Source organism: Cydia fagiglandana, chromosome 9, assembly GCF_963556715.1.
Source record: "Cydia fagiglandana chromosome 9, ilCydFagi1.1, whole genome shotgun sequence".
NCBI classification, from domain to species: domain Eukaryota; kingdom Metazoa; phylum Arthropoda; class Insecta; order Lepidoptera; family Tortricidae; genus Cydia; species Cydia fagiglandana.
In genome coordinates, this window is record NC_085940.1 from 11607829 (window position 1) to 11752007 (window position 144179).

A 144179-nucleotide genomic window follows, 5' to 3' on the forward strand; every position below is an offset into this window, starting at 1 on the left:
AATGTAAGTTACGTAGCAGCTCCGGTTGAAGAATCTTCGTGGTCAACACTTCATGATTTGGTTTATTTAACGGCGCGAATCGGGAAATGAATTCACTAGATATGAAATAGTAAAGATATATTATGTGACGCACGGGTACCTCATGGCGCCGTAAGTATCACAAATTATTCACGTAACATTCGACGCGGTTTAAATCTAATAGACATATTTTTAAGAACTCGAATAGCCAGTAGTTTGGCCCGAACTGTGAATTGATAAAATCAAGTCGATCACAGAATTATACAGAGTATATTTATTTAATTGATTTGCGATTTATAATATTTTGCGAATTAAAGTGGAGGGCCTTTCGGATTAGACCAATAATGAAGACATAGGTATGATATGGCGGTATACTTTAAAAAAATCAGCGATTTTAAGTTTTTCACACAAAACTTGTTTTTGCTCTATTTAATTTGTTTTACAAGCTGGAGCTATATAAACTAATGCCAGACATAGATACCTCATATCATTGTATGTGCAATGTTTAATAACAACCCAACATGTATTAGGAAGTATTGAAATGAGGAGAAATTCGGCCGAGCTTGCTGTGGACTACGGTCAACCTAGTGACGTATCGGAGCTCAAAAGAGTGGCAGTGAAGAACGTAATGGCGGTTACCGTTAAGAATTATGACGATGATATTATCATGTCAGCGGTACGAGTATATATTTACAGGTAAATGCTAGTTCGGTATTGCGTTCAAAATTACATACTGTATATTGTAGTTGTATAGTGAGCTTACCCGAATAACAACATTCTGGCAACGATCTTTATTATGGTGGATACAGGATGAATAGTAAGATAGGTACCTCTACCTTACTACTTTTATGAGGGTTTTACGATTTCGAAGATAAACTGAAGATGTCACGTATGCGAAGGTACGTTATGACAGGTTTGTATATTAAACCTTTCACAGGATATCAAAGCAACAAAATGAAATAACCACCTCTTTGTGACATTTGCGGTAACAATGTCTAAATTGTCTAATCTCCTCAACTCTGTTGCGGTAACAGTACCTAACCTTGTGTATTGTGTAACCTATTTTGAATCCGAACGGTATCTTTATAATAACCTTTAAGTCACAATAAATTAAGTTAAAATTCAAATGTGTATAATGTAATGTGTAGCGAGATGAAAAACCGTAGTAGGTAAATCCTCTCTTGTATGTACGAGTACGTACAGTCGACGTCAAAAATATGTTTACGCTTTTGCACCTTACTCCTTTGCAATAAGGCAAAAAGTGTAAACATATCTTTGACGTCGACTAGACTAGCAGCAGTGCAGTGTTCGCGAGGTTGTGTTAGTGTTTTATTTGACTTAATATTTAACTTCAAAATATATTATTTAATATATATTTACCTACTGCCGTATTCGAACTTCAAGATATTCACAAGAGACGACACGTACTAGATAGTTATAGTTTAGATATCAACTAGTTCTCTTTTGCAGCACAATTTGGGCAACCAATGTCACTTTTACGTTAGATAGAGTAATATATCTATTAGATGTGAATTGGATCTCTAAGTCATAATCCTGTGGAAATCGTTCAAGAGTATCTCTAGAATTGCGCAAATGTCAAATTTGACAGGTTATATCTTAAATATATCGTTATCGTATCTTGGTGATGTCTAAAATATATCTAATAGATGTCTATTTCAAAATCCGAATCGAGCCCCTACAATAATTTTGTCATCAATAGCTGTGATCTAAATGAGTCGCTTAACTTCAAACTCGGGTAAATCCATCTGTCAGAGTATGCGATTTTGGTATTAAGAAAAGGTAATAGGGTAGATATTTGCTTAGATGGTCGAATGGATTTACCCAAGTTTGAAGTTAAGCGACACAAATATTTTAAAATACCTATGGAAGTATCTCACGGAAGTTTAATTTCGAATTTTGTCATCTTGTAATTATAATTTACAAAGAAACCACCATATGCTCAATAATGTTGATCAAAGCGTATCAGCGTTGTTAATTAATTTGTAAAGAACCTGAACGCAACAACTTCAACTTATTGCATTTTTCCCTGGAACATCAGTCGGAACTTTAACATAATTAAAGAGAAATAACAAAATACTTTTGCAGGCATTTTTATATTAAATCGATACCTACTCCATTTTTCTACATAGGAAGATACGACTAAAACGGCGTAACCTACATGATTTTGTTCGGAAAGTTACGTCCTTTTATCAATGTAGCCTGAGTTCGTTGCAGTCTACAAAACTTACTCCTCCATCACTTAAAACTTGCATTTTCATTTACCCTGTCATGGCCATCATTTTATGCCGCGTTGTTTTAAGAGTGCACTTTATTTTGTGCCGTTTAAGGTTGCTTTTGAAATGATTCAAATTGAGAAGAAATGAGGTTGTGGAAGTTAGTGGGTCACGTGTACCTTCATTTGTTTCTTCGCAGTTACCGTACATGAAGTTGGGGAAACCGTTTATCTTGGTTTTCAAAACTTCAACACGCGCATAGGTATTTATGGGAATAGAACGATGTCTTTCGAAACATCTACTTGAATTTCGATCGCTGTATCTGAGCAAATCATGGGTAATAAGTGAGATTTTGGGATGAAGATCTGTTATGGGGTTTAATTTGACAACCCGTTATAATTTAGATTGCTGTAGTCCGTGTATCTTTCACCCACGGAGAGTGGAGAGTTACGACCGGTCTAAAATATAGGAGCACGAGCCAGTACGAAACAAAAGAAATGATCCAGATAAGCAAAGACCTAATTTTCCGAGAGCTTAAAATAAAAATACTTTAACCCCGAGCTTGAGAGTTTTAAAAATGCAGGCTGCGTAAAAATTATGAGAGTGGTAGTTGAAATATTTCATTTTTACCATTGTGTTGGTTTTTATTAGCGTAACCTGAGGTGCACGTGTCAGGGTGTTCTTTTATTGGTTCACAATAATAATTGTCATCTAAAAATTTAAAAATAATGAATTTGCACAACATTTTAAGACATATTGATTACATCTTAAAGTATGTCGTCTATGAAGCAGTGTTAATGTAGATTGCTCCGTGTTACAACGTCACGCTGTCGTATGGAGATTAAGCATAAAATTTAATATTTATAAAACAGCGGCGATTGGATAGGACTCGTTCATTAGCTAATGGTTCCGAGGAACACATCGCGACAGCCAAATGGCGGTTACACCCACGTAGTGCTAGAGCCGCGGGTTTTTAGTGCCAAGAAAAATATTCTGCCCTCCTAAGCGCTACTTGCACTATCCCACTAACCCGGGGTTATGCGGTTAAATCATTAACTCAGTGTCAAATTGTACTGGTAACCATGGTAACTCCAAGTTTGACCGGTTAACCCCGGGTTAGTGAAATGGTGCAAATGGGCCCAAGCCGAATAGCGCTATCTCAAAAACAAGTGATTTTGAAAATGGAATTCTCAGTTATAGAAACTAAAGTATAAATTAAAGTATGAATTTTCTTTTGAAATAGCGGTTTTTGTCTTAGCAGGGCAGTATATGTGAAAGCCAAATAAAACTTAGTCAATAATAATTTAACTTTTAATCTGTTTCGTTGCAACGCGTTCGCACCTGCGTATTAGTCCCGAACATAAAAAAACTAAATTAATGCAAATATTAATTCAATAAAATCCATTAGGTACCTATCTAGTAATAAAATTAGAACGTATGGAAAATAAAAATTAATGCATATGTATTATTTAGTTTATTTCGGTCTATACTTAAGGTCACCTTTTGTAAAATCCTACGACACCTAACATAGAACTGCCCCATGTAATTGTGCCTGTCTTGACATAGTAGGACCGCACATACAGGGTGATTCAGGAGACGTGAGCAGGACTAACACTGCGCATTTCGTAAATTATAAGCAACTGTTTTGTATCAGTATTAGTGAGGTTAACGTTAATTTTCTAGTCGTGCTGAAAAAAAAAAAAAAAAAATTTACGACATGCATGGTCACCCTACAATTAGAATACTATACTACCGATATTCTGTGTCAAATTGAATGTCATCGGTCTGGTTACTTTTGAAAACTCGTAACTCACTCAAGTTTGACAGTTTATTTTCTTCGTAATCATAATGCTGTCATTACGGTTAAAGAGTTTTATGTTTATTAATTAGGCCTTGTAGGGTGACCATGATTGTAGAGAATTAAATTTGCCCTCGCCAAAAAGTAAAAAAATAGGAAAAAGTGTGGTTGTTTCACCTAAATACGACGGTAATCGATCAATTATCAGTTACTGAGTGTGCAGGATTAGTCCTGCTCACGTCTCATGAATCACCCTGTATATTTAATTGACAATAGAATTAAATTTAAATTGGAGTCAAGAGGTTAATCACGTATGTAATAAATTAATATCGATTTGTATAAATTGTCTACACTAAAACACAAGATACCCTGCCGGTGTACACTTGTTGATAAGTTTGTACAATTATGGTAGAACATATACGTTCATATCTAGACCTATATATATAAGATACGTTCATATCTACTAATACACCTATGTAAGTGAGATTGTTAAAAACGATTGAACCTACTCTTAAAAACAAATATTATAATTTATTCAAATATTTCAAGGTCTCGCCGGTTGCGACAAAGTTGATTTATTCAGTTATTGTAACCCATATAGTACAGTCATACAGTAAAATTCCTAAACTAACAAAAAAACCTGGACACTAAAACATACGTAACTTAAATGATCTCCTAACATACATTATGTCAAACTAATGTAATAAATAGAAGATAAAATTTAAACAAATTAAGAGTTGCGCTTGTAATATTTCCTTGTTTTTAGGGTTCCGTACCCAAAGGGTAAAACGGGACCCTATTAATAAGACTTCGCTGTCCGTCCGTCCGTCCGTCCGTCTGTCACCAGGCTGTATCTCACGAACCGTGATAGCTAGACAGTTGAAATTTTCACAGATGATGTATTTCTGTTGCCGCTATAACAACAAATACTAAAAACCGAATAAAATAAAGATTTAAATGGGGCTCCCATACAACAAACGTGATTTTTGACCAAAGTTAAGCAACGTCGGGAGTGGTCAGTACTTGGATGGGTGACCGTTTTTTTTTGCTTTTTTTTCATTTTTTTTTTCATTATGGTACGGAACCCTTCGTGCGCGAGTCCGACTCGCACTTGCCCGGTTTTTTTTAATTGTTTTTTTAAACATTCGATGTGATCTAACAAATAAATACGGTGTTTCTGCTGACACGAATGCGGTGTTTCCCTGAAGTAAATAAAATATTATTTTCTCAAACATGCAATGAAATATTGATGTTATGTTCCTTATAATAGGCTGCGAAGTATGACGTTTCAGGTGCGGCTAGGACAAAAGGTATTTAATGGAATTTCATACAAATCTTGCAGGCCTAGGCCGGCAAAGTCCTCTTTTTTAATTTTCATTTCACGGATATTTGTGACACAGCATCGTGGCATTCATCCATAAAAAAAAAAAACTAGAGGCAGTATTGGCTTTATGGTTCGTAATGACACTGCCACTACGCCTATAAAAAAAAACAAAAAACAATGTTTGCTATAATTTGCAGTTTTATTTGTATAAAATCAACATGAACTTAATAAATAATACCTACATTATTAACCAAATTTTATAATTTTAAATTTAACTACACAAATAAAAACATTTAAAATATTTCATCTAAACGTTAGCGGTAAAAAGGTCTACTCAAACACGCGTAGTTATTTTTTTTTTAATTGTTATGGAGGTAAAGTTGAAAATTTTTCATTCTGTTTTATTGGATTTATGGTGCGTTGCGTTGTTGATTTTTTTACTTTAATATGAGTTCCGACGAAATAATGAAATTAATATTAATTGTAATATCAACATGAAAGACTATGTAAACTTATGTGACGAAAACGACAGTCAGACGGATACAAGGCGAAAAAATCAAAGATACATGAAAATATACGGGTAGTAAAAATACACGACTCGTGTAAAACATACGCATGATAATGATACAGGTACGTGTTGGTTATATTTTGGGTGTAGTTTACTTTTAGTTTTTTCTATAAATAAAACTTGGGTTTCGTGGATTTTTTATTTTATTTATTTCATTGCATGTTTAAGAAAAGCACTATACATACCTCGGCGGGAAATGGGGTTGCCCGCGCTCAGACCTATCCGGCCTCGCTTCGCTCGGCCGTCTATATGTCTTCGGCCGGCAACCCCTTTCGTCCCGGCCTCTGTAGTAATGTACTATTGTTATAATTTTGTTTCTATACGTATATTGTCAACTCATTTGTCATCATCACATCACACCAAGTGCGACGGAAACTGGCCAAAACATTGCCTACGAGTAAGTACTTAGATTTTTACTAGTAGTTATTTAAAAAATAATGTACCTATTTAATTTCATAAATATTAAATTAGCAGAAAGCCTGCTCTTTCGATTTAAAGTTTACACTTAGCGAATTACAATTTTCACTTGTATCCAAGAGAATTAGTTTCTAATTTGTCATTTAAAATTTCAAAGGCTCTTGGACTAATTGGCAAAGCTTTAACCCGTCCCACAGAGACTAAGTAAAGTCTAGACTGCTGGTAGGAGTGGTTTAACAAAGTTGAAGCACGCAAGCTTTTAAGGAGTGTTTTCACTTTAAAGTATAAAATAATTCCGAATTAATGATGTACACACGTGTCAAAGGTACAAGTACCCTAGCAACAATAACTAACATAATTTAAGCATGTTATTTGTAATAGGTGTATTACGTTTCAATCGAGTGTTAAATGTGTATATTAGACTATGTGTGGGCATCTACGAGTGTTTATAAAAAACATTGTCAATAAGGTACATACTTGTAATAACTCCGCATCTCGAAACATTCCTACGGCTCGATTCTGAAAATGTATTAGATCTCTACTAGACCTCAGCAAGTTACGATATGGATAATTTATTTTGTAAGATATACATATATGTCAAATTTGACGTTTCCGCGATTCTGGAGGTCCTCTTGAACGATTTCGACAAGATAGATATGTCAAATTTGACGTTTCTGCGATTCTGAAGGTCCGTTTGAACGATTTCGACAAGTTATGACTTAGATATCCAAGTCACATCTAGTCGATATCTAATGTAAATCTAGTTGATCTCTATATCGTTTCTAGATCTTGTGATTATCTCGTTTCCCGAATACGCGTGCTAATTATTTTCTTAATACATACATACTAAGAATGATCACTGGCAATAATAACGAAAGGGGCTGCTAGTAGCTGACCTTCCATTCCAGAGGGAAATTCAGGTCACTAGACCTTTTGGGATTAAGTACGGTCTTGTTTTTCTACATCAAATAGCTATTAGATAATAATTATTAAATAATATTTTGTAGGTACATAGTTTCGACTTCATTGGTACGTGGCTGGGTCCAAACCCACAACTTTCCAAGTCGCGCTCAGCTCATATAATAAGATTAGTATTGTGTTAGAAGTTTGTCATTAAAAAGTTAAAATACACCTTTGTAAAACCAGAAAAGAAAAGACATGATGGTCATTGCTCACACCATGATAATAACCGTTCAAGTAATTATCTTCGTCAACAGCCCAATTATTTGCAAACACGATAGAAACAGCGATCTTCGCTTCATTTGTATTTATTTTACGACTTATTTGTTTGAGACTTTTACGTTTTTGTTATCCAGCCAAAACTAGATTTCTTGACGCTGAGTAATATAAGCCGTCTATAATACAAATTTATTTGACAACTTGTGTTGATATTATTCGGGATTATTCAAAAATATAAGACGATTTTTTCGTGGATGACGTGGATAAGTAAGTTGGTAAATAAGCAATATTTATCAGTGACATGTTATTATTGTAAGGAGAGGAGGGAAAATGCGTGTGGTTATTCTTTGCGTTTTTGTAATTTAGATTTCAAACACAGTACAATAGATACAAATGGGTCTTTGTATTGGATTTGCGTATTTTATTACTTACCTACAGCAGGTGTAAAAACAATACCTATGTTTTACTTTACTACAAAAATACAGTAGGATATACAGGGTGCTTCCTGTAACAGGAGCAATAAATTAAACTAAAGGCTGTACTCATCAAACTGACCAACATTTGTTCAGCAACTTTTAAAAATTATGAATCCTTTAGACTTTCTCTTTTTCATACACAATAAATATTGCCTTCAATGTACGCTGACATCAGTGTGTTTGACGTTACTTGTCACGCTTTTAACATAACAAAATTTGCAATACATTGCGTCTTAGAATAAACTTTAAAGTGTAATAAAAATCAAACCATGATTTATTTTCAAAAGTTGCTGAACAAAGGTTGGTCAGTTTGAGAAGTACAGCCTACAGTTTAATTTATTGCTCCTGTTACAGAAAACACAGTGTATAACTTCCTTTTTGGGAGTCTATTAAAAAGGGCAATGACCAAAGTCGTGACCTAATGGACGGGTGTTAAATATTAAGAGAGGGTTGTAAAGCACGAGGAACTTTTAAACGCATCGTTAACCCTTTTAAGACGCAGTTAAGTCAGGTTACGGCGGGAATAACTCTACACATTGTCTTCGTATTTTATTACCGCAATAAATATTTAAATTTCGGTTATGGAACACTTCGCCTGTTAAGATGAAGTTTTTTTTCTGGATATAAAAAGTGTTTGTTTATTTTTCGAGTTATTAAACAACAACGTTAGGACTTTAAAGGCATGGGGGCAATAATCGTATCATAAAAATTGCTATATATATACCTCAGATCAGATTCTACTCAACAGTTTCGATATATTATATTAAGCAGGAATTATATTTTTAAAACACGATATTTCGTACATAAGTTTCGAAGATTATACACGATATTATCCGCTATGAGACATTATCAGATCTTACCTTTTCAGAACATTAACATTACAGTTCAAAGATAAAAAACAATATGACAAACATTACCAGAATTTCCTTTCTGTTCCCTAAAAAGGCATTTACACCGTAGGCAGTTTCATGTATTACGCTTTTCTAACCTTACGTGTAAGTGTTTGTCAGGTAGACATGGCGCCATCCCTAATACCTGGTGGTCCTTTACACACATGTATTGTTAAAATATTGACGCGCCAACCACAGCTGGTTTACTTAGGATGAGTAGTTTCTACGTCAGGCCATTTTCGTGAATGCTCATTTGCAAACATGACCTACAAGGCATTATGCTGCTATTTGGAAACGTATAACACTTACAATGACCAACGGCCTGAGGTGAGGAGACGACACAACAAACTAAAATAGATTTTCAATTAGGTCTTCTTCCTCGCGTTATCCTGGCATTATGCCACGGCCTATGGGAGCCTGGGGTCCGCTTAGCAACTAATCCCAAGAATTGACGTAGGCACTAGTGTTTACGAAAGCGACTGTCATAGATATTGCAACCCAGAGGGTAATAGGCCCTATTGGGATTAGTCCCGTTTCCTCACGATGTTTTCAAATTAATATCAAATGATATTTCGTATAGTTACAAGTTCCGAAAAACTCATTGGTAGGAGCCGGGGTTTGAACTCTTCCTCAGACCAAATTTTCAATTAGGTATAGGTAATTTATATCAGGATAATTGCCAAATATTAACTCATATTTATAGACTAACTATCCATCCGTCCCCGTACCGCCTATAAATGTGAGTTAATATGTGTTCAAAACGCCAAAGCTTTAAATATTATAATTGCCAAATGTTTTCAAAGTTACAAGCTCATAATGAAAGTCTTAGAATATTTTTAGTTTCACTACTACCACACAAATACTAATAAATTGCTTTTAACCCTTTAACCCCCAGAGTCTGATATATAAGACATTACATATCCAGCTCATTTCGCCACAGTCTGATAAATAAGACAAAGATCTGATTTGGTTTTTACAGCCCATTTATAACTCCCGTAACTATGCCAACCTTACTTTGCGTGGTACAATTACTGCCGGTGGCGACACGAGCACGCTCGCTCAAAAATTCCTGGCGGTTAAAAGGTTAAAAAAGGGGGTTTTAAAATGTAGAGCTAGACTTAGGAACATGATAATAATAAATAAATGAATATTATAGGGACATTCTTGCACAAATTGACTAAGTCCCACGGTAAGTTCAAGAAGGCTTGTGTTGTGGGTAGGTACTCAGACAACGATATAAATATCGTTGTCTGAGTACCTACCCACAACACAAGCTGTTGTATTATATATAATACGAGTACAAATACTTAAATACATAGAAAACATCCATGACTTGGGAACAAATATCTGTGCTCATCACACAAATAAATGCCCTTAGCGGGATTCGAACCCGGGACCATCGGCTTCGCAGGCGGGGTCAATGACCCGCTAGGCCAGACCGGTCGTCAATGATGAATGATATCTGATATTTTTTTAAATATTGGTATAGTAGGGGTGTGTGTGTATATTGTCTTTTCAAGTTAAGTAGTCACACATATCGTCAAAATGATTCCAGTTTGTTTACAATTTGGCATGCCTTTCCCTGAGCCGATCCTATTATCCGGTCCAAGAAGGTGTGAATAATCAAACAATAATGAAATTACGGCGACGTTCTTTACAGGGGCATTAACGGTGTGCCTGAAAATCAGCGTCACGTTGTGTGTCCTAGGATACACAACGTGACAAGAAGCTGAGTGAGGACCTTTTGGCACAAATATTTATGCGATCGTATTATATAGTTTTGTGTTATTAGTGGTTATTATTTGTGCTAATAAACATTTCTTATTCTTATTCTTATTCTTATTCTTAAATATAAACACAACAAACTCGGATCTCTCTGGGGTCATGTAATTAAAACACGACCATACATCAATTGAATAAAGTCTATTCTGAGTTAACACGAAACTGTGATACGATTTGTGAAAAATTATTTTAGTGTGTGATCTCGGTACCTTTTACCTACACAAGTCTTCTGTAAAATGCCAAGGAAAAGAATATAATGGTCTTTAAGTAAGTAATACTTACGAGTTTTCTCTCGTATTTTGTTTTCACTTTCCGCATGATTGGTGTAATTCTAAATAAATGAAGCAGAAATTGACGAGTATATGAAAAGAAAAGTAAATTTCAATAGCGATGGAAATTTAACATAAGGTGACGTGCTCAAATGGAGCTCAATGCCTTTTATTTGTACAGTCGCCATCAGATATATCGGAGCGGCCAAAGTGTTCACAATATCTGAACATGCACTCTAACGCCTTGACAATAGAGGCGTGCTCAGATATTTGTGAGTACCTTGGCCGCTCCGATATATCTGATGGCGACTGTACTGTTACCGTTTTACTTACGTACTGTTTGGCGCCTAGTTCAGTTTGACATTTGTCACCTGACTGACAAGTTAAGGTACCATTCGAATTCAGACTGCACCAGCGTTAGGCTAACATTCCATTTCTGACCGCAGCTACACTACTAGTAGGAACGCGTCGGTGTTATTGTCAATTTCCATAGTAAATGGTAGTGCTGCTGTCATTGGAAATGGATTGTGACCTTTATAATAGCTACAGTATTGCGGCGCTATATTGCTGCTGACTGCATTACGGGTTTTTTTTTTGATAAGTTGTAGTGATTTATAAGAGTTCGTGATTTAGAAGAGTTAGTCATTTAGAAGAGAGAGAGAGAAGAGAGAGAGCATTTAAAAAAATATGTGGAATTAGTTTTTCTCTTAACTCTTATAATAATCATTTTAAAATCAAACGAAGGGATAGTCACATAAAAACAGCTATGGTCAATCAATATACATTAAATTGTGACATCATACTTTTTATAATGTTAGTATCCAGAGTGAAAAACGCGGACTACGTTTGTATGGAGATGCGGTCATCTCCTTTCCTCTTAACAAGTTTTGAGTTCCACTGCTTACTGCGAACAACGGATCGTCCCGTCCCCGACGTAGCTTGTAGGGATTCCTGGGAATAATTTACCAAGATACTATATGAAAGAAGCCTTAGAGAAAACTGCGATTAGTACAACAACTTACATTTCTGAGAATTACGTTTTTATTCGTAAGCATCATATAGTTACTTGTAGACGATACTTAAGGGGCCCACTGATTACCAGTCCGCCGGACGATATCAGCCTGTCAGTTGACCGCAAAAGGCCACACACTAACAGTTTTCTGTCAGTTTTCGGCCTGACGACTTACACGAACTGATCGTGTGTGGCCGCCTGACGATTCCAGTCAGCGCCGACAGATATCCGCCGGACAGTCCGTGGCCTCGAGTCCAGTCAAACACACATCATGAGGTAGCCGGCCGGCGATCGACACACGTTACAGAATTAGTAAATTCTATTTTATTCCTAATACTTAAGAGTTCATAGTCCCTAATAAGCAATATAAGCATACGACTTTTTGTCTTCGAACATCACGGATCCAATACTTAATTCTTTGAGGCTGATATTTGCTTGTAATTTCATACACAATTTACGGCCAGTAGACCTTATTAATCTTAAATACGGTAGGGCTTCTGTCAAATTGAAATAAAATTATTCCGAATGTGCAAACTACGTCACCAGATGTCAGTATAAAATTTATACAATTTTAAGGCCTGAATACAACAATGCGAAGGTTACATGTATCTAGTTTGTCAAGACTTTTCTTTATTTATCATGTTGTTACCTCGCAACTTTTGTTTACTGTCAGTCAAAAATAAATGTCGTAAAGAGAATTATAACATAAACCTTATTTTTTCTCTATTAATTTTAAATGTGACATATTGTATTTGCGTGGCTTATATATTCGAAAATACAGACATGATTATTGATTGCTGAAAGTGTAACCGAGTAAAAAAGGAGCATGTAGTCAATGATTCAAATAAGTAAATTAGCCTCCCAATATTACCTACAACACTGGTTAAAATTTTAATAGTTCTCAAGACAACGGCGGGAGGCACACCATCGTTGGCGTTCACGGCAGCTAGCAATGAAAAGACTAGCTATGAAAAATACCTTTATAAGTAAATCGAAAATATAATATCACAATTTTAATTATTTTTCACGACTGACATTCTGCAAAAATTGTGCGATTTGATTCCGCTATAAAGACACGAGGTAGGAACATTAGCGCAAGTATGGAGGTACCTGCTTAGACAAGAGATAAGATCTATGCCTGAAATTCTTCAGCTACAAGTTGGATCCGAATTATGACAACATTAATTCATTCCGTTTTTACTTAAGAGAATATCTGGAGCAAACTGTATTCGGAGTTACAGAGCGTGGCGAGGCGATATTACCTACCCGAAATTCTCCTACTATGTGACAATTATTACAAAAAAAGGATATGAAGTCAAAAGCTGCAAACGGTGAATTCAACCTACTTTTAATTACACCGGCTCTTATTTAGGTGCTATCTTTGTAAATCAAATTGAAAGAAATAAAAATACTTTTACTGTTATGTATTTGTTTTATTCATTCTACTCTTTATAAACTTTTCTACATACTATTAGGTCTACTTGGGCGGTTTACGGGTGATTTTTTTGTTTGATACCTTGTAATAAAAGATTTTTATAATTTACAAGAAATCAAACAAAAAAATTACGTAAATCACCAGATATAGTAATCCACTTCGTCACCTTTTTCTGGTAGTATTTCGTTTCTGTAACGGTCTGACGCCCCCTACGCAGAGTTTCGCGTAATATTCCCTATTGATAACCTCCGTCCGGCCTTTTCAGATTTGAAAGTCAGTTAGGTAATAAAAGCTTGTAAAATAGTTTCTGGTTGGGCCAGTAGTTGACTGGTAAAGAATTATAACTTAAAACATTAAGTCCACCTTTTGTACCTTTAACTTGTTTTGTGCAATAAAGTTTAAAATAATAAAATAAATAAATATATAAAGTATATCCTATCTTACTAGTAGAAATAATAATAAATAGGACCAAACAGTGGAACTATTTGAAACTGTTACAATTATAGAGTAGGTATCTACTTTATGCAATCTGTTTAATTACGGAGGCAAACATAAAAAAACCGGGCAAGTGCGAGTCGGACTCGCGCACGAAGGGTTCCATACCATAATGCAAAAAAAAACGGAAAAAAATGCAAAAAGAAAACGATCACCCATCCATGTACTGACCACGCCCGACGTTGCTTAACTTTGGTCAAAATTCACGTTTGCTGTATGGGAGCCCCACTTAAATCTTTATTTTATTCTGTTTTTAGTATTTGTTGTTATAGCGGCAACAGAAATACATCATCTGTGTAAATTTCAACTGTCTAACTATCACGGTTCGTGAGATACAGCCTGGTAACAGACGGACGGACGGACGGACGGACGGAATAGGGTCCCGTTTTACCCTTTGGGTACGGAACCCTAAAAAAACATCAAAATCAAATTTCATGTAACTAATATAATGACAAAAAAAGTTTCATTATTTCAATTATAGAGGACCTTTGGTTCCAAAGGACCAGAACCAGAGCTTTGGTTGTAACTATTGAGGTTTTCCATTTATCCAAGTAACCAATTAAACAGGTTTCACTGTAGTAGTCAAAAATGTTTAAATTTTTTGCCTTATTACAACGGAATAAGGTCCACAAGTGTAAACATTATCTTTGACGTCGACTGTCCATTTTGCTGAAAAAATTAAACTAGTTGAAAAACGTGAAACTGAAGGCCGTCGACTGACAGCAGATGACGGCCGACAGGCCACCGGCCGGCTATCTGATAATGTGTGTGTAAATTGGCCTGCAGGCCACGGACTGTCCGGCAGATATCTGTCGACGCTGACCGGAATCGACGAGCCGTATTTTGAATAGCCGTCAGTCCAAAATCTGAAATAGAACTGTTAATGTGTGGCCTTTTACGGCCAACTGACAGGCTGATATCGTCCGGCGAACTGTCAATTTGTAGGGACCTGTCAAAATTATATCAGACTATTGCCGGCGGGCGGCCGTACGGTGGGAAAGTGACGACTCGTCTGTAGTCGCAGAGGTGGCAGCAGACCATTGCCGGCCGGCAATAATCGCTTATGTTTGTGAACGTTATTGGTCTAGGACGGCAGGCCGCCCGATAAGGCCAGAGACTGCAGGTGGACTGGTAATCAGTGGGCCCCTTTACTGATTGTACCTATACCTTAATCTATACAAATGTTTGGACAATAATACAATTTAGGAACCTAATCAGAATACGAGCGATCGAAATTTGGAATCTATTGGTGTCATAGACTAGGAATCCTCTAGACCGAGTTTAGAGCAATTATTTCATGCAACCGATGATGCCAAAAATGCGGGGGTGCGCGGGACGAGGTGAGCGAAGTCCCTTGCCGTGATTGGTCCGTTCAAAGACACAGACGTCACACAAAGACACTTTCGACTCGAAGATGGAGTAAAATTAAGTACTGTATGCGTGGCAGAGGGGGTAGCGCGACTATGCTAAGTCTGGAGGATGTTTTGTCTGTGATTGGTATTGACCACTCGATTTCAATTCTATTAGTAGCATTTAAATGCCTAGTAGTGGATATATTATTTAATGAAATACACGAAATCGAGCGGTCGAAATTCAAAAATCGGCCCCCAGACCGCTTAACATGACTTGCATTGTGGTGCGCGACTTTAAGAACGAAGAAGTTGACATGAGTAACGCGTGACGCAAGTCATGCAAAAAAATCAGGAAAGATCTATACAGCGTACCTATATGTTAGTAACTCACAAAACATAGGTACAACTCTGTACGTAATTTCTTGATGTAAAGATAATGTAATACACGTGTGTTCCTTGTCAGAGTCAACCTTATTAAATTAACTTAGTCATTATAATCAACCAAAATTATCACTAATTAACACTGTGATGTACTACTACAATAACGACATAATTAATTAACCGTCGTTAGCCTCTACTATACAACACTGTTTTAGGTGAGTATCCCTTAATAATGTATTTTGGTGTAACGACTTTTAAAAATAAACGTTAAAATAAACTTAAGTATTTCGCTTAAGACACTACGACCTACCTGATTTAGCACAACTTTCTTTATGGCCAGTTTAATTTTATTGTTGATACAAGTGAGTGGTTATAGCAAGTGTTACAGCGATCTAAAAGTTTTAATCTTCTGTCAAAAGATGGCAGTAAATGTAGGTACTGTGGCTACATGATTTACCATGACAGTAACTCTCTAAGCTCTCTATTCTCTTAGATAATACTAATAATAACGATCTTATCGTTTTGTCTTGATCAGTCTCAGATCATCCGGGTATACATTTAACGTCGTTGTCCACAGAGCTCCCGGCAAAGGCCGGAGGGAGATCGTTCCCGCGATTACGAACGGATCAAAGAAGGCCTTAAGCCGTTGATACATGTGATCCACCGTGTTACACACGATTTATTTCAATCATTGCTACATTTTTGAAAGTTAAATCTGGTTCGGGTTTGTAGATTCTTTGGGACATAAATTGGATTAGGTACTTATAATTTGTGGAGGGTTTTGCGTTGTCGATCTTGTTGGATGTTTGACAAAACTGCTCTATTGTTTTGGGAAATCGAATGATATTTGCAATGTATTTACAAAATATATGTACTCGTAAACATAGCCGTGGAGTGTTTGAAAAACTAATTAATTTTTTATGATCAGTGATCGTACATTTTTCATCATTTTTGGTGCAGCGGAGTGCTGTTAACGGAATTGATATAAATAATTTCAACCCTAATGATTAATTAGCGTTAATTAAGTTAATATTAACCTTAATTTACTATTTCAGTTAAAATTATCTATACCTAATTCCGTTAACACCACTCTGCTGCACCAAAAATGCTGGAAAATGTACGATCACTGTTTATGATAAATAATATAGAATCAACTTAGGTACAGTGTTAAAGTAAGTAAAAAGAAGAAGGAATGATATCTACCTAACAGACATATTACCATACCGTTGTTTTTCAATTTATCTATTCCAATCTAATTCTAATACCATTTACATATTTTTAAAATGCTAAGGGATGGATTGAAAAAGAAATCGAACTATAAATTGTTTTTGTTTTGTAACGATATTAGTAAATTGTGGTTAGCTAATATCCCGATAAAGTTTTCCTCGCGATGTGTCGTACAAATAAACACAAAACTACGCAATTATCATACATTATTTAATTACATGGTAACAAATAGCCCCCAGTTTAGCAACATAAAATGAGATAGTGCCTATAAATAACGCTGGGACGTGGAAGCAATATATCATTAGTTTTACATCGCCCGGACGCTTTGTTTTGGTAAATTTTAACACCATATATGGAGGTTTGTACGAATGGTACGAGTACCCATGCAGACAATTATGCTAAATGAGCTAGTATCTGAATATGTTGATGAGTAAGCTAAACTAAAATATTTTATGCGTAGGCCCCATCTACGCTTTTACCCTGTTTTAGGTACCTATACCAAGATATCTACGCTAAAGTCAAGTGGATCACTAAGGTTATTATGTATTTAGGAACCTGCCTAAACACTAAAGTATTTTATTTCAGACGAAAACGTCTTAATACGATCTTTCACTAGTTTATACCTTGAGTGTTCATCGTTCAAGATTGACAAATTAATTTATTTTTTATTACCTATGTATTCTACTAAACTACACAACTTAGTTTCCATGTTTAATTCCAATTCCAACCCAGGAGATTTTATAAGACATTTTCGTCTAACTTTGTAATCTGGGTGGTATTTCTGCTCGGGTTATTTTAATGCTGATCCGTAATTGACTTTGGAAACCTAGTTTGAATACGTCAAACTGTTTAATGAGTTTTCGAATATCACTTACGGTTATTATGCCTGACGTGATATAAGAAATAGTGGAACCTCGAAAACGCAAACCTCGCTGAGGCGAAATCCTTGTTAACACCAAAATGCTATTCCCTTCCCTTCAGAGCCCAAAACCAGTAACGCGACGTTACAACGTAGTTAATAACAATACTTAAAGAAACTTTATTGAATGTAAGTTGAGTACCATAAGGTACTAGGATAGGTAGGATATTGATTATTCCACCATTACCGGAATATGGTTTTCATTCACAACGAATAAAGAAAAAATGGCGGGGGTAGGTTTGGAAAAAAAATCACATCATTTGTCCCGTATCCCGCCCACCATGATTGATGCTATGGCGGGGAAAACATCAAGTTTTTTCCGTCGTCAGGTAATTCCGTGAAGTTTCCCGGATCAGGTCAACTGAAAATGTGATACCTTCCCCTTGGATGGGCATTCAAATCATCGTTTTACGCAGATGTCAAGTCTGTTTTACCCGTGAAGAATTTTTACTTGTGGAGTGTTAGAATGAATTAAAGGGAATGTTCCATTAGGTACCTACTCCCATGTTAATTTACTCAGGATTTTAAGGTAAATAGGTAAATAAAGATAAGATTATCTTTATCTTTATAGATAATTTGTACAACTTTTTGCTAAGTACCAAGTTTCCAGGTATCAGGTCACCTGAAATGGGCTAAATCTAATGGACAATTATGTTGGTGGTTAAGTAACCGTTAGAGTGCGTGAACCTTTATTATAAATGTAGATACGGGATCAAATAAGTAAATGAGGCTTTATAACCTTAATTTTGGCGGGTATGTTTACGGATAGTTTTACTTAACTTCAATACATACTTACTTAGCATTATTATTGAAAGTATAATGTTTTAACTATTATACTATGCACAAATTTTGTAGATGTCAGCTATTTTTTTTAGGTTAAGGTGTTCCTACATATTATTTTGCCACAACTATAATTGGAAGCAGGCGTGGGCTGTATGATCCTCTCAATTTATAACTGTGAGCTGTCCGTTTTAAGGAAAAGAGAAAGTTTCGATCCTGTATTAAATAATTTGTTATTTATGTTAACGAAAGCTTACATTTTAAGAACAGCGACCCTTGAAAGCAATTTAAATTATTAAACCGGGCCAAACAAAGTTTTGGATTATCTTCGCTTAGGTACGTATTAATTTTTAAAGGTTTTTATTTCTACACAGTTGGTACCCTTGGTTTGGTGGTATTTGCGTAAATAATTTACCTAAGACAAAATCCTAATTATATAGAAATAATACTTATCTACCTTTGTTTACGTACATACATAAATACAACATGTAAGAGCACATGAAAGGCGTTTATTACATTTTTTTTACAAACCTACCAAACAAACAAAACCCGGCCCTTGAAAGCAATCTACCCGCGGAGGCACATCTGACTAAAAAATAATAACTTGATAAATATTAATTTATCCATATTTCTGATTATACGATAAGTTATAAATTATTTATTTATTTATTAACATTTCTATATTATAATAAATACAGTAACAATTAAAAATAAATATGTTTTTAAAACGATTTCTTAGATAATTTGTTTAATTGCTATTTCTGAGATTAGGTTATTCATAATATGAAAATAAATGTAAAATAAGAAAAACACTTACAAAACAATAAAAATACATATATAAAAATACATGATAAAAAACCTAACCTAGGGTGCCGCCAGCAGCGGGGCAAGGCCCAAATTACCGGTGGTGAGGGCTGTAGAGAGAGGAACCGGCGGACTATCCGCACCGTGTCCGAGATCACCGCATTCTGTATCTGACCTTTGATCCAACCACCTACCATTTCTAGAGTTTCTCAAGATGTATGTCGAGACTCTTCGTTATTAGACCGTTCACTGAAACGACTTTCGGGACAATGATCGTCTAATCAACATCCCACATGGCGGTTATCGCGTGAGCCAAGTCTAGTACTTACTGGACTTGTCCTTCTCGGCTTTCACGAGATTCTCATCATGGGGGATGGTGATGTCAACGAGCACGGCCCGACGTTGCGATCGATCTATTATCACAATGTCAGGCTTATTGGCTACAATAGTCCTGTCAGTGATGAAAGATCGATCCCAATAGAGCATGGCACGACCATTCTCGAGAACCAGGCGCACAGGTAAGTACTTGTAGTACGGTACTTCGCGGTCCACAAGGACGTATAGAAGAGCAAGTTTCTGGTGAATAATCCTGGCTGCGAGATTATGTTTGTGCAAGTACTCGCCGTTAGTAAGGATATGCCTGAGTGACCCTCCGAGACGGCGGCATGCCCGACAAATGTACCCCGTGGACCGTACCGTCCTACAGGATATATTTCCGATTGTTGTTAAACGTATTGATTTATAACGTATTAATAGTAGGCAGCTTGAACAATTATTTCAACATTAATATTATTTCAATACAGAGTAAGTAGTTAGGTACTATCAGCATCAAATAGATAGACCGCTAAAGTGGCCAAATATATCATAACTCATCTTTGTTACCATAGAAATAAGGATGTGCTCCGCTATATTTGGCCACTCTGGCCGTCACTATATATTTGATGTTGATTGTAGCAAAAAATATTGATGTATAATGATTTAAAATAATTAAGATACCTATTGTCGACCATCTATTTCCATCAATTTGAAGACTTTGATCGAAACAGTCCCGTGTGTTTTGCGGCACGTGTTGAAATCGGATCGCTTCAATAATGCCAATTTCTTAACGACTGCACTGAACTTATGTATGTATGTATGTATGTCACTTTATTGCACATAAACAGGTTTACATAAAATGGACAAAAACAAAACAAAAATAAAAATGTTATGTACAAAGGCGAACTTATCCCTAAAAGGGATCTCTTCCAGCTAACCTTTGAGAAAATGCGAAAGGATCAGATACTAACAGGTGAAAGACAATTTAATATGGACAAATAGCACTATGAGAATTTTGGATACACATAAAGGACGACGAGAGCAAATAAGCACTTAAAGAAAATAAAAAAAAACAGTACTAGGTACATATTAATAAATAGTATAAATACGCATAAACTATAAACATACCTATACATATATATACTTAGACATATACTTACATAAAATACACATATACATATATGTATACATAAACATATAACCTATATATAAATATATATATATATACATACATATAAACTTATCTACTCAGGATCCAGTTGAATCAGAACACGGGCAATTATTCAATTAGTGAATGTTTTCGTGTGAACAGCTTACTCGACGGACGAGAGATTACGTAAGAGGTAGAGTCTATTCTGAAATAGAAGAGTATGTATTAGGTCTCATACATTGCACGACTCTTCTCTTTCCGTACAGACTCTACGTGGGATGTGGGGTAAGACTGGTAAGAGAAACATATTTATTTTGCTCGGGGCAAGAGAAATGGTATGAGAAAGTCCTTCTACGTAAGTATTTAAAGCTACTTTTATTTATGCCTCATATTTATTTTGAGTATTAACATTTAATTTTAGTCACAAACTTGGATCATTCATTGGGTAAAAATTATAAGCAAGTAACTACCGGATTCAACGCAAGCTCCAATGTAAACTTATAAAGTTACTGGACTATTATGGGTCGCTACCATAGCTGCAATTAATTTCGTGGTTTGGGGAGTAGTGCGGTTACGTCACTTTCGTTCACCATACAAAGGCACACAAATTCGAATATTTGGGTAGAAGCAGTGGGGAGACACGCCTGACTTCGATCGAACTCGGCTCCGTTCGGCTCAGCATTGCTCCGAGCAATTATTAGGGTTGGCACCACTTGACTTCCTTTTGCGTGCACGACCACAGATAAGATAATCACTTGAATTTTGACAACCGTAAATAGCCAAAAGAGATAGTGCCATATATTAGAAAGGGATAGCATGATTCGACCCTGATCCGCTGTCAAACTTCGGGTTTGTAGGAAGTGTCCTTTCTGTATGGTAGTACTATTATTTCTTCTGTGGTAGAAGCCACAAAGTGAATTGGCAACATTAATATCATTATCCTAGAAACTGTAGTTGTTATTGATCTCGAGCCGAACTAGAGTGTAAGTTCGCGAAAGAAAGCTCGCCCAAGTTCATGTAACCAATACGATTCGGTACACTTAAAGTTTAAATCCCTCTAAAGCTCGTATCCCCATGTCGATCATTAATGTTGAATCAAGAACAACGAAGTAAACTACCGAATTCACTACATATGTATATTAGGGAACAAACATGACCTTACTTGAGTTCCTTTAATCAATGCGCATAAATAACAGTAACTATGTTATGATATTAAATTAACATGAAACTGCTATAAAAGGACCTACTCGACTGACTGACATATGAATAAGTACGAAACTATGACTACGAGCTCGAAATAGACGAACTTGTTATATATTATAAGCATACTTGATCCACCTTTTGTTTTTAGGTCAGTGCCTACGTTGGGGTGTATTTAGAAAAGAGATGTGACTATTTTGATGTCGACTGCCGAACTCAATGCTTTTTGTTGATGACACAAAAAGCATTGATTGATTGATTGTTGATTTATACACATATTTATAGATATATTTAGTTCATGGGTTATTTGTCTTTTTATAATATTGTTATTTTTTGTATATTTAACTATGTCTATATATTGTCTATATATTTGTAAACTTTGTCTATATATTGCTTTTTGAAGAAAAAAGTTATAAACGATTCGCGAGATGAACAGCTGTGATATTTTTTAATCAGTCAAAGCAAAATGTCTTTAGCGACGCCCTTTGTAATATTTTGGAATCAAGATTGAAATTAAAGACGCGGTTTGTCAAAGTTGACTCTGATGTAAAACTTTTATGTAAAATAATTTTTTAAAATACAATTAGATTAATTTGTGTCCTGATGAGGTGTCTTCTTTTGACGACACCTTAAAGGATACAGCAGAAACCATTTTAAATGTGTCCCTTTCTGATGACCAGTGGACCCAAGCTTCTCTGCCTGTACGTCATGGTGGCCTGGGTTTACGGCGCGCAGGGGACGTAGGCCTGCCAGCCTTTCTAGCGTCAGCGCATGGGGTCATTGACCTTGTCTCTAAAATGTTACATTCCCATGGAGACAGGGCTACAATTCCCTTTGTTAGCGATGCGCTGGCAATATGGTCAGCTCGTTACCCAACTGCGACTGTGCCTGAGGCTCCGCAAGTGCAGAGAGCCTGGGATGATACGGGTGCCAGAAACACACTTGCCCGTCTCTTGAGTGCTGCTACGGGTGTGGATTTGGCAAGACTCCGGTCGGTGTCAAAGGTAGAAGCGGGAGCGTGGTTACAGGCTTTGCCTTCCCCTCATCTGGGAACACTTCTCGACAGTGACTCAATGCGTGTGGCTGTAGCTCTCCGCCTGGGCTGCGATGTTTGTATACCTCACAAATGCATCTGCGGCTCCACGGTGGAAGCTAATGGCCATCACGCTTTGAGTTGCTGTCGCTGTTCAGGGAGATTTCCCAGACACCACGCGCTTAACGACATCGTCCGGAGGGCCCTAATATCCGCGAACATACCGTGTGTTCTGGAACCACCTGGCCTCTGTCGCACCGATGACAAACGGCCGGTCTGTTTGTGGAGGGTTTTGCGTTGTCGATCTTGTTGGATGTTTGGCAAAACTGCTCTAACTATTCTTTTGGGAAATCGAATGATACTTGCAATATGTTTACAAAATATATGTACTCGTAAACATAGCCGTGGAGTGTTTGAAAAACTATACTTAATTTTTTATGATCAGTGATCGTACATTTTCCAGCATTTTTGGTGCAGCGGAGTGCTGTTAACGGAATTGGTACTTATAAATAATTTCAACCCTAATGATTAATTAGAGTTAATTAAGTTAATATTAACCTTAATTTACCATTTCAGTTAAAATTATCTATACCTAATTCCGTTAACACCACTCTGCTGCACCAAAAATGCTGGAAAATGTACGATCACTGTTTATGATAAATAATATAGAATCAACTTAGGTACAGTGTTAAAGTAAGTAAAAAAAAGAAGGAATGATATCTACCTAACAGACATATTACTATACCGTTGTTTTTCAATTTATCTGTTCCAATCTAATTCTAATACCATTTACATATTTTTAAAATGCTAAGCGATGGATTGAAAAAGAAATCGAATTATAAATTGTTTTTGTTTTGTAACGATATTAGTAAATTGTGGTTAGCTAATATCCCGATAAAGTTTTCCTCGCGATGTGTCGGACAAATAAACACAAAACTGCGCAATTATCATACATTATTTAATTACATGGTAACAAATAGCCCCCAGTTTAGCAACATAAAATGAGATAGTGCCTATAAATAACGCTGGGACGTGGAAGCAACATATCATTAGTTTTACATCGCCCGGACGCTTTGTTTTGGTAAATTTTAACACCATATATGGAGGTTTGTATGAATGGTACGAGTACCTATGCAGACAATTATGCTAAATGAGCTAGTATCTGAATATGTTGATGAGTAAGCTAAACTAAAATATTTTATGCGTAGGCCCCATCTACGCTTTTACCCTGTTTTAGGTACCTATACCAAGATATCTACGCTAAAGTCAAGAGGATCACTAAGGTTATTATGTATTTAGGAACCTGCCTAAACACTAAAGTATTTTATTTCAGACGAAAACGTCTTAATACGATCTTTCACTAGTTTATACCTTGAGTGTTCATCGTTCAAGATTGACAAATTAATTTATTTTTTATTACCTATGTATTCTACTAAACTACACAACTTAGTTCCCATGTTTAATTCCAATTCCAACCCAGGAGATTTTATAAGACATTTTCGTCTAACTTTGTAATCTGGGTGGTATTTCTGCTCGGGTTATTTTAATGCCGATCCGTAATTGACGTTGGAAACCTAGTTTGAATACGTCAAACTGTTTAATGAGTTTTCGAATATCACTTACGGTTATTATGCCTGACGTGATATAAGAAATAGTGGAACCTCGAAAACGCAAACCTCGCTGAGGCGAAATCCTTGTTAACACCAAAATGCTATTCCCTTCCCTTCAGAGCCCAAAACCAGTAACGCGACGTTACAACGTAGTTAATAACAATACTTAAAGAAACTTTATTGAATGTAAGTTGAGTACCATAAGGTACTAGGATAGGTAGGATATTGATTATTCCACCATTACCGGAATATGGTTTTCATTCACAACGAATAAAGAAAAAATGGCGGGGGTAGGTTTGGAAAAAAAATCACATCATTTGTCCCGTATCCCGCCCACCATGATTGATGCTATGGCGGGGAAAACATCAAGTTTTTTCCGTCGTCAGGTAATTCCGTGAAGTTTCCCGGATCAGGTCAACTGAAAATGTGATACCTTCCCCTTGGATGGGCATTCAAATCATCGTTTTACGCAGATGTCAAGTCTGTTTTACCCGTGAAGAATTTTCACTTGTGGAGTGTTTCAATGAATTAAAGGGAATGTTCCATTAGGCACCTACTCCCATGTTAATTTACTCAGGATTTTTAGGTAAATAAAGAAATAGATAATTTATACGACTTTTTGCTAGGTTTCCAGGTATCAGGTTACCTGAAATGGGCTAAATCTAATGGACAATTAAGTTGGTGGTTAAGTAACCGTTAGAGTGCGTGAACCTTTATTATAAATGTAGATACGGGATCAAATAAGTAAATGAGGCTTTATAACCTTAATTTTGGCAGGTATGTTTACGGATAGTTTTACTTAACTTCAATAATACTTAATTAGCATTATTATTGAAAGTATAATGTTTTAACTATTATACTATGCACAAATTTTGTAGATGTCAGCTATTTTTTTTAGGTTAAGGTGTTCCTACATATTATTTTGCCACAACTATAATTGGAAGCAGGCGTGGGCTGTATGATCCTCTCAATTTATAACTGTGAGCTGTCCGTTTTAAGGAAAAGAGAAAGTTTCGATCCTGTTGTGGCGGCTCCTCTAGCTGTCACTGCCAACGCCGTGCCACAATATTCTAACAGATGGCGTTAGGAAGCTAAGAACGCACAAACTACTAAGAAGATACTACGTCTAGAAGGCAATTAGTATGTAAGACCTACATCGCGCTGACTGAGTTATAATGTCAGTTTCCATATATATAACTTCCGACCAACTCTCAGTGGACTTCGGTCCCCAGGCATAACACCCGCCTGGAGAGAGTACTCTCTATTGCCTCTCTACCTTCTTCAGTGCAATTTGTAAATTAATGTAAATAATTATTGTAAATATACTTGTACATACTTGTACATATTAACTACACTGTATTAAATAATTTGTTATTTATGTTAACGAAAGCTTACATTTTAAGAACAGCGACCCTTGAAAGCAATTTAAATTATTAAACCGGGCCAAACAAAGTTTTGGATTATCTTCGCTTAGGTACGTATTATTTTTTAAAGGTTTTTCTTTTCTACACAGTTGGTACCCTTGGTTTGGTGGTATTTGCGTAAATAATTTACCTAAGACAAAATCCTAATTACATATATAGAAATAATACTTATCTACCTTTGTTTACGTACATACATAAATACAACATGTAAGAGCACATGAAAGGCGTTTATTACATTTTTTTTTACAAACCTACCAAACAAACAAAACCCGGCCCTTGAAAGCAATCTACCCGCGGAGGCACATCTGACGAAAAAATAATAACTTGATAAATATTAATTTATTCATATTTCTGATTATACGATAAGTTATAAATTATTTATTTATTTATTTATTAACATTTCTATAACATAATAAATACAGTAACAATTAAAAATAAATATGTTTTTAAAACGATTTCTTAGATAATTTGTTTAATTGCTATTTCTGAGATTAGGTTATTCATAATATGAAAATAAATGTAAAATAAGATAAACACTTACAAAAAAATAAAAATACATGATAAAAAACCTAACCTAGGGTGCCGCCAGCAGCGGGGCAAGGCCCAAATTATCGGTGGTGAGGGCTGTAGAGAGAGGAACCGGCGGAATATCCGCACCGTGTCCGAGATCACCGCATTCTGTATCTGACCTTTGATCCAACCACCTAGCATTTCTAGAGTTTCTCAAGATGTATGTCGAGACTCTTCGCTATTAGACCGTTCACTGAAATGACTTTCGGGACAATGATCGTCTAATCAACATCCCACATGGCGGTTATCTCGTGAGCCAAGTCTAGTACTTACTGGACTTGTCCTTCTCGGCTTTCACGAGATTCTCATCATGGGGGATGGTGATGTCAACGAGCACGGCCCGACGTTGCGATCGATCTATTATCACAATGTCAGGCTTATTGGCTACAATAGTCCTGTCAGTGATGAAAGATCGATCCCAATAGAGCATGGCACGACCATTCTCGAGAACAGGCGCACAGGTAAGTACTTGTCGTACGGTACTTTGCGGTCCACAAGGACGTATAGAAGAGCAAGTTTCTGGTGAATAATCCTGGCTGCGAGATTATGTTTGTGCAAGTACTCGCCGTTAGTAAGGATATGCCTGAGTGACCCTCCGAGACGGCGGCATGCCCGACAAATGTACCCCGTGGACCGTACCGTCCTACAGGATATATTTCCGATTGTTGTTAAACGTATTGATTTATAACGTATTAATAGTAGGCAGCTTGAACAATTATTTCAACATTAATATTATTTCAATACAGAGTAAGTAGTTAGGTACTGTCAGCATCAAATAGATAGACCGCTAAAGTGGCCAAATATATCATAACTCATCTTTGTTACCATAGAAATAAGGATGTGCTCCGCTATATTTGGCCACTCTGGCCGTCACTATATATTTGATGTTGATTGTAGCAAAAAATATTGATGTATAATGATTTAAAATAATTAAGATACCTATTGTCGACCATCCATTTCCATCAATTTGAAGACTTTGATCGAAACAGTCCCGTGTGTTTTGCGGCACGTGTTGAAATCGGATCGCTTCAATAATGCCAATTTCTTAACGACTGCACTGAACTTATCTACTCAGGATCCAATTGAATCAGAACACGGGCAATTATTCAATTAGTGAATGTTTTCGTGTGAACAGCTTACTCGACGGACGAGAGATTACGTAAGACTCGTAAGAGTTAGAGTCTGTTCGGTAACAGAAGAGTATGTATTAGGTCCCATACATTCCACGACTCTTCTCTTTCCGTACAGACTCTACGTGGGGTGTGGGGTAAGACTGGTAAGAGAAACATAATTTATTTTGCTCGGGGCAAGAGAAATGGTATGAGAAAGTCCTTCTACGTAAGTATTTAAAGTTACTTTTATTTATGCCTCATATTTATTTTGAGTATTAACATTTAATTTTAGTCACAAACTTGGATCATTCATTGGGTAAAAATTATAAAGAAGTAACTACCGGATTCAACGCAAGCTCCAATGTAAACTTATAAAGTTACTGGACTATTAGGGGCCGCTACCATAGCTGCAATTAATTTCGTGGTTTCGGGAGTAGTGCGGTTACGTCACTTTCGTCCGCCACAAAGGCATACGAATTCAAATATTTGGGTAGAGGCCACGAAGTGAATTGGCAACATTAATATCATTATCCTAGAAACTGTAGTTGTTATTGATCTGGAGGCAACGAGCCGAACTAGAGTGTAAGTTCGCGAAAGAAAGCTCGCCCATGTTCGTGTAACCAATACGATTCGGTACACTTAAAGTTTAAATCCCTCTAAAGCTCGTATCCCCATGTCGATCATTAATGTTGAATCAAGAACAACGAAGTCTACCGAATCCACTACATATGTATATTAGGGAACAAACATGACCTTACTTGCGTTCCTTTAATCAATGCGCATAAATAACAGTAACTATGTTATGATATTAAATTAACATGAAACTGCTATAAAAGGACCAACTCGGCTGACTGACATATGAATAAGTACGAAACTATGACTACGAGCTCGAAATAGACGAACTTGTTATATATTATAAGCATACTTGATCCACCTTTTGTTTTTAGGTCAGTGCCTACGTTGGGGTGTATTTAGAAAAGAGATGTGACTATTTTGATGTCGACTGCCGAACTCAATGCTTTTTGTTGATGACACTATATTTATACATATATTTATAGATATATTTAGTTCATGGGTTATTTATCTTTTTATAATATTGTTATTCCTTGTATATTTAACTATATAATAAACTTTGTCTATATATTGCTTTTTGAAGAAAAAAGTTATAAACTATTCGCGAGATGAACAGCTGTGATATTTTTTAATCAGTCAAAGCAAAATGTCTTTAGCGAGGCCCTTTGTAATATTTTGGAATCAAGATTGAAATTAAAGACGCGGTTTGTCAAAGTTGATTCTGATGTAAAACTTTTATGTAAAATATTTTTTTTAAATACAATTAGATAACTAACAATATTGATTTTTAACGCATTTTTAGACATATTTGATGAAATCTCAATCACAAGGGCTCTTACTCAAACCGATTGATTGCATTGCAATGTTTAGTTTCAAGAAACTAATAGTTTTAAAAAACTACAGCAGTCAATTAGATCAATAAATTATAAAATTACGTATTTAAAGAAGAAAGTTTCATGTACAAAGCTTGTGTGCAAACTAGTTACAAATTTTTAATATTGGAGCTATGTTCGCGATTTTTTTCTATCGAGAGAAAGTTGTTTAATTAGGCTTCGAATCAATTAAGTTACTAGAGAAAGACCTTAAGATTACTTTCCATTTTTTGCAACCGTATTATGATCTAAAAAGCGCTAAAATGTTTCAATAACTCTGCTATCTGACCCCACTGCACCTTAAACAAATGAACACTGCTGCGCTGTATTTCCCTATACGCTTCTACTACCTACTTACAGTTAGGTATACCGTCTCTACAAAACAGGCGACGCCTTGTATGTCACGGTAAAAACTCCATTATTTAGTATAATTTAACATGACATTAATGTCAGTCCGTCCCCATTAATGATCATAAACTATAGTATACCTGGATCGTACACCGACATGCAATAGGGGATGGCGCCGCGCCGTCACGATACCAAATAATTTGTTCTTACACCCTCAGCACCGAAGTATAAAATGTATTTTTATGCTTGGAAATTGGAAAGTTGCCGTGTTCGGTCGTAAAAAGCAAACGTTTGGTTACATTGTAACGTTCGGTTGCGATAAAAGCTCCCTGACAGCGTTTAATCATACGGTTTCAAACTAACTTTCAAGGTAACTTTATAACACATTGTTGAATAAGCTGGTAAATAATGACAAGTTATTCTACCTGTCGAGTTCATTCCGTGCACTAGTCGAGCTTTTTCCTTGGCTTAGTAAGGAAAATGTTTGGATGCGTTAAAAACATTTCAAACTGACTACGGTATTTTTCTTGAATCCAAGTCTTTCAAAGTCAGGGAATAATGACGTAACATATGTATACTGTGTATGTCGAACACGCCATAAAAAAATTTATTGACACTTTTAAGGTAAGGTACTTTGTAAGTCTTTTTGGTTTTTAGGGTTCCGTACCAAAACGGTACAAAAGGAACCCTTATGTCGGTCCGTCCATTCGTCTGTCTGTCACATCACTAAATATCTCAAGAACTATTAATAAACAGGAACGACGCTAACTCTAACATTGAATGTGTTAGCATTGAAAGTGTAATTTTTTTATGAAATATGAAAAATGCCCCATGATATGAAGAGGGGGTAAAAAAGGTCAAATGGGGTATCATTTGAAAGAACTTATATTTAGCATAACAAAAAAAAAAGAATTGTTTTTCGTAGTGAAAAAGAAATTAATTTCGAAGGAAAATGTAAAAAAATACCATCCCCGAAGGTTACATATCATTAACATTGTCATAAATATTACAGGAAACATATAATCACGGCTCTATCTTGAGAACGGAACCCAAATGGTATTACACCAATAGCTACCTACTCAAATATTTTATACACAAACGAGACAAAAACATGGAATGTTTCCCGCTTAGTAACAACTCACGCTTCTATGATTTCTGGATCGCTCTCACTAAAGACGGCGGAAATTGCCAAAGGGGCTTCGTCAAATACCTTATCGGATGTCGAAAAAGATAAAGCCAATTCTTGTTTTATCTCCAAGGCCGGCTCTGGAAGAACCTCTGATCTGTCTGTCAATAAATCGCAGTTCTCGGTACTCAAAGGCAAAGGCGTAATTCGCCATTTTCAACAATACTAACTATAATAAATGTTCTGTGACCACAAAAAACAGGCGTTTTGTAGTGTAAACTTTTTAATACAATGTTTTCTTGTTTTCTTTGATGGTAACCGTTAAGATGACATACGGATGTTAACTACACTGGCACTGTTCCGACGTTACTGCTAAAATAAGTGACGTTTGGCCGCCGCATTACTGGCCGCTATTACCTATGTCATTCGATCCGTCCCTTATTATATGAATGGCCATTTTTCACAAAAATTTAATGCCTTGCACTTTTGATCTGTGTTCCAGCAGAATACCAACGCTGAGTTGGGTACCCTTTTACTTTGCTGCAATGTAGACAGGAATATCTTGTTGGAGTATATATCTTGTTTGTAAAATAAAGACAGGAATAACTAATTGTAATTAATTTTGTATTATTGTGATGTTAATTTATTTTGTCTCGTTTTTAGGGTTCCGTACCCAAAGGGTAAAACGGGACCCTATTACTAAGACTTCGCTGTCCGTCCGTCCGTCCGTCCGTCTGTCCGTCTGTCTGTCACCAGGCTGTATCTCACGAACCGTGATAGCTAGACAGTTGAAATTTTCACAGATGATGTATTTCTGTTGCCGCTATAACAACAAATACTAAAAACAGAATAAAATAAAGATTTAATTTAGCTTTGGTCAAAAATCACGTTTGCTGTATGGGAGCCCCCATACAGCAAACGTGATTTTTGACCAAAGTTAAGCAACGTCGGGCGTGGTCAGTACTTGGATGGGTGACCGTTTTCTTTTTGCATTTTTTTTCGTTTTTTTTTGCTTTATGGTACGGAACTCTTCGTGCGCGAGTCCGACTCGCACTTGCCCGGTTTTTCAATGTCATTAAGTGATTATAATGTGTAATATTGTGTGTTATTGTGGCAACAAATAAATCTTATCTATCTACGAGTACCTTTAGCTGCTTTGATTTTATTATTTTGTAAGTTTATTAATATTTAAAATATGTTGCTTTATATGATGTATTATACTTAATATCAGTATTTTAAGCATGTAAAAAAAAATATATTAAGCAAGTTAACGAAAGTAAAATATGTTTAGTGTTAGTTTATCATAAGATAAAATAAATATTTAAAGTATTTTTCATTCATATTAATTGAGTAATATATTTTTGCTACTAGGTTTAACTTTACTAGGTTTAGGCGTCCGATGTTAAACAAAATTGTGTTTACATTAATATTTTATCCGCTTTGATTAAAATATTGTAGGCATTTTATTATTTCATGTCGAGTTTTATTTATTTACTTTAGAACAGAGACGAGCAACAAACAGCAACACTCCTAACTGTACATCGGTGGACCTTATTACAAAAAGCATAAGGTCCACACATGAACAGTTAACGTTGTGGGCGATGGTACGACGCCTAACGTCCACGTCACCACAAAACGTTCCTCGTCTGAAATGACAGGTTTTAATGAAGCCACGCTTGTCCAGTCCATGCCCAGGTATTTCCCGAGGAGCTCAGTTCAGAGTAAGCTCAATACCAAAGTCTCGTGCGTGTTGGGGGCAATTTTTTGAGGATACACAGAAAGAAAAAAATAAGTATATATTTACGAGGCGATATTGTGCGCGCGAGCTGTAAGCGAGCGAGCGCGCAATACGAAAGCCAATAAGATACCAGTACCACATACAGGCTGAAAATTTATCCTGCTGCGTATTAAATTTATAGGTCACACTGAATAACTTTTATTATGGGACCAATGCCTAAATTGCGAAAAAAAATTTGGCTGTTTCATACAAATTTCGACTGATGTGAGGAGATGAAATTATAATTATTCATAGTATAAGTAGTAAGGTGCCGCTACTATTACAGATATACATTATTGTATAAGGCATGTACTTAGATTTTTATGCTTATTATTTAAAAACCTTGCGTATGTTAAACTTTGCACAAAATGAAGACACATTTATAAAGTCTAGTTTAATGATTATGAATAATATAACTCCCGTGAGAGCCAGGTATTTCGAATGTCATGTGGTGAAACATGTCGAGCGATAATCGACTAAAATTAAAGCGAGTACGTACCTACCTAACAATAATGTTAGTATGAAAGCGAATTATTTAATATGTATAATTTGAAGATCTTTAGAATTAATATTTCTCTTTGATATAAAACAGTTTTAAATGAATAAATATTAATGCACGTCCAGTACAATTTAATGTGTTTACCGATTATGCATACATAATTTGAAAGTTATCAAAATAAACTTTGAAATGAGAATAAAATACAGAAAAACGAGGTAGCTTTAATTTCTCAGAAGAAAATAACTAGATACTTAGAAAAATACAACTCCTAGAATTTAGATTATACCTATCCAATTATAATTTAGTGACTTATATAAATACAGCCGCAGCTGAAAAATATCTTTGACGTTAATTAAAGCCAAAAAAATATTTTCTACGTGGATAATTATGTCTCAAACTAGCAATCTCCAGGGAAGGAAGGTTTCATTGAAACGTCAGAGGAAATTGATGGGCTCGCGAGCCGTGACCAATGTAGGCGAAGGGGTGAGCCCGTCAGCCGAGTCAGTCGCTCGGCCGGCGGCGTAGTGGCCACACGTTCTCCCAATCTAAACGGGTTCCACGCGCTTGACAGCCCACGTGGCTTGACATGTGCTATCATGTTTTGATTCCCTCGCGTGTTTACGTTTGAATCTTCGATGGGAGTAACTTTAGCTTGAAAAGTGGCCGGTTTTATTTAACTTTAACAGTGTTTTGGGAACTTTAGTGAACTTTTGAGGATGTACGCGTTTGCGATTATCGCCGCGTTCCTGATATTGCCGGGGCCATCAAGTATCTACTCGGATAATTTAGGTCGGTGAGATTTATCGCTGTTATAATTAATTAAGCCGGCTTTTCGGGGGTTTATTTCCTTATGCTCATTTGACGTACCAAAATGATATAGCAATTGTATTCGTTGCGTGCGCTTGCTCTTTCTTCAGCGCAGCCACATGGACCTAGCGAGCCCGACGCACTTATATCCATATTGAATTGTCATTTCTTTGATTGAAATCTTGTGTATGATGGCATGTATAGAATGTCCGTTTTATAAAATATTAGATATGTTGCTTTGTCAAAGTAATTTAAACGTGTTATTGTTCAGAGCGAGTTAAATGGGCTCTGAATTAATTATGTAGATAATCACATGAAACAAAATTTGAGACTAAAAAAGACCAGTAACTGTTTCGTCACAATATCACTTTTTTTTTAATTCTAAGCATAATTGACTCGCCTTTGACCTTTATGCTTGTTTTCAGTTAGTAATAGAATAAAATTGCGATTAAATTGGTCATTAACATGGTACAGAACCTACTAAATAAGTGCTTAGAACTGTAATAGCTCATCAATAGCGCAGGGCGTCATTAGTAAATAAACATCTTTTTATATTAAAAAGTATACATTTAGAAGTTTTTGGACGAAATGCATCAAAGGGCAACTAATGCACTGATCGTTAAATATGACAGCAAAGGCTAAAATATGGCAATTTGGTCTTACGGCGCGATTTGGCAAATGAATTAGAGATTCACTAGATATGAAATAGTAAAGATAATACATTTATATCTTTACTATTTTATATCTAGTGAATCTCTAATTCATTCCCCGAATCGCGCCGTCTGTCTAGCGTGGGGTCTATAGCCCAATCCCTAATAATTGCGAGGAGGTCTGACCCAATCTGAGCCCAGTCGTGGGACGATTATATTAATATAAAGATTGGTTTTTATTACTTTGTTTTGACTACGGGGTACTTAATTATAAATATTATAATGATAAGAAATGTAGCTAGTTTGAAAACAATAGCCATATTAAAGACAACAAAAGTTACGTAGATCATAACAGATGAAAGTTCAACATATTCTTATTACGATCAAATGCAGACTTATCGGGCTTTTATTACACTTCAAGCGATATTGAGCTTTATGCTCAAAGCTTAAGAATTACATTAGCCTGTTTGACAGGCTGTAAAAGCAATCTCGTTTAGCGTTTTCATATTGACTTATTTGTAGATACTTTTATCCTGGTTTGAAAATAACTTTATTGGGATCTACTTGTGAGAAATATTAGTAGGATTTACGAGAACAATCAAGATGATTCTAGACAATTGACGAATATTACAAACATGGTGACTTGGTAGAGTGTTTTAAATATTGATTCGACTTTTGTTTCTTTGAACATTTCTGAAAATAAAATATTATTATATTAAAATTATCTTATAATCGTAAACATTAGTAAACAAGCTTTGAAAAACCTGTAGACATAAGTATTATATACTTGTTCCAAAAAATAAAATTACACTAACAATATTTTACAATATACCAAGGCGCGTGAATGTTACTTTGAGATGGAAAATAAAATTGATATTACGTTACCTATTTATTAGGGCTTTGCCCAGCAGTGGGACACTCAAATAGGCAAGAAAAAAATTACGTTACCTATTAAAATTTTACTAATACCGCGGCCAATTATGAATTTATTTGATTGAAGTGAGCCTCATTTTGCTACGCATGCGTAGCGTTCACTACGACGTAGCAATTGACACCGTAGCCTTGACGAAGTTTCGTAGCAACCGGTTGATGCCTTATGGCCAAATTAAATGAAACAGATTTCTCATCATGATGCTTTCACAAAGGCACAAACGATCACCGCACATATATAGGTTATTCTTATTTTTACAATACAGTAAAAGCAATACAGTAAAAAGCTAAAAAAAGTTAACTTTGGTCCATTCACTCTCGTTTTGAATTGGTGTAAAAGTAGAAGATAAATGTGGCTATCTATTGAGCCTTCTCAATGGATGACCAGGACCCTTGTCCTCAATCCTCATGCTTCATGTGAATAAGGAACGTTTCAATCAGAGAATGGTTCTGAAGCAGCATAAGGACTCTCATGGAAAGCAATTATTTTGGGTTTGTTGACTGACCATCGTCCATGGGGTGCCTCTACTGTGCAGGCTGAGACAGGCCGACTGTATCGATACTATATTGGAGGCTGTATCAATGCAGAATCGTGTTTAGAGCTGTTTCTCACTGACGTCCGGTTTTTTTGCAGGTACGGTTTTTTGCAGGATCCCGTTTTAGTAGTAGGTATAGGTGCCAATATAGTAACTTTTACACGGGGATTCTGTTTGCGGGATCCTGCATGCATACTACAGAAAACTGGATCCTGCAAAAAACCGTACCCGCAAAAAACTGGACGTCAGTGGGAAACAGCTCTTATTTAGGTGTGCGGTGCGATAGTCGCGGCCTTCGCTGTAAAATGTCGCCGTGTGTGACCTCACCTACTTGTCATTAGTTAGGATAAGATTAACCCCTGACTAGCGTCTAATTGAGTGTCAACATGTTTTATACTGTGATATAAATACTCTTAACTGCGTTACTGACATACATTTATGTAAAACCGAGAACACGCCTTTGCGAAACGTTCTGAATATTAATATTTTGTGGTTTTAATCAAGACTACGCTGGGTGTTATACTAGATCATAGTAAAATAAAAGTTAATTTTAGTTCAGGTACACGACATAGTGCAACAACTGTGGTCTAACGTTCTGAACTCGTATACAAATATAGAGTTATAATAGGGTTGAGATGATGGGTAGGCAAGTAGCTGAATTAATGATTATGGGTAATCCATATCAATTGATTAACAGTACTCGTAACTGCATCAGAAATGCTGCTGCAGCCACAATAAGAATGGAATCTTTAAATATGGCCAGAAGTTGAGAAGTATTAGAAGTACACAGCGTCTACGGTACCTTGCCGAGGGGCGACTTTTTATTGTAGTTTAGGTTTTATTTATATTAATTTAGTATAATTTTAGTTTATAAGTTTTTATACAACATTTATATTGATTCTTACTTGAAATAAAGTTATATTTTGATATAGGTATAGATTCTTTATTTAGACAATAAGGAATAAATTCTTTCTCGATAAAAAATTGGAACTATAGATAGATCTAATTAATTTGTGCAAATCCGATTACGGACATGATTAACACAAAGGAAAGTAGCTATATGTTCGGAACATCGAAAACAAAGCTTTGTCGTAACACAATTGTCATCAAAAGCAACCTTTGATGTCAAACGTACATTTTGTTACCCGGGGTAGGGCTAGCTGTATTGCTAATTGATGAATATCATATAATGTCACGGGGCCGATATTCTGATTGCTCACAAACCATTCGTCTCAACTGTCCAGTGCAAGTGTGGTCTCTGATCACGTATAACTGTTACTGGTCTCTAGGTTATGGTTATATTGGTTTCATAAACGTAATGGTCGGTAAGAGTTAAGAATAAAGGGCAGGATAGGTCACGCGTGTGTCCGCACCCTGCCCTCGTATATTAATTAAAAACGTGACAGCACGAATTCGCGTCGTGACCGAATCGCGTTAGGGCAACCCTATTTTACAGGGTTTTAAAACGCGAAATTACATTTGACCTAGTTTTGTGACTCTGGCAATAAAATACTATAGTTATTATTTATAATTGAGTGATAGATGGTATAGGGACTGACTGGGTATAAAAAAACTCTTAAAATTTGATATTACGAATTGCAACTCAAATATTTTTTGTAGGTTATAACTTTATATACAGATAAACCGACTATTTTTAGTAGCAAGCTCTCAGAAAATATAATAAATGAAATTGTAAATAAATCACACTACCCATTACTATTAGGGCCAAAATTTAGCCTTTTAGCCAGATTCGAACTTTAAGATACGTCAAATATGACGGCTAGATACGATATTGATTCGATATGTTAGTGTCAAAAGTGGCGTTATCAATTGAAGTAAAGTCACTTTAGACACAAGTTCGTATCTAGCCGTAATATTTGACGTATCTCAAAGTTCGAATAGGGCCGTTTGTGTACTACATTTTTTTACATTTCTTTTCAGTCCTTTGAACTACACTTCACTGCTAACAACAGGACTGCGGCTTCATCCTAAAAACCTAAATACAAAGCTTTTCGCCGTAACGAACTACCAAAAAACAGAAAGTTAGAAACAAGTAGTTATTTCAGGTTAATTGCTTTCCTCGCCAACTTTCCACATTGATCCAGAAACGTCATACAAGTTTAATGATCAAAATAAACTTGGTTAATATCTACTAGCTAGGTACACCCGTACGTAACACCTACATAATAGTAGGTACATATATAGACCTAGACGGTCTACTATATTGAAAGACGTTCTGACGTTCGTAATAATATTTTCTCAAACATGCAATGAAATATTGATGTTATGTTCCTTATAATAGGCTGCGAAGTATGACGTTTCAGGTGCGGCTAGGACAAAAGGTCGTTAATGGAATTTCATACACATCTTGCAGGCCTAGGCCGGCAAAGTCCTCTTTTTTAATTTTCATTTCACAGATATTTGTGACACATCATCGTGGCATTCATCCATTAAAAAAAACTTGAGGCAGTATTTGCTTTATGGTTCGTAATCACACTCTGCCACTACGCCTATAAAAAAAAAAACCAAAAAATAATGTTTGCTATAATTTGCAGTTTTATTTGTATAAAATCAACATGAACTTAATAAATAATACATTATATAATTTTATAATTTTAAATTATAAATTTAACTACACAAATAAAAACATTTAAAATATTTCATCTAAACGTTAGCGGTAAAAAGGTCTACTCAAACACGCTTAGTTATATTTTTTAAATTGTTATGGAGGTAAAGTTGAAAAATATTCATTCTGTTTTATTGGATTTATGGTGCGTTGTTGATTTTTTGACTTTAATATGAGTTCCGACGAAATAATGAAATTAATATTAATTGTAATCGTAGGTGTTGGAATTGGCAGCGTAAGCAGAATTGATTTTAAATAACTTGCTGCCTCTGCCGCCAAGTCAAAGACGAAGTATGTATATGGTTGCTTATGGCAATTTTATTATTTGAGAAACTAAGAAAAATGGCTTACAGTTTATTAGAAACAGTTTTGTGGCATATTTTAAATGAACGTAACTACAAATTCGTCAACACTGTGGAAATTATACTTATTTACTCCATGCATAAAGCAACGATGTATGTGAAACATGATATCAACATGAAAGACTATGTAAACTTATGTGACGAAAACGGCAGTCAGACGGATACAAGGCGAAAAAATCAAAGATACATGAAAGTATACAGTAAAAATACACGACTCGTGTAAAACATACGCGTGATAATGATATAGGTACGTGTTGGTTATATTTTGGGTGTAGTTTACTTTTAGTTTTTTCTATAAATAAAACTTGGGTTTCGTGGATTTTTTATTTTATTTATTTCATTGCATGTTTGAGAAAAGCACTATACATACCTCGGCGGGAAATGGGGTTGCCCGCGCTCAGACCTATCTGGCCTCGCTTCGCTCGGCCGTCTATATGTCTTCGGCCGGCAACCCCTTTCGTCCCGGCCTCTGTAGTAATGTAAATGTACACCGAAAATATAACCAACACGTACCTATATCATTATCACGCGTATGTTTTACACGAGTCGTGTATTTTTACTGTATACTTTCATGTATCTTTGATTTTTTCGCCTTGTATCCGTCTGACTGCCGTTGCCGCAGACGAACTTTCATCCCCTTTTTAGCCCCCTTAGGGGTTTAAATTCCAAAAACGTTGCAATTACTTTTTTTTTGTAATCGGCTATTATGCCTTCCTAAGAAGTTTCAAAACCATTTGTAATGGATTCAAACTTTCAACCCCTTTTTAACCATGTTAGGGGATGAAATTTACAAAACTCTGAAATTACTTTTCCTGTCTTCTAATAATATCCCTAAATACAAAGATTCAAGTCACACGAAAAAATGTTTGATATCCATACAAACTTTCAACCCCTTTTTCAAAACCTTAGGGGATGAATTTTCAAAAACGCTGAAATTAGTTTTTTGTATTTTAATAATATATCTTTTAACGAAGTTTCAAATTCCTAGCTCAAAAGAAAACTTTAACCCCATACAAACATTCATCCCCTTTTTAACCCTGTTAGGGGATGAATTTTACAAAACGCTGAAATTACTTTTCCTGTCTTCTAATAATATCCCTAAATACAAAGATTCAAGTCCACCACTTGAATTTTTTTTTGATATCCATACAAACTTTCAACCCCTTTTTCACCACCTTAGGGGATGAATTTTCAAAAACGCTGAAATTAGTTTTCTTGTATTTTAATAATATATTCTTTTACGAAGTTTCAAATTCCTAGCTTAAAAGAAAACTTTAACCCCATACAAACTTTCATCCCCTTTTTAACCCCCATAAGGGTTGAATTTCTCAAAATCGCTTCTTATCTCTTGTACACTTTATAAATGCAATCTAGTGTGCAAATTTCAACTTTCTGGCTTTTGTAGTTTCGGCTCTGCGTTGATGAATCAGTCAGTCAGTCAGTCAGTCAGTCAGTCAGTCAGGACACTTGCATTTATATATATAGATTTATCATCCAAAATCATCATTTAAAAGTCAATTCTACCAGCAAGCATAAGAAAAAAACTCAAAATTTGCATTTGATTACTTTGCCTCACATGTGGATAAAATGCAACTTTGCTATTCCTTTTTGAAGTGCAAAGTAGCTCTTTCCGGGCTGGTGTGGTGAAAATATACTTTTCTCTAACATGCAATGAAATATTGATGTTATGTTCCTTATAATAGGCTGCGAAGTATGACGTTTCAGGTGCGGCTAGGACAAAAGGTCGTTAATGGAATTTCATACACATCTTGCAGGCCTAGGCCGGTAAAGTCCTCTTTTTTTAATTTTCATTTCACAGATATTTGTGACACAGCATCGTGGCATTCATCCATAAAAAAAACTAGAGGCAGTATTTGCTTTATGGTTCGTAATGACACTCTGCCACTACGCCTATAAAAAAAAAAAACAAAAAACAATGTTTGCTATAATTTGCAGTTTTATTTGTATAAAATCAACATGAACTTAATAAATAATACATTATATAATTTTAAATTATAAATTTAACTACACAAATAAAAACATTTAAAATATTTCATCTAAACGTTAGCGGTAAAAAGGTCTACTCAAACACGCGTAGTTATATTTTTTAAATTGTTATGGAGGTAAAGTTGAAAAATATTCATTCTGTTTTATTGGATTTATGGTGCGTTGTTGATTTTTTGACTTTAATATGAGTTCCGACGAAATAATGAAATTAATATTAATTGTAATCGTAGGTGTTGGAATTGGCAGCGTAAGCAGAATTGATTTTAAATAACTTGCTGCCTCTGCCGCCAAGTCAAAGACGAAGTATGTATATGGTTGCTTATGGCAATTTTATTATTTGAGAAACTAAGAAAAATGGCTTACAGTTTATTAGAAACAGTTTTGTGGCATATTTTAAATGAACGTAACTACAAATTCGTCAACACTGTGGAAATTATACTTATTTACTCCATGCATAAAGCAACGATGTATGTGAAACATGATATCAACATGAAAGACTATGTAAACTTATGTGACGAAAACGGCAGTCAGACGGATACAAGGCGAAAAAATCAAAGATACATGAAAGTATACAGTAAAAATACACGACTCGTGTAAAACATACGCGTGATAATGATATAGGTACGTGTTGGTTATATTTTCGGTGTACATTTACATTACTACAGAGGCCGGGACGAAAGGGGTTGCCGGCCGAAGACATATAGACGGCCGAGCGAAGCGAGGCCAGATAGGTCTGAGCGCGGGCAACCCCATTTCCCGCCGAGGTATGTATAGTGCTTTTCTCAAACATGCAATGAAATAAATAAAATAAAAAATCCACGAAACCCAAGTTTTATTTATAGAAAAAACTAAAAGTAAACTACACCCAAAATATAACCAACACGTACCTATATCATTATCACGCGTATGTTTTACACGAGTCGTGTATTTTTACTGTATACTTTCATGTATCTTTGATTTTTTCGCCTTGTATCCGTCTGACTGCCGTTTTCGTCACATAAGTTTACATAGTCTTTCATGTTGATATCATGTTTCACATACATCGTTGCTTTATGCATGGAGTAAATAAGTATAATTTCCACAGTGTTGACGAATTTGTAGTTACGTTCATTTAAAATATGCCACAAAACTGTTTCTAATAAACTGTAAGCCATTTTTCTTAGTTTCTCAAATAATAAAATTGCCATAAGCAACCATATACATACTTCGTCTTTGACTTGGCGGCAGAGGCAGCAAGTTATTTAAAATCAATTCTGCTTACGCTGCCAATTCCAACACCTACGATTACAATTAATATTAATTTCATTATTTCGTCGGAACTCATATTAAAGTCAAAAAATCAACAACGCACCATAAATCCAATAAAACAGAATGAATATTTTTCAACTTTACCTCCATAACAATTTAAAAAATATAACTACGCGTGTTTGAGTAGACCTTTTTACCGCTAACGTTTAGATGAAATATTTTAAATGTTTTTATTTGTGTAGTTAAATTTATAATTTAAAATTATATAATGTATTATTTATTAAGTTCATGTTGATTTTATACAAATAAAACTGCAAATTATAGCAAACATTGTTTTTTGTTTTTTTTTTTATAGGCGTAGTGGCAGAGTGTCATTACGAACCATAAAGCAAATACTGCCTCTAGTTTTTTTTATGGATGAATGCCACGATGCTGTGTCACAAATATCTGTGAAATGAAAATTAAAAAAAGAGGACTTTACCGGCCTAGGCCTGCAAGATGTGTATGAAATTCCATTAACGACCTTTTGTCCTAGCCGCACCTGAAACGTCATACTTCGCAGCCTATTATAAGGAACATAACATCAATATTTCATTGCATGTTAGAGAAAAGTATATTTTCACCACACCAGCCCGGAAAGAGCTACTTTGCACTTCAAAAAGGAATAGCAAAGTTGCATTTTATCCACATGTGAGGCAAAGTAATCAAATGCAAATTTTGAGTTTTTTTCTTATGCTTGCTGGTAGAATTGACTTTTAAATGATGATTTTGGATGATAAATCTATATATATAAATGCAAGTGTCCTGACTGACTGACTGACTGACTGACTGACTGACTGATTCATCAACGCAGAGCCGAAACTACAAAAGCCAGAAAGTTGAAATTTGCACACTAGATTGCATTTATAAAGTGTACAAGAGATAAGAAGCGATTTTGAGAAATTCAACCCTTATGGGGGTTAAAAAGGGGATGAAAGTTTGTATGGGGTTAAAGTTTTCTTTTAAGCTAGGAATTTGAAACTTCGTAAAAGAATATATTATTAAAATACAAGAAAACTAATTTCAGCGTTTTTGAAAATTCATCCCCTAAGGTGGTGAAAAAGGGGTTGAAAGTTTGTATGGATATCAAAAAAAAATTCAAGTGGTGGACTTGAATCTTTGTATTTAGGGATATTATTAGAAGACAGGAAAAGTAATTTCAGCGTTTTGTAAAATTCATCCCCTAACAGGGTTAAAAAGGGGATGAATGTTTGTATGGGGTTAAAGTTTTCTTTTGAGCTAGGAATTTGAAACTTCGTTAAAAGATATATTATTAAAATACAAAAAACTAATTTCAGCGTTTTTGAAAATTCATCCCCTAAGGTGGTGAAAAAGGGGTTGAAAGTTTGTATGGATATCAAACATTTTTTCGTGTGACTTGAATCTTTGTATTTAGGGATATTATTAGAAGACAGGAAAAGTAATTTCAGAGTTTTGTAAATTTCATCCCCTAACATGGTTAAAAAGGGGTTGAAAGTTTGAATCCATTACAAATGGTTTTGAAACTTCTTAGGAAGGCATAATAGCCGATTACAAAAAAAAAGTAATTGCAACGTTTTTGGAATTTAAACCCCTAAGGGGGCTAAAAAGGGGATGAAAGTTCGTCTGCGGGTGCAAATTTTATTTTAAGCAAGGAACTTGAAACTTTGTAAAAACGTTTTAAATTAAAATGCAAGAAGACTAATATCAGCGTTTTTGAAAATTCATCCCCTATGGTGGTGAAAACGAGGTTGAAAGTTTGTATGGATATCATACATTTTTTCGAGCGCGGGATTTGAATCTTTGTATTTGGGGATATTATTAGATGACAATAAAAGTGATTTCAGCGATTTGTAAAATTCATCCCCTAGCAGGGTTAAAATGGGGTTCAAAGTTTGAATCCATTACAAATGCTTTGAAACTTCTTAGAAAGACATAATTAGTCGATTACAAAAAAAGTAATTGCAACGTTTTTGGAAATTCAAGCCCTAAGGGGGTTAAAAAGGGGATGAAAGTTCGTCTTGGGGTGTAAATTTAATTTTAAGCTAGGAACTTGAACTTTTTGCAAAAAAAAGGTATTAAATTAAAAAACATGAAAACTAATTCAAGCATTTTTAAAATCATCCCCCAAGGTGGTGAGAAAGGGGTTGAAAGTATGTATTGAGATCAGATATTTTGTGAGTGCCGAACTTGAATCTTTATATAAGGGCATAGGTACCTATTATGAGAATACAAAAAAAGTAATTTCAGCAACCAACATCAAAATCCACTTGACTTAAAACTTCATACAACTTGCTAAAAAAGAAAAATACTTAATTTCGACATTGCTTGGATATGAAAATTATAGGTACTAAAGATGTAAAATGTTGAAGATAAGATTCCACGCGGACGAAGTCGCGGGCAACAGCTAGTATTTAATAACATTCATTTGGATTTGATTTGGTTTGATTGTGTTTGATATTTTACATTTAATATTTGCTTCGGGTTGGTGTGGTGAAAAATTTTGTGTTTCACTCGGGGGCAAATTTTGTTTAACCCTCGTGCTTTGAAACCCTCGCAACGCTCAAGATTCCATTTTTCGAACCACTCGCTACGCTCGTGGTTCAATTTTGGAATCTTTCGCTTGCTCGGGTATCAATATTAGCACGAGCGGTTAAACAACAACTTTGCCCCCTTGTAAAACAAATAACTATTTTCGAATATTCGAAGGTGCAAACTAACTGAACTGGTCAAAAGAACTTTTAACCGACAAAAACAGGCAAAACTGCTTTTGATTGAGCATGTTGGTCAAAAGTAGTTTCACCTGAAAATCATTGGTTAATAGTAATTGTGACTGTTACTATCAGTCAAAAGTACTCGCAGAGATAGGTAGGTTAGGGTTATTTTTTTTTTGCTACGCCCAAAAAACGAAACTGTTCCCAGAGATAGGTAGGTTAGGGTTATTTTTATTGCTACGCCCTAAAAACGAAACTGCTGCCAGAAATAGGTATGATTTTCAGGTAAAACTACTTTTGACCAACATGCTCAGTCAAAAGCAGTTTTGCCTGTTTTTGTCGGTTAAAAGTTCTTTTGACCAGTTCACACTTTTGACTGCAACAGACATAAATTTATGAATAAGATATAATAAGAAGTTAGGAGAAGCCTATTCTCAACATTATACCTTGGAAGTTATAACAAACTGGAAAAGTTTGAAGTTAGACAAGTTAGCCAACTAATGGATGACACGTTAGACCGGGCCCGGGCGGGGTGGAGCGCTGCTTTTTCTATGCAAAGCACCACGTGATGACCGATCAGCCGTCATAGAAAATGACATGACTGACGACCCGGCCCACGCACGGCCCGGTCTAGCGTGAGTCGTCCTTAACATGGTTGAGTTTGGGGGGCTAGTGGATACGGATCACTAAAAAAGTAAAAAAGCATATAAAATGCAAACTCGCAAATCCATACGAGTATCCGAAATAATACAAAATCCTTCAAAAGCGCACTTTAACAAATATTCTCTCTCTATAATATTCAAGCTATTTCCAGTCTGTTCGGTGACCTAAATTCGATTCGGATATCATGGAAATATTCTCCCAACAATACGTTGTCATACGCTACGTCAAGTAGTATGACATGGTTTATACGTGACATAGCAAATAAAAGGAACCTAGAGAATTGAACCATCTTTAAGAATTCTGTCGAAGTTTGCAATAATACCTACAGGATGAAATTTTAACCACCACCCACAGTATGGCGTAGTGACTTTATAGGTCATACGTGGTCATACTAAAAAACTTTTATTATGGGACCAATGCCAAAATTGCGAAAAAAATATTGGCTGTCCCATAGAAATTACGGTGTACCCTTGTTTTGCCGACAAACTTTTCATCGAATATTATTTCATCGACAACGATTCATCGAAACGTTAGTACTAGTAATATTGTTTGGCGTTATTTTGTTTCATATACTATTTATTTCAATTTTTCTTACTGCGTAGAAATACTATTCAACGAATATTACTTGATCGCTGATTCATTTCAAATTATTTTAATTGGCACAACTACTAAACATTGCAATTCATTTGTTCGACGTATTACTTTAATACATTCTTATGTCGTACATTTATACATTTTTCTGTTGTAAGAATTTTAGGTTTCGGTTAGGTTAGAACTGCGATCCCACACAGAAACGAACGGCTATCAAAGTAGGTTTAGGTTAGGTTAGAACTGCGACCCCACACAGAAACGAACGGCTTTCAAAGTAGGTTTAGGTTAGGTTAGAACTGCGACCCCACACAGAAACGAACGGCTTTCAAAGTAGGTTTAGGTTAGGTTAGAACTGCGACCCCACACAGAAACGAACGGCTTTCAAAGTAGGTTTAGGTTAGGTTAGAACTGCGACCCCACACAGAAACGAACGGCTTTCAAAGTAGGTTTAGGTTAGGTTAGAACTGCGACCCCACACAGAAACGAACGGCTTTCAAAGTAGGTTTAGGTTAGGTTAGAACTGCAACCCCACACAGAAACGAACGGCTTTCAAAGTAGGTTTAGGTTAGGTTAGAACTACGACCCCACACAGAAACGAACGGCTTTCAAAGTAGGTTTAGGTTAGGTTAGAACTGCGACCCCACACAGAAACCAACGGCTTTCAAAGTAGGTTTAGGGTAGGTTAGAACTGCGATCCCACACAGAAACGAACGGCTTTCAAAGTAGGTTTAGGTTAAGTTAGAACTGCGACCCCACATAGAAACGAACGGCTATCAAAGTCAAATATTACAAATTGAAATAATTTTATGCGTAATAAATTTTATTAAATGCAATCCAAAATGAAATAAGAAAACCCGTAAAGAAATACCACGGTATAAACTATATACGAAATAACTCGAGTGCCAATTAAAAGTCCCCGATGTAAATTTACTAGTATCAATTCTTCGACGCAATGACTTGTCGATGAAATGAAAATACTTGAAACGTTGTCTTCGAAATAACTTTCGATGAAATGTCTGTCGGCAATTCAAGGGTAAACCGAAATTACGAGTACTTGGTGGCATCACATCACCCAGATGTATGAAACAGCCAAATTTGTTTTCACCGACTGTAAATGGTGAGTGGGATTTAATCACGATTTAATATAGAATTATTTTGGTTACGTTAATTTTGTTTTTCTAAGACTCTTATTTGGGGTAAATATATTTACAGGGTGCATTGCACTTATTTTTTGGCCACACTGTATATTCAGTACTGTGAAGAAGTAAGTAGGTATTTAGAAAACTATTAGAGGTCATTAAACACCTTTGGCACCATAGTCCTAATATTCATTACTAATATGCTGAATGAACTTATAGCGCTGACTTTATAAATGACGTTAGGGTACCTATCTATAAATGGATGATCGACAGAAGGGTAAACTGAATTAGGTATGAAAAACCGGGCAAGTGCGAGTCGGACTCGCGCACGAAGGGTTCCGTACCATAATGCAAAAAAAAAAAACAAAAAAAAAGCAAAAAAAAAAACGGTCACCCATCCAAGTACTGACCACTCCTGACGTTGCTTAACTTTGGTCAAAAATCACGTTTGTTGTATGGGAGCCCCATTTAAATCTTTATTTTATTCTGTTTTTAGTATTTGTTGTTATAGCGGCAACAGAAATACATCATCTGTGAAAATTTCAACTGTCTAGCTATCACGGTTCGTGAGATACAGCCTGGTGACAGACGGACGGACGGACGGACGGACGGACAGCGAAGTCTTAGTAATAGGGCCCCGTTTTACCCTTTGGGTAAAATACTTACATTACTTTCCCAAAATAGCAAATGATACCTGCGGCCCGGGCCCATTCTCAGAAAACGGCCGTCTATGTGTCTAGTCCAATCTGTCTCCCGCCCACTAATGAACTAACGTTTACTTGGAATTGTTTACACTCAATAACATAAATGTACCGACTTTCGTACCGAAAATAGAATCTCATTTTCATAAGTAATGTATCTCAATCTCAATTGAGTCACTTTGCTACTGCTAGTGGAAACAATGCTCCTAGGAGGGTAGGTAACCCCTTACCAGGCTGACAGTTCAAAAATGACAACCGAATGTCAGTGTTACTCATCGAAAATCGAACACAAGTTTGGAGTGCCGTATGTGGGAAATATATATCCCTTAGTCTGGTAAAGGGTTAAGGTGACATTTGGACGTCGTAATTGACGGATTAATTGTGAATCGTGGCAGTAAAGCGGCTGCGAACAACACTCATTTTATCAAGGACATTGACAGAACAACTGCCGCATCAATAGCCGCAACAGTAGGTAATGCAGCTGCTGTCGACATCCGAAAGTCACCTTAATGGTAAAATTCCATTTCTGACCGCAGCTGCACTACTGGTACTGAACGCGTCGGTGTTATTGTCAATTTCCATAATAAAATGAACGGTAGTGCAGCTGTCGTTGGAAGTGGACTATCACCTTTATTGGGAATATTGTGGATAGAAGTTGCAACACTCTTAGGCCCACTTGCACCATTTCACTAACCCGGGGTTAAGCGGTTAAACTATTAACCTAGTGTCAAATTGTATGGCTGACCATGGCAACTCCTGGTTTAACCGGTTAAGCCCGGGTTAATGGAATGGTGCAAGTGGGCCTTAAGTAAGTATATAGGCCTAGTGCATGAACTATTGCGGGCAGCATAGGAGCCATCAGATTTTATGCTTCCGATGTAGCCCACAAGATGGCAGAACCTATAATGCACAAGGAAACGTACCGACTAGAAAGGTAGATATTAGCACTTGCTTTGGCAATATACAATACATGTGCACATATGTTTCCGATTCAGGCCACAATATGGCAGACTCTCCAACGCGCACGGTCGCTATTTTCTTTGTTATATTACCGGGAAGTGATTATATGTATGTATGTAAATTAATACGGGTATATTCGGATATGCTTCGCTGTGTAAGACAGGTGCTCAACTCGCATTAATTTGAGCCAAGTCCATGCATACTGCGCTATAAAATATTCAGGGTTTACATTTTGCATTGCATTCAGAATGTAGGAGATTCGCAGTTAAGTAAGAGCCCGTAGCCGAGTACTTATGAGAGTAATTATAATATTTACTGTAATATTAATACCAATATCATCTTCACTGAACTACAATTCTATTTATAACTTAGGTAGGTACTCAGCATAATATGAATTTCGTACTTAAGCGAAGTAAAAATAGTGCTCTGATACTTTTGTCTATAAACAAAAAAGTGTTGTTTTTCCATAAATGTTTAATAAGTAAGTATATGTTAATCGTATAGGTGAAACATGATTATACATTTTATAAGCGTGCAGCGTACATGTATCTACATATTGTGTACACCTTAAACTAAAATTAGTTTCACATTTTAGAGCAAAAACGCCCCAGATAAATGGGCGAGCGGACAGGAGCCGACATAAATATTTTCTCTGACCGCTTGGTTGTACAAAGTTTTCCTCTACCTACTTAGTTTATTTTCCTTCCATGCAGATAAATAAATAACATCCATTTATTTAAAGTAATCTATCTACGGCATATTTGCAGTCATCAAAAGACAATCTGTGAGAGAGACATTCTATTTTAATAAGCATACATATATCTATTTTGAACCTATTTAATGTGACCTTTGGTTGTAGTTGTATTAAAGAGACTATTTGCTTTTTATTCGAAAAACAGTTCGTGCTTCCTAATAAAATTAATTTTGTATTATAAAAAAAAAAAATCATCATCATCATCTCAGCCATAAGACGTCCACTGCTGGACATAGGCCTCCCCCTTAATAATAAAATAATACTGGAAAATAATATTACATTTAATATCCAAAGAGGAAAAAGGGGACTAAGTTTGTATGGAAAGGCGGTTTCAGGCTAAGATGCTTACCATATTTCACTTTTAAATAGGCACTTACACGCGTATTCGGGAAACGAGATAATCACAAGATCTAGAGACGATATAGAGATCAACTAGATTTACATTAGATATCGACTAGATGTGACTTGGATATCTAAGTCATAACTTGTCGAAATCGTTCAAGAGGACCTCCAGAATCGCGAAAACGTCAAATTTGACATATCTAACTTACAATTGACTATATCTTCTCGATATCGTATCTTATTCATCTCTAGATGATCTCTAGTGTTAAAGTTAGAATAGGGCCGTTAGTACACTAGATACATTCGCACGTCGTTCCGATGTGCGAGCGGGATGTCGCTACGATATCCCGGCATTTTCCCACGGCTCATGGGAGCCGGGGGTCCGCTTGACAACTAATCCCAAGAATTGGCGTAGGCACTAGTTTTTACGAAAGCGACTGCCATCTGACTTCCAAGAGAGTAATCTAGGCCCTATTGGGATTAGTCCGGTTTCCTCACGATGTTTTCCTTTACCGAAAAGCGCCTAGTAAATATCAAATGATATTTTGTACGTAAATAAGTTCCGAAAAACTCATTGGTAAGTGCGAATCGTATCCACGCCCTATAATAATAAATTCTAACCCACATAATGTCTATAATAAATGGCATGTAAACTAAGCAAACAAACGTTAAACTTCCAATGAAAATATAAATTGTGTTGGTGGTGTTGGCGTAGGTATTATAGAGTTGCAGACTTAACTCGGTCTATCAGTTGTAGCCATCTCTACCAGTTAGTCTCACGTACGACAGTATGCATGAGGATGGCTGCCAAGTATTCATTTAAACTTGATAATTGCATTCAGACAACTCAAGCGTTAGCTAGAATTCAGTAAGTATGATAATTTCCACCACACCAGGGGGGCGATTTTTGAATTTCGATCGCTCGATTTCGTCACTCGAAAGTCGGTGAAAAACGGCGAAATGCAAATTTTTGAAATACGAGCGATCGAAATTTGGAATCTAGTGCTATTAACCTCTCGATTTCAAATCTATTAGTAGAATTTAAGTCACTAGTATTGGAGATATTATTTAACGAAATACACGAAATCGAATGGTCGAAATTCAAAATTCGGCCTCCAGCTGATAAAGGCCTCTTGATTGTTCAAAAACTGATCAGAAAGTTGCATTTTATCCACAAGTGGGGCAATGTAATCAAATTCAAATTTTGAGTTGTTTTCTTATATTGTTTGGTAGAATTTATGTACTTTCAAATGATGATTTTGAATGGTTAATATTTGATAACATTCATTTTGAATTGATTTGCTTTGATTTTGTTTCATATTTTACAGTTAGTGTTTTCCTTGTGTTGGTGTAGTGAAAAATTTTGTGTTAAACTCGGTGGCAAAATTTGTTTAACCTTCATGCCTTGAAACCCTCGCAACTCTCAAGATTTCATTAAACGAACTACTCGCTACAAGTTGGCAAAGTTGTTTAACCGCTCCTGGTAATATTGATACCCGAGCAAGCGAAAGATTCCCAAATTTAACCACGGCGGAGCTAAGGGCGTTCGCGAGGTCTACAGGTCACAGAACTCGAGTATAGGTTATTTGTATTTCCATTAATAAAACAAAGTTAAACAAAAACCTGTTGTAAATTTCTGTTTGTAAGCATCAATGTATCATAAATACAAACAAAACGTATAAGTATCTAACACTGCTCATCGAATTGCGCATTTTCCGCATTTTTGCTTAACAGTTTATTATCCTGGAATTATACAAAAATACAACGGTATATTTACGTTTCCCGACAATTCTCTTACAATGATAAATAAACGGAGGGCAATTTGGATAAAAGCGGAAACGCTTTTCGTGCAATCTAGAAATTGTATTCCGTATGGGATTGTAAGTAACAGGTATCTTTTTGGCATATGTTTCACGTACCCACTTCTTAAACATCTCAAGCAGCTAATAATGCATTTTTCACCACACCAGCTGGTAAAGGTTCTCTTGATCGTTCAAAAACTAATGAGAAAGTTGCATTTTATCCACGTGTGTGGCAAAGTAACCTAATGAAATTTTCAGTTGCTTCAAAATTGAAATGTCTGTAAGGGTAACATTCCATTTCCAACGACACCTGCACTACTGTTAATTTTACTATGGAAATTGACAATGACAGCGACGCGTTCAGTACCGGTAGTGCAGCTGCGCTTAGAAATGGAATGTTACTATAAGTGCGAATGTTCACATAACAATGTGGAAAATACGTAAATAATTTTAGCTCGTAATAAATAGGAAAGTTCCTTGATATACATTATTCTTTGGGCATGTTATTTGATTTTCCTTACTAGCTTTTCGAAGAAGGATAACTTTGTAAGGAAACCAGTTTATCTTCTTAGCAAGGCCCATTTTTTATGTTTGGAAATCAGTTTTTACTGTTTTGTTTTCTAGCTATATTTTCCCGATTTGCTAGCAGAGCACATAAATATTAAACTTCTTTAGGATACAACTGCGTAAATATCAACAAGTTAAAGATGTATACCGGGTGTGGCCTGTAATATGAGCAAATAATGAAAACATAGATTGGACTCCTCAAACGGTGCCACTTTTGTTCAACAACTTTTAAAAATTATGAACTATTTAGACTCCCTATTTTTCATACAAAATAAATATTATTTTCAATGGACGCCATCGCCACGCCATATCATTTTGATTAACGTTGATTGTCACGCCTTAAACATAACAAAATTCGTAATACATTGCGTCCTGGAATAAACTTTAAAGTGTATTAAAAATCAAACCATAACTTATTTTTAAAAGTCGCTGAACAAATGTTGGTCAGTATGAGGAGTACAGCCTACACATACATTTTTTGCTCATATTAGAGGCCACACCCGGTATGTCGTGGCCAATCTTAAAATAGATAATTTCGTGAGGTGGCAATCATTTCATGAAATAATTTGTTGGCCACATCATGGAAAAGTCAAACCTAAACTAATCATATCATGAAGTACATAATCAATTTTAAATTGGAATTTTTTTAAATTATTAAATTCTATGGTCTGGCCACTACATATAAACCTGAAGAAGAATATTATTCTTATGCCTCAACAAAGACACTGTATATTTTGAAACGGCGAAATTATTCGGCAAAGTATAACATCGCGTCATTAACCCCGTCCAATTCCGTTTGAAAACTTTCATGGGCAATGGAGACGGTTAAGAAACAAGAACGCCCTCAGAAATTTGGGTTAAACAAACAAAATCTTCATTTTCATTATCGTTGAGGAAATGTTTGTATTTCGACAGAATTTGCACCTTACCCAGAAGCTGTGGATTTTGCACGAAAACTAATAAGGATAAGTTCAAGCGTATTAGGCACGCCCCTTAAGTTTAAACTAATTAATGTGGAGATTATGATGTAAACTTGGATTACAGTAGGCATTTAGAGTTTACAGAATCTATTAATATACAGGGTAGAATTTTTAAATGGGACAGGAAGCAGCTACCTGAACTGAACCCGTGCTGCTACGCGAAGATTCTGTTTAGAGACCATTTCTAACTTTTTATTTAAGGATAATTGACATTTACGGATTTTGGAAAAAAAAGTACAGTACCTAAATATTGGACAGTATTAGGTATTTCTGACCGCAGCTGCACTACTGGTACGAACGCGTCGGTGTTATTGTCAATTTCCATAGTAAAATGAATGGTAGTGCAGCTCTCGTTGGAAATGGACTGTCACCTTTACTCATTGGTATGAGCCGGAGTTTGAACCTGCGACTTCCGGATTCATGTCGCGTTTTCGCCAAGCTACCTAAGTTTCTCAAACCCCCAAGCAATTGTATTTGTTCGGTGACATCAACCTTAAGCGACGGAGGAAAAGAAAAACATTTCACGACGAGGTTCAGTAAATTTACGCCAAATAAATCGAGGTTTAAAAATGAAACAGTAGGTACGCTCTTATTGGAACCATTAATTTCTCGAATAAAGTTAACCAGCAAATGTTTATTGCGAATATAACCTTTATATTACTGGCTTCGTTAAACTCGTAACGTTTAATAAGCAAAGCCTTAAGAATGAAAGCCCTTTGAACAAGTTTTCGTGGTAATTAATTTTGAGTATTGTTTTTAAGTGAAACATATTCATTAAGTGAGCCCCGTTATAAACAATTAAGTAAGTTGTTTTGAAAACTTGCTCAGCCACTGGAAGCTTGTAGCCTAATATTAAATAATAGGCGATGAAGCACGAAGCATCCTATTACTTAATTTTAATTTGTAACACTTTGTGAATAATAACAAAATTAAATAATGTATCGGGTAGAACAGAACAAAAGCTTTTACGCAAACTGGGTATGGTTCAGGCTACGTAGGTACTTTATTTTTTACTTAATTAATTTAATTAAAGTACTGTGTGATTAATTTAAGTACTGTGATTAATAAATTCACGTTAGGTTTTCTAACCATTTTTGTGATACAGTTTGTTTAAACATTAGTCCGAAAATCTGTACGTTTTAATCCTAGCATCCTATTGACATGACATGTGTCAATTTAATATGTAAATAATTTATTAGGGTTGTCACTGATATAAAAATAAGTAATTTTAATGATCAGTCTCTCAGTCTTCAGAAATGTTCCATCCTGTACTTATAATGTTTACTTGTTAATTTGGTGTTAGGTATAGATATGTATATTATAACGTTCATGAAATGTGTTTTCATGTACAAAAGAAAACATTACAATACAATGCTCTTTGTTTCATACTTATTAGTCCATTTCTAGACTATGATATTGTGTTTATCTATAAGTATCGCTTAGATAAAATAAAATCCGTCAGAGCGTCTTCTTGTATTCTTGGCTTGTTTCGAACTGCACTTACACTTAATCTGCAGATTACTCTGGGGATAGATTATATTGCCATCATCCTTATGTAGCCGGCCCACTGACCCGACTGTTACTGAACTTCCTTTTCTGATTACTGTATAAACAAATTACTCCACAAAGTCGACTAATATTATTGCCATATATTTTGTGTTTTCAGACTAAATAATAATTAATTGTTCAAAAGGATGTAAGAACCTAGTTTGTAAAATCATATGAAATTAGAATTTGAAGGCCTGAACAGTCTAAATCTCCGTATAGCATTGTCCTAAGTTGGTCTCCCAAAATAATTAATTAAGTTGTTGGTGAAACTTGTGGTATACACTTTCATGTGCATTAGCAAGGAAAAAAATACATTCCTTTCCTGGCAGAGGGTGTCGGAAGATCAAACCTAAATTATTCTTTGAGTAAAAACCTAAGGTGACTCGGAACTCAGTAGAAATGTATCTGTAGTTTCACCTCACAAATTCCCTCTTATATTGTTGCAATACTCGACATGCTTCTGCATCTAATTTTACCCAAAGTAAAGCAAATTGAATAACTATAAGGAGTTCTAAATTGTCACAAACAGAATGGGTTAAGTAGTATTTTGAGTCCATGACATAGCATTGCTAATGTATTTATGTTTTATTATACAGGTTCGCTGGCTAGCACGCTCAAAGATATGCATCGCACAGCGTGCGACGACGAGCTGGTGTCTCTATCATGCCCCACGGGCACCGTCGTCAACGTCCAAGCGGCGACGTACGGGAACGGCACACGCACGTGCGAGAACGCCAAGCCGGGACAGCAGACGAACGATGGCTGCTTGTGGCCTAATTCTATGCAGGTTTGTGTGAACGACATTGCTATAACTTATATGATCTGTGCTATAACTTAGAAGCACCTTAGAAGCGAATAAATTATGCATCTTCATAATTATACCTATTCTCGCCGATCTCGCACCGTAGCCAACATGACAATTGCTTATCGACAAACGACGTAAAAAGTAAATATGTGTCGGGATGACAGATGCAAACTTACATGATACATATATGATTCTGTACGGATATGATGGTCGTATTTGTCTACGTGACAGCGTGATAAAAACATTGTCCGTCTCTTTCTATTCCGCAGAGTTAAAAAGTGACAGTTGTTTTATCACGTGGATAAATGTGGATAAAGCAATCCATAATAGGCTTGCTGCTATAAATACTTCTAAAACACACATGAGAATGTCTAAAAAATGCTTGTTTGATGTGATAATTCTTTTTTAATTACTATACTATTTATTTGTTCTTAGTATATGACATTTATTTCAGTTTATAATGACTATAACGACGACGTATCCATGATTCTGCCCTTGTTTGGACGATTTGTTTTAAAAATAAAAACATTTGATTTTCTGTTGTGTACACACAGCCGTGATCAAAGAGAAGTATTTCGGATATCAAGGTAGCTTACAAGTATATAAATTTCTCCATGTTAGGAATGTTATATTAAAATTTTAATTACCTGCCTTCGGTGGCAAAGGTCGCTTACGAGCCAATTTTGATACTGAAGTTTTTTAAGTATTATTATGATCAGCGGTTTACTCTCAAAAATTATAAACGGTCTTTATAACTTGATTGAGAATTTTCCTATGTAGTTTATTTCAAATTACTTGGTTCAATATATTACAATATCTGTCTATCCTGTTACAGTATATTAGTGTGAATAAAAAGACATTTAAGGGTCAAACAGATCACTGTGTTACGTTCTCTCTTGTAGACATACACAAGAGTTAAGGGCTATAAATGTTAATTTTCTTATTTAACCCTGACCCACGTAAAAAGGTCCTCCTTTTATTTACAGAACTATGATAAAATCATTACTTACATGGCCACAAGCTGTTAACTATTGCCCACAGTAGAGAAAAATGTACAGTACGCGCGAACACGCTAGTTTTCTCTCCTGTGGGCAATAGTTAACAGCTTGTGGGCATGTAAGTAATGATTTTATCATAGTTCTGTAAATAAAAGAAGGACCTTTTTACGTGGATAAGGGTTAAATAAGAAAATTAATCTTTATAGCCCTTAACTCTTGTGTATGTCTACAGGAAAGAACGTAACACAGTGATCTGTTTGACCCTTAAATTAATTCAACCTCAAGCTTGGGCAATTTCAACCATAATGACTTTTTGTTTTAAATCTTTAGGAGGTAATGTCCACTCTGTCCACTTACTGAATGAATGAGCGGACTGTCTCTTAACTAAATACTAACATCTAACAGAAGAGCAAGATAACGAATTATACCCGGTTTTAGTCTGTGTTCATTTCATTAGGGACTGTAGCTGAACTTTATACTGCGGGTGTGATATCTTAATGTATGAGTGTTAACTAACTATTTTAATAGTAACATGAGAACATTGTAAAGTTGTGGTGTGACAAAATTCTAATATGATAAACATAATATTGTCTTTCATATCACGGAACAATGGTGTTCCGAACCTTTGAGAGGCCTACGCAGAGTCGAAGCCAATTCGTAGAGGCCCTTTTGACACTTTAATCAAATGTAAGGGGTAAAGGGGTAGGTACACTTAGCGGATGCTGCCCTTGCCCGTGTCATGGGACGCACGCAGAGGCAGCACCCGCCACGGTTTAAGGACTGTTGAGAGTTGATACGATCTAAAATGAACTAGGCTATAGAACGGTAACCAGGCGATTCGTTTCCTTGTTTGCCTGCTATATCATATCATAATTCATAAAAAAAATACAACTTCAATATCAGGTATAGTTTGTAGGTTTCGAATAGAGCCTGTCGGCTAATCCTATTGTCTATTATTAAGTAAAAGCGCTCGGCCACGTGCCACAACTACCTTCATAAAAAATACGTACCTCGGTTACTGAGTAGGTACCGGCCAGTAGAACGCTACACAACCAGTCTAAAATGTGTCATCGAGATGCGTATTAACAAAGGCGCGTAATCGGAGAGCGCACCTACACTGGTATTTTGAGCGTTGGACGTGCGGTTTTATTTAACAATAGACATTAGGATTAGCCGTCGAGCTCTATTTGAAACCTACAAACTATAATACAGGATTATTTAAGGTAATACCTGTCTACATTACCAACCTATTGATCTCATAATTATCAACTTTTTAGGTTTTTATATGAAAAAGGTACCCAATTATTAAGCTTTCACTGTCCGTCCGTCTATCTGTTCGCCTATCCCTCGACAGGCTTTATGTCATAATGTCGTAATACATTTTTCACGCTGTGAGTAGTTCCACTATCACAATAAATAATATGCATAATAAAATTAAATTTATTGACGCGAAACGCACTTTTTGATATTATTGTTCTACGAGTATAATGTTTACGAATAGGACTCATAATTTATAGTTTTATACATTTCAAAAACTAGAGAAATGAATCGTCTATTTACGTATACAAACAGCAACAATCTTAACTGTACATTAGTGAACCTTATTACAAAAGCCATAAGGACCACCTATGTACAGTTAATAGTGAGGGCGATTGTACATTTCCTTCGGGGGAGCGTGGTTGTGATATTTTAACAAGCGTTAGCGTGCCCCTTGTTTTTACCCTTGAAAGACCCCCCGTTGTGGTTATTAATAGGCAGTCGCTTGTGTAGGTAATGGATATTGGTTGAAAATTGTTCGAGACCAATGCTTATGCATGAAATCAATAAGATTTTGGCATAATTTTATTTTTTGGATACAAGCTTTTATCGTTGACTGTACTTTTCTTTCCACAGGCAACTATTAGTATTACTCATCGAGACAATTATAACAACCCCAAATCACCCCAAATACAATTAGATTGCATTGTTTTATCACAAAGTTCCTATGGTCATCTCCTGTCATTAGCTCATCAGCTCCATGTCATCATAATATTGCATTGTCATCCGATTCACATATAATAAATTGAAATAATTTGATTTGTTTCCTAGTTCGATTTGCATAACTATGCAAAATTTTAGCTCAATCGGAAATCGGGAAGTGACACAATTTGACCAAATTATAGGTATAGATTTTAACAACAATGCATTTGAGAGAGACCGAAAAGCATGACGTATAATTATTTAGAAGTTCTACAAAAAACCCATATTCATTGTTCTTTAATGTACTTCCTACCCATACAACCATTTCCAGTCGCCGTTACGACGCGGTGTAGACACATCTTGTGTCGACACCGTCTGTTTCGGTCACAATTCCAGTCGCAGAGTCGTCGCCGTGTCGACACAGTTACCAGAAATGGGGAAGGGTCGACACATGACACAAAGTGACATAAAGTGTGGTCGCCGTGTGCACACATTGTTTCGGGTTTGCGACTACTTTATGCCAAAATCATTCGTTCATTCGTTCATTTTGTTCCTGTCAAATGGAAACTGTCAGATGGGAAAATAGTTAAATAAAAATAAGTGACATTAATACGCCATCTCTAAAACGGATTACAAGACGTAATTAGATATTGTTTGCATTTATATTACAATAGGACTTAAATTATAATGGGGAATTAAACTGCTCGAGTGATTTGATAAACTAAGTGTAATATAATCAACGCGCCACCACATTGTTTTAGTTTAGCCGGAAATGAAATTGTTTACTTCTCAGTGCTTGTGTTCATAAATATATTATTTGATGCATTTTTAGTACTTCGATGCGTATACTATACTTAAATAACAGAAATAACGCTTTACATACTACGAAACTTGTTAATTATGATGTATAAATATGGTTTAAGGCTGAGAAATATTGCAGTCACAAAGTAGTCGCAAATGTTTCGACTTTGTGTCGACTCTGTGTAGACACATGACACGCGCTGTCAAAAGTAATAACAAAGTTACTGGATTTGCAAAATGGCTCCTTGTGTTCATTTGTTTTCAGATATTCTCAAAGTGTAAAAATGACGTGGTCAGAGATGGGACTTAATAGATTAACTGTTTATTCGACTAATTAATGGAATAAAAAAAGTTAATCCTCAAATTTTAATCACGATTAGTTTAGTCGACCTAACATAGATTGAAATTGAATTAATCTGAACATTAATCGAATAAATTATCGATTAAATCTCGGTTGGAAGTTGACAGGGGGCCATTTTTGTACGTAAAAATAATAGAAATGTCTTGCATGCAGATGGTAGCCAAACACTTTGTCATAAAAGTCGAGATGGGTGTCTATTTATAGGTTTTAGGGAGTGCCGATTTCGAAAATGATGACCATTTTGGAATCCAAAATGGCGGCCATGCACTGTGTCATAAAAGTCGTCATGGATGTCGTTTTATACGTTTTAGGGGGCCCCAATTTTGAAAATGATGACCATTTTGGAATCCAAAATGGCGGCCATGCACTATGTCATAAAAGTCGTCATGGATGTCGTTTTATAGGTTTTAGGGGGCCCCGATTTAGAAAATGATGACCATTTTGAAATCCAAAATGGCGGCCATGCACTATGTAATAAAAGTCGTCATGGGTGTCGTTTTATAGGTTTTGGGGGGCGCAGATTTAGAAAATGATGACCATTTTGGATTCCAAAATGGTGGCCATGCACTATGTCATAAAAGTCGTCATGGGTGTCGTTTTATAGGTTTTAAGGGGCGCAGATTTCGAAAACGATGACCAATTTGGATTCCAAGATGGCGGCCATGCACTATGTCATAAAAGTCGTCATGGATGTCGTTTTATAGGTTTTAGGGGGCCCCGCTTTCGAAAATGATGACCATTTTGGAATCCAGAATGGCGGCCATGCACTATGTCATAAAAGTCGTCATGGGTGTCGTTTTATAGGTTTTGGGGGGCGCAGATTTCGAAAACGATAACCATTTTCGATTCCAAAATGGCGGCCATGCACTATGTCATAAAAGTCGTCATGGATGTCGTTTTATGGGTTTTAGGGGGCCCCGATTTAGAAAATGATGACCATTTTGAAATCCAAAATGGCAGCCATGCACTATGTCATAAAAGTCGTCATGGATGTCGTTTTATAGGTTTTGGGGGGCCCCGCTTTCGAAAATGATGACCATTTTGGATTCCAAAATGGTGGCCATGCACTATGTCATAAAAGTCGTCATTGATGTCGTTTTGTAGGTTTTAGGGGACGCAGATTTCGAAAATGATGGCCATTTTGGAATCCAAAATGGCGGCCACGCACTATGTCATAAAAGTTGTCATGGGTGTCGTTTTATAGGTTTTAGGGGGCCCTGATTTCGAAAATGATGACCATTTTGGAATCCAAAATGGCGGCCATGCAGTATGTCATTAAAGTCGTCATGGCTGTCATTTTATAGGTTTTAGGGAGCGCAGATTTCGAAAATAATAACTATTTGGGAATCGAAAATGGCGGCCATGCACTATGTTAAAAGTCGACAGGGATGTCGTTTTGTTGGTCATGGTCATCATTTTGACGACTTTTATGACAAAGTGCACGGCACACATCTTGGATTCCAAACTGGTCATCATTTTCGAAATCGGCACTTCCTAAAAACTATAAAACTATATTCATGACGACTTTTATGACAAAATACGTAGCGGCCATCTTGGATTATAAAATGATCATCGTTTTCGAATTCTGCACTCCCTTAAATCTATAAATCGACATCCGTGACGACGCAAGTTATCTTTATTTTCAGATCTAACAAATTGCTACAGAATACAAAGGACAAAAAAAGAAGCGAGGAGGTAATGAAACAAGCAAAAATACAGATGATTCCTCGACGCAATTGGATGCTTCTTAAATTGTGTCCAGATTTTTTTGTCATAAAAGTTTTTATTTTTCACGTATTACTCTCACAAGTTCCGTGACATTTCGACCTTGTAATTTTTTAAGTAAATGTTTTTGTTTATCTGTGAGGATCTCACTAGAATAATATAATCAAGGTATGTTTATATTTGATAATTGAAATAGTAACGCAAAAAAAATATATATTTGGGTCATTCTAAGTTAAGAGGTATTAACGGTGTCCATGATACATATTCATACTTTTCTTAAACAATTTAAATAAATTATGGTAATTTCCCTTAAAAGATTGCATTTCCTCTATATACAGTCAATTTCAATTAATTAATTAATTCAGTTTTGTCACAAATGCACCTCAAACATGCAAAATGTCTGGCCCCTGGCCTGTCCCTTTGCAGGTTTTTCAATAAATCAGTAATTTTATCCAGATGTATTTCCCATAAATCCGTTAAATTTGATATACTTCATAAACTAAAACAAATATTGATTGTAATGTTATTAATAAAATCCTTTAAACTTTTCTTTTTCATAAAAAATATTTATGTTAAATTTTGTCCCCTAGATTCTATGTCTCCTACCCTGGCCATTATGTAAATGTAAAAATATTGGGTTTATAGTTTTAATTATTGCCATTTTAATCCCAATAGAAATGCATTTCATTCAATACTAACGACCAACCCTGCGATAGTCATCTTTTGGTTTGATTGTCAGTCATTTTGATCATTGACCTCTATACTTGACAATGTTGTTTTATGAAAGTGATATCTCCCCTGGTCAGTTTTATTTCAAAATTATTGATATAAATGCTTAATTGTATTTGTATATTTACTATAGTTTATGCATAGATTACATAAATACTTTAATTTTATTATTTACAATAAATACTTGCACAATTATATCTGATTTGACATGAAAAAGTCACTCCCCTGGCGTCTTTCCCCTGGCGCATAATTTTCCAAAATGTACAATGGAGGTATGAATTCTTGTTTAAATGAATCATTACACTTTAATTTGCTCGAATTTCTAAGACGGCTGGTCAAAATTTCGATTATGTTTGTTTTTAAAGAGATCAGGGGAGAGACCCTTCTCTCTTTATTACATAGAAAAAGTACGGTATCTCCCCTGGTGTCTTCTAAAATGGTAAAAAATTAAAAGAATGACTGATTAGCTTACAAATATATATAAAAGAGTTGTTTCAATAAAAATATTGTATAATTAGATCAAAATACTAACATTTATGTTGTGCCACTTCTTCATACAAGCGATTACCTCTTAACTTAGAATGACCCATTTGTGTCTTATATTCCTGCCGAAGACTTTTATTTTTCCTTTTCCTTCTACACAAGTTTGGTCAAGTAATAAGAATTTAGGGCTCTCAATTTTATTTTGACTTTTACAACAGTAAAGCTACGAGGCCATGTTTGGTATCGTTTTCGTATAAATTCGCAGTACCAAATTTAGTTATGGTATCACATTGACACCATTCCAAAGTAAAAACATATAAACTTACTTTCTTTTAAACTCCTCTTCACGCTTAAAATGCTGAACAGTTTTAATTTAAATTTCGTACACATATATTTTGAGTCCCGAGACAGGACATAATAAGTTATCTCAAAAATCATCCTTTAAAGGTGTGAAATGAGGTGTAGGGGGGAAATCAGAATTGACTTCTTGAAGTTAACTGTTTAAGTTTAGGTTTGAAGTCATGTTTTTTTTATCATTTTTAACTAAATCAAAGATGTAGACCATCCCAAATTTCATATAAATCGGTTCAGCGGTTATTGATTTCCCGTACAAATTTCCACGCCACTTTTCACACCTTCAAAAGATGATTTTGGTTATAAGATCTATCGTATGTCCTGTTCCGGGATGCAAACTATTTCTATACCAAATTTCAACGAAATCGGTTCAGCGGTTAAGCGTCAAGAGGAGTTAAAAAAAACCGACCAAGTGCGAGTCGGACTCGCGTATTAAGGGTTCCGTACATTAAGTCCGACTCGCGCTTGACTGCACATTTCTAATAGGTTTTCCTGTCATCTATAGGTAAAGAACTATTTTGTGTATTCAGACAGACAGACATACAGACGCACGAGTGATCCTATAAGGATTCCGTTTTTTGCTTTTGAGGTACGGAACCCTAAAAAGATTTTTTTAATTTTGTGATACCTTAAATGGATTCAGCAACCCAGATTTATACGAAAACGATACCATACACGGCCTAGCACCTTCACTGATGTAGATATATCAAGATAAAATTGAGAGCCCTAAATAAACTTTCAAGAGCGGATATCTCAAAAACTATTCAACATATCGAAAAAATTGACTGAATAAACTTGTAACAAATTAAATTAACTTTCATTTTGTATAAGTGGCCATGTCGCTAAGATGCATAGTTTCCGAGATATAATCGAAAAACCGGAAAATGGGACATTCAAAGCCCCCTCTCTTCCCCCCCTCAAGGGCTACGGCCGGGGACTTTTGATATGGTCACCTCCTAACTTGTCCAAACCAAGTTACAGAGTCAAAAATTGTGTTCCGAGCATTTCCCTCTACAACTTTTTTGAGCATTCGTTGGCTGACATAAGTAGCTTATTCCATTTCTTTAAAAACTTTTCTGTAAAAGGTTGACGGGTGTTGGGTGTTTATATGGTTTTGGTCGATTATTATCATTTGCATCGCCCATGATGACTTACTAGAATTACTTACGAGCACACGAGACACTAATAGTAGTTTGACAAACCTTGGTTTTCAAGAGGTATTTTATATTGACATTTGCTGTCACAAATTTGCTGTCAGATTTAGTCGCAAACCGCACGCAAAGTGCACACAAATGTGTCGACACCTTGTTACGGAAAAGTGTACACACGGCGACGACACTTTGTTTCGAAACAATTCTAGACACATTGTGTGGACTCTGTTACGACACATCTGACATTTAGTTACCACTTTGATGATTCTGCGACTGGAATGGTTATATGGGTACTTACCTAGTGTATGCTTGTAGGTACGTGTGTTTACTGATTAAACACTTCCATTTATTATAATTATTACTTTCGTCGGAACGGAAACATTAATCCTGTAAACAATGATAATATTTCAAATATACCTACATCCTTATTGTCTGTGTATATTATAAGATAATAATTATTTATTCCATATTCTAATAGCTTGTTTGCCTACCTAGAAGCGAGATAATACGAAATCCATTGAAATCAAATCGCAATCGGAGTGCATTTTGGAATTTAGCCAACATTAATCTCATTATTGTAATAGCATTTTCATTTTTTATAGTCTTCATGGTTCATTACTTCATATGCCTTTGTGAAATGGTTCAAAAAAGTCCATAAAGCCCTAGGGAATAAAATGGGCTATATTTCTCGCTACGCCTGCGTTGGTTGTGGTATTTCTTTACGAGTAAGTCGGATGAAATGGTTAAGTATTTGTTTATTAACAAGATAAGTCCTCCTCCACGTCGTGTCCGACAACGGCGACCTTAACAAATTCCTCTGATGAGCACGTATATGGCTCGCAAAACCGAACTTAGTTTTAAATGTCCGATCGCACTGTGCACAATAAAGCTGCCCTTGGTCGTTATAAGATAAACCTTAACAACACCAACAACACACACACATAACAATACAACAACAACGCCACAACAACAACAAGATAAACCTTGTACTCGTATGTGTGTTTAATATTTAAACCGTATATTTATCGTTAGCGCTTCTCGATGAAAAAACACGACTTTTATTATAAGATTTTTCCCAAATATTACATAAATTATTTCCATTGTTTCAGTACTCCCTGTTACAAACAGTAGTGGAGGCGTGTCAGAAGAAGAAAAACTGTCAATTTAGCACAGCGTTAATGGCGGGGGCCCCTGATCCGTGCCCTATGGCCAGGAAGTTCGTACGAGTTGCGTACAAATGTCGACCGTGTGAGTACTACCTTTTAAACTAGTTTATTTCCACTTTCCTGTGTTTTTAGCGTTTGTATTATTGAACTGCGAAGCATTGCATGGAGATGACATCCAATACTTGACAGGTAAGTATTTAAAAGTAAAATTACAAAGGGCTTCATAGATACCACCAGTGTTGGGCGTAATTAATTACTCGTGTAATTTAATTACTAATTGAATTACATGTAATTGAATTACAATGTAATTGAATTACATAGTAATTTAATTACATGTAATTAAATTTTCTGTGTAATTTGCAATTGTAATTACATTAATTAGTAATTCAATTACTCAATTACTTTTCATTTACCTTTTTAATAATATGCAAATATGAACAAATTTACTTGGAGTAATTATAAAGAAAAACTTTTATGAATTCCATTATACGCTGGATAACGTTATAACATATTTTTTGTCCCTGGAATCATACCTTTACAGGGTACTATGTGACAGTGTTGGGCGTAATTAATTACTCGTGTAATTTAATTACTAATTGAATTACATGTAATTGAATTACAATGTAATTGAATTACATAAAATTTAATTACATGTAATTAAATTTTCTGTGTAATTTGCAATTGTAATTACATTAATTAGTAATTAAATTACTCAATTACTTTTCATTTACCTTTTTAATAATATGCAAATATGAACAAATTTACTTGGAGTAATTATAAAGAAAAACTTTTATGAATTCCATTATACGCTGGATAACGTTATAACATATTTTTTGTCCCTGGAATCATACCTTTACAGGGTACTATGTGACAAACCACGTTGAATATGGCGGTCGGCGCTTACGTCGCGTAGCACCGCATTAGTATTGGGGCGCCGCTAATAATGACGTAAGCGCCAACCTAAGGTGCCTTTCGGGTTGGACTGTAGCAAAGGGGGGCTGGGACTTAGAATTTTTTTGACAAAGTGGTGTCATTATGACACTATTTTTAAATGATTGTAATGTGTAGATCACGTCAAAATAAGCATCTTTTACTGAAAAAACTTTTCTCTAAAATAAAAAATGGCTGAGTTAGACGCCTCCAAAGAATGATGTTTTTAAAGGGAGCTGGGACTTAGAAAATTTTCATCGCGAGTAGTGTCATTATGACATATATTTTAAATGATTGTAACTTATGGAACACGTCAAAATAAGCTACTTTTACTTGAAAAACTTTTTTCTAAAACTTTATTAAGAACTGTTTTAAAACCCCTGTTTTTTTCATTTTCTCAAAAAAAATTCCAAGTCCCAGAAACGGCCCCCCTTTGTTACAGTCCGCTATTTTCAATTTTAGAAAAAAGTTTTTCAAGTAAAAGTAGCCTATTTTAACGTGTTCTATACGTTACAATCATTTAAAATATATGTCATAATGTATATCGTTGTCTGAGTACCCACAACACAAGCCTTCTTGAGCTTACTGTGGGACTTAGTCAATATGTGTAAGAATGTCCTATAATATTTATTTATTTATTTATTTATTTAATGACACCACTCGCGATGAAAATTTTCTAAGTCCCAGCTCCCTTTAAAAACATCAATCTTTGGAGGCGTCTAACTCAGCCATTTTTTATTTTAGAGAAAAGTTTTTTCAGTAAAAGATGCTTATTTTGACGTGATCTACACATTACAATCATTTAAAAATAGTATCTTAATTATTAATGACACCACTTAATCAGAAAAAAATTCTAAGTCCCAGCCCTCCCTTTGCTACAGTCCAACCAAAGTTAACATTGACAATGTTGCTTAGTCAAATTTAAAACCATTCAAAATGTTCATCTGATTTTGGAAATAAAGATGATCAAAAACTTGCATTCTATAAAAGTAACTGTAATTCAAAAAAGTAATTAAATTACAAATTTTAATTACAAAATGTAATTAATAATTTAATTACTAATTACATTTTGCAATTGTAATTAGTAATTAAAATTTTAATTACTTTCCACATGTAATGGAAATTATTTGTTGGAATTACATTTTGTAATTGCAATTGTTAATTAGTAATTCAATTACTTTTTGCCCAACACTGGATACCACAGTTGTCACATCCAGTGCCTTTTTGTTCCAATTAACAGGAAATTCTAACATAAACCTACCTTCTTCTTCTTCTTCCTCGCGTTATCCAGGCATTTTCCCACGGCTCATGGGAGCCTAGGGTCCGCTTGACAACTAGTCCCAAGAATTGACGTAGGCACTAGTTTTTACGAAAGCGACTGCCATCTGACCTTTCAACCCAGAGGGTAAACTAGTCCTTATTGGGATTAGTCCGGTTTCCTCACTCACAAAAACGACTGGTAAATATCAAAGATATTCCGTATATAAGTTCCGAAAAACTCATTGGTACGAGCCGGGGTTTGAACCCGCGACCTCCGGATTACTAGTCGCACGCTCTTACCGCTAGGCCACCAGCGCTCCACCTACCTAACCATTCATTAATATTGTTCCATTCATAGTCTAATAAAACATGGTCTTCTCTTCCCAGAGTGACACAAGCCTACGTCACAATAAAATGGCCGCTATATATAGCGCTATCGCATATTATCATATAGCGCTGTCGCATGATGACGTAGGCTTGTGTCAGTCAGTTGACCTAGAAAAGACGGGAAGAGAGTACCAGGCGGAGTATATTATTATACCATGGTTCCATTTTTTTAGGGCACGATTCATAATGGGATCAACTATATCTTTTGAATTCCCTGTTTTATAGCTCTGACAGTACATAAAACCAGGAAAATAAAAACCCATCATATTTATTTATTGAATCCAAACTGCACAACGTCGACAATAACCAGACTATAGAAAGCTTTGGTGGTAAGACCGACCTTTGTTGCGGTTGCGTAATAAAGTGAATATGGAAATGCATTATGGCATAAAAGACCTTATTTTAAGATATATGTATCAATTTTCTTCTGTACTTGAAGTCAGACGATGGCACATTTGGCACCGTACAAGGCAAACAAATTTCAGATTGAACGAAAAATTGGTACTTCCTAAATGGATGAAATTGCATGGGTAATCTAGAGACTGACGCCGCAATTAAATTAAATATTTCTAGAGCGTCGCATGATCTATTTCTTTGAAACTCCTTTTGAACTAAACTTTATAGAAAAAAATGCTTACTAGTAACTTATAGTGGAAATCCACAAACCCTGATTCAATTAGTGGCGTTGTTCATTTTATTATCTACTGAATCTTTCGTTCACTTTGTAACGAGGCATCTTTGAATTCTAAGCAAGAACTAACTAAAAGGAATGAAAAATAAACCATTGAAAACATGCAGCCAGTTTAAGCTACTTTTAACAAGGAACCCTGTATCAACTTTTATTTACTCAGGCCGTGAATATATTGCACGTAAATCAATAAGAGCTAGCCAGGCGGATCTGCGAAATCTTCGGCAGTGGAACAAAGAGAGGATTCAATATCGGGATAATGGCCGCAGTAACTTAGTCTTTATGAAAATAACAGGAAATCTGACCAGCCATTCAGTGCTGTACTTTGCGGGATGGATTTACTTTATGGCCTTTTTATAGATTAAGCATGACACACGCTAGACCGGGCCGGGGCCGGGACGGAGCTTCCGGTGCTTAATTTTCTATGGAAAGCACCATGTGATCACCGATCAGACGCCATAGAAAATGAAATGTCAGACGCCTCGGCTAAGGCCCGGCCCGGTTTACGCTTTAGATATATATATATATATTTTATAGGACATTTTTACACAAATTGACTAAGCCCCACGGTAAGCTCAAGAAAGCTTGTGTTGTGGGTGCTCAGACAACGATATATATAATATATAATTACTTAAATACGTAGAAAAAGAAAAAGTCGCGTGCGTACTGTAGGTCTTTCACTGCCTACTCAGTTAAGCTGTGGAACGATCTACCAGTGGACGTAAGGAAATCGTAATCTGTTGCCTCACTCAAGGAGAAGTTGTAAAAGTTGTGGTTATTAGACTCCTGATGTAGTTAGAACTGAATACTTTATATGTATATATATATATATGACGGAGGGCACCAGGCAGCACGGGTGTTTACACAGGATGGCGGGTGGGCGTAGTATCTCAATGTATTACTTCACAGCTAACCCAGTATGCTACCAGTGCATGAAATAAACTTTCGGACTTGTTAACCATACTAGTGCCTACTAAAATATCTAGTCGCTATTGGGATGTATTTGGATAGCACTCAAATAAAAGGATCACATAAAATCGTTCAAGTCTTTATTCAAATCAAGCTAGGCCGGCTCCAACCGTACACCTCTGACCCGAGAAGATTTAATTCCTTCTCTATTGGAGAAGGGTATCCCAATATGGGACCGGCAACAAACTCGGCGGGACACATCTTTTCAAAACAACACTTCTTCTCTTTATTTTACAAAGGTAAGCTTCTAATCACACGTAAGAAATCAAAATAACACTTGGAATAAAACACTTAGCTAAATGGTTAAAGAACGTTGGATTCTATAAGCTTTCAGAATAATCCTTCAGGTATAAGCCTTCAAGAACGTGGCGAATTAGGCACGAGGTTGGCTAACGTCCGATCTCTAGCGCGGTCAAATCAAGTCTGATCACGGAGCCTCACCGCTCCCGCCTTTTAAGTCGAGCAGGCACACCTGCTCGACCGGTCCACCAACATAACGACAAAACTACCAACTCGTGCCTACCTTCACCCAAGAGAACCCTCTTGACGTTCCAAAGCCTTCTACCTGTCATTTTAGTTCAACAACACGCCAATAGATGGCGTTACTCTCTACGCAACATTATGAATTTCGTTACAACCCAGTAATACGTAGCCAAACATTGCTAATCGACTTTATACAGGCGTCTTTAACTATGAACTGTAACGCTGCAATACGTCCTTCTGGAGTCACGCTCCGACACGGCCGTCCTGCGGTACACACGTCCTCGTGTGTGGGTGTATGCATTTGCTTCTGAAACAAGATACACAGCACAGTATCATATCGCTCGGTCACTCCTGACCAACAATTTGTGTCTCATTCATCATCGAATAAAATCAATGATCGCATGTGATTCTTATTGCTCGGCTAACCTGACCAATTATACGGTCGGGGTAGATAAAACAAAAACAGGGTCACCAATGACAGTCTTTCAATTAATCTAGATCTAATGATCGCAACAGCAATGGTACAAATGTACTGTGTCTAAATTACACTCGTTAAGTCTATAAAGCTCACAATGACCACCATCATCATGAACTCATGTTCGGACCACCATCCGGTCATCTCGCAATACTACACTCGCAATGACCACCATCATCATGAATGCATGACCCGACCACCATCGGGTCATCTCGCAAAGCTACATTCACAACGACCACCATCATCATGAATGCATGACCAGACCACCATCTGGTCATCTCGCAATGCTACATTCACAATGACCACCATCATCATGAATGCACGACCGGACCACCATCCGATCGTCTAGCAATGCTACACTCACAATGACCACCATCATCATGAATGCACGACCGGACCACCATCCGATCGTCTAGCAATGCTACACTTAGCAACACCAGCCGATGACACAGACCAAACGCACGCCACCACGTGTGGCCGCACAGCAACGGAAAAGAACATAAAAATCTACTTCCGGTGTTTTACGCCTACGTCTATGCTTGGTAAGTGTAATCTGACTGACTGTAATTGAGCATTATGAACTGCACGATCACACATTTTAACCATTACAACTACAATAGACAGTAACTTCGCTCGGTTATTCTGACCGTGCGCACTTGAGACCTTGTGACAATGTGTATTGAAACTCACAACTCCAAATGATCGCATTTAATCTCTATTCAAATGGTATACCAACTATACCATACACATTAAATTTCAACATCCATTGTCACAAAATTATCTTAAATCAACATCAAATAGCGCCGCACCAACGGCTCATCTTACTTTCGCTTTCTACTTTAGCTTTAAACAGAAACTCGCTCAAGAGTTCCAATCTGAAGTAAAACAACTCAAAATAACCCCAACGAAATGTGAACTGCTCACCAGATAATAAAGTATGATGCACGTGTCCAAGTCAAAAGGTCGTGGTGGTGAAGACCAACCCAAGCACGAAGGCTGACGCTTTCCGCCTTGCAGTTGCCGTTACTGTGGCTGATGGCGAGATGCACGATGTGGTTTATCGTAGCTGGCTGTTACTGAAATCATCATTTGCACGGTATCAGGTTTATCATGTATGCAGGTTATACTCCAAGATTTGTGAAATGCCCTAGTAGCGGACACAAAAGACATGTTACCAATGAATACAGGACTTTAAAATCCGCAAAATAAAATTTTAACTTGAATGAGTGTGTTTTATTTTACTCCATGAACAAACACGTATTTCAAAAATGAGTAACAAGGTAAAAGGGCCAATACGAAAAGTGACAGCTAATTAGTTATGTTCGACTGTTATGCTTTGCCATTACACTCAAAATAAAATTCACTAATAAACAATCAGAACGAAACATGTCCTTTTATTTCCTAATCTCCAGCACAGACGATACTGCACAGCTGCTTCTGTGTTACAGACGTGATGGCGACCCTGCTCAGGTTGCAGCGCACTGTAACATTAATTTTCATATGCGTAGCTCATGTTTTCAAAGTATGCACGATTTGTTATCTATCACGGCATTACGGGCAATTACTTGTCGCAGCTTATTAATTACAAAACGATACAAAGGGTGTCATAATTCTTAATAGGAACGTTTTCTACCAGTTCATTTCTATTTTCATTAAAAATCCATTTTTGAGGGTAGATTCACAAGTGAGCGATGAAATAATATCACGTCGTGATAGTCGATAGTTGGTTTTAATTAAGAATATGGATTTCACAACAAAATAACTCAAGATCACTTTGATTTACATGGATTATAAAAAAACAATTATAAAGAAACGTGGCGATACCAGAGATAACGTCACGTCACGACTGCTCTGTTCGACTGTCTCAATCATAATTCACAATTTCACAATAATTCACATCAAATAACATAATGAACTGCACTCACCTTTCAATTAAGGTTAGACACGTGAGCTTACCATTACCACGTGTCTCGATGTAGGTCACCAAAAACACACCGTAAATACACCGCACTCCCACGTGGCTGTGTAAGCAATACATGAGACTCGGCATCCCACTTCTGATGACGGATGGCACCAGGCAGCACGGGTGTTTACACAGGATGGCGGGTGGGCGTAGTATCTCAATGTATTACTTCACAGCTAACCCAGTATGCTACCAGTGCATGAAATAAACTTTCGGACTTGTTAACCATACTAGTGCCTACTAAAATATCTAGTCGCTATTGGGATGTATTTGGATAGCACTCAAATAAAAGGATCACATAAAATCGTTCAAGTCTTTATTCAAATCAAGCTAGGCCGGCTCCAACCGTACACCTCTGACCCGAGAAGATTTAATTCCTTCTCTATTGGAGAAGGGTATCCCAATATGGGACCGGCAACAAACTCGGCGGGACACATCTTTTCAAAACAACACTTCTTCTCTTTATTTTACAAAGGTAAGCTTCTAATCACACGTAAGAAATCAAAATAACACTTGGAATAAAACACTTAGCTAAATGGTTAAAGAACGTTGGATTCTATAAGCTTTCAGAATAATCCTTCAGGTATAAGCCTTCAAGAACGTGGCGAATTAGGCACGAGGTTGGCTAACGTCCGATCTCTAGCGCGGTCAAATCAAGTCTGATCACGGAGCCTCACCGCTCCCGCCTTTTAAGTCGAGCAGGCACACCTGCTCGACCGGTCCACCAACATAACGACAAAACTACCAACTCGTGCCTACCTTCACCCAAGAGAACCCTCTTGACGTTCCAAAGCCTTCTACCTGTCATTTTAGTTCAACAACACGCCAATAGATGGCGTTACTCTCTACGCAACATTATGAATTTCGTTACAACCCAGTAATACGTAGCCAAACATTGCTAATCGACTTTATACAGGCGTCTTTAACTATGAACTGTAACGCTGCAATACGTCCTTCTGGAGTCACGCTCCGACATATATTTATATAGCTCTCGTCGTCCTTTATGTGTATCCAAAATTCTCATAGTGCTATTTGTCCATATTAAATTGTCTTTCACCTGTTAGTATCTGATCCTTTCGCATTTTCTCAAAGGTTAGCTGGAAGAGATCCCTTTTAGGGATAAGTTCGCCTTTGTACATAACATTTTTATTTTTGTTTTGTTTTTGTCCATTTTATGTAAACCTGTTTATGTGCAATAAAGTGACATACATACATACATACATAGAAAACAACCATGTCTCAGGAACAAATATATGTATCATCATACAAATAAATGCCCTTACCAGGATTCGAACCCGGGACCATCGGCTTCATAGGCAGGGTCACTACCCACTAGACCAGACCGGTCGTCAATTAATTTTGCTCTTAGCAATTAATTAAAAAAATAAGAAACTAATTTGAAAATTCATACTTTTTGAAACTTTATTTGTAAACGATTCTCAGGAATTTCTCATTAAAAAAATTGTACCTCTTTGAAATAGAAAACATATTTCTAGGTATTGGATGATGTTAATAAAGCCTTCAGCGAAATTCTATTTTTGATGAAATGCAAAAGTAAATATTGCTCACATTACAATGCATGTGAAATAAAATGATATATTAATTTTTGAGCAAAATGCTATAAAAGTAAATATTGAACATATTTATTCCTTTATCTACGCACATATCATTACTGCTCTAAAATGCATTCAGAAACCGTAGGAAATGACCAGCATTATCACAACCAATTTTACTATGAGAACTTTCTTATCTGTGGTAGTAGGTAAAATTTGTACTTTAAAGTTATAACTTTACAGATTTTTGTAAGGTTATGAGTTTTAAATTTGGAACAGTTGTCAAAACTCAAGTGGGTGTCTATTCTAGTATCCATAGATATTAAAACAATTATCGATACGAAACGTCAATTCGGTATATTTTTTTAATATAAACCGTACAATATTTGATCTCGAGTGGCATGAGAATAGGGACTTCATTCTTTTGTCTATGAATTAAAAAAAACTACGGATGCGTGACATTTGTGAAAAAAAGTTTTCATTTACCGCCATTTGACTTACAGTTTCATCTTTTAATTAGTTTTAGGTTATAAAATTGATTTGATAGTTGTTTTTAAACAAACTTTAAGCAAAAGTATCGTGTAAAATGAGGGATAAATAGTACATTGTGTATTAAGGGCGGGAAATAAGAAATTACGAACGAGTGTCAATTTTAAGCCCGACGCGAAGCGAGGGCTTAAAATGTTCACGAGTTCGGAATTTCTTTACCGCCCGTGGCACACACAATGTTTTTCATCACACTTGTAAGGAAAAAAAGGAGAATGAATAAAAACAAACTTCTGTATAAAACACTTTTCCGCCCTAGGGCGAAAATTTCAATTTCCCGCCCGCAAGCCCTACGTGTAAATAAGTGTTTTTCATCACACTTGCTCGGAAAAGATTTTTTCCGCCCTAGGGCAAAAATTTCAATTTCCCGCCCGCAAGCCCTACGTGTAAATACATCTTTTCCGAGCAAGTGTGATGAAAAAGATATTTAGGAGCCGCCACCTCTCAAATCTGCGAGTTAAGTCAGACAGCAACGATGGATGTCGGTTGAAATATGAGGTTAGTGAATATATAATAGAAGGTAATAATATGTGTGTAGATAAAGTAGTGTATGTAACTGTACATAATTAGGCATTAAAACACTCGTGTGATCCTTTTAAGAAACTCACTTCGTTCGTTTCTTAAACCCACACTCGTATTTTAATGCCTTTCATTATGTAGCAGTCACATAAACTACTATTTTAATATTTTTTTTAACATTATAAACGCGTTACTGGCCTGAATTAGCTATGAATAATTTGTAAGAAAAGGATAACACTTAATTTACCGGCGGTCACTAACAGTGTCAAAACTGATATATAAGGTGCTAACAAATTAGTCACGGATATTTTAAGAGAACACATTTGTTTTACATTAAAACAATTAACTTTTAACTGTAACAAAGGTTCCTTACCTTTGTATATAGTCAGACCGTAAAAAGTCTGCAGCGATTTTGATAGCCCACGCAGTGCACGTGTCATTTTAAATGTCAAACTTGTATCAAATTATGTCGTATACATAACACTTACACTGCGTGGGCTATCAAATCCGCTGCAGAATTGTATTGGTGCAACTATATCATATTTTGTTTTCATTTAACGAACATAAAAAAATAATATAATTAGTTTTTAAAATAATCACCCCTATTATGTAATATTATGTACCTGTCAAGATGTTTAACAATGTCTGTCATGTCACGTCACGTCAAGTTTAAAGAGGGTCTAGAATGTCTAAAGAGGTCTCATTTAATTATTTTATTAACAGGGTGTTTTAACGTAGCAAATTTGTTTCCTAGTTTTCTCTAAAAAAACATAGCAAAACCAATGATGTTTTATACCTAAATGTACTCCGAGAACCGAGTACTATCAGCTGTAAAAATATCCGTGACTAATTTGTTAGCACCTTATATAACTACGCTAATGTCTACGTAATTTACTGTCTATACATCTTACTTACACTAATATGGAAGTACGAGCGAAATGCATAAAAAGTTACGTTCTCGATAGCGCGTATGTCAGTGCCAGACTGGTGGTAGCCACACAGGTGATGCTCAGTGAGGACAAAATAACTCATACTAATTTTTAACCCTGTAACTACTCCCTAGAACCTCTCGGCATTCATTTAAGAGCTCATCAACGTGAACACTAGCGCCACTGCTAAATAATCGTGATTATTTAAATTTAACGCACGTTGATGGACTCTTAACCTTTTTTGCTCAATATGTATGGACATGAAATTTTGCATAAATGTTGCCGTGACTTATGTAGGTATAGGAACTATTTATAAAATTAGAGCTACTTCTTTTTCTGGCTAAATATAGATTGGAAACGTCGAGATAGTAGCTACTTTTCAAACGTCTTCATAACGTTTTTGTATCGTGTTATAAATTGAGTAATTAATACTCGTATGTTAATCTGTACACAGTATCTCGGATAGTTGGTATTTATATTAATCTATAAAATGTAATAAATAAAAACTTTCATGAACAGATTTAGTCACGCAGCAAGTTTTTGAAACCCTTGAGACTGATTTATTATACAAAATAACGGAAATAAAATCTGGAAACGTTCGATTTTTCATAATCCCCGATGCACCGCACTTAAATGGCCGACAATAATTCAGCGGTAGAAAACAAAAGAGGGTTCACTCTAATCGCGTGAGCGGGCGTTTTTATGAGCGCTCCTGGAAGTGTATTGATGTGATTTATGCCCTGTTAATAAATTCCTGGACGAGGTCGCCGCCCCGGGCGCGGCTGATAAGGTGCGGCGACTACTCATTAGGGCAAACTGGCGGGTTGAACGCCGCGTTACGCTTAGTACCTGCACACTACACTTAATTATTTTTGCTGGTTTATAACGCATTGTCCTAGCTGACATACAATTTACATACTACTTATATGACAGCTATACCTACATAGAACTGTATGTCAAGGTGAAGGGATACTTTTGAACGCGAACTGTAGATACCTATATATTTATCCAGTGTTGTGAATAACGTTTATTTTTAGACTTACAAACTCGAGCCCTCAAGACTCGTAAGTCTTGAAGACTCGATTATATTTGTGAATTGTATTTATTTATTTTAGGTGTATGGATGTAAGAAATCGTCTTTGCCGCCTTTGAGGCGTTAGGCCTCGAGAGTCTTAAGGGTTCGTGTCTTTAAGCCTCGACGTCAGCGTTATTCACAACACTAGATTTACATATCTCTATTTTGTAAAAGTAATTTGGGGTGACGAGTGACAGATAGGTACATTTGGCACTTAATTAGGGTTAGTACTTAATTGTATACTCTTGTTTCATTAGTAGTGTAACATTAGCAAAAATAGGTACTAATTCACTTACATCAAAATGATTCCCAGAGGGTCATGCACTTACAGTAAAATGCATTTGAAAAACTTGGAATTGTTGGGATTATCGATAAATATAGTTTTATGGATCGATCGATCAGAAATTTATAGGTACTATGTACGTGTAAAAATCCGAAAATCACAAAAAATTTAGTTACAGTGTTATGCCTCTCAGGTACGTGGGCCATACTGAAAATTTCTGGATTCTGATATATGAGATTGACTTATTTGTTCTAAGTGGCCAGTCCAGGAAATTTCAGTATGCCCTAACCTAAGTATCAAACGCATCAGCGTAGTATGTTGTTTTCTCTGTCATCACATCATCACGGAAGCCTAAAAATCCTCGCATATTTTGGTTTTAGGTGCGTCACTAATGAACGTATTTTGTCTCCGTACGTATCCAATTTAATCGGATCGCAGCCATCGCGTATCAAATCATATTGCTTGCTACGTTACGCGTAGGTACATATCTTCAGGATATTATAAGTTCCAGGTCGTGCCATATCAAATACATACATATATTTTTGTATGCCACGTACAGCTAACGTTTCATACGTTCACAATATTATATCAATGCCGATATGATTGAATACGCGCTAATGAAATTAGGTGAAAATAATTGCCATACGGACAAAGATTTAGTGTGAACGAGGTTTTATGTAATCTATCAGGGATAAGGGATCTTTTCACAGGCTTCTTAGACTTCTTTTTACTACATAATTTTTTATATTCCACTGATCAGCTTAGGAGAAAATGTGGTAGAAAAAGTCGGAAATCGGAACCTAGGCTTCGAAGTAGCAGCACTGGCCGCAATTTGGAACAGTGTAAATTCTAAGCTGAAAAAAAGAAAGGAGCTATTTTGTTTTTCAAGTTTTTTCTGCAAAAAGTAATATTTTAAGTATATATTTTGGATGCGACTTTTAAACGATATCTTCAGAAAATAGCAAAACATTTTACTGGAATTAACATCGCTTTTTCCTGTGGAAACCGATCTTCATTAGAATAATTAATTTCAAATGATAAAAGCAAATTCTTTTATTTGACTTTCCGTAAACAGAGATAATATTATTCTTCAATTAGCGTAATTTACTTTTAATACTATTAGGTTTACCTTACGTTTATTTCAATAAAGTCATCGAATATTTATTTTTATTTAATAACCGACTTCAAAATAGGAGGACTATTCGATAAAATTGTATGAAAAACGTAGGTATAGAATTAAATCCAAGCAGGAAGCAGGTAGAACAAGTACATAGGTAGCTACTACTTGTTTCGCTTTTACTTAAACAATAATAAAATCTAAAACGCGAAGAACAGCGCCGGAACTGTCATTATATTTTAGAGTTAAATAGTTTCGCAATAAAATGCTTTAGGTAGGGTACTCGCATTATACTCCTCTCCCCTACCTAATGGCTCCTCTACACGATGGGCCTACGCCGGCCACTCCAAGGGACGCAGCCGTGAGTTAGAATGAGATAGCAATATCACTAGGTACCTCTAACGCATAAATGCGTCCCTTGGAGTGGCCGGCGTTGGCCCATCGTGTAGAGGAGCCATAAAAAGAACCAGTAATACCCACATCGCTCCTCAGACTCTCACAACTTAGAAATCTAACTTTTTACCAAACCCTGAAATCCAACTGATTAGTCTGTAACCGCCCGATTCGAACTTTAAGATACTTCAGTTGATAGATCTAAAAACGATATGGATTAAATAAATCAGCGTCAAATATGACTTTTCGTCAAACAAAACGTCACTTCAAACATCCATATCGTTTGATCTATTAATTGACGTATCTTATATCTGGAACTTTCTGGATTATCATTTCCGGATGTATTCCTTCGTTCGTGCGTTCGGAGATGGTATCCACCACGTTCCGTTGCTTTTAGATTTAAGTGTCTTAAAGGTCCTCTACGCTGTTGGCTTCGGCCCCACGTACGCCTCCCAAAGGTCCGGGACCCCATGGTCGCGAGATATGGAAAAGACATCCAAATAATAATAATCTTATAGTTCGAATTGGGAAGTAACGCGTGCATACTTAATAAACACCTATGGAGGTGTTCAAAACACTACTCTCCTTTCTTCCTGAGTTGGCCAAAAAGAGCCTTCTCGACCATTTAGCCTCCACTTCCGTTACAAAACACTCGGACCCACATTAATTAATAAATGAACACTCAAACGAAAGCTTTCACCGTATTGGTGGAGTCGGATTACCGCGTTAATGGGAAAGGGTTATTTCCGACCGACTGTTAAACGATACACCTATAAAAGGGTTCTTTGGCAACTAGGGTATTCTTCTAATAAAAGTTGTTTGAATAATTATATTTTATGTCAGTGCAAACAGAAAAGCGGGGTTAAAATAATTTTTAATACAAAAGTCATACCGGGTGTGGCCTGTAACATGAGAAAAAAATTAAACTGTAGGCTGTACTCCTCATACTGACCAACATTTGTTCAGCGACTTTTAAAAATAACTTGTGGTTTGATTTTATACACTTGAAAGTTTATTCTAAGATGCAATGTATTGCGAATTTTGTTATGTTGTAGCCGGCTAGCTAGTGCGGTAAAAGAAAATCAGGTTCTTTACAGTAAAAAAATATAATATGAAAATATGTACAATAAAATAAACTAATTTCTGTCAGTACTTGAATCTAAAGCAATAAAATAGCGTCACTGGCCTTAGCGTTCTTGCATCCCATTCTTTGTCGAACCGTACGATCAACTTTATGAGGCCGCGGTTGCGGGAGTCAGCTTTGGCAACGCAGGCTCAGCGAGGTCCGTGGATAGAGAAAAGCTTCAGCAGCAAACGTCCAAATAATAAGCAGCAACAGTAATAAGTAGCTCTTCAATTTAAAGGTAGAAGAAAGGGCTGGAACAATCGTACGTTCTTAGACTTGTGGTCGAAACCTAACCCAAGCCTTATTCCGTTACGAGAACCAGTGACGTACCTTACGTACAAATAAGACTTGGATTAGGTTTAATTTCAACATAAACCTAAACTTAATGCTATATATACAATTATACAAACTTTACCTGCATTAGTGGCAGCCCTAGTATTAAACTTTATCACTAATTATAATCATACAGTCGCATTAAAATAATAATTACAGAATTGTGCCATATCTGACAACATTTCCAAAGGAACGTTTTTACGAGGAAAAAACAAAAGACGGCGATACCCTTAGTTTTTTTATTTCCAACCGGCCAGTGCGCGCGGTGGCTGTACATGCAGGTTTGCCATGTTACAATGTTTAAGGCGTGACAAGCAACGTCAATCACAATGATATGGCGTGGCGATGGCGTCCATTGCAGATAATATTTATTTTGTATGAAAACAAGGAATCTAAATACTTCATCATTTTTAAAAGTTGTTGAACAAAAGTGTCACCGTTTGAGGAGTACAATCTATGTTTTAATTATTTGCTCGTGTTACAGGCCACACCCGGTATACATATCAAGAAACGTCTACGACTGATGCTATTAAGCGTAGAAATAATATAAAAGTGGAAAAATTCACTGTCTTGGGTGGGACTTGAACTCACGACCACTGGATCGCTAGCCCAAACAAAAACATGTATTGGCGCGGGCTAGACGCGCTATAACGAAATAAAATAATTAAAATATAATTCTGATGTCAGTGTACTTTCGAATTGGCCTTTAAGGTATAATTTAATTACAGGTGAAATAATGGTTCCCTTTAGACTCATGATTCTCATGAATATTAATTAATTAATTAGAATGACGACGCGGATTCAAAATGTCATTTTAATTTACTGTAAAATATACGTACCCTAAACTCAGGTAACTTTAGTTTAGAACATACAACTATGGTCCAAATTCAAGTTCTAGTAAAATTATGTATGAATATTTTTCAAATTATGTTGAGTAATATAACATAGAAAAACATCAGTCATATTTCGAAGCTCCAAAATAAATGTAACGAGTACAAATTAAAACGGCTCGTTAACAAACGTTAAAAACTGGATCATAGTTGTATTATAGGACTATAGTCACATGAGTTTACAGTACCTAATTAAATTAAAATTGCCGGGAGGGTCAGGAGGCGTATGATGGTAATAGGTTTTTTGCATAAGATTACGATCAATGATAAAATACATGGCAGTGGCAAATTTTTGTAATTCATTTCGGTAAAAATACATTTTTATGGTTCACTACAAAGATTTTACCATCAGGGAGTTAAGGGAGTTTTCATTTCAGTTATTTTTTACCCTGACACCTCAATCCGCGAAATGAAGCGAAATTCATACAAAATTTAGCAGTTTTGCTGCAGTTTTCGTGGTGCACAGCGTTAGCATGCAAATAAGGATAAATAATATATCACGTATGTAAAGATTATTAAACCAAGTTCAAAAAAGGAGGAAGTTAGTAAAGGAGGGAGTTAGTTCAATTCGACTGTTTTTTGCATGTGTCTTCAGAACTCTGTTAATTTTGAACCGATTTGGAAAATCATTTTGTTCTCAAACCAGCAGTTCTGATGATGGATTTCATGTAAAATTGAGGGAACTCCTCCAATCTCATTGGCATTCATAATTCGATTTTCATTTCATTCAAAGGAATGCCATATGATGAATCGGAACTGCTTATGATGTCCAGAATGGCTTCTTTAACGACGCAAATTTACGTTTGGCTGCTTGTCCTTTTCGTTATAATGATTGTTAAGCAAGTAAGGTTTTTTAAGCAAGTTAGGATTTACGTTCAGTTTTGATGGTGTGTACCATGAGGAATTAAGGGAACTCCTTAACATTTGATGGCTACCCGAAGCGCGAAACTATGTAGTGACATGAGTAATGACAGTTTGGCTAGTCAGGAACGAGTCATTATATAAACTTGAAACTTAAAAATGGAAACATAAATATACCTACCTTAAAAAGAACTGACTACAATGGACAGCATTCTTTCCTTCTTATCAAACCGCATCAGTAGCGACGCCTAATCTGAGTGTACACATATTTATATCACACAACAATTCATGCCATCATTACTTACAGATGAGTTCCGGAGCATCGTGGCCTGCGAGGACCAGACCCTGACCCTGGGCTGCAACCCATACTCGCGGATAGCCGTGTACGATGCAGAGTTTGGACGCACCCTCTTTTCCACGGAATGCTCGCAGAAAGGAATGCCTGACGAGAGTAAGATTTATCATAGACCTTATAAAACAAAGCTCCCCGCCGCGTCTGTCTGTTTGTGCATATGTATGTTCGGGATAAACTCAAAAACTACTGAACTGATTTTAATGGGGTTTACACCTATCAATAAAGTGATTCTTGAGGATAGTTTAAGTGTGTGCCAGGGTGGGTCAATAGTACAATTATAAAAATGAGGTTTTTAACACTACTTGGAACGGATATGAAGTTAAAAATCTGAATGTCTATGGAAGCTGCTAACATATTTTATATTTTCCTATGAAACAGTCTGGGCCAATTCTGGCACAATCGCTCCAGAAGTCCAAAAAAAATGTGAAAAGTCTTAATTTATTTAGTTTCAATAAAAACTATTAATAATATTAATAGACATACAAATTACATATTATTATTATGTTCAAGTTTTGCATAAATATACCTTTTCTTAGTAAAAGACGTAAGTGCAGTAACACTTCGTTTGGATACTACAAAAAAACCGTTTTAATAAGTCCGCCTTTTGCTACGGACAAGCGACTGCGGAACCTTATTAAATACCTATCTTGATGGTTGAAGAAAAAGATTTAATCAATTTTATGGATCACAATCGATGTTTTTCAGAAACATATTTGCTAGTATCAACATCCCTGTTGTAAATCTTGATCATGTCTAGACACGCTTCGTGTTCGGATCTGAACACTCCTTTAAATGTTCCTCTCAGTTATATCTCAGACCGTATTTTAGTAGCAAAGCTGCATTTCACTGCTCCGAGACATATTAATTCGTCCCATATATTACTTGTTTAAGTTCTGTTGAGAGAAAACTTTGTCTTTGCATATAGCATGTATCCAACAACTTGATTCACATTGTACTTTGCTTTACTTACTTCAGTTATTAGATTTCAACTTACTCGTACTGAATATACAGTGATGTTAGTATTTAATGTAAATCTACGTCATGGTTTTTTTTTTAAAGATGCTCTCTTTTTTGTTTCAGAACTTTTTAAAACTATCCTATTTAGTACATATGTTATTTTACTTAACCCTTTTCCAGGCCGAACCAATCTACAAGGAATTATCAACAAATCCAAATATACTCCAATTACTTCAGCTTTGATGATTCTTTTGAAGACAACTCACATTTTCCGAAAGTCAAATTTAATTGGACCTTAAATTAGAATGCTAAAATTGAAATTCTATTGGCGCGTATGTGGTCGATAAATGGTACTATTCCTGTAAAAGGGTTACGCATCTTCATACTACCTAATCCCTAACGCTTTAGATGGTGAGAATTAAGCCATATACAGTGTGGAAAGATAAGTTGGGCCCTGGAGGGAAACTACCTTAAATCCTTAAGCTTGCTCATTTTACTTAAAGGAGACATTCCTTTATTTTTAAAAAGAAGCAAAACTGCATTCAAAGATTTTCTAAAACTCGCTTGCCTCGCCCGTGACTCGAACCGACAAAAAATTCCAAAAAATAAACACTCGCAATTTTATTCTACTAGTCGATACAGTTAATGTTAATGATAACATTTCTCCAAGAAACATTACGTCTTACACTCGTCTGTCGTATATAATATCCAAAAAATCTAATATTTAGTACTCAAGATTTTTTAGTCAAGCCAAATTGAAGAAAAATAGAAAAATCTTTATATGCAGTTTTGTTTCTTTTTAAAAATAAAGGAATGTCTCCTTTAAGTAAAATGAGCCAGCTTAAGGATTTAAGATAGTTTCCCTCCAGGGCCCGACTTATCTTTCCACACTGTATAGTCTCCTAACTGGATGCACATTATCTTTAATATGATAATCATATTATGGATACCTACTTGGATAGCAATATACGTAAAAACCTAGACAATTATTCAGTTTATATTTTCTAAGACAAATTTTAATTATCCTTGTGACCTTATACATATTTTTTTAGTCGAATGGCATGTTTTACAAAATAGGCAATTTATTATCCTTGTTGTTAGATAAATATATACTTTATACGCCTTATACTTGGTGGTGAAACCCCGTATTTTGGTCCTACTCCAGGCGGCGTAGAACGGTCGTGTTTTTATCGCTTGTCACCATGCCTGTCACGTTCTAACAAGTATGTAAGTGCGAAAAGGACGCGCATAGTGATAGGCGATAAAAATGGAACCTTGGTGCGCCCGCAGGGTTCTTTTTAATTTAGCAGCGCTATTAGTTTCGCGTCAGGTGTGCGCGACGCGACTCGCCTCACCTGATTGATGGTTGGCTCACTTGTTCCGGTTCTCATTCAATGTACCTTTAATGTGTACTTCCATTTCGTTACATGCACATTTTTATATTACACAGCCATTTTTCTTGATTCATTACGTCAATTACGTATAGTATTATTTCAATGAGTCTCCGATACCCACGTATTTCGACAAGTATCTACAGTAAAACCTGGATAATTGGCACCTGGATAAATGGAAAACCTCAATAATTGCAACCAAAAGTCCGGTCCCGGTCCCTTGAGACCAAAAGGCCTCTATTATTGAAATTTTGGAACCTCTATAATTGCAATTTAGATTTTAGTGCTTTTCGTAATTTTGCCTCTATAATTGACCACATCGCAACTTAAGACCTCTATAATTGACACTGTGCTAAAAAAAATCCGTTATTTTTGCTCTTGTTTTTACCTCTATTATTGAAACGAGTCTTGCTTATTACCTCTGTAATTGAAATAATGTAGTTTTATACAGCAGAAACAATATTTTAATAGCAATGATCATTTTATTTATATCTCCATCCAGAATTTAATTTATTTATTGGGTATCTATCACAGCCGGTAGTAGGTGAAATAGTTTTGATCAATAAAAAACATGCTTTTTACATTCTAATAAAACTTTCTTCCACAATTCAAGGGAATTTTTTAAACCCAAATGATACGAAAATAAAGTGGTAATTAATGTAGTGTAAAAGTGCAAGTATAGACGGAAGCAATATATAGAATGTAAGCGTGTAAATCTACTTAAAATGGTTATTTGCACCTCCATAAAAGAAATTTGTCAGAACGCAACCTCTATTAATGAAAACCTCTATAATTGACACAACGATTTTTTGAACCTCGTTAATTGACACGACCTGCTTAAATGAAAAACCTGGTTAATTGACAAAAATTGGCCGGTCCCTTGAGATTGCAATTATCCAGGTTCCACTGTATTTGAATCACGGAGTGAATGTGACTTTACATAGACATAGAAAATTTTTATTTAACAACACATTGAAGCGCTGGTGGCCTAGCGGTGAGAGCGTGCGACTTGCAATCGGGAGGTCGCGGGTTCAAACCCCGGCTCGTACCAATGAGTTTTTCGGAACTTATGTACGAAATATCATTTGATATTTACCAGTCGCTTTTCGGTGAAGGAAAACATCGTGAGGAAACCGGACTAATCCCAATAAGGCCTAGTTTACCCTCTGGGTTGGAAGGTCAGATGGCAGTCGCTTTCGTAAAAACTAGTGCCTACGTCAAATCATGGGATTAGTTGTCAAGCGGACCCCAGGTTCTCATGAGCCGTGGCGAAATGCCGGGATAACGCGCGGAAGAAGAAGATTGAAAAATGTTTACAGGCAATGCTACAAAACACTACAAGCCTTAGAATTAAACTTAAATAGGCACAAATTAATATGTTTACGAGTATTACATTAAGTGGAGCACAAAATGACCATTAAACACTAAATAAGTATAAATAATCTGAATCAACCTGTTCTGCGACATGATTAAAATGTTAGGTTAATATTTTAATCATTTATCAAATAAATAGGTACTTAGTTACTTTTTTTAAAGGTCATTCGTAAGAGACAAAGTAAACAACTCGGATAAGCGGTTGCAATGGATCGCCATTGTACCTATATGTATTACCAATATGGAGATAGGTACTGACTTAGTATATTTATTGTGAACTTGTGTACCTACTTGGGTATATTTTAACATCTAAAAAAGTGTTTTCTGACACAGATTGCAAGGCGCTAATAGCAGGCAGCAAAGTGATGCAAAGTTGCCACGGGAAGAGGAGGTGCGAGGTGCTGGCTTCTAGAACAATCTTCGGGAATCCATGCAACCGCACCAGCAGGATGTACCTCAAAGTTGTATTTGCTTGTGGTAAGAACATTTTGTAATTTATTTGTTATTCATATTTAATTCCCGAAAATTGGTGAAATACATCATCATTGGCCACAGCATCTTTGTAGATGATAGTTGCGGCGACTAAAGAAGGTATTTTGAGGAGGTAGTCTACCGCCTAGACCAGTGGCCGATCGGCACTTCTTGCCGCAATGATCACAGACGTGTCTTGACTCCTGGGGTGGTCCAGCAGCTCTGCGATATCGTTTCTGCCTAAGTTGGTCCAACCAGAGCTCACCATGCCTTCCCGCAGGTTACGACGCCACTCCTGTCTCATCTCCGCGCGTTCCTCCGACAGTTAGCTGGAATACCGAAGCCTTTCATGACGCGTTTACAGGAGTCAGGAGGAGGAAATACATACATACCTATTTACTCAAAAGGATGGTTGTAGTCCATTTTATAATAGAAATTTTGTTGTTCAAATCCCTAAAATATGGGAAATCGCATGTGAACGTGGCACTTCATTCCATAGGGTTACTTAGTGCAAAAGTATATTTTTAACAACTAACTAATAGGTCGGTTATACTAATTCGGCATTATGATTATTTCAACCCTTGATGAATGGTTCGATAAACATAGCTATTATACAATTTTGATCGATTTTCTGATATACTATTGACTTTTGTTAGCTAATTTGCTCCATTTTAACATTCGATAATTACGTAGTACTTATTGTATATAAAACTCTTGAAACTCTTTTATTAATAGCAGGTACCTTCTAAAATTGAATTTGATATTTACCTATAAAAATCTCCAGACCAACAGTAATTACATTACAGTAAAAAAGATTAAGGTTTTTCAATATTATTCACGTCGCTTGCTTTTCATCCATGTTATTAAGAGTTTCTTTTGCTATAAAATCCAGTAAAAGCCTTTCTTGATACTTCAATATAGAACGATGCTTTAATCTGCGTAGGTATGAATAATTAAAGCACTCTGAATGCAGCAATGACTTTTGATACTCGTATTTTACTGCATATTTGTTTATGACTTATAAATCTCGGTAATAATATATAAAATAGTAGTAGTACAATTTTCACTTGTAAATACAACTGGTACAAGAGCTCTAAAGCGAATAACTTCCACTACCAGTTTGATATCAATATTATTTTAAAGTCAGTTATTACATCATTGTTCAACAAGCCGAAAAATGACGTGACTGCGACGATACCAGAAGTCACAACCTAGAATGGCGCTTACGTTTAAGATGATTGAAGAGAGTAGAAAAAGAAAGCCATCGCATTTCAACGTTTCATTACAAAAGTGCGTCAACAAATTCAAAAACGTCACGACTTTGGAGATTCCATAGTGGCTTAAAAGCCATTTGATTGTACCAAAACGTAAGGTGCATTCGTATAATACTTTTACAAAAGCAAACTAATGTACGCGATCACTAATTAATTTTGAATTCAATAGTTAAGTACTTCTAATGACACTTGGACTTGACATCATTCCGATTTTCGTCGCGCTTTTGATCGTTGGCAAGCAATTTTATACATTGTAGTTGTGTGCCAAAAACAGTTATTATAGTCACTTGTGACATTTAAAGCCACTTTATATACGAACGTAAGTAGGTATACTGTATGCAATATTATTTGCGTTATTTGACACATTGTGACTGACGTATATAGAGATGTAACTAACCCAAATCGATTGTCACAGCAAGCGATTACGATTGGATGGCACGTAGACTGAGGTATCGAATTGTGACGTATAATGAATTTTTATTTGTGATTTAAATAAAGCTAGAATTATATGGTTTTCCCGCAAGCTAAATGCATTTAATACACCGACCGAGTAGGTCGCACCCATTGTCAAAATTGAAACTAACTGGGGATCTATTTTAAAGTTTATTTATGTTATTTCTGTGTCAAATTTGGTGTCTGTTAAGTGACGATAAATATATCCATATTTACAGTTAATTATCCACCTTTTCCTTATTTTTATTAAAAGAAAAATGAAAAATTCATATCGATTTACTTAGACGACTACCGATTCATGACGGTGGTGTCCGGCCAACCCTAAAATTAACAAAAATAAGACGTAGAACGTAAACGTTTGCAGTGCAGTTGCTTTCCTTTGTGATTTCGATGTGCAAGACATTTTACGTAGTATTGCTGTTGTGAGTGACAGACGTCAAATACCGCAAATAATGTTGCATACACTATAGGTTGTTGAAGGTAATTTTAGTTACATTGAAGACAAGAAACTTATCGAAATTGTTTTGGAATAAACTTGGTGTAACAGACAACTACGAAGGTAATAATATACAGGGTGTGGCCTGTAACATGAGTAAATAATTAAAACATAAACTGTACTCCTCAAACGGTGACACTTTTTTTCAACAACTTTAAAAAAATATCAAGTGTTTAGACTCCCTATTTTTCATACAAAATAAATATTATCTTCAATGGACGCCATCGCCACGCCATATCATTGTGATTGACGTTGCTCGTCACGCCTTAAACATAACAATATTCGCAATACATTGCGTCTTAGAATAAACTTTAAAGTATCAAAAAAAAAAAATCAAAAATATATTTATTTCCTTAAAAACTTTCACAATATGACAATAAGGTAGAGACTTCCTATTAGGTAAAGAAATACCTGTATCAGGAAATCCTGCTCCTCTATAACAATTCGTCTAGTAATATAAGGTCTAATCTAAAGTAAACAAAGTGATAAAGGTATATAAAATTAACAATTTAAATTAATAAAAAAAAACGATTACTGAACTTACGCGCGTGTGTGTGTGTGTGTGTGTGTGTGTGTGTGTGTGTGTGTGTGTGCGTGCGTGCGTGCGTGCGTGCGTGCGTGCGTGCGTGCGAGTGAGTGAGTGAGTGAGTGAGTGTCTGTGTTAAGTGTATATTTATAGTAGAATTATTAATTTATGTTATGTAGGACGGTATAGGAGTGATTCTGTTTGCTCGTAATCGAGATTCTGCAGCCATTCAGTTACAGCCAATTTACATTTATAATATTGCATCGGGTAAATATTTATCTTATCATTCAGGTTGTTGTAGATAAATGCTGATTGTGTTGAGAACTGACGTTTAGCGAACATAGATTTAGTTATTGGGAGAGGGGCAACTTTATGTTTGTGTGTGTTTAATCAAACCACAAGTTATTTTTAAAAGTTGCTGAACAAATGTTGGTCAGTTTGAGGAGTACAGCCTACAGTTAAATTTTTTGCTCGTATAACAGGCCACACCCGGTATAGTGGATGAGAATTGAGGATTGTATTACACTTAAACTGTTAGAAAACTCTTCGTAAATACAGCAGTGCTAAGTCGCTATGTGTTCACGTGTCATACCGACAACCATCGGGATTGAAAGGAAAATTCAACGCGTATGTGTAAACACTGAATTTTTCTCTTGCACGGAAAAGTGACAGTTTAGAAATTGGTTCCAGATGTAACATTATTCTCATGTATAATGCGTCATAATTTCATAGAAGTTTGACATTTAAAATAACATTTGCACTGCGTGTGCTATCAAAATCGTTGCAGACTTATTTTGGCCTAACTACATATGTATACCTAACTACGTACGTACCTTCTCTTCATACTATTAAATGCGTGGTAAACTCGTCGTGTCTGAAGTACCTATTTACTCGAGTATTGGAATATCAAGAAAAGAGACACATAATTGTATCGAGACTGACCTATCTGTGTAGCCTTGTAGGTACAAGTAGGTATGTATTTTCTGGATTAGTATGAAAAGTGTTAAGACTGGTAAGGAAGCGTGGTTGTTTTCAAGTACCTAGTTCAACTTCTTTGAAACTAACTCAGTAAGTAACATATTCTGTTTGCATCTTTCGAGTTCGTGGTACACAATGGCTGGATGTTTACGAGCGCAAGTTTTGCTTTTCTTTTCCGTTTTTAAGATAGTTTAAGTTTATATATGTTTGCTGAGAAATATTTTTGAAGGTAATATTAAGTATGCTTCGTTGTGAGAAGCGGAATATTCTCTAAAATAAAGCCAAATTATTGGGTGGAAAAAGGTTATTAAAGAAATATTATTATTCAGGTTATTGGCTGGTTTTATTTAAAATAATCATATAATTTACTTCCTAGAATCGTGGCTAATACACATGTAACGTCAAATTAATTATTTTTGCATTAATAACTAAATAATACACAAAATAATTAATAAGTAACTAAGGGTCAGATACATTTAAATTTCATGGATTAATATATTTGTGTTTTATCCACCACGGACAGTGGTGTTTCGGATATTTGACACTAATTAAATGTAAGGGGTATACCGAGCGGATGCTTCCCTTGCTGAGACAGCATCCGCCAGGGTGTAAGGACTATTGAGAGTTAATGGAATCTAAAATGAACTAGGATGTTGAAGGTGTCTCACCCCCACAAGATGGGTCTCACAAAAAGTGACATCTAGGATCGCTCAAGGGCAATACGGAGTGAGGGATGGGGGTAGTAGAGACGTATCACTGGACTTTAAACATATAGCCACCTCACCACATAGGTTTTCAGACCTACCGTCGAGAACGCAGCTCTCGCGACTTCACTCTGAACTCTGGACGGCCGGCTAAGGCAAGCCAGACGAGGATCCTGCCTCATCTTTCGGGTGTCAGAACTCTATCAGTAGCATTCGGGTACATGGGGTCGCTACTCCCCAACAGCTCGCCATAAGCTGCCCTGCGTTGAATCATTGCACTAATAAAAACATGCGATGGGTTATATTTATCTGGTTAAATACCAGATCAAACCTAATATCAATAATTTTAACCTGTATATGTGTATAAAGAGGAACCCGGTACAAAATCTTCCATAGGATCCGCACCTTTTCCATTGACAGTTTTAAGGCCCATTGAAAATTTCTTCCTCCTATTTGTTGTTGCAGTGCCCCTGGGCGTTCTCACAGAGCAGTATGAGTCCGCTCGAGAGGCGGACGAGACCGTGAATGGGGTTATGAACTCAGCAGCTTCCGAGTTATACGACAATACAGGTATGCCTACTACTGCTACGTGACTGCTTTATATCACATTAGCTATATTATTTTATTGTATTTAAAATAATTGTGTGTGTGAATAATGTATTTTCTTCATTTATTTTCTCTCCTATTTTCTGTGCTATTTTTTCTTACTTCAGTTTTCTTTAGTTGTTTATTTTGCCTGCATTTCAGTTGAACCAAATTCAGAAATTCCGGTGTTATACGACCGATCCGAAGCCCTCACTGCGTCCAAGTCTTTCCGTCTCCATGCTGCTACCATTGTCTGTGTTTTTGTGTCAATGTTGATTACGTTTTCTGGCAGCGTATGGATGGCTTTGTCCACGTGATAAAGTAAATGTCACTTTTTAACGCCACGGGATAGAAAGCCGCTACCATTGTCTGTGTTTTTGTGTCAATGTTGATTACGTTTTCTGGCAGCGTATGAATGAATGGCTTTATCCACGTGATAAAATAAATGTCACTTTATACGCCACGGGATAGAAAGGAATACCGTTTTATCACGCTGTCACGTGGACAAGATCATATCCGTACTGGTCAACGTTTGTAACAACTTTGTGCTTAGTATCGGCACGAAGTAACTATTTATAATATTATTATTTAAAATATTATTTTATTTCCTTCTTTACTCGTTGTTTTTATTATCACTTTAGTTATTAATTATCCTAGCTTTCCTGCATCCGTTATCCTATACATAGTTGCATAAGCTTCTTCTGAATAACGCATGTTCAATATTTTTATTTTTTTTCAATTGTTCAATTAAAAAAAAATTGTTCAAAGTTATGTTCAATTTTTCATGTAACATTCCACATGCTAAATTTGTAGTGAACTCAGAAAAATGGAATGAGGTAAATGCGACTCCTATGGTGAACCCGGCTGTTCAGCCGCCGTGGGTCATCAGCACGCCGGCTACTACAACTATTGATCCAGTTGCTACAATACATGAAGTGGCTTCGATAGACAATACAGGTAATCGGGAAGTTAAGAAATAGTTATTTACGATAAAAGTGCGGTAAAGATGAAATAGAATTACCTATTCGCACGTGTATTGTATACAACGTTTTACAGTACATAATTATGGAACTTTAAACATTCGACATACGCACGGAAAGTGCTCTTTTCCACACTAGTTTGGGAAAGTAGCACCATATGTACCTACTGTAAAGCATATTTTATCGACTACTTACCGTAAGCGCAAAGGGCGCGAGAGATGAAATAGCGAAATTGATTTTAGAATGCCGTTAAACCAATTCATTTTTGTCCTCTAGTTTGTGTTTCGCGTCTAACCTTTATAATAATAAAAAAATAGAAAATGTCAGGGAGTCTCAGGGAGGAAAACGGGGACTACCTTTATATGGAGAAGCGATCGTCCACTATTGTCTTAATATTATAATATTATCGCATACTTTGTAAGTGTAAATAAAATCAAAAATTCAGTACAAAAATGTTAACAAAGAATTTCTGTCGCCGACATCCTGATGTTCATCATTTCCGTAAGTTAAATAAAGGATTTTCCTTTGACATTTTTTTCTATAAGAATTACTATTCAGAGAAATCGAACTAATTTTGCTTTACTTGGAATTCATTGAAACTAATAAATACAATAAATTTCTCTTGTGAAAAACTGTAGCAACTTGGTAATTGTTTTTTCTCTTTATGATGAAGGAAATTGGTGGAGGACTAATTCACAGAAAAACAGGCCGCTATAATATAATTTTAATCCAGTAACTTGTTAACATTGAAACAATCTAATCTCGATTCCATTAAAATTGAAGAAATTAGGTATCTTATTTAAATCAGGCGTAATTATAGGTAGGTAGGTATAAAATCGCTATTTTAAACGTTGCACTAACGTGGAGTCACGGGACAGGCTTAGCCTACTGTGTTGCACTAAAATCACTAAATCAATGTAAATGTAACCAACTGATTTAAAAATAAATTTTATTTATTTTACTTACTATTACTAAAAGCGAGGTAAATCAAACAATTAAAAACTGTATTTCTTTACAGGGTCACCGTCAACACGGAATATCACAATTTATGTTGGCGTAAGCGTTCTAATATTCATCATCTTTATTGTACTGCTCATCGCAGTACGCTGCTATATTATAAGAAAACATACGAGAAACTCCAAAAACGGCGATATGTTCATAGCCGAAGCACCCAACGTGTTCAACGATGCTGTCTCAGACATCGACAATGACATTGATGTCACGCACATGTCAGGCACTTTCTATGACCCCGTACATCCGGACATGATATTATATAGGGACGTGCCTGGCAGTAAAGGGACGTTACGCGCTATGAGACCCTTATCAACCATATACCCCTGTGCCGGCGCCAGCATGTACGGTAATTTAGATTACGTCCCTCCGCAGTACAGAGAAGTTGCGGCTGGGAGGCTCAGTAGAGAAGCAAGTAGGGAAAAGGAAGATGTAGAAATGGATCACGAGGTAGTAGTTAGTCCAAAAAGTTTGAATAGGTTTTCGAATTCTCAATATTATTACGGCTGACGACGTGATGATAGGACCGCCGATGATGAGACTAGGACTTACTGTTTTTAGGGACGTTGTAAATGTATTGTCACAGTCATAATTTATAATTATATAATAGGTTTTTTATGGTAATTGTTTTAATGTTGCACCAAATTGCATTGCATTAAATGAAATTGTAATTTCTAGCGATGATCTCATGTGTACCGAAAACAATTTTTACACGAATTTCTCTGTTTAGAAGAAATAAAGTATTTATGACTCATCTGTCTTAGTATATTTCGGATAAAATAATCGTGATAATACTATGAGATCTCAAACTAATGATGAGAGCACTTAAATTAAAATTTGTTTATATGTAAAATAATCGGTAGGTATCTTAAACATGTATTATAGAAAACAATTTTATTCTGGTCACACATTTTATTAAATACTTATTATAGTAGAACTTATTAGGTTTACGCTGGCCAAACACTGTTTTCTTTAATATTATTGTAATGTTTACCTACACCTCTATATATTTAGGTGCCCATTTCTGCACATGTGGTAACACTTACGCTCAGTTGTGTTTCCGCACAGGTACCTAAGCGTTAGGTATACTAAATTGTAAAACTATTAAACTTGCTCAACTGATGTGACCACGATATCTTTTGATAAAATTTACGTAAGATGTCAGTACCTGAATCTGAATAGGCCAATGAAATGAATCAATGAATTAATAAACGGTCGTGTATGTATAATTGTATATTACACAAGTAAACGAATACCAAAGCTATTAGAACACGTGTAAAGTTTAAGAAATACTGCCGGCCTAGCCAAGGTTACAGTCGCTATCGCTTCGACAACGAAAAGCATTATGTCTCTCTATCACTCTTCCATATTAGTGTGACAGTGACAGTTGCGTTTCTATCGCTACGGAGCGTAAGCGATTGGCATTTTGGCTACGCGGCCAGGGCTCAGAACCGGTATATTTTAATATGTAAGTACCTACTTGACAATATCGTTCCAAAATTATTTTATAATTTCGATCATTAAAAAAAAAATGATAAAAAAATGTAACGTAAACTAAAACATTTCTGATCGTTAAAATAGGGAACGAAATTTTAGTACTAATCTCTTTCAAATATTGAAACAAAAACGCTTGGTCACTTCAACGGCTTATGCATAAACGAAGTTAAAGCAACTGTGATGACACAACTTCGAATTTTAATTTATCACTGTTTGGCTGGCACCCTCATTTAATAGCTTATCGGGTTTCCCAAATAAAACAAAAGGGTGCATTGCATTGTTTTTGCATTTTCCGATGTCTCCATTCAATGTTTTCCATTGTAAAAACTTATACAATGGACCGTCCGAAATATTATGTTGGTTTTTGGGGGACTTTAAAAAGAACAAATCATCGACGACGGATAAAAATAAAGTATTATCTGTATCAGCCTCATAAAAACATAGATTAATGTAGGTACCTATTTTATTATATAAACATATTAGACTTAGGGCCAGTTGCACCAACCACATTTGACAGACTGATCAACGTCAGCCGGCGCGCCCCGGCGCCTTACTATGAAACTTTCCATACATAAAAATTTAGCGAACTCTTTAACGATACGAACAGTTTGGTGCAACCGACCCTTATAGTCAAATCAATTGTTACGGAAAAAATAAAAAACAGTTAAACAGTTATTCATATTATCCACAGCAAAGACTGTGTATTAGGTACGTATTAAATACGAAAAATATCTACTTATTATAAACGATATCTTACGTGATTAAATAAGCTAGATTTTTATTTATTTATCCCTGTAAATGAAACAAATCTATAGCTTTTATTTTACCAACTTCTCGCCGTAAATATATATATATATATATATGTCCATGTCATATTTCAGCTTTCTAACCTAAGGGTCAGTGAACTAACTAAGCCGCGGATGTACAGACGGACATGGCGAAACTATAAGGGTTCCTTAGTTATGTACGAAACCCTAAAAACCGGATCGGTGTAAGTAGTAAAAAAGTTTCGTATTTGTTTCCGGCAGATTTGTACTGTTATTATTAAGCTTTATCATGAATAATTGCATCTCCTTCTGTTTTTACATCTCTCACGTATTGCACTGTAGATGTACTTTAAAAACCGGATAAGTGCGAGTCGGAATTGCCCACCGAGGGTTCCGTGCAAATTTAACGATTTTTTTATTTTATTTGTATGTATTTTTTTTATTAGTGTAAGACGTTACTTGCCAAACTTCATAGTTCTAGATTAGAAATATTTCAACTCGATACCTCCGGACAGACAGATGGATGGACGGACGGACAACAAAGTGATCTTATAAGGTTTCCGTTTTTCCTTTTGAGGTACGGAACCCTAAAAATTGGGCGGACCCTAGATTTCTAGTCCCGGGACTTAACTTAGATAACCGCTGTGTAAGTAGCTTCTGCCTCGACTGGCTAAGCGCTTTAAAATTTACTTTGTACGATTAAGTATTGTAAACTTAAACTTTGACTGCAGCTGACACTGCCGCAACAAAAGGCAAAGTCAGTACTAGTAAACGTTTCCTAACGCCTGCTTACACCTACAGTACCTACTGTAACGCATCCCTTTATCCTATAGGTACCTACCTATTTATTATTTATTTTTAGTATACGTACATATCTCGCTTGCGCTTAAATGTTAGTGTGCTAAATGAGCTGAATTTGAATGCTGCTCCCTAATAGCAATAACGCTATCGAATTATCTATCCAATATGTTTATAATTTAATCAAAATCAAAGTTACTTTTAAAGGTGTTTATCGTGAAAACATGGAATAAAAATTACTCTCTAGTGGCTCTTTACTACACTTTTCATAAATATTCTAGCTATATATTCCGGTAAAGTTTCAAACAACGAGCGATGGCGATAAACGCTTTTTCGTAATTGAAAATACTTGTTACATATCTGTGTAAAGGTGTACAATTTTGTATTACTTTTTTATTAAAAAGGTATGAAATTTGTGTTTTATTTAATCCTCTTTGTGCTAAGCGCTGAGCTGTGGCTAAAGTGCGATCTACACTTGTCGGAGCGCATTCTTTGAGGTAAATATTAAAAGCATGACCCAAGAATTATTTGGATATGATAAACGAGTTTGTGTAAGGAATTTCTACCCTGAAATTTTGCGAAAGTATAAAATAGGTTTTTAGTTAGTTATAAATGTTCCACAGAAACTACGAAACTTAATAGTTCCTAACCTTGTAGTTAAGTAGTTTACATGAAGAATGTAGTAACAGAAATTTACATGAAGAATAGATTATTAATAAAAAAACTTCAGCATTTTTAAACTTCACTACAACGAAGCGGTTACTGTGATCAGAGTTTCTATGACTAGTTTTCTTCTCCATGTTATATAACAACTATGTGCGCATGCATAATATGTATAGGTAAGTAATATTATCTAGTACTTAAGATAGCACACTACTCACTTCATGCACATTTATTACGATAATAGAATATGGACAGTCGGTGCGGTGCGGGAAATAGGTGAAATTAAATAGAAAATGAATAAAATGTAAGTATACGCTTCCGTCCGTTTTAGAGCGCGCCGTCGGGTGTACACCGTGTATAAATGTTGGGGAGTCGTTACCCGCGATGACGAGATTTTTTTATCAGTAATGGTCGCGTGGCCAAGCATCATTATTCAGGGGGATTGAGGGTGGATCATTCAAAAAGCTAAAGAGGGTTGTTGGTCACGCTTGTGAAATTATGCAATTTATTACGTTTAAATCAACCAGTGCTATTGGAGTACGTTGGTTCATTAATTAATCATTTTGACTAAGCATGTCGAAATTATTTACACAATGTATGCATGATTTTAACAATTGCGAATATAATATGCCCAATCGCCCACTTTATAACCTTTACAAATACGTGCCTGTAATTATGTGCTAAATAGTTGTTATTTTGCTGAGCAATGTAGGTATGATACGAGTATGAGTTATAATGTTTATTGAATTTATTTTAATTAGGTATGTATTTAAAGTCGGACCAAGCAAACTCTGCATTGCATTTGCAATGACAAAGTGTGATATTTATAATGACATCCATTTACTTTGTTTTGTCACAGAATAAATAATAGTACTAGGTACCTACAGAAGACTCACTCTCTAACAAAATGCGTCTGATACGATCAGGACAGGTATGGCCGCTAGGTGGCAACAGCGCCACGCGCGGCTTATGGCTAGCCACCAAAATTGGTGTGGAACAAATGTACTTTTAGCTACCTGAAGCAAAGCGACGAAATCGCGGAGTGAGCCACGCCTGGTTTTGTTCACGTCGGTGTATAGTTAATTTAGACGGACTCTAAACAGACAGAAATATGAACGTGGTGACTTGGTGAGTTAAAAATGTACGTAATGGCAAAGGTACGCTGCCAAATATAATAGTACATTATTTCAAAAATAGTTTATATTTGTTACTTTTTACCAATCCATGATAATAAAATTTATGACTCATGGGCTCCATAGGACTGTTTTACAATGGACGCATAAAGTAATAAAAATAGCACTAATAAAACTAATTATTTTAATCAAAACACTAAACTTACAATAAAAAGTAACCTAAAATTAGATTAAAACTTGATACACCGTAGATACCTAGGCATCAAAATTATCCTACCACCTTTTACATATTCCATAAATTTAATACTAGAACAATGTTTAAGTGTCAAACGATCGGGATATTAATACCTACCTACAGAATACCTATATACAGAAAGAGAACTAATATCTACCACCAATCTTGCAAAAATAAACCTAACAGTTATTGATATAAGGTTTTAGACGTGTTAAAGATAAGTTTGTAGTGTAGGAATACCCAAAGGGTCACTGGTAGGGCCAAATTTACATAATTTCACAACTGTAATCCCCTCGATTACAAGTTTGCATCGATAGTAAGTAATCAATAGTTGAAGTTTTAGTCTCCTTGAAGCACCATTTATCAACGTCACTTTAGAATTACCCTTTTAAAGCTCACCAAGAATTGTATATTCTTTGCTTTTTTTGTGGTGTCAATCTAAGACTTTTGATGTTTTTCGTTAGTAAAGAAAATAATTTAGTAGGTAATTTTAAGTCTCTACTAGACTGTTGTGTCTTGTGTTTGTCTACTCTGTGTTTATTTTACTTTTAAAAATGACCAATACATACACTTACCACAGTCGAAGTCTTAAAACAACAAAAACAAAATAGTGATTGTTTTATTTCAGAATACGAGTAACTTATTAATTTGTCAATTTGTAGAATCAAGAAATATGACTTACATAGTACCTACTTACTCTTACCATTTTTTCATCATGAAAAAAAAATATTAAATTTACATAATTATGCAAGCTCTACACTTTAAACCATTTCTTATTTAGTATAGTATAGTATAGGATTTCCTCCTGTCTTGATTGCACCATTATATCGGGCAAATGGACGAGGATCGTTTGCTCAGAGTCAGAGCACTTAACCGACGAAGTTTAGTCCAATTTGACGCCCAGGATATCGTTGAAGTGTAAACCTAGATTCATCCGTGGCATATACACGGACGAATCTAGGTTAGAATAAGTCAAGCGTTAAGGCGAAGCAACAGAGACCTACACGTAACAAATATACCCTGATTGTACCTATAATTTGCCATCCTCCATCGAATCTTCCAAGTTGGCATGAAGCTCAATCATCTAAAGATTCTAAAGGGTAAGAACCATACAGTTTTTTTTTTATATTTCATGACAACACGTTGGTAGATTCGATGGAGGATTGCTTTTTATGTTCACTAAGGCCCACTTGCACTATTCCACAAACCCGGGGTTAACCGGATAAACTTGGCGTTACCATGGTTACCAGTACAATTTGACATTAAGTTAAAGGTTTAACCGCTTAACTACGGATTAGTGGAATGGTGCAAGTGGGCCTAAGTAACGTAGGAGCTCCAGTGCCCGACACAGCTCCAATTATCGACATTTTCAATCATAATATCTTAGAAATAAAGTTGACAGCAAGGTGTCGAATATTGGGTCTTAAAATGACGATTATTGGGTTGTTTAAGCTAGGTATGTTACTTTCTATTGTAAATTAATTAGTAATAAGTTAGAAAATTTAGATTTTTCCTATTACCTACATTCCTATATGGAATTTCAGTTTCAGCCAGTATATAATCTTAGTGATCAGAATTTTAGCAGATTTGTAACTTCACGTACTTACAACCTTGAAATCTCTTCGCAGTTTCCTCACGATGTTTTTCTTCACCGAAAGCAAGTGGGAAATGTCAAATGATATTCCGTACACAAGTTAGTTCCGTGTTCAGGTATTGTATTGTTGAAAGCATGCGTCATACCTAACATTCATATATGTACGTTTTTTTGTGCTATTTACGACCACGACGCGGTCGAAAGTTCTTGGCATTAAAATTAAAAAGCTGAAACAACTTTCATAATCACGCATTAAAGCGATAATTTTAATCGTATTATCTAATTAATTTTAGCTGATTACCAGGAGCAGCATTGGAACTTTACTAATTGATATCAATTTTATCTCATTTTCTCGTGCTTTTCTTATACCGACCGCGGCACAAGCGGGAAATGTTAAATGAGATTAAATTACAAAGTTTCCCTGCCACTTCAGTAGAAAGGTACAGTAGGTACGATAAAATTACTGAATTACAATGCGATACTACGCATGGGTATGTATATTTTAAATCTTGTCTCGATCGGCGCGATCTCTATTCATCTTTACTACCTATTTGTGATGTTATCCATGAAAAGGGACCTTATTGTCGGTGGCGCCTACGCCGTTATTAACGATACTCCGATATAAATACAATGCCACGCAACGCTGTGCGGCGTAAGCGCCATCGACAATAAGGTCCCTTTTCATAGATAATGCCCCATTTCATATCTAGTGAATCTCTAATTCATGTCCCGAATAGAGCCGGATATCTCGAGATTCGACCCACGAGCTTAATCTGCTTCTTTGAGGAGTCCTTATCACTTGAGTTAGCACGCTTGAGTTCACACACAGCAAAGGATGCGTTGCACTAATCCACACGCTCAAAGTGAATTCCTTTAAGGTAAGTACTTGAAAGCAACGTAACGTAAGTACGTAGCTGCATTTAATAGGAGTAAAGGTGTAGTTCCATTTTCGTCTGCAGGCAGCGACGGAGCGTTCCGACGCGCTACATCTCGGACTCGCTCTTTATCGCACGACCATCGCTAACTTACTTGTAAACGTCAAATGTCCACTCATGGTACGGCTACTGAGCACTCATGGGCAGTAATATTCTTACAAAATGTAAGTGTAAGTAGTAGTGGCGGTACTTCTGGGGATATTACCCATTTGCATATCAAAATGTTATTATGCCTTACTTCCATGAGTTCATATACAATTTTATTTGTACGAAGTATCTTACAACGCTGACCCAATACCATGTGTGACCTTAAGGGGCCCACAGATTACCAGCAGTTCGTCGGACGATATCAGACTGTCAGTTATTCGGAGCTGTCGAATTTTGCGTTAACTGACAGGCTGATATCGTCCGGCGAACTGGTAATCAGTGGGCGCCTTTATAGGCAACATTCATACATAATTAAATTAAGAGAATATAACATGTAGGAAACTAATCATTAAGATCATCGTAGAGACAAGGCTGTCGTAAAACAAACATTAACAAGCCATACTATTTTTATCATGCGTATCGTTTTTCACATGTATCAATGTGATCACAATATCACACATATCTTACGGATTTTATCCCGTATCAGAGTACGAACACGAAAATCGAACGGAAATAAAGATAGCCATCCATTACCTAAACAGAAGCTTCGGACCTAGCCCATTTGAGCATTCTACATGTTGTAGTGATCATAATTTATTGTTATAGGCTCTATTTGGGCTGCCTTCGTCCTTAGCGATATTGCCGTATCTTGTTTAAGAGATCACGAAGTGATATTATGACAAAGAAACGTATTGCGTAACAGTATTATAATATAATATATGTATAAATATATATTATAAATAATACTCGTATCATTAAACACAAACATGGTAACCATTAACTAAACAAGACTTTTATGATAAAAGACAATTAATAATCTTCCTAGTGTAGTCCCGGCTACTTGCCACGGCTGACAACGCCATCTATTAGACATCTTTTAGACATCACCAAGATACGATAACGATATGTTTAAGATCTAACCTGTCAAATTTGACATTTGCGCGATTCTGGAGATACTCTTGAACGATTTCCACAAGATATGACTTAGAGATTTAATTCATATCTAATACATATCTTACTCTATCTAACGTAAAAGTGACATTGGTTGCCCGAATTGCGCTGCAAAAGAGAACTAGTTGATATCTAAACTGTAAGGTATCTAGAATGGATCTAGTACGTGTCGTCTCTTGTGAATATCTCGAAATTCAAATACGGCAGGTAGGCGCTAGTTTTTACGGAAGCAATAACTTCCGCTGATCAAGAGTGGAAACTAGGACTTATTGCGTTTAGTCCGGTTTAGTTATTTTTTGATTTTGATTTTGATTTGTAACTTAAATATACATAAATAGTATACCTAGACCAAAATATCCATAATTATTTTAACCCATTACATATAAATAAATGCACAGTAAGGTAAAACACGCTCATTAAATTAAATATGAAAATTGAAATAAGCGCTTAAGTATGTAATTATTTATATTTTCAGCGCTAGTTAATATTCAGGCATATTTTACTTTAAACAAAGAACGTGTTAACTTTATTAAATTTATTTACTATTGGTATGTATGATTGTATACTGCCTCGGGCTTATAAAATTAACCCTACCGCATGATGTAAGAGGGCAATTATAATTTCAAATTATACCGGGTGTGGCCTGTAACATGAGCAAATAATTAAAACATACATTGTACTCCTCAAACGGTGACACTTTTGTTCAACAACTTTTAAAAATTATGAAGTATTTAGACTCCCTATTTTTCATACAAAATAAATATTATATTCAATGGACGTCATCGCCACGCCATATCATTGTGATTGACGTTGCTTGTCAAGCCTTAAACGTAACAAAATTCGCAATACATTGCGTCTTTGAATAACCTTTAAAGTGTAATAAAAATCAAACTACAAGTTATTTTCAAAAGTCGGTGAACAAATGTTGATCAGTATGAGGAGTACAGCCTACAGTTAAATTTTTTGCTCATATTACAGGCCACACCCGGTATAATTATAATTTGTAACAAGCTTCCTCTATTTTATTTAAAGTGTGCAGTAAAAATCTTTATTCGTTTTTATAACGATTGAAAAAAAGAAATCGTTCCCAGCATATTCTAATGCGCATAGTAAACTGCTAATAACTTTTTAAATTGAATTAGGGTAAAAGTCGTAAGCGGATATCACACTACGAATTCGCACAACGCTCCGATGTATGAGTGTGACAGCGGGGGTCCCTTTGTTTCCCATCCTCATATTATCGTTAGTCATAAACCTGAAACCGTTAACTTTTCATGTTTTTTGTAAGGTTATTCAATAGATAGGTTAGGTTTGTTTTATGGCAATCCTGAAAACTTACGCGTTTCTGAGAAAAACCAATTATGACAAACGAAAATTCGGACAAACAATACATTATGACTTGAAACTATTTGGGAAACAATAGAGACCCGTGACAGCGTGACAGCGCAGCATGTCTCGCTCACACACCGTAGCGGCGTGCGAAACAGCATCCAATATGAAAACCGCCGTAGCTCGTAGTGTAACGGATTTAACATACCACGACTACGGCGTTTGGCTACGAAATGCCGCGCAAAATATTGTTCATGATCATAAATTCCTGACATTTTTAAATGTCGTCGGTGTTGTTATATCATTGGCGTTTAACAAGTACATAGCCTGACTGATATTTAAAGCGGTTACTATATGCTATGGGTGGTTGAAACTGCAGGAGTGCTCGTTGCCTATCCATTAAAAAATTGTAACTTAAGTACACAACTTTTGGGAAAGAAAAGTTTTTAAATAGGGACTAGGTACTAGGTACTTATATTGAAATACTCTCGCATCAGCACGGAGTAGGTATGTTATCTCACCGCCAATAGATGTAGTGCAAAATTGTTTTCCTTCGTATTTAATCGGAAACGTTCGTATTTGTCATGCTAGTTCAGTCAACCTCAGTTTATTTGACTGAAATAGCAAGACACGGAAACGTACGACACGTTTCCGTGAAAATACGAAGCCGAATAGTTAAAATTATGCATTACAACTACATCTGTAATAAAGTTGTGTTTCCCACTACCTTTACCATATTATAAAGCCCCAATATAATGGCGACTAACAGTGGCGGCGCGTCAAACATATCCATAGGCAAGCCGGGGCTAATTTGGCTTACATATTTTCTTTACAACTCTGCTCAAACGTCCAAAAACAGGTAAGCCGGCGGGAATCGGCTTTTATGGACGCGCCGCCACTGGCGACTACTGAACCAAGAAGTTACATTACCCCTTAAAATAAATAAATATTGGGAACATCTTATTTAGATCGACCTAGCCCCAAACTAAGCATAGCTTATACTATGGGTACTAGGCGACGATATAAACATACTTATATAGATAAATACATACTTAAATACATAGAAAACAACCATGACTCGGGAACAAATACCTGCATAGGCGTACCCACGGTGGGGCAATTTCTGTTTCTACCGTACCCTGTTACAACGTACCTAGCCTCCCCTACTTCTGCCCCACCCCTTAAAAAATGCTGATGATGAATACCTGTGTTTAAATGTCACATAAATAAATGCCCTTACTGGGTCGAAATATGAGTATGACACACTTGTACCTATAACACGAGACAAAAGCATCGTTCTTCTCTTCTCTCTTTTATCCCTCCCACACTTCAACACGTTATCATTAATCGAACTAAACTTATTACATGATGTATTAATGAACGTCACCGCATCCTGATTCACGTCACGTCTCCGCAAGTCATAAGCCTCGTCGTCAAGTTCCCGACAACTCGGCGAGCGACGTGGACAACTTTCACAAAACGAAAGGAAAGACAACTCAAGACTTTTTGAAGTTGACCGTTGACAGAGACATATAACTATATAGAATACTTACGCTCTTCTTTTTCCTCGCGTTATCCCGGCATTTTGCCACGGCTCATGGGTGGGGAGCCTGGGGTCCGCTTGACAGCTAGTCCCATGATTTGACGTAGGCACTAGTTTTTACGAAAGCGACTGCCATCTGATCTTCCAACCCAGAGGGGAAACTAGGCATTATTGGGATTAGTCCGGTTTCCTCACGATGTTTTCCTTCACCGAAAAGCGACTGGCAAATATCAAATGATATTTCGTACATAAGTTCCGAAAAACTCATTGGTACGAGCCGGGGTTTGAACCCGCGACCTCCGGATTGAAAGTCGCACGCTCTTACCGCTAGGCCACCAGCGCTTTTTTTATAGAATATTTACGCTATTTAACTTCAGTTAGCTTTTTATATAGTTACACATTAAACATATGTAGTTTAAATACGTATATGACTTCCGGTTCGAGCGCCATCTTGATAGTCAGGCGTCGGGATCAATATCTTTTGTTTTTTGCTCATGAATCAATATTAATGATCAAAAAAAGGGAAAATCGATAGCTTTATATACAGTAAACGAATGTGGTAGTGTGCAGTGGATGGAGAATAAATCTTGAAGCGCATTTAACCACCATTTTGGCGTCAACGGCCGGTTGTCGTGAACGTGTTTTAAGCCGACCACTGACTAACAGTCCGCCGGACGATAAATCGGCCTGTCAGTTAGAACAAAAATTTGACAGATCCGAACAACTGACCGGCCGATATCGTCCGGCGGACTGTTAGTCAGTGGTCGGCTTTATGGCTTCGAATCAAAATTAAATGCCGCTAGTTTTTACGAGCATTTTTTAATGAATCAAACATTATTAGTCGGTAAATTCGCCATTAAAATATATGTCTGTGGCCGTAATTTATTCCACTGCTTGAAAAAGAACATAACTCTAACAAGTTTCCTTATAAGATACGCCCTTCTTAAATTTAATACTTATTATAACTAGTTGGCGCAGACAGAACGGCGTCTGAATACAACTATAAGTTGGTAAGACAATTTTTACACCTAACTTTTTCCTATTAGTATGCTATATTTTTCTGTAGTTTTAATAAATTTCCATTCCGTTCAACAGAGTTAATGATTTACACGAGTATTATTATTGCCGCTACAATTGATCGTGTAATAAGTATAGACGTTACTTTACTTGTTCTAAAAATAAAAAAAATAGGGATGCAACCTCACATTACATCAAATATCTCGAAAAATGTTGCATTAAACTGAATAATCTATATAGTATTCAAAAGACGAATCAGCTCATTTTTCATCCAATCACATAATATCAGAAATGTGTAAATACCTACCTATTTATCAGTATTGAGGTATTACAATTCCAGCTCAACTTTTTGTGATTGGATATTTTTCCTTTAACTGCGTTCAATTACTTTTTAAGGAAAAAAATCAAATAAAGATGTTTTAATTAACTATGCCATTCAGTTTCCATGTACCATTTAATCTATGCTAAACTGTCATGGCCAACATAATAAAATCGTTTTGACCAAAATGTATTTCCCAAGTAAAAAAATATTATTCTCGGTAAAATTATAAGCAAACTGAGGTCCCACTTAGCATAATGTATTCAGGGATCCGATATTGAAACAAAATAGTTTGGTCCGAAGTGAAAGTTGCCCCAGGCCAGTAGCGTCATCCCAATAGGTAGCTCACTGCCTGGTTGTAAGTACGGACCCCCGTTTCGCATGCTTGCCAAGGACCTGCAGAGTCCCTATAAACTGGTTTGCTTTAGAAATTGACTCGCTTCTGATGGTGTAAATGATGAAAACCGTCCTGGTTGAAATGACAGCTGTATTGATAGGTATTGTAACGGTTTGAAAGATCTTCCTTACCCGGATGTTGTTTGTTTAGGTATTCCTGAACTAAATATGTTCTGAAGGTTTGTAAAGGTTTTGAGGGGTTTACTTAAGATCGCGAAAACATATGAGATGCCGGTTGAGCACGATTGATCGTTACGGAGATACTAATCAGGGGCCTTGTTCGCCTATGTGAATCGTTCAGCAAAAATCGTGACTATAAATCAATTCAATTAATTTTTAATGAAGTCATACCGACTTGTACCTAAGGGTGTTACTTCACCTGTCCAATGTGTATTTGCGTCTCACATTTTGCTTAGTGAGAGAGTGTGACGCAATGTACATTGAACCTAGAAACAGGACAGGTGGAATACCAACCTAAACCAATCATTAAACTTTTCACTAGTAGAAAGTCAGTCATTTTCAAATAGTCTATGCCTATTTTTAATACTTTTCAAGTTCAAATGAAATTCTCAAACTGAGATAATTAGACAACAGAGACATAAATAAAACAACCCTAGCACAAAAGCCAGACAGTATTCTAGACACGGGCAAAATATAAATTTAGTGTTCACGTAGAAAATATCACTTTAGTTTGAAGTCAATTCCAGTTCTGTAGAAAAAAACCTCCCTAATGGCTCTTTCGTGCTTGGAATCCACCTCTCTGTCATCCATTTAAGGGACAGAGTACGTTTTGTTGTCTTGAAAAAGACAAATGGAATGTTTTAAACTCTAAAACTAAAAGTACGAATTGTACAGACAATTTTTATTTTTTAACGCACCTTTATTCGGAAGTACTCTACTTAAATGCCCGTGATCCTAGTCGTCGTCGTCGATTTCATCCTCTTAGCGCCACTATTCTTGCGCCATCCCACCAACCCGGGGTTAACCGGTTAAACCGTTAACGTAGTGTCAAATTGGTAGCTCCAGGTTTAACCGGTTAACCCCGGGTTAGTGGAATGGTGCAAGTGTCCCTTAGTTAGTCAGAACGTTATACTAAAGAATACTAAAGATTGTATTTAGTAGATGTTCACCCCTAGCTCACGAATTTATTTTACTATTTTAATATAATGCCCTGTAACAGTTAAATATAAATAAAAATAAAAAAAGTCCCACGGAGAGCTAAAAAAGTGAAAAGTTATAAAGTGAAAAGTAATATTTCGAGATAAATCAAGTGTCAAATAATTGTAATAACTGGTTTGGTTTGACGTAAATAAATGTATTTTCTCTCTTCCTAAATCAATCAATACGAGTAGGTATAAAATAAAATTTACTTTTATTATACATACTCGGGAATAAAGTAGATAATTTCTGTTTGTTCCCGTTTGTGGCCATTTCGTTTTACTCGTGTTTACAACGTGCTTATTATCGAACGTAATGTAGACCAGATATCTATGTAATTTGAGTACCTATGCGGTAGCTTGTTAAGCAAATGGACACATCATTAGTGGTCTATTAAATGGGTAGGCATTATGTTTTATGTACTTACCCGTTAGTTACACCAAATATCTGTATCTAACTAACGTGCAATTAAGAAAACAAAATCTTTAGGGCTAAGATGGTCGGCTTTTGTCATTCGTCACCATGCCTGTCACGTTCTAACAAATATGTAAGTGCGAATGTGACGCATGACATGACAAATGATTAAAATGCGACCATGACACCGCTTCTGTACGACACTGAGGAGATTTTTTAAAGAAAATTTTGAAAATCCAATATTTATAAGTTAGTAATATAGGTTGTAACAATATCGCGTCGTAAACTACAGGATGGGCCAAAAACCAAAAATATGTTGATATACTTTTACTGCGACATATTGTAGGTACATAATTTTAACGTTTTCGTTTGTGATTCAAAGCTAAAGGAGAATATTTTGAAGACAATACTCATTGTTTTAGTTTAATGAGTGTAGATTTCATTTCAATGAAAAAGACAGGTGTAAAAATAGAATGTTTGTAACAATGTAAAATGCGTGTGTATGGGAATTCCGAAACCATAAGATATTTTTTCTTCAAGATTACTTTTATACATACAATATTGAAAGATTTTTTTCACGAATTATAAAATATGACACTGATGCTACAACGGATTTGTATCCTGCGATTTGAAGATCTTTGCACGCAATTTCACGTATCTTTCCAATCGACATTATGGTTCCGTAGAACAGCTTAAGCTTTCTCCTCCATATGGTCTAAATATTCAATGGACTGTCCAAAGTGTATTCGTTTATGGAGATGGGAATGGGGTTATACATATAACTTAACCTAAGCTAAGATTCAGTGATGACATTCACTTTTCACGGAAATCCATTCTCTAATCTCAGGGGATAACCTTAACGGGACGCAGAAATTTTCCGAAGCCACACGCAACCATTTTGTTTCAAGGATAATTAACACATGACATAGACAGATTAATGTACCTACTATCAACGCGGAACTTTCAAAGTGTGTACATTCCAAGCGCCCGTAATGTAAAATTCCATACACGCCATTCATTAAAAAAGTTGAAATTGAAACTTAACCGAAATTACGCGGCCTATAAATCGTCCGTTAAGCCGAGTTTACATCGAGCGTTTTAATAGCACGATATAATTTCGGGTTGCACTTAATTATTAATTGAGTGTGAAAATGTATTCGCAGTTTTAAAGCAATATTTTAGTTGCTTTTTTGCAACGAAATATACATGCCAATTCAGTTGTAGTTATTCGATCTGTTTCCGATATAACTCTGATCTATTAGTGTAAAAAAGTGACTTTTTGGTTTAAGAAATGTTGTATATGAGATAACCATCAACGGAATATATAGTTATTCTGGTTCGTTCGGGACCCGGCTTTAAAATGCCTTGACGGCTTTGAAATTAAGTTTTGTACGCTAAACTAGCTACTTCATTTCATTTTATCTGTTCATCGGCCCAGAGTTGCCTGCTACTTTTATGCTATTGTCTTAAATTGCTAAAGTATCCCTATTGCTTTAATGATACCGTTTTACACGTGGGTAAATATATTGAAACAAAAAATACAATTAGACAGGGCACATAGTCAGGATAAAGATGGACAAAAATAGCAACAAATTATAATCCAAAAATAGGGAAAAGGAAAACGGGCAAAACAAAAACAAGATGGGAAATAGACCTCCTAGAAACAACAGAAAAATATTGTACTGAAATATATGGCAACAGACAGAAAAGAATGGAAGAAAATGTTGGACAAACATATACTGTACATAGAATTTGCTAATATAAATGAATTAAACAAAAACAAACACAATAAAGCTTACTACTAAATACTTAACCTTACAACCGATAGAAACATACATACAGCTCGTATACTTAATAAAGGCATTAATTATAATAAAAAAATAATCCGTAGGCATTCTTACATTACAAACAAGCCACACGAATTTGAAAATGTAAGCCTGGCTTTACAGTCACAGTAATCGGAATCGGGGATCGAACAAAAGCAATTTAACTTTCCATTTTGAGTAGGCACATTAGGACAAGTCGGAATCGGTCACTCGAATAATTAGGGTCGGTCGGTGTTACAATGCGTGGGTTGATATTACCGAGTTTTGCATTATCGCTGATAATTAGGTAACGTGCGATCCTTTTTTATTATTATTATGTGCCTTCTAATCTGTTTTGAGCGAATTAGGCTCCGTCGGTACCTAGCGGGGCTCCGGAACTCAGGAAAAGAAGGGGACAATGATTTTCACATTTCACGATATGCCTAGGAATTTCATAATGTGCCTTAATTTAGCTGAGCTGAAGTTAGCTTAACTTAATATTAGTATGACTCACGATAGTATAAGCTCGATAAATATAGGTACAGTCACCTGCAATAATATGTTTCGTCACAAAAGCCGCTATATATCTGGTACGATCTTACTTGTAAGAGCCATAAGAGCGTGTCACATATTTTTGCGACATTCGAAGAGTGACATATTATTACAGGTCACTGTTCGTGCCGGTTTTGTTTCTACCTATTTGTTAATCGATACCACAATTTATTAATCACATGTTTTAATTAAAGTCACTGATTGCTGTTCTTAATGTTTCCCAGAATTGAAATAAACATAATTTAAATGAGTAAATAGAACCCATCAATTTGGGTTTGGTTTTGGTGGTTGGTTTGGTTTGGTTTGGTTTGGTTTTGGGCTTTAGATTAACGTTTCACCTAGCCAATTGTTTTTTATTTGTATTCGATAATTAATTATTTGTACGTAGGTAAGTCGATAGATTAGTCATCATTCTGAAACCGTTCACGTTTCAGGATTTTCGTAAGGTTATCCTATAGATTAGGTTTGTATTATGGCAATCCTGAAAAGTTACGCGTTTCTGAGAACAACCAGATTATGACTAACGAAAATACGGACAAACAATACATTATAATTTAAAATTTTATGAAAAACAATAGAAACCCGTATGTTTACTGTACATAAACATTATGACATTACTAAAAAAGTTAATAGGAACTGCTCCCGAAGGAAAATTATATCGATTACAAATCGGATTAATTTTCATGACAACAATTAGTTGGTTATCTGATGGCTATTTACATATAATAATTATAATTTAATAATTATTTTAAATTTCAATATTAAATTCAAATGTTCTAAATTAATTAATTTTCCATTTATAAATAATTCTTCTCATCTAAATATATTTATTATGTCAAAATGACAATAAATTAAATTACAATATGCTTATCCTAAAAACTACAAAATATTTACGCGCCAATAAAAGTAAATATAAATATTAATTCTTTTGATTATTTTGTAAACAATGAAATCCCCGTCAACCTGACACAAATTGCATATTCTCTTACTATACAGTTCGATCCTCAAGTCAAAGGATGATTTGAAAAGCATTTCTTGGCGATTAAACATTTATTTACAAGTTGCAAATTAGTTACGTATATGTGTGACTACTCTGTACTACTTAGTTGTTTAATTAAATAGTATACCGGGTATGTCCTGTAATACGAGCAAAAAAATTTAACTGTAAGCAACTCCACAAACTGACCAACATTAGTTTAGCAACTTTTTTTTTATTGCATTCTTTATAGTTTATTCGATGACGCGTTGTACTGCGAATAATGTTATGTTTAAAGCGTGACAAGTAACGTCAATTACACGGATGATGACAGAATTTGATGATTGAATTTGTATGAAAAATTTCGCTTTAACGTATATTTTTTTAAGTCGCTGAACAAATGTTGGCCAGTTTGAGGATTTTTACAAAATAGGGAGGTATATTATAGTCATTTAGCGTCCACATGGTTTTGATAAAAAACTGTACTTATATAAAATCGTGTACGTTAAGTTTTTATAACCCTTTTGATTCACTGAGAGCGCGTTAAAACATGCCCAAGTACTCTTAAGAAATTATGCTGTATTAGTAAAGGTAAGGTACATTTAACGGGTTTCTAAGCATCTTTTACGACCCGTTAATGGGTAGAACCCCTTCGGTTATGTCGCCATAAAGTCAGGTGTGACATGAAGAGTAGGTACAGTTTTATGATCATGCTTTAGCCCCCTCGTTTAGAGTTAAGACGTTTCACGCGGCGACATTTGTCAGGTGAACCCTGAATTACGATGGAACATTACTTGGATGTAGATGCAGCAGTTTAAATAGATTAGGTATAAAATTATCAATACGATTTGTAGTACCTAATCTGGTAGTACACAAACTGACGAGTTCACTCCAACAACAAAAAAAAAATACTTAGACTAAAATCAATCAATATATAATCTATTAATTAGGAACAGTCTATGTTTTTTAGGGTTCCGTACCAAAGAGGTACAAAAAGGAAACTTTATGATGCGAATCTGTCCGTCTGTCCGTCCGTCTGTGACATATCGCTAAATATCTCGAGAGGTGACTGTGGAGAGGAATAAAAAGTGTTTAATTAGGTACTAATTTTGAAATTACTTTAGGTGCTGCAATCCAGTAACTAAACATTTCTTTTTCGTTCCTATTAATGTACACATATAAAAAAACTAGTAATCGCCCTTGAACCTTAAAATCAAATTCAGTTTTAAAATTGGAATGCGGCTCCAGGGTATAATCCTGGTAAGGGCATTTATTTGTATGATGATACAGATATTTGTTCCTGAGTCATGGTTGTTTTTCTATGTATTTAAGTATTTATATATTTTATATATATCGTTGTCTGAGTACCCACAACACAAGCTTTCTTGAGCTTACCGTGGGGCTTAGTTAATTTGTGTAAAAAAAATGTCCTATAATATTTATTTATTTATAATGAATGCTTTTCTTATATTGGTACCTGATGACGCATCTATCTTTGTCTTATACTCTAAGACCACCCATGAACTATGAGTTATCAAGTTCTCCGCTGCAGTTAGCGAGATTCATGGCTAATCTCTCTCAACTATCGCGAGTCATTCCGCCTTTACAGTAGAATTATACCGTTGCGACAGAATGGGGCAACTGGCTGGCTTTTCTACTGATTGTAGCCTTTTTTCTTCTAAGGTAGAGGAAGCCTTAACTTTATGTCTTGGCTTAATATAGTTACTAGTGGAGCTTGTTACTAGAGCCAGTGTACTGAGTTTATTAGTGGATTGGAATCCTCGAGTAGGTTAGGAGCTCGCTTAAAAGAGTTTGCTGCGGTGAATTTGTTTCTTTTCTACATAAAAATCTAATAAAAATCCATCATTTTGACACTGAAACCCTGTATCGTAATAAGCTAAGGATTTCTAAATATTTTGAGTCAAACAAAAATGCAAAAATACTTTACATTTTCATGTTGTTTAATATCTGTAAGGCATTTCGCGCCTTATTACCAACTAGGGTATTTCTTCGCCAGTAACTGGCCACTTTCAGCAACTGGCTGCCCTAAACTAAAAATAAATTCTCTTCACCTATAAACAGAATTCATTTTAGTATAAGGTGGGCAGTTATTGTTAGCTGACCAGTTATTGAAACCTTACCTATTGAAACCTAGGGCGGCCAGTTACTAAAAGTGGCCAGTCACTGGCGAATTACCCTATCAGGTTCAGTAGGTGGACTGGTTGCAAATTCCTGGCTTTAATGAGCACGAGTTAGGCAAAACAGTTTGCGTAAATTCTAAGTCATGTCAATAAGAATTGAAGGAATATCTATTTTGATAATGGGATATGATAAAGTCAGTCAGTCATTTGTTTCTCAGAAGAGCAAGACATCAAAGCTACCTGTAAGTAGTAGTACTTAGTAGTGTTTTTGGAAGTCATAAAAAAATAATTGTATGTGGTGATTTCAATATTAATTTGCTAGAAAATTCGCCATTATGTGGAAGGTTACTAAATACTTTTAAATCCTTCAATTTAGTCAATTTATTTTGTGAACCCACTCGAGTCACAGCAACCAGTGCTACATGTATAGATAACATCTTTAGTAATAATGACGCGATTAGTAAATCTGTTATTAACAACCTAAGTTCTGACCACTGTGGACTAAAAGCTTCTTTCAGCGGGAAAACTGAAGAAATTCCTCAAGATACTTTGTGCAGGCCGATTTCCGAAAGTCGCCTAGGTTTATTCAATCGTAATATTACTAAACAATTATGTTGTCTTTCATGTACCCAGGAAAACCCTGACTGTTTGAGTTCCGAGTTGTTTAATTGTATTAAAAAGGAATTTGATGCCTGTTTCATTCAGAAAAAGGTGCAAGGCAAGGCTAAGACTAAATTTAGCGACTGGGCTACACCGGATATTCACGAGAAAAGACGCCGGCTCTACGACTTATATGATTTAAAGGCAACTGATAAAAGCCCGGAATTTCTAGAGTACGTCAAAAATTATTCTAAATCTTTTAAAATGTTGTGTGTCGCCGCTAAAGCCGATTATTTGTCGAAAAAGATCCTAAATTCCAGCGATAAAGTCAAAACTGTATGGCAAGTTATCAGTAATGAAACTGGAAAACGTAAACTGAAGGATCCGCACTACAACCTACGAATTGCTGACACTTTAGTAAGTTCCGACCGTGAAGTAGCAGATCATTTTGAGCGGTTTTTCTCGAATATCCCGGTAGAAACAACAAGATCCCTTAATTCATCGCCAGACGTCGCTGAAGAAATTTTGAAGACAAATGTGGCAGAATGTACAGAAATCTTCAAATTTTCGTATGTCTCATCGAATATAGTTCTTAAGACTTTTAGGTCTTTAAATTTAAAGAAAACAGAAGATCTTTGGGGCCTGTCTGTCAAAGTATTAGATTCCATCATTGAGTCAATTACACCATACTTAGCTGAGATTTTCAACAGATGCATTGATGCTGGAATTTTTCCAGATATTATGAAACATAGCAAAATTATCCCTCTGTTTAAATCAGGAACGAGAACAGATCCCACGAACTTTAGACCGATTTCAATACTACCGGCATTAAGCAAAGTGTTCGAGAAACTTATTCTGAATCAACTATTGTCACATTTCAACAGAAACAAACTGCTTGATAGCAATCAATTTGGTTTCACCAAAGGTCGATCAACTACTGACGCCGGTGCGGTACTTCTAAAACACATCTTTGATGCTTGGGAAAAAGCTCAAGATGCTGTTGGAATTTTCTGTGATCTGTCAAAGGCATTTGATTGCGTTGATCACGAAAATTTAAAGAGAAAATTAAGCCGCTATGGGATAAAAGCTAGTGCCCTTGACCTGGTCTCATCGTACCTTTCGGATAGAACTCAGCGAGTAGTTATTAATGGAACTCAATCGGCGGGGTCCCCGGTAGCCCTCGGAGTGCCTCAAGGTTCAATTCTTGGTCCCTTCCTGTTTTTGGTATACATTAATGACTTACCAAAAGTTGTGCAAGATAGACATGATATAGTGTTATTTGCAGATGACACTTCCCTTATATTTAAAGTGGACAGAAAGGAAAATAGCTTCGAGAGCATTAATGACGCGCTATCTACCATTGTAAACTGGTTTACGGCAAACAATTTGCTTTTGAACGCCAAGAAAACCAAATGCATCAAGTTTACGCTACCTAACGTCAAGCAGGTAAATAACGGCAAGATTAAAATAAAAGGTGATACGCTGGAATTTGAGGACCGAACTGTTTTCCTGGGAGTCACTTTAGACTCCAAACTGCAGTGGCATGCACATATAGGCACTCTAGCCGGAAAACTTAGTTCAGCAGCCTATGCAGTGAGGAGAATCAAACAGCTGACAAACGTAGAGACGGCCAGGCTGGTATACTATAGTTACTTCCATAGTGTTATGTCTTATGGAATTCTGTTGTGGGGAAAAGCGGCAGATATTCAGACAATATTTGTGCTGCAAAAACGAGCTGTACGTTCCATCTATGGACTGGGTGCTCGAGTATCCCTAAGAGAGAAATTCAAAGAAGTTAACATTCTTACCGTTGCATCTCAATACATACTAGAGAATATTATGTATGTTCGGAAAAACATCCACGAATTCAAGGTTAACAGTGATATCCATAACTATAACACTAGAAACAAACATAAACTTGCCGTGCCCGCCCACCGCCTCCGTAAGGTTAGTACGTCTTTCGTCGGGAACTGTACACGTTTTTATAACAAAGTCCCCACTGATGGAGTGAATTTACCACTTCACAAATTTAAGTCGCACATTAAGCACTCCTTGTTATGTAAGGCGTACTACACTGTAAATGATTTTATAAACGATAGAGATGCTTTTAAGCCGGTAGCTTGATTGGTTTCATTAGTATAATAAGAATTAAATAAATATTGTTTTTTTTTTTTACACTAAATTAAATATGCTAGTGTCCAGTAGAATTGACACATGAGACAATGATGTTCTCGCTTGATTATATTGTTTAATTTAATTTTAGTTTTGGACACTTGGAGACCTTATACATCTCTAAGTACATATTTATTTATTTGATTTTTATTTTTGATTGTACATACTTACCTATATTTTTAATGTTTCTGACACTTAGAGACCTTTACATCTCTAAGTCAACTTAGGCTAGTAATTATGTGAAGCTATATTACTGTCTTTTTATGTAACATATGAGCACAAAATGCCGTGTCTTACAGCTACATGTTATTACTATTTTAATATTAATATAGGCCGGTAGCTTGAACATGTCATGCTCGCTTAAAAGTCTTTGCTTACGGTGGCGTTGTTGATCGGGTCGCCACTTTCCCGAATGAAGGTTGAGGGAGGCGATGGCTGAGATACGCGTCATACTCGTGAACGGGTGCTGTTTGTGGAGACTGGTCTGTTAAGCTAACACGAGCTATTATACTTAGTAACTTTTATTAATTAATTACAGTGAGACGCCTCATTCTGTTCTCGTATGTTTCTTTTCTTTTAATGAATGTATTAATTATACAGGATATTGACTCTTGGAGACCCTATACATCTCTAAGGATAACTTGATAAACTATATAATCTTATAGTTCTGACACCTAGAGACATTTACACCTCTAAATATTATAGATTTTTTGTGTGTGTTTTTTTATCTGTATTTTGTATGTAATTCGACATTAAGAGACCATATACATCTCTTAGTAATTGTAATACGTTAGATTGAATTGTTAGTTTTAATTTATAAAATTGTTGATGTTATTATTTTTGCTTTTATGTAAATTCAATGTTGACGTGTAAAAGTGCCCTTGTGGCCTATTTGCTGAATAAATGTTGATATTTGATATTTGATATTTGTGTATGACACGAAAATTATTTCAGCGAAAATCTATTTAAATATATGAGTCGAGCCCAGGATGATGATATCCTATTTTTTTTCAAAAGCTTCTAAAAAAGGTTTAAAGGAAATGTTAGTAAAATGGAAATGTGACTATATTTACCTATTGAGCTTCAATTTATGAACTAGACTACCTACTAAAACTATAGGGACGGAGATAGTGCAGTGACTTTGGGTTCGGAGCTCGATCCCTGAGCAACTTACCATATTCCCAGCGGTGAAGTCGAATTTGTCCACGTCCTGACATAGAGAGGTCGTTGCTATCAATATATATATATATATACTAATATACTTACATAATATTATTGTATTATACGTAAACTTTATTCTATATATTGATTTAGTGGCATATAATGATTTAGGGTTTTTATTTTTTGAAAAATCAACAATAACATACAGGTTGCAACAATTCTACAAACTGAGCTGAATGGATAGTGTTAACTAAGTAAGCGCTACTTGCATCATTTCACTAAGGCCCACTTGCACCATTCCAATAACCCGGGGTTAACCGGTTAAACCAGGAGTTGCCATGGTTAGCCATACAATTTAACACTAGGTTAACAGTTTAACCGCTTAACCCCGGGTTAGTGGAATGGTGCAAGTGGGCCTAACCCGGTTAACCGGTTAAACCTGGAGTTACCATGGTTACCAGTACAATTTGATACGGGGTTAACGGTTTAACCGCTAAAGCCCGGTGAGATGGTGCAAGTGGCCCAGAGATCTTCAATCAAGTTATTATAATCGTTAAGCTGGATTCAAAAGTACCTACATCAAAATCATTAAATAAAATGATATATTTTTATTACGGTGACAACTCTACCACTACAAAGTTATTCGGCGCGATTCGGGAAACGAATTAGATATTAACTAGATATGATATGGTAAAGATTTATCTTAGTAGAGATTAACTAGATACGATAAATCTTTACTATATCATATCTAGTTAATCTCTAATTCATTTCCCGAATCGAGCCGATTTACCTACATTTTAAATTGACACAACTTTGACAAAATTGAAGTCTGAAAGTGTCAAAAGTGACGTTGTTGGTTGAAGATATGCCACTTTTGTCTCTGAAGATCAGTCTCATTGTCAGCATCATACCGGAATGAGATATAACTAACTCGATTTGGCCTGAAAGTAAATAGGTACCTTGCCCATATTGAGATTAGCATAGTTTCGGAACAAAGAAATGCCTACTTACTTTATAAAAGCAGAAAATAAACAATATACCTAATATAAAATTATGGCATCAACATCGCTTTTGCTGGAATGAAAGAAAATAATAAAGAGGTGTTCTGGCTACTTTCAGGTAATTTTATGTTTTAATTTGTACCCTAGAGCCCATTTCTGCTTTGTACAGAAAAGATTGCGTTGTAAAATATTTTCTATTTTTATTTTTAGGGTTCCGTACCCAAAGGGTAAAACGGGACCCTATTACTAAGACTTCGCTGTCCGTCCGTCCGTCCGTCTGTCACCAGGCTGTATCTCACGAACCGTGATAGCTAGACAGTTGAAATTTTCACAGATGATGTATTTCTGTTGCCGCTATAACAACAAATACTAAAAACAGAATAAAATAAAGATTTAAGTGGGGCTCCCATACAACAAACGTGATTTTTAACCGAAGTTAAGCAACGTCGGGGTCAGTACTTGGATGGGTGCCCTTTTTTTTTGCCTTTTTTTGCATTAAGGTACGGAACCCTTCGTGCGCGAGTCCGACTCGCACTTGTCCGGTTTTTTTTCGGTCATATATCACGCCAAAACGGCATCAGTCTGGTTCTCTGGCCACTCGCTCTCTTAGTAAAGTAATGTATAATATTCCAATAAAACTTACTTGATGTTAGATATTATCTGTGTTTGCGAATTTATTATATAATAATTTGTAACCTACTAAAAATTTCAGGCTGTTTTTTCTCTGAGGTGAGAATTTTGTTTACACTCTCAATCTTTATCAATTTTAACATTTACCCGTGTCCTAAATAAATATACCTGAACAATATTAACCTCATTTAGACTATTCATTTTATCACCCTTACCTGATGAAGTTGATTAATCACCTGAAATAGAGAAAAGTCTGTTATCGTATACTGCCACGCTGAAGAAACTGGCTACTTAATTTCCCATTATCCTGAATTCAGTCTTATTTCGTAGCTGTTAAAGTTTATTATCGTCGTAAGATGCTTAAGGTGTTATTGTGGTTGTCATTAATTATCCAGATGGGTTAAATGGGGCTGAGATGAATTACTGTTGGACTATTGTTAGATGCATCTGCCTTTGAGCGTCCAAACTATGATGTAGGGCCAATAGGGCAATAACTTGATGGCAGTGAAGCCCCTTTGCCTATTGTTTTACACGTCATCATAGGCCTTTCAGTCTATTGCAGACTATACAAACAGTGTCAGGCAGGGCGACAACGTTTTTCATGGCTGTATAAGCCAATACGGGAGCGGCAACCACGACCACAAAACTGGCAGGTGTAGTGTGCCCGTGGCCAACAGATGTCGGGATGATGACGCTTGGCTCGCTTACTTGCGAGTGTCTTAAACCAAGCGTCATCGTGGATTACGACCATCGAACACCAGTTTGCGCCACTTACCTCTATCCTCGGCAAGCTCCTCCCATTTACACAAGAGTTACGAAAAAACGCACCGAACAAATTCGTCAGAAATTGATGGTGTTGGGCGTTGTAGTCGAGCAAATTCGCTAGACCATTTTTTGTGATTTTAGATGTAGATAATAAGAAAATACTCCAACTATTGAAAATATTTGACGTTGCCTTACCGTAGTACGGCGTATGGCGTAGTTAATACGTTTGGGCAAATGAAATAAAGTTAATAAAGTAGACGTCAAGATGCTCATATACCAGTAAGTACATAAAATCATATTTATAAGAAATGATTCATAAAATGACAGCAGAGCAGGGTGGCAATGTATTGCAATAGCGAGTCAAGAGTTTTGGGCTAATGAAAGCTTCAAATATTTTTTCAACTGTACGTAAGTGATTGAGTAGGTACCATCTGCTTTTGATTATTGGAAATAAAAGCAATCGCTGCTTTTTCGATGTTGACAATAAATAGTGTCCTATGTTTTATGTAATGTTTTTTTCAACGGTATATGTATGTAAAATTTAACAGTGTGTAGCTTTTTTGTATGCGTATTTTTCTACAAACAACGTTTTATTTATATGCCACCATCAGCTGTAATAACTCCATTTAATTTTTTTTATAAGGATCTGTATGCTTGTCACGATTTTTATATGAATTTAGCGTAAAAGGAGACGAGCTCACGACCCCTATTCTCCTTGTCGGCCGATCTCGACATGTGGAATTTATGTATTTCGTACGTCAAACGCGTGTAAACCGCTTCTCAGAAATGAACCATAACCTTTCAAGTCTTTGAAATAATTATGAGCAGGTACGTATAATTTGTTATGAGTCTGATGTATAATGAAAATTATGGAATATTTGAATAATTCTGTACGTAATTATTTATTTCGTTCAATATTTTATGTGAGGAAATCTGTCACATACCTACTGCTATTTATGACTGTTAAATATGTTTTTTTTAAATCTAATTTTGTAATTAGAAATGTGCCGTGGACACCCATATATATAACATGTTGAAAGTCACCGGTGTAATGAAAAGTATTGGACATACCTAATTTATTTAATGTATGGAACGGATATTTATTTAATGAATAATACAATGGTGTGATAATCGGCACCGCTTCACTACATAAGTAATCCACGTATCTACCCATCCCCGGATAAGTGGGGCTCATCCTAGTTCATTACACTTTGAAAACGAGACGAGAGTTTATATTTGATTTAGCTGAGTAAGCTGTGAAAAGGTCCATTGAAATTGGCAGTGTAAGTTTCTTGATTAGTGATTACATTGGGTCAAATTGAATTTTGTTTGTTTACAAATTCGCAAACAATCTAATTTTAGAGTTATATGTTTGTGTGGGGCAATTGCTATGTAATAAATTACGTAAACGTGTCTATAAATAAAGAGAAAAAAAAAGGCGATTATAGTAAATATGATGTGATGGTTGTGAGTGTGATGGTAGTTTCCCTTATTTCATTCAGTTCATCACGATAATCATCGAATCATGAAAGATCGCTCATTTTCTATTAATTGTTATGAACTTTAACATGATACAAACCCTACATATGTTGGTGAAATATGATATTTGTACAAGACTGTCTTTTGATGTTTTGAACAAGTATTCTCGTTGGCTACGCGAGGGTGGCCGGGTACATCAATTCCTTATGAAATCAATGTATTGTGATCTAGAGGTCCGTAACAACTGTGCGTGATTAAATAGAGCTGGTATACTGTTTTGATTGAGCGGTCTCTGGCGCTTGGCTAGCGATAATCCAATCGGTCAAAGGGTTAGCTCCGTATATTATATCGACGAAACTGCCTTAAAGTATTTCAGCCATCAGTAAAAAGGTCCGCCGATACGCGTACGATCGGCTTTTGATAAAGCGCCCCCATTTATACTACACAATCGGTCGGCACAGTTCGTTTCACTGTAAACGGTCGTGTCCATCCGGCGCGTTCCTTGCCGTATCATTATTTATTGTTATTGTTTCCAATCCATGGCTAGTATTGGTTATATTGGGTGGACTTGTTTGTCGGCGGCTTGGAAAGTTTTTTTTTAGTTTTGTTTCCATCGACTAGATCATAAATGTTTTTTTTTATTATGAATGTTGTTTAAAGTCAATCTTCTTGAGAAACATCTAGTGTCATGTTACCTTAAGTTACGGTCCGTAACTAACCGTAATCTAGTTTTTTAATTTTTCTTGAAAAATGCTTTCTTTGCCTTGGCTGTAAAGCTTTTTTCCCTAGTTAATACTTGATTTACTAAATGTTTTAGTTTAAGCTAGTTTGACCTGTTTTCTGTAGTCAAATCAAAACTAATTTTTATAAAGTGCTTGGATGAAAACTAGGATTAAGTAACTACCTACTACTCGAATGTTTTTTTTATTACAACTAATTCTGACTAAGCATAACGTATAATACAATTAATATATATTATAGTTAATATTCAGGATTGCATTAATATAAGTAGATGCGACCAGTGAAGCAAGTATGAGCAAGTTAGGCTAAATACTGTGAACATGTATGCCGTACCTGCAGCTAGAGTTTGATCAAGATAAGTCTGCAGCGATTTTGATACCACACGTGGTGTTTTAGTTGCATTAATTTTAAAGAAGTTTGACGTTTAAAATAACATTTGCACTATTTTGTACTGCGTGTGTTATCAAAATCGTTCACTTTTCTCACACATACATGCATACATAGTTTAACATATTTTTGAACGAGTCAGGTGTCATCGTTTACTGATATGAGTTAATATTCAAAAGTGATACTAAATTCAGTCTATAAGTGATATCAGTCCATAACTAAAATATTACTTTCGGTAGCGTATTATGTAAAGTTTCTGGCCAAAATAAGCTTGGAAATAGGTCCGCAGTGTATTCCAAACAGTTTTTATTCCATTCAAACCTCTGGAGCTTGAGCAGCCCGCCGGTAGCTTTTGGTTCCGATTGCCTATCCGTAGTTTATTTTCGTTAAAGGTATGATATTTGACATTTATGTAGAGCGCACTATTGCTTCGGGTATTCTTAGATTCCCGTATTTATTGGATATGTTCCTAAAATAACCTACACAACTTGTGCGTAAGTGGGTGTATGTCACACTCCTTATCCCATGCTTACTATATTGAACCGATATTACGTAAAAATAGTAGATGATAATCTTACATTATTTAAATGTATGGGCCCGATTTGGATTTTGAAATAGACATTTATTAGATATCTTTTAGACATCACCAAGATACGATAACGATATGTTTAAGATCTAACCTGTCAAATTTGATATTTGTGCGATTCTGGAGATACTCTTGAACGATTTCCACAGGATATGACTTAGAGATCCAATTCACATCTAATAGATATCTTACTCTATTTAACGTAAAAGTGACATCGGTTGCCCGAATTGCGCTGCAAAAGAGAACTAGTTGATATCTAAACTATAACGTATCTAGAATGGATCTAGTACGTGTCGTCTCTTGTGAATATCTTGAAGTTCTAATACGGCAGTATGTCGAAAACTTTGTTAGTATAACTATAGAAGGTCATGCGTCTTGAACACTATATAAATAAATAGAATTTAAAGCCTAATTTTCTTGCCGGATATAATAGGCATGTTTAAATATACTACTTGCTTTGTAAGAGCTATTACAAGTAAAAGCCTTAACAATATGCAGCCAACTCGTTAATTTTCATAGTTAAAGTTAATTTTCCAAAGAGGAAGGGCGATAATTTTCCCGGACCTTTTTGACACATTTACCTCGTTTCAAATGTATACTTCCCTTTTCTCGTCCTTGTAATATGAACACGTTGTTTATTAATGAGGTGCAATTACTTTAATCAAAGGTACAGTCGGGACATGGCCTTAATACAGATAATAGTAAAAAATTGTTTCGCGATGCTTTTATCGATACACATACATAGCAGCAAGCCTATTATGGATCGCTTTATCCACATTTATCCACGTGATAGAACAACTGTCACTTTTTAACTCTGCGGGATAGAAAGAGACAGACACCGTTTTATCACGCTGTCACGTAGACAAATACGACCATCATATCCATACAGGATATAGCAGGACTGTGGGCCTGATTCGGATTTCGAAATAAACTTCTATTTAATATCTTTTAGACATCACCAAGATACAATAACAATATGTTTAAGATCTAACCTGTCAAATCTGACATTTGCGCGATTCTGGAGATACTCTTGAACGATTTCCACAGGATATGACTTAGAGACCCAATTCACATCCAATAGATATCTTACTCTATCTAACGTAAAAGTGACATTGGTTGCCCGAATTGCGCTGCAAAAGAGAACTAGTTGATATCTAAACTATAACGTATCTAGAATGGACCTAGTACGTGTCGTCTCTTGTGAATATCTTGAAGTTCAAATACGGCACTGTCGGCCCAATTCGAACTTTAAGATACGTCAGTTAATAGATCTAGAAAAGATATGGATTAGATATGTCAGTGTCAAACAAGTGTCAAAATTGACGTTTCTTCAAACAAATACGTCACTTTTGACACTGACATATCTAATACATATCGTTTCAATATCTAGTATTTGACGTATCTCATTGTTCGAATACGGCAGTGTGTCTCAACTACACATCCAATTCGTATCTCTACACTCTAAAAAATGAAGACCAACTAAGAGCAGTTTTCTCTTAGTTGACGTTAAGTTAATTACAACAATAACGATCTTATATAACTCAAAGAAAGCTGATTACTTAAAACAATAAGTGTATCTGTGATTGAACTAATAAAGTAGGTATGTTATTAATCCTAACAATTGTATACTTTGCATCTATTATTAACTTGTTGGCATAATTATGTAACGTAGGTTAATTCAATCCTTAACAATTTAATTAAAACAGATAAATATGTTAATAGTTATGAACATTTTAATAGTTTATTTGATTATTTTGTCTTTGTTGATTTACATAAGATTTGCTAGTTGAATCAACTAAACATATAATATTTAGAACAACGAAGATAAAACACTCAATCCCATTATGATCAAGTTATTGTATTGATTACGAAACTAATATTCCATTCTACTAAGAATTATTTGTTAAATCGATTTTCTTAATAATTAAATTAAATAATCGGTTAATCCGATCAATCAAGAGATAAGTAGGGGGATCGCCTGTACACCCGCTCTCCGCCCCGCCTGCGCCCCTCTCGTGGCGCGTGCGACCGAGCAGTCAGTCTCTGTAGCACGCAGTTGCGTTAAGCTCATTCAATTACTTATTCCTCTGGAAAAACCTGGTGTGTACAAAGTTGATTGCAGTTGTGGTAGTTCGTACAGTGGGCATACCAAACGCACTATTGCCTGCAGAATTAAAGACCACATCGCTGCGGTCAAGAACAACGACGCTCGCAAGTCAGCTATTGCTCAGTGTCACCTTGAGTCGGGTATAAGTCACTGGATCGAGCTGCATAGTCCCAAGGTCATTTCGACAGCACGCCACTATATACCAAGATTGGTAAGAGAAGCCTTAATTCACAAATACAACAATTTTAATCGTGAAAATGGGTTTTTAAACTGTCAAATGTGTGGAATCTTGTGATTTGTTTGACTAAAAAATAACCAGTGACATCCGAATCAAACTCGCGTAGTGACACTGTGAGTGTTGTGTGCTTGGATAGACCAACAAGTGTGAACGTGATTGGACCAACGAGTGTTAACCCCTCGTATGCTTAGACACGGATCCGTGCGTGTGAATTTAAATGCAAAACGTTTACTTTCAAAATGATTAAATGAATAAATAACATCTTATTATAGTATTTTTTTGTTTTATTCATTTACCCCCTTTTTATAAAACTTTACGGGCTTGATTTAGTTTAATTATGTTTTATCCCTTTCTTTGTTGTTATATTTTATTCACTACTTATTCGTTTAAATTTTATAAATTTAAACGAATAAGTAGTGACCACCAGCATTATTCAGCACGGCGCGTATAAAACCTAGAGATCTGAAAGAAATGTTTTAGTAGATGCGACAAAGTAAGTCATAGTACAATTGAACAAGAATGGTATTGTACTAAACAAGCTTCATAGTTGAAATGATTAAACAATTAAAATTCAAATTGAACAATATCTTAGTTCAGGCTAATAAGATGCATAAGTCGATGTAATCATGTTCTTAGTTGAACTTATTTAGGTCAAATAGTTAATACAGTAATTCTTCATGTTAACATTGATTTACATCTTAGTTGAAATGATTAAACAATTAAGATTCAAATTGACCAATATCTTAGTTCAGGCTAATACGCCATAAGTCGGTGTAATCATGTTCTTAGTTGAACTTATTTGGGTCAAATAGTTAATACAGTAATTCTTCATGTTAACATTGATTTACATCTTAGTTAAACTAACTTGTTTGTTTTCATTATCAAGCCCTTAGTTGATCTTACTAGGATCAATTAGTTAGCATAATTATTTTTCGTGTAAATATTGAACAAGATCTTAATTTTATTTTATAAAACCATAAACATAATTAAAAACAAACTTAGAATAAAATTAACCTAAAATTATAAAACTACCTAAAAAACTAAAACTAATACCTAAAAATAGATCTTAATTGGTTCAGTTACCTAACAATAGTAATAGCAATCAGAATTACCTTGTTTGATGTGCTTAAGTTCTTGTTAGGCTCGTATGGAATCAAGATGCTTGATTACGGCCATCAAGATATTGATAGGGCCAACCAAATTTTTTTTAGAGTGTAAACCCCTAACATATCCAGGATCTCTTCATTATACCTACCGGTACGGTTACACCGTCAAGAAGCGTTGGTCGGTTGTAATCAATCACGGACGCGATGATCCCGCCTCAGCCGCCACGACACGAGCCATCTATCAAACCAGGGCACCTCTTAGAATCACTGGATGCGATACCTTACCGACGGTGCGCTGAGAAATTTGATATTACGATGATAAATTTGTAAATTCGAACGTGTGTATTATGCCTAAATCAGTGGTTCCTAACATTTTCAGTCCAGTCACCCCTATGACTAACTAGGGAACCTGATTTTACCCCTCCTCCCAATGGTAATAAAAAATAAAAACGTGTACATTTGTTGTACTGTTATATTAGGTTAGCTTATTACTCCCTTAAAATACCAGTTTTACCCCCACCGGGGTAATTACCCCCAGGTTAGGAACCACTGGTCTAAATGATACCAGTTAGTAAGCCTGCGTCTTGCTCGCGCCAATACATGTACGGACAGGTACAAGTGCACGATATCTGAATGACTTTAGATGTCGTTCTGATATCAGTGTACGGTCAAATTGGCCTGTTAGACCCAACGGTGAAACAAATAAAATTAAAACCGGTCAAGTGCGAGTCGGACTCACGCTTGACTGCACATTTCTAATAGGTTTTCCTGTCATCTATAGGGAGAACTATTGTGTATTTATTACAAAATTTTAGACCCAGTAGTTTCAGAGATAAAGGGGGGGGGATGGTCAGACAGACAGACAGACGCACGAGTGATCCTATAAGGGTTCCATTTTTTCCTTTTACGGAACCCTAAAAAAAACAATAATACCATAATACAATATTTTAACACGACGGGTTGTAGATGTAGGTACCTAACCTACATATGTATACTTAAAACCACAAATTAGAAATATACTCGTATAGTATAATACCTATGAGAATCTTAAAATAGTATTTGATGAAACACTATTTATTCGCATCTAGATATTTTTTATTTGTACCTCGTTGGTTGCAAACAAGCATACTGCCCGAACCGTAGTTTACTAATTTCAATGTGAATGCGTTGCGTTGACTATGGAAGTTTCTTTTTGTTATTATGTTTTTTTATGATTTATATTTTTTTGCGCGCTTCGCGTTATTTTATTTTGATTACGTCTAAATATTTAGGTCATGTCGGTGGAGTAATCGCCACTTTTCTCTGTGCTGGCCGCCTAGCCAAGGTTACAATCGCTATCGCTTCGACAACGAAAAGCATTATGTATCTCTATCACTCTTCCACATGACAAATGAGTGTGACAGTGACAGTTGCGTTTCGATCGCTACGGAGCGTTAGCGATTGGCATCTTGGCTACGCGGCCTGGGCGAGTATTTTAATTTCCTCCTACGACACGATAGAAACTCTATCTTTTATATTTAGGTACAAGTACCTGAGAAATGCAAAAAAGAAAATCCTGGTATACGGGAAGAAAATTGTCATATCCAGAAAATCCTGTTCTGTGTAAAGTAACGTCTCACGATTCTCATCCTGACGATCGCAGCATGTTTCTGACACGCCTCCGCTCATGCAAGCACAACGATGTGTGCATAGAGCCGGATTTAGAGCGCCTTCAACACTTTGATTGACAAGAACCCGCTAGGGTTCTGTAGAAATATGAGAAAATCATAAACTCAAATAGATGTCATATAGGTAATAAAGAAAAAGTGGCCAACTTTCTGGTGCTGAGGCCAGAATCGAACCGGCGTCTTAAGCATTCTCGTACTACACAGCGCTCTGGCCACAAGGCCACCCGGTCACCGGTGCGTGTCAGGGGTTACTGTTAATTTTTATTAGTAGGTTAAATGACGGATTGGTGGCCGCTTTCGGATGAAAGAAGCGCCTGGCGTCCGTTAGCTCGTTGGATGGATGACATTCGGAAAATTGCGGGGCACTTTTGGATGAGACTAGCCCCGGACCGGGATAAGTGGTGTACACGAAGAGAGGCCTATGCTCAGCAGTGGGCGACTGAAGGCTAGAATGATGATAATGATGATGATGATGAGTAGGTTAACATCTATTTGAGTTTATAATTAATTTATATTTAGGCAAGTGTGACTACTAAATCATAGGTGAAAATATTTCATATAATAATTTAACTCGTTGCATGAGGAAAATCATTGAAAGTGTTAAACGGTGAAAATAGCTTCCACATGAAATAATAACATTATTTAGAGAGACCAAGTACCATACATGGTTTTCACCTCCATACTAGTTCAAATATACCATAATATTGTAAAGTAATTCGAAGATTCCCAAGTATTAATAAGTTTTAGATCAATTAGGGTATTATACTGTATTTTTTAAAATAAATTATTTTACACCATGCATGAAATAAAGTACCAGAAAATTATGAGAAAAACACAGAAGCTATTTTTAAACAAACGTTCTAATTCATAAATCGGATAGATATATAAAAAGTAGGTGAGTTGATCGTGACGTCACGATGTAATGTTTCATATAAATTCCATATTAGCAAATCGTTATGACAGTTCTAAAAAAGTAACTGATTTGACTAGTAGGAAAATACCCTATTAAACACCAGGAAATAAGCTTCTTTCAATTAATTGTTATGTCATGTCATGTTATAATTCAGTGTCATATTATTACCGCCGAAATACCGACACACAATTATGTACTATGTACCTATACCTAATGCAAGTTCGCTTAAAATTGCCGCTCAATAACTAAAACTCGGGCAAAGTTGCCAAACATCACTTTTACATTCAGATAATAAGGGACATGTCACATTACATTGCCCATCTACATTCAACTTTTGGCCGGAGACGCAGGTGGCTTGCGACCTCTGGGGACAATTCCACAGGATTGGAAAAGAAAACGACGGTCAGAAAACACTTACGGTGGCTATAACATCGACCTCTTATATTTTCCAAACGACTACGGGCCTTTGCTGCCGCCTTAAGAAAAAAAACCATAACTGACAAAAAGTAAGTTTCGAGAAAAAGCCAAAAAACTTTGCACTCCTGTTCAAATAGGTTAAATTCAAAGTACAAAGTTGAAACTTTTGTTAATGAACAAAGTAATTATGTAGAATTTTTATGCGTTGTAAATTATTCGATATCTATTTATTTAAATAAGTTATTTAGAAAAAATAGTTACTGCTTCGTGATATAAATAAAATAAAAATACCTTTACTAACATTGAATGACATAAGTGTGTACTTATGGTTTTTGTGTTAGTTTTGCACTACGATGTCTAAGAAATAAAAACACAAGTACACAGTTGTGCTTATGTTACTGACCGATCTCGAAGCTGAAAAAGCACAATTGGGTACTTTATGTTTTTTTGCTTCGTTAACGTTATCAAATTATAATTTATCTCGTTAAAGGAGTTCTTAAAAATACGATAAAGATTCATAATTATTTATTTAAAGAAAAAAAAGGAGATATTTTTAGAGATATTTGATTAATAATGCAATATAAAACTTAAAAAATGTTTTAATGTTTTAATGTTTATTTGGGCACAAACGGTACATGTTTCTTATAACTAATGTCTATACAAACTTCATAAACCAATACAGTTGCCACCACTTATTAGCTCATTAAAGAAAAACAAAATACGGGATAACTAAAATTAAAAATTAACAACAACAGTCAAATTAGGACAAGGGCTTAATTAATGAAGATATAACTATTTTTATACATTAAATATACAATTAAAGTGTAAAGTTACAGTGTCTTTAATTCGATCGTTCATTTAAAACCAGAAGTACTTGATGTTTGAATTTAGTCAAGGAGTCATTAAATATATCAATTTTTGAGAAAAAATCATTGTGGAATCTACAAGCTCTTATCAGAAAGGAGTTTGATTTGTATTTCTTTTTAGTGAAGGGAATATGGAATAATTTATTGCTACGTCGTGTGTTCAAGCGGGGGGTTTTAAAGCTAAGTCTACTTAACAAATAAGGGGAGTCAATTAAATTTCTTAATACTTTATACAAAAATATTTGATCTTTTAATGTGCGCCGGCTTTCGAGCGTCACCAGTTTATCCAGGTTAAACGATTGGGTTGACCGAAGGTTTTTATACTTTAAATGTTTGATGAGCTTCTTTTGAATTCCTTCAATACTATGAATATAACATTTATAGTTAGGGTTCCATACTGTAGATCCATATTCTAGAATTGGCCTGACTAGCGAGTTGAAGAGTGTGAGTAAGGTGATAGCTTCTTTGAATTCTTTACAAGTTCTCAAGATGAACCCAAGTAAACTGAAGGCCCTATTTATTATGCTCTCAGTGTGGTCGCTGAATAATAATTTGCTATCCAAATGAATACCTAAGTCTTTAATGGTAGAAACTCTACATAATGACACGTTATTTATATGGTAGTCGTAGTAAATAATTTGTTTTTTTCTACTGAAGGTAATTATATTACACTTATTTATATTTAAGTGCAAACGATTTAATTGACAATATGTATGAAGTCGGGTTAAGTCTTCCTGTAGAGCTTGACAATCACTAATGCTCTTAACAAGTTTCAGTATCTTTTTATCGTCGGCGTATAAAATGCAGGTTGAAGATTTTAGATGGGAAGTCACGTCATTTATAAAAACATTAAAGAACAGGGGTCCCAAATGAGATCCTTGAGGAACGCCTGAACTGATAGGGACAAAACTAGAACTGAAACCCTTAACAGCTACAGCCTGAGATCGGTCCCGCAGATACGAGGTAACCCACCGTAGGAGATCGCCATGCACTCCGACTGACTCTAGTTTTTGTAAAAGTATAGGATGAGATATTTTGTCAAAGGCTTTAGAGTAATCGGTATACACAACATCTACCTGGTACAAATGCACAGTTAGATTGCACTACCTAAGTAAAAATGCTACTAGGGACCTTTAAAATGTCATAATGTAATACAAAACTGAAATGAGGTACAAGTAGATTGTACTAAGTACTAGTCCCTAATTTATTGAGATGCTGCTGATGTTTGAGGCTAAACATTATTTTTTTGAATGTCACATCTGGCCATAAGAAGCAACCGTCTGCTCCTGGACGACTGCCGCATCGTTAAGGTGACAGTCCATTTCCAACGACAGCTGCAATACTGTTCATCTTACTATGGAAATTGACAATGACAGGGACGCGTTCAGTACCGGTAGTGCAGCTTTAGGCGGTTAGAAATGGAATGTTACCATTAGTAATCTGATAACCAAAACAAAAAAAACGCACCCACAGCCAAGAAGCAAGCACAAACAGCCTTTGCGTTCTAGAATAAAATATGTTTAGAATTAGAATGTTAGATAAGCTCAAACACTTAGAAAATTCTCAATTTTATTTCATTATAACAAAATTTGCAATCATAAAAATAACAACAAAGACATTGGGCGGTGTATCCCATACTAAAATAAAATTAAGCCATGTGCCAATGCAAAACTGTACGTGTTATTTTGCAACATAGGTACATAAAGCTCGGTGGTGCCGGAGTGATCACACATAGGATCGAAACTTTAAGCCACGTTATTTTAAGCCATTGTACCTTAAATTCGTGGTCAGGGTTATAATATGTTTTAGTCCCAATAGACAAGTTACTTAACACCAATACAAATAAAGAGATAATGTTAATTCCAGATACGCATAGGTAAACATTTGAATACGCGCGCCAAGCCTTAACGTAGGTACCTACTAGAATCTGGTATGCGTAAAGAATTTCCCCTCTTAAAAAAAAAAGTACCTACTAGAATGACCGTGACAAATATACCTAAAGTTATTCAAAAATTTAGGCAAAATCTGGAATACGCGACGAGATGAGAAACGTAACATGGATATAAGTATACTTACAAATAATTTTTGACACTTATTACAATCACGTATACACATTAACACTTCTAATATTTTTTGAAGTAGGCACAGGAGTAATTAATACGTGCGTCGTACGTGCAACCTCTTCCGAAGGAAAGTAACCAGGAGTGAACCGGCCAAAATCTGTCCTTATAGGGGACCGGAGGGGGACTACCTACTAGCCTGATAAAGCATAACTGACCACAACATTTAATAAATAAAGCACAAGTTTACTTTTTTTGCAACCGACACTAAGCAGAAAAAGCATAAGGAAGAGTCATACGAGATAGAAAAAACATAACGTGCAACTTATGTTTTTTCAGATTCCCAGAGTTATGATTAATAATTATTTTATACTAACAACAATGAACACTTCTGTCAACTTATGGGTTTTTTACATAGAAATTTTATAGAAAACCAATATTATGGTTTTTCTTCTTGTGAAATAATTGTTGGGCTCAAATTCAAGACAAAGGAAAAAAACACAAGTCGTCAATTTAGTACTTTTCTGTCTATGAATATATACTTATGCTTTTTCTTTCTCAAAAAGGCAGTAACTTTACCAAAATGGTGTGTAGTTATGCTTGTCTAAATCGTGACCTGTTAGAGATAAAGAAATAACTACTAGATAGAAAAATCACATTTTTCTTCCTGATTTTGAGGGTGTCAATAACTCAATTTCGCAAAAATTGTCACTTATGGTTTTTTTTCTTAAGGCGGCAGTTTGCCTCTATCTCATTTAACCTATGTAGTTTACATATCCGTTGGTTGGGATACAAGACTTTTGCAAATCGTATTTAGGTTTCAGTGGTAGTCCAAGCTTTTTTGAAATAGACGGAATATCTATTTTCAATATATTGTTGCTTGACAACGTAGGTAAATTTAGGGAAATGTTGTGGAATTTACATCTTATTCAGTTATTTCTGCATAGAGCTTGAATACTTTTCAAGTTTGATTTATTTCGAGCAGTTACTTATTAAGGCATACTGGAATATTATTTCGATGATGATTGATGATGATCGATGATCCTTCCGGCCGATTTCGACCATGGTGACCACTTCGACTCCTAGTTAGCTCGGCGCTCGTGCGCCCGAATATGGCTGACATAGCCGATCTTGGAGGTGAACCTCCGCGCACAATGAGGGCACGTGAGAACACCAGCCACATAGTGGTAGTGAATGGAAGCAGGCTGGCGCGCTCTCAGCTCATCGCGTTTAACGTCAAGGTCAACTTTACGTTGCTCCTCGAAATCGCGCACTTTGTCATGCACCAGCCTGCGCCACTCAGAACGTTGTGCTGCCAAACCTTCCCACTGAGAGGGCTCGATGTCGCATCTTTTCATGTGTCGTTTCTGAACAACTTTGTATCGGAGGATGTGTCCGCCAAGTTTCCGCTTACCTTCCTCTAGTTCAGAAAAAAAGATGCGCTTCGCCCCTCTCTCCTCCGCCATACGCGATATGTGACCGCACCACCGAAGCTGTCGACGCATTAGGTAAGCCTCTATTCCACCGACCTTGGCTCGTCGCAAAACTTCGGTATTTCGCACTCGGTCAGACCTTTTCGTCATACCTGGACAATCCGTCTATCTATCCACAACCATTCAACTCATTAAAATATAAGTTGTAATAGTAGGTATTAATGTAGGTAATTTGTCGCTTTAGTAAGTCCAATAAGGTATGGAAGCCTGCACTATGCGTGGTCCGACACAAATATAGCCGGGTTTTTGTTCGAAATACATTAGGTATTTACAAGAGGTCAGTAAGGTGTGTTACTATACAATCTTACATATACATAGGTACTTCTACGGCATCAAGTCCGCCATTTGTACAATTTTATAACTTGCAATAAAGTTAAAAGGGATAAATAAAATAGCGATGTGCGCTGTTTGCAATTTAAATCAAACCTTGGCCGCAATGAACAGGGTCATTAAGACTATTGTTTCACCGGCAGCGATAGAGAGTAGCGATCGAGGGCCTTCCTCTTCGCAGGCTTACTCTCTAAAAAATATTAGTTGGCACTTGGCAGTGTGAACAGCGGTTTATAAATATGCCTTTTTATTTTCACGGGATCTCAAGTATCTAGGCGTACATTTCTTGGGCGACTAAATAAACGTTGACGCTGTTGTCGCTTTGTTACCGCTGGTTGGACAATTGCCTTTAAGCATCGTTTCAAACCCAACGCATCCTAAAGTAATGTATTCTGGGACGATCCCAATATCGCGGGGTATGCCCAATTTCTCCCAAACTGTTCAGGATGTTGACCTTTGCCACAAAATTTATTCTGTTTGTTGACAAAACAAGCTGCTGTTGAACTCGATATAGCCAGAGGCGAGTATATAATAAGGCTGTCTAATCCTCAAGAGATAGTTGCAATAATTAAAGGTTAGGATGGCATTTTTGATAAAAACTAGTAAGGGTAACATTCCATTTCTGACCGCAGCTGCACTACTAGTATGAATGCGTTGATGTTATTGTCAATTTCTATAGTAAAATGAATAGTAGTGCTGCTGTCGTTGGAAATGGACTGTCACCTTAACCGGGAGAAATAAATAAATTTATTTAAGTACGTAAGTTTAAGTTATACGCTTGAGTATATCTTGATCAGTAAAACATATGTTCAGCGAATACCGTGGACTGGGTCGTATTCTGGAAAATATATACATGAGAACTCAACTATGCGAACTGGAGATATCTAAAGTTAAATGAAGCATGGAGGTAGAGTTCAAAGCGTCTCTGGCGTAGAAAATGGGTCGATCGACAATTTCTTGTTATTATTCTGTCCCATCAGCCAGGAGACAATAGTAGCATAGTTTTCTACAAAAACTTCTGTACCATGTTCTACAAACGGGCTTAATAGATGTCTCATTATGGAAAGGCCTTATAACTACCACGAAAATGCAAGTTTGGTTTATTTAAATACGAAAAAACTAGTATTTCAAGAGTGACCTAGGAGACCGTAACCATAGCAACGAGGGACAAGAAAAAGTTGACTAACTCAAATATGACGCTATCTACAAACAACAAAATTGGGTAACGCTACCTTATACATATACGGAGATGAAGTCTTTATTATTGCATTGTCTGTGATATAGTGTAGTAAATTTATTTTGGCTAGCTTGCACGTACAGTTAGTAAACACGTTATAATACTGGAGGTAATTCGGAAACACGCTTGCATTAATTACCTATCGTTGCAAAATGATTATATAGGTACCTATTTTGACATAAATAGGTAATAGGATTGCACTTCGGATGTATTTTCATAACTAGCGTGTTTGGAGTTAACCTAATCTGGGTGCTTGTATTTTAAAATAATGTTGAGTGCAATGTGTATTTAATAAGTGCCCTAAAAATAGTAGCTGGCCTTAAAAATTTGCATTGACCAAGGCATTTGTAGGACACTTTTCGAATAATGGTCAACATAGGCTGTATGTCGTAAGGAAACATAATGTTAAGGTACCCCGTCTTGCCCCTATGCTGTCTTATTTTACGCAATACTTGCTTATTTTTTTTTACTTATTGACTTATTATTTTACATTTTATCGAAACCTGTTAAATCATTTTAATAAACTAGCTGTTGCCCGCGACTTCGTCCGCGTGGACTCTTGTCTTGAACATTTTACATCTTGAGTACCTATAATTTTCATCGATGCAAACTTTATAATACAAACTTTTAATATAATGTTAATGCCCTTTTACCAAGTTTGAAGTTCCTAGCTTGAAAGCTTGAAAAAAAAATGTTTGATATTCATACAAACTTTCAACTCCTTTTGCACCACGTTAGGGGATAAATCTTCAAAAACGCTGAAATGAGTTCTCTTGTAATTTAATTTAATACCTTTTTGCAAAGTTTCAAGTGCATAGCTTAAAATAAAATTTGCACCCCAAGACGAACTTTCATCCCCTTTTAACCCCCTTAGGGGTAGAATTTCCAAAAACGTTGCAATTACTTTTTTGTAATCAGCTATTACGCTTTTCTAAGAAGTTTCAAAGCATTTGTAATGGATTAAAACTTTCAACCCCTTTTAACCCTGTTAGGGGATGAATTTTACAAAACGCTGAAATCATTTTTCCTATCTCTTAATAATATCCCCAAATACAAAGATTCAAGTCCCGCATTCGAAAAAAAAATTGATATCCATACAAACTTTCAACCCCTTTTTCACTACCTTAGGGGATGAATTTTCAAAAAAGGTGAAATCAGTTTTCTTGTATTTTAATTTAATACCTTCTTGCAAAGTTTCAAGTTCCTAACTTAAAATAAAATTTGCACCCCAAGACGAACTTTCATCCCCTTATTAACCCCCTTAGGGATAGAATTTCCAAAAACGTTGCAATTACTTTTTTTTTGTAATCAGCTATTACGCCTTTCTAAGAAGTTTCAAAGCATTTGCAGTAGATTCAAACTTTCAACCCCTTTTTAACCCTGTTAGGGGATGAATTTTACAAAACGCTGAAATTACTTTTCCTGTCTTTTAATAATATTCCCAAATACCAAGATTCAAGTCCCGCTGTCGAAAATTTTTTGATATCCATACAAACTTTCAACCCCTTTTTCACCACCATAGGGGATGAATTTTCAAAAACGCTGAAATAAGTTTTCTTGTATTTTAATTTAATACCTTTTTGCAAAGCTTCAAGTTCCTAGCTTAAAATAAAATTTGCACCCCAAGACGAACATTCATCCCCTTTTTAACCCCCTTAGGGGTTGAATTTCCAAAAACGTTGCAATCACTTTTTTTTCTGATCAGCTATTATGCCTTTCTAAGAAGTTTCAACGGATTTGTAATGGATTCGAACTTTCAACCCCTTTTTAATCCTGTTAGGGGATGAATTTTACAAAACGCTGAAATTTCTTTTCCTGTCTTTTAATATTATCCCCAAATACAAAGATTTAAGACCCGCGTTAGAAAAAAAATTTGATATCCATACAAACTTTCAACCCCTTTTTCACCACCTTAGGGGATGAATTTTCAAAAACGCTGAAATTAGTTTTCTTGTATTTTAATAATATATCTTTTTACGAAGTTTCAAATTCCTAGCTTAAAATAAAACTTGAACCCCATACAAACTTTCATCCCCTTTTTAACCCCCTTAGGGGTTGAATTTCTCAAAATCGCTTCTTATCTCTTGTACACTTTATAAATGTAATCTAGTGTGTAAATTTCAACTTTCTGTCTTTTGTAGTTTCGGCTCTGCGTTGATGAATCAGTCAGTCAGGACACTTGCATTTATATATGTATATAGATTACATCAATTATACATTCAATCTTGCTTGTTAATTTATTAAAATATCTTGCACTTTACCTACAGTTATTAGAACATATCTTCATGTTAACCCGAATAAGTAACTCTCCACTATCGTGACAAATATCGCCACAGCTGAGCAAGATTAATTAAACCAAGAGAACATCCATCATTGGCCATGAATTGCCGCCGTGGCAGAAGTTCGCTTCCGTGAGCGCGAAACTCTTAAGCACTAATATCAAGACATGTCGCAATTTATATAATTATACCTACTTCCTACAAGCCCCGTATGTATATTTCCTGTAAATCGTAATTATTCTTATTTGAATTGTAAGTCAAATCGCGAAAAGACTTGAAAACGAAATGAAATTACAATGAAAGGGCAACAGGAAAATCGTTCTAACGAAAATTATTTTAATTTTTAATTAGGCCATTTCTTGATAAATCAAGATAAGTAGGTACAATTTACGATTAATAATTACCTGAAATAACAAACATGCCTGCTGGTAACCAGTTACAAAGCTCCTTCTTTTTCGAAGTTTCTTGAAAATGGACACGATCTTGCGAGTGAGAAAACTCTAACATTTTAAAATTTTATGAAAATAAGGATATTTCCATAGTGGAATTGCAAATTTGAGAGGATACATAACAAGCTCTGCTTCGGTGCCTACAAGCACTATTGCATAAAATATTTTCTCTCGACTGTGATGTCTAGGATAACCTCATCTCGAGAACTATGACAACTATGCGTTATTGCAGACCAGGCCTACAGAAGGCTCGTCTCGTTTTGTGAAGGTTAGTGAATAATGGCTCAGGGCTTCATTCCAATTGTTTGTCCAGCATATGTGAGACGATATCTCATAAGACCTAATATTTGTGTTAGCTAAATTTACGCGTATTGTATACGTATCATGAGGTCACGATACACTAGATATTTGCTCAACTTGCGTCGCCCATGCTATGCAGTCAAATGGAATACATAACTTGGTGCTACAATATAATCGCCACTCCGCCGGCGAACTCTTCAACAAAAGGTTTGAAAACGTAATTGAATAAATTGGACCGCTTTTTTCGTAATTTTGGGTAATTTAATTAGAGTCGAGTTAGCGTCGTCGCGCTAGATTTGTTTTCGGAGCTACAGGTTTGTAAATACTTTGTTAGTAACTTGACTAACAAGGTTTTTTGCGAAGATTTTAAATTGCTGAAAATAAATCATCGTTCAATATTTTAGTGCATTTTTTTCAAATTATTGCTTTTTCAACCACAAAGGAGCAGTTTAGTAGCTCTGTAATTGCAAATATTTGCATATCCAAACATCGGTACAAACCCTATCGACCGACTTAGAATAATTTGTTTTAGGCATTAAAAAAAACGGCCAAGTGCGAGTGGGACTCGCCCATGAAGGGTTCCGTAGCAGCAAGTAACATAATAAAATTGCGGATTACGATTTATGACGTATTAAAAAAAAACTACGAACTAGATTTCGTTTAAACCAATTTTCGGTGGAAGTTTGCATGGTAATGTACATCATATATTTTTTTTAGTTTTATCATTCTCTTATTTTAGAAGTTACAGGGGTAGGGGATACACATTTTACCACTTTGGAAGCGTCTCTCGCGCAATCTATTCAGTTTAAAAAAAATTATATTAGAAACCTCAATATCATTTTTGAAAACCTATCCATAGATACGCCACACGTATGGGTTTGATGGAAAAAAAATTTTTGAGTTCCAGTTATAAGTAAAATTTATTGCTTTTATTCTATTTTTGTGTGAAAATCTTAATGCGGTTCACAGAATACATTTACTTACAAAGTTTCAACAGTATAGTTCTTATAGTTTCGGAAAAAAGTGGCTGTGACATACGGACGGACAGACAGACAGACAGACATGACGAATCCATAAGGGTTCCGTTTTTTGCCATTTGGCTACGGAACCCTTAAAAGGTTGTATTAAACTGGGATTAGCTAATCAAGCAAGTGATTCATAGCCTCAAACATCGCAATAAAATTCTCCGATTTACAACAAAACTTGCACTCAAATTAAGCTCGTTCCTAATTAGTAACACGTAAACCACTTGGTTTAAACAAGCCTTGGTTCAACACAAATTAACCGAGAGACCCACTTCACTGTTAGGTAACCGTTTCAGTAGCACATTAAGCACTTGGAGCAATTGGGACACAGCGTGCATTTAACAACCGCCAATTTAATTGTGTTAAAATTAAAATGTAATCTTATTACCAAATCTTAATAAATGCTACTAGTAGAAAGAGTCGGTTGCACCAAACCATCGTTAAAGCGTTACCTAAATTGTATTGTATGAAAAGTTTCATACTACACTGTTGATTGACGTTAATCAGTCCGTTAAATGTGGTTGATGCATCTGGCCTTTAGTACACTGATCTTGAAATATAGAGTAGAAGTAAAGTTATCGAAGAGAGTAAAATCAAAATGTGTACGACTTGGATTGTCTGCGACTGTGAGAACGCAGCTTCCATACTAATTCAACTAATACAAAAGTACGTAAGTCCCTTCATAAACATGTTTTTATCACTACCGAATCCTTTACTGCATGTGATATCAAAATTATTTTTTTAACTTCAAACTTTAATTTTTGCTGATAAAGTTGATTATTATTGCCATATATGGCTTCAAATGCACTACGGGCTAAACATGGGTATGAGGGTTCATAGGGTTCAAGCCGCCGGCAAGCTAAAACTCGATCGTCGATCTACATCATCATCATCATATATTTTTGAGAGCTGTGCCCTATCCCACAAAACTTTACAAGTGTACAATTCGACAAAATTGTTAAATTGTAAACAAAAAAATGTACCACAATAATTACAAATATGTATTCATTACAAGTCTGCCGTATACAAATATGTCATTTTTGCTAAAGCGTATCACAAAGAATAAAGGTATGTCACGACAGCTACATAATTCTAGAATTGTTGATTTGTAAATATACAAGCGAAAAATTGTAATGTTACAACTACAAATACCTATGTAACAATTTATTTTGCTTCTTTAATGTTGAAGGTAGTTTCACTTTATACGCAATACGCAAGAATTACATCAATTACATTTATATAGTGATCTTGATCTATCTACGAGCATTTACATACCAACTGACATTACAATGGATTTGCAAGCTAAACTGACCATTATATTATAAACCTCACAAATGAAATCAAAACCTTTAGTAAATTTTGTGATAAATTGACGCACACTATGTAAAACAAATGGAAGGAAAAAGCGCTAAATTTAAATGATTTAGGAATAATGGAGAAAGATTGGAAATACTGAAGGGACACTATGTGGCAAAATTGGAAAAGGCGTACGAAGATAAGCTCAATTTGAGTATAGTTATGTATTTTTTTTGTCCAGTATATATGAGTATTTCGTAAATTAAATTAAAGCTTAGTAAAATTGGGATTATATATATGAAATGAGGTATATATGAAATTCATGACACCTCACTACATGACACAGGATCACTATCACTGCTACTTGAACTAAATATTTCGTGGTAGGTATATATACAAAGGGTTGGAATCGCTAAATATGATAAAGATACTACTGCAATTACTAGTATTCGTATAGTAGCAATTGTAGCAAGAGGGTGCGACACACGTTTAGAGAATTGTTAACTTGTAGGTACAATTCTACATATATGTATAATTATTACTACAATTTAATGTAGCACAAAACAATTGTCAGCTACAAATTTGTACATTTTCCGAAAAAGATATGTAGCGTATGTAAAGTTCTGTGATACAACAAATTGTAGACTTGTGGTACAATTTACATATTTGTAAGAATTTTCCACTACAAATTTGTTACTTGTGGTACGCACATTTGTATTATTACAAACTTGTAACTTGACACTTGTAAAATTGTAATTGTAAGTTTTGTGGGATAGGCCACTGGTCTCATTGTCGGTGGAGCTATTTGGTTCTACAATTAAATAAAAATCCCATCATTCTCTTTATCTCACTAATCACCTCGTCTTGTAGACGTATTTCTAGGAAACATTTTAAAAGCGTACCGTAAAATGGGGTGAGTTGGCTGAAATTTGACTTTCAAACCTCGATAAAATTTTATTTTTACATGTGAAAACTGAATGGTGTATATAATAAGTGGTTCGGACGTTTGTATTTTCGTTTTTATTTTATTTTGGGTAGTTCCATTTCATAACTTTGACGATGAAGAGGAAAACCCACCTCACCCCGTAGTGCCTCGTATTTGGGGTGAGAGGGTTTTTCATACAAAGGTGATTTTGGAAGATTGTTGGATCGATTTTTTTTATTATGCGTATTACTAGAGCCCCATTTTAAATTGTAATACATTATTTTTGTAGCAGTAGCCTTAAAATCCCTTCTCACCCCCCTCTCAAACCTTCTCTCCCCATTCATAACCCAACTCTCCCCGCGAAACCTACTCACCCCGTTTTACGGTAATGAGAACTGAAAACATCTCGTGTAGGTACTACAATACGAGTACAAACGAGCCGCGTTTCAGAGGGCCTACCGCGAACCACGTTCGACGTGTTACCTCCCTGTCACACTTACAAGACGACAGAGAGGCAACACGTTGAACTTGGTTCGCGGTAAGCCCTCAGACGTCACAAAAACCTCGTCTCCATTTTCCGTCGACACTTTGACGTTTATTAATTTGATCAGCCGGCACTTTTTATTAAATTACGACAAACGCTGAAAGGAGAACATGATTTATAAAGAAACAGCTCCCTAATAGAAACCATTGTTTGTGTTTACAGAAAATTTGCTGGATACAAACTTTATTAAATCACCTTACAATGCAGCGGGGGCGAATAAAAATTGGGCAAGTGCGAGTCGGACTCGCGCACGAAGGAATCCGTACCAAAATGCAAAAAAAGGCAAAAAAAACGGTCACCCATCCAAGTACTGACCCCGCCCGACGTTACTTAACTTCCGTCAAAAATCACGTTTGTTGTATGGGAGCCCCACTTAAATCTTTATTTTATTCTGTTTTTAGTATTTGTTGTTATAGCGGCAACAGAAGCACATCATCTGTGAAAATTTCAACTGTCTAGCTATCACGGTTCGTGAGATACAGCCTGGTGACAGACGGACGGACGGACGGACGGACGGACAGCGAAGTCTTAGTAATAGGGTCCCGTTTTACCCTTTGGGTACGGAACCCTAAAAATGAGCTAATGGAAATCGGTGCACGTTTTATGCGAATGCTTCGAGTTGTAGCGGTAAAGTGATTACGGTCCTATACGACCGTGATTGAATAAAAAGCGAACGCTGTACAGACAGGCCAAGTTTGTATCATGTGAAATGGGTGCTCATTGCATAAAATCGTTATTATAATGGTACGTGTTTATAATGGCGAATAGATTTTTATGAGTATTGGAAGGACAGAGGCGGTGGGTGTCTGTCTGCTAATATGGTAAGTATACTTTTTAAAGTAGGTACTTCAAACATCTGTAATAAGTTACTCAAGAATATAATGTTAATATATTTAAAGTTACGAACAAAAGGCTCAAATAAATATAACTTGCGGATGGTCCCGTTTATAAATATTGAATGTCATCGTAGCCGGCACTTTCTAACAATTGCAAAAGTGCGAGAGGGACGAATGGTACGATAAACCACAAGTGTTCAACCATCCTATGCACTATAATTTGGCACTTAATTATTTCTTATTGAATATTTGATTACACTCGTAATAAAATGAAGTGGAAAATGTTGTAATTTTCAAGAAAAAGTTCAGCTATTCACTAAATATGTAAAAATAATTATGAAATCTGTCCCAATCAATTCTAAATTATTGATTATTATAGGTATACTTAGATACTCAATTACCCAATCTAGACGGTATT

General features: G+C 35.8%; 1 protein-coding gene across 1 annotated transcript; it reads left to right on the forward strand.

The window, feature by feature from the left end:
* Nucleotides 1–33442: 33442 nt before the first annotated feature.
* Nucleotides 33443–97255, forward strand: LOC134667380 (uncharacterized). Its single transcript, XM_063524777.1, has 8 exons — nucleotides 33443–33758; nucleotides 55511–55701; nucleotides 65390–65528; nucleotides 82534–82677; nucleotides 86637–86780; nucleotides 91671–91775; nucleotides 92604–92747; nucleotides 93789–97255. Exons 1-8 carry the CDS (start codon nucleotides 33686–33688, stop codon nucleotides 94289–94291), a joined length of 1443 nt encoding a protein of 480 aa, XP_063380847.1. The 5' UTR covers nucleotides 33443–33685; the 3' UTR covers nucleotides 94292–97255.
* The last annotated feature ends 46924 nt before the right edge of the window (nucleotides 97256–144179 follow it).

Excerpts from the sequence above, each read along its gene's own strand:
- LOC134667380 (XM_063524777.1), top strand. The coding sequence starts at position 33,686 with ATGTACGCGTTTGCGATTATCGCCGCGTTCCTGATATTGCCGGGGCCA. Across the intron at positions 33,759-55,510 it reads TATCTACTCGGATAATTTAG|GTTCGCTGGCTAGCACGCTC; the intron begins GTCGGTGAGATT and ends TTTATTATACAG. Across the intron at positions 65,529-82,533 it reads TGCGTACAAATGTCGACCGT|ATGAGTTCCGGAGCATCGTG; the intron begins GTGAGTACTACC and ends CATTACTTACAG.